The following is a 144,179-nucleotide window of genomic DNA, read 5'->3' as shown; positions in this document are numbered from 1 at the left end:
GATGCAAGGAACCACTTTACAAAATAAAATGCATTACCATCTTCTTTACCATAGAGAATCAGACAAAAATGTAGGCAACATTCTGACTATTGGCTTCTTTGCATATTCAAGCCTGTCCTGGAGGATGGTTGGCCACCCTTGGGAGCCTATAAAATATTGCAACATTACAATTACAACCAAATAATTGCACGTGTGTTTTATTTGACAGATTAAAATATCTGTTRGAAATTTAGAGAGAGGGGAGATCTAAAGATGCATCAACTGGCATGAGTTAATCATGACTAGGATTGTGCCTTTAGCTGCTGGACAATTAAAGTAAAGTTGATTTGAAAAAATGCTAGTTTCAATGGCATTAGGTGTTTTTATAAAATAATTCCCTCAACATTTCTGAAGTCGTATTTTGGCAAGGCTACTTTGAAACAAGGTAAGACATGCCTCATAAAATTACATGAAACGTCCAGGTTTTAAACAATTAAGTTTGTGGTTAAATAGTTTCAGAATGCTGACCGCCTCCACTCAGATTCAAGGTGGGTGATATGCAAGGCACTGTCCTTCACTCTCCGATGTTGTGACCATTTGATCTGAACGTGCCTCGAGTATGTTGACAGAATCAAGCCTTTAGACGTTAATAATCCTTCATTATATTTGTCAATCATGACTGCCTTTTAGCCTATATTTATATAACTAATTAAAAGTCTCAAAGTTTGGCTCCTTTTTCTGGCACTTCCCTCATGTCAGCATCGTTTTGGACATGAGGCTGTAGCCAATATGCATATCACCTACACTTTGACATGTAGGCTTTTTTATTGATTTAAACAAAAAATAGATTTGAATATTATTCCAATGTTGGCCTCTGATCAAATTCTGATCAGAGTATTTGTATGATATTGTGAATTATTTTATCTTGTCCGTTCAGACAACTTAAATCTATATTCTTCTTGTCCTACTATTTTTTAATACTTGTCCCGGAGAAGAGGACAAGCGTTAATGTTGAGRCCTGCACACACACCAAAAAACTGGGGTTAGGGGTCAAGAGGCACTCGACGCAGATGTCACAGGGACAGATATTTTAGGGGATTTAAAGATTTCTGTGAGATTCACAATTGTGTTAAAAGGCGCATGACACAGAATTCTCTGTCACTCACTAGCCTTCAACAGCCAAGCACACATTCTAAACACACCTACAGTCTACATCACATAGCCAATCCTCTGTATCCGTGGAGGCTCAGTACCTGTGGCTGATGAGAGTAGGCTATAGGCCCAGTGACACACTTCCTATCCCTCGATCCCTCTGAGCAGGTCTACTTTAATTTGTTTTGTGATATCGACAAATCCCATTGGGTTTATCCGACACAGTAAGCAGGTATACTTTGTTTAGTGACCTGGCTGTGGAGAAAAACCCTGAACACCATTCCGGTTTAGAGGCAGGCAGGGAGCTTTGGCTTTGTCTTAAGCTGGCTGAGTGATGCATCGGGAAATGAATGCTGTTGTGCATACAGTTGTGGAGCCAGGGGCTTTACCACCCCACAGTAAAACAAATCAATTGGGAGTAATCAGGCAAATTGTTTGCATTATACAACCCATATAATCAGAACACTTGCAAATGACTTTCTTTTTGTGGCCCTGAACCTTTTTGGTGTGGATGAAAACCAGAAGGCTGGCTTATAATCATCATCTTGGTCTGCCTAGCGGTGGCTATGGTCATGGTTTAACAAGAAAAAATGACTACTTATATGGAGGCATGTTAAATTCTGCGTTGTAATTACAGAGAAGTGAAGCCTCTCTAAAGCCCCCATGTACTGTATTTAGCCTACATTTATGAACCGTAACAGTAGTTACAGTAACAGCACACGGATGTAAAAAATTCAATTGTAATAAGTGGTTGAAGGTGGTCAAATCTAATCCCTGTACATCTCTGGCATCTCAGATTCATTTCAGATACTTGCTCCAGGAGAGTGTGTACAATATAGCTATACACATGCATGTACTATTTCTGAGTGTAGGTACCAGTAACTGCAGTTGAATGGCAGACAGTTCTTGTTAAGGCCTAGTGTGAGAGGTCACTCAGCAGTCCCTCAGGTCATCGGAAACCCTTACGGCCCATCTCCTTCTCTGCCAATGTTTTGCGGTACCCAGTCAGCTGCCTAAGGGAGGGTAAAAATAACTGGACTTTTGCACAATAATTATTGAGAACAGATTTACGAGATGGCATGGGTGTCCGAAAGGAAATACGGCTAGCTAAATCATGCAACAGTCTCTGCATAATTATTATACAATGTAAACCCCACAGAACTGGGAATTGATAGAGATATGAAGCCTGCTACTTCTCATTAGATTCTATTAGTTTGCTGTTTTCAGTCACTTTCTGGCCATGCTGAACTCGACTAAATGCCTTAGATGCTATGCTTTTTAACCTTTTAGACTCAGGGGAATTGGCCTACTGTACAAGGATAGAGTTAAATTGAAATGTTTTTTACAGATGAAATAGGAAAAGCATATGCATAACAATGGTAGCAATTGAAAGGGAACAGTTTTAACAGTATTGGAAAATGGGCAGCAGGTAACCTAGCGGTTAGAGCATTGGGCCAGTAACTGAAAAATGCACATGAACAAGCTTAACCCTAATTGCTGCTGTAAAGCCTTGTTCACACTGCAGGTTTTAATGCTCAAATCAGTTTTGTTTTCTAATACTGACTGTCCAAACAGCAAGTTACAAATGACCAAATTGGATTTGTGTGTGTTCAGACAGCAGTCATTTGCTGACATGGCTACGCTAGTTGTCATAGTAACGACGGGTGTGTGCGCAATGGTGTAGGCTGATTGGTGGTGCTCGTGCTTCCTATCACTCAGAAGTTATGTAGCAAACTGAGGTGACAACAATGGCTGCCATTGAAGTTTCCCCAGTTGCTTTGATGTTCAAAATCATAGTGTAAGAACACCTTTAACACCTCAAAGGATAAGATGATGCAACTTTCAAAATAAGTATTTTTTMGGGCTAGCCACAGCAGTCAACTAACTAGCTAGCTAGGTAACTATTTGGCTTTCTAGCACTTTCGCTAATTTGTTTGTAAATTATTAACAAGATAGTTAGCTACCACATGTTATTGTCAAACTGTCAACAGAGTAGCTATCACATCAAAGTTTATTTGTCACGTGCGCCGAATACAAGCAGGTGTAGACCTTACTGTGAAATGCTTACTTACAGGTTCTAACCAATAGTGCAAAAAAGGTATTAGGTGAACAATGGGTAAGTAAAGAAATAAAACAACAGTGAAAAATAACAGTAGCGATGCTATAAAAGTAGCGAGGCTACATACAGACACCGGTTAGTCAGGCTGATTGAGGTAGTATGTACATGTAGATATGGTTAAAGTGACTAAGCAACAAGATATGCCCAATAATAGTCCAAAAACCACTTGAGGGCAAATCAATCAGATTTGACTGTTAAGACACAAGTCGCATGGCCAGGAATTAGATTTGTATCTGATTTCAAACCACCTATGAAGGTGGTTTGGAATGTGGCTTGAAATATCCGATTCCATGTGACTTTTGGCTGTTCATACTGCAGGAAAAAGAACAGATTCAAATCGGATATGCCAAAAATTGGATTTGAGTAATTTCAAACTGCCAATGTGAAAATGGCTTAAGTCGCTCTGATGAAGACTGTCGGCTGAATGACAAAAATGTCTATGCAAAATTATTAGACCAAAGGTGAGGACACAACAGTTCACCTGACACAAGACTGGATACAACATCTGAAAATACTCTGGATACATTCAGTAACATGATAAGAATATTCCTGGAAAATGTATTGTAGGTGCAACATAAAACCCCCAAAAGTACTAAGGTTTGATTGAGAGGTCTAACTGGTCTCTCCGTGGCCACACACCACTCCAAAGTGTGCACAAATTTCAATCCACTTTTATGACTCAAAGAAGTATTCAACTATAAGGTGCTTTTTTTTTTAGCTATCCTAGATGTGCCGTTGAGGAACTAGAGCAAGGACACTTGTAATTGTTTTGTTTGAAACACAACCCTGTATCCCCGCCTTCACACAATTACTGTTGTTCATTACGCAATCCAAAAACAGTCCATTATAAATCACATTCGGGGTCAGGTGGGAATCATTTGGAAGCTTGTTCTATTGCCAACTTCCCTAGTTAGGTTATAAAATACTATATTACAGTGTTAAGCTTTTAAAATGCAATTTAGGTAAACCGATCAGGGGTTGTAACCAAAATAATTTCCCAATCGTTTCGTTCTGAACAGAACTTTTTTTTTTGTTTCGTTCCACTGTTCCGACCAGCAAAATAAAGTTCTGAACCAGTTCGAACCCCTAAAAATTACCGGTTTATATTGTTCCTTTCTGTTCCTTTTTTTAACCTGTAAAATCAACTGTTTTTTTACCTTTAGCTCATTTTAATGGCTTTGCCAGTCAGTGTGGCTAGAGCAGGCAAGCTAGTTGTTTACATGCGTGATGGACAGATAAGTGTAGCCCGTGGTGCAAGATGCGACTGAAATTGTGTCGGTGCGGAGAGAGGCTTGAAGCATGGGCCTCTTGTTATGACATGCACGATCTAAATTAGGTCTACAGAATTATACCTAGGAGGAGCGGCTTCTATGGAGGAACTTTGAATGTCCTTTGAGCTAGCTAGCTAACACGTTTGTGTGTGCACAGTGGCACCAGAATTAAAAACACGTCTTTGTACTTAATGAATCCAACATGAAACGTGATAACTAGGCCTATAGTATCCTTAACTAGCATTGGAAAAGTTCATCCAGAATCTCTATCCCAATCAAGTATCCTAGGGGGGAGGGACAGGTAGCCTGCACAGGCAAAGATTTTCAGCTTGCAGGCAGACACTGGAAAAAGTTGCTGAGTGACAGAGGGCTTGGTATAGGCGCTATGTTGCATTTTGTTGTTGGACTAGAAATAAATGCCTGTAATGTAAAATAACTATAACCATGATTTTAAAATAATGGTTATGTTCTGGAACAGTATAGATCACTTTTGTTTCTGTTCCCTGAAAAATGTTATTTTACGGTTTTTGGTTCTGTTCCCTGAACCGATTCCAACCCCTGAAACAGATTGTTGGTTTTTGGTGCACGTAGAAAGGAGTCATGGGTGCGTTCAGGTGTTCTGCTGCACTGCACTTTCTCTACAGTAGACTAACAAGCTCATTCTGTTCAGAATAACCCACGGTATGATGCCATGTCATCTTGTAACTGTACATCAAACATAGATCATAAACGTTGACACTGTATATAGCATTGGTTTTATATGGAAATGTAAAGTGCACATTTGGACTTTTGTGTTTGGCTTGCTTGTATGACATCAACAAGGTTTGTTATTATAATCCTCAACGTTTCATCCTTCAAAATACATAAAGTACTCTTAATTTACAGCATTTCCCTCACTCACTTAGACAACAAAAACGGTGTGTCACTCAGGCAACTTCCTGTCGCGTGCGGTGCTCAAGTTCAGAGCGGCTGGTAGTCATAACCAATGCAGCACTGTGAAGCTCAGAGCCTGAGGTCTAACGTCATATATAGCACGTTACTGTACAGCCACTGCATTCCAATTAAGGGGTTTATCAGTGCCCAAATTTGCCATTTTCAAACAGTGTACGGGATGACGGGCTGTGAGTGAAAAGGGCTACAGAATGGAAATTGTAAATGGTCACATGAATGTGAAAACTCTCCATTTTACCTCCTCACATTTCTTTTGTCTGTGTATGAGGAGAGAGGAGGGGTTTTGGGTTTGTTGTGTATTTGATGTCCCGGTAATCTGCCGTGACCTCTGCCAACTGCCGTTAAATAAAGATAAAAGTGATTTATATTTAATTTGTTGATGAAAAAAATAAATATATTATTTGCTCAGAGAAAATTGTTGGAAATTAATCAACTGATTGTTTCAGTGGATGTCCGAACCTGGTAACCTGCATTATGGGCTGTTTGATTCTAATCCAGGATCAGAATGGACTACAATAGGTAGCTCTGGCCATGAATACCCAGATCAACGATATACCACCTGTCAACTGCAGAATGGCATGCCAGACACTGGCCCATAACCACCATTTCACTGCTTCTCTACTGCTCTTTATCAAATGAACCCCAGAAACTGGGTCGGATGGCAAAACTGGAGCTTTGTGTGAAGTAGGGCCATGTTTGTAGTCAGAAGTATCACTCAGTTATTTCATGTGAGCTGACAGTGCACAGCATTGTAATAAAGGAACATATCCTCAAAATTGCATTTATGTGAGGAGAGATAAACATGATGATGATTATTATTCAGATATTATATGGGGCACTGCTTAATCCATTTACAAAGGAATTTTTATTTCAATTCCATTCACAGCTGTGTGTGTGTGTGTGTGTGTGTGTGTGTGTGTGTGTGTGTTATTGAGTCAGTGTTTCCTCCATAAGACTGTGACCAAGGCCTTTGTCCAGACAAGAGCACCAGTTTCACCTGCAGCCCCCCCTGGCTGTGACCTACGCAAACCCCTACCACCCTGAGGTCATGACCCTGCCTCGGGCTCCTCACACTTCCCAGTCCCTGCCTCTCTCTGTCTCCTCTCCCTCCCCATGGACACTGTGTGTGTCCAGAGTCCAGACCCAATAATCCACAATTACACCCACCGCTAAGTGCACAGTAAATAAGACCCTGAGAGGACTTTTCATTGGTGAAAGCTCAGACATCCTGGCCTCCTTGTTGGGAATTTGTGTCAAACAAACAAGCAGCAATCTGGCTGGGGGCTGGCCGGCTGTGGAATGGGCTGTGATGAGATTTGCAGGTAGCAACAAAAACACAATTTAAGACTTAGGTTAGGCTGATTGCAGAGCGGAAACATGTAAACAATGTGGGAGGTTCGGAATTGGGCGGATGTAATCTCAGGGAAAGGGTGCGAAGGTGCAGGTAAGGCAAAAGACAATCACAGAAAGAAACAATTTGAAGAGAAAMAGCCAAAAAGGTGGAGGGAGGTGGAGAAGAGGCAGGAGGAAGAGCACAGTGCGATGAAGTGGACGAAGCTGCAGTTGATATTGGCAGGGAGTAAATTCAGTTTGTGTTTGTTAAATCATCTCCAGACAGAATCTCCTGTCCTGTCCTCGGCATGTGCTTTGTGACAGTGGCTGTCCCTGTCACTATATGCCTGTGTGTGTGGCTCTTTACTTTGTATTAAAACAACATGATCCATGAGGCGCAGAGGGTGACTCCCAGCACCGCTGATTCTAATTAATCCACTCCTCGGCCACGCTGGGCTAAAACGCTTGCAGTCTATCAGATTGAAATTCATAACTTAATTGAGGTCAAAGCCTCGAGCCGAGAGAACAGAAGTCTCTGGCTGGGACCAGGTAGATCAATAGTAATAAATATCTGGCTGGGCTACAACTAGTTCATGGCCACGCATTATGTGGGACAGACAGACAGACAGACATCACAGGGCAGAGGGGACCGAGGAACGGCGTGGCGACTCCATGTTGGTGTCCTGTCTCTTAGAGGGGGGGTTTCTCCACTGTTGACTGCAACTGCCTGGGAGACACTATGGAACTAGTTTAGGTAGTTGTTACTGTGAAATATAGACATTCACATTAGACTACTCTACTACAACTCTCTATTTGATTTTCTATTGACTGCTGAGTGGCAGGTTAGCGTGAACGTCGACAACAAGGGTCGTGTGTGTGTTTGGTTTGTGATACCATAAGTATAATTCTTTTAATGAACGATCTCTTAGAAAATAAACACATTGATTTGATTTTGATGTGAGGAGAAATGACATCTTTGCTAAGTGCTTAAGTGCCCCCATGGCCTGGGTGTTTAGTGTCTATGTGGGTGATTTTTCTATGTTTAAATGGGGACCATGGCAGTTTGTTGGGTTGTGTGAAGACACGAAAAACCTTCTCAGACAATATCGGGACACAGACATGTTATGCTATAGCTGTTGTGTGTGTCAGAATCACACTAGAGATGCAGTGTTATCTACAGTGCCTTCAGAATGTATTCACACCCCTTGACTTATTCCATATTTTGCCTAAATTAAAAATGGGTGAAATATTTTTTTATCACCAATTTACACATAATACCCCATAATGACAGTGAAAACATATTTTTTGAAATTTTAGAAAATTTATTGAAAATGAAATACAGATATCTCATTCACACCCATGACCTAATACATGTAAGAATCATCTTTGGCAGCGATTTGGAGCTATGAGTCTTTCTGGGTAAGTCTCTAAGAGCTTTGCACATCTGGATTGTACAATATTTGCACATTATTACTTTTAATAATCTTCAAGCTCTGTCAAGTTGGTTGTTGATCATTGCTAGACAGCAATTTTCAAGTCTCGCCATAGATTTCCAAGACAATTTAAGTCAAAACTGTGAATAGGCCACTAAGGAACATTTAAGTATGTTTTGGTAAGCAAGTGTACAAAACATTAGACACCTGTTCTTTCCATAACATAGACTGACCAGGTGAAAGCTATGATCCCTTATTGATGTCACTTGTTAAATCTACTTCAATCAGTGTAGCTGAAGGGGAGGAGTCGTGTTAAAGGCAATTGAGATATGGGTTGTGTATATGTGCCATTCAGAGGGTGAATGGGCAAGACAAAAGATTTAAGTGCCTTTGATCAGCGTATGATAGTAGGTTCCAGGCGCACCGGTTTGACTGTGTCAAGAACTGCAACGCTGCTGGGTTTTTCACGCTCAACCGTTTCCCATGTGTATCAAGACATCCAGCCAACTTGACACAACTGTGGGAAGCATTGGAATGCTTTTGACACCTTGTAGAGTCCATGCCCTGACAAATTGGGGCTCTTCTGAGAGCAAAAAAGGGAGCAACTCAATATTGGGAAGGTGTTTCTTATGTTTTGTACACTCAGTGTATATTTGGCCTTGTGTCTTAGGTTATTGTCCTGCTGACAGGTGAATTTGCCACCCTTGTCTGTTTGAAAGCAGACTGAAACAGGTTTTCCTCTAGAATTTTGTCTGTGCCTAGCTCTATTCTGTTTCTTTTTATCCTAAAAAACTCCCTAGTGCTTGCCGATGACAAGCATACCCATAACATGATGCAGCCACCACCATGCTTAAAAATATGGAGAGTGGTACTCAATAATGTGTTGTATTGGATTTGCCCCAATCATAACGCTTTGTATTCAGGACATAAAGTTAATTTCTTTGCCACATTGTTTGCAGTTTTACTTTAGTGCCTTGTTGCAAACAGGATGTATGTTTTTAAATATTTTCTGTACAGGCTTCCTTCTTTTACTCTGTCAATTAGGTTAGTATAGTGGGGTAACTTCAATGTTGTTGATCCATCCTCAGTTTTCTCCTATCACAGCCATTAAACTCTGTAACTATTTTAAAGTCACCGTTGGCTTTCATGGTGAAATGCCTGAGTCGTTTCCTTCCTCTCTGGCAACGGAGTTAGGAAGGACACCTGTATCTTTAGTGGCTAGGTTTATTGATACACCATCCAAAGTCTAATTAATTAATAACCGCCATGCTCAAAGGGATATTCAGTGTCTTTTTATTTTTACCCATCTACCAATAGGTGGCCTTCTTTGCGAGGCATTGGAAAACCTCCCTGGTCTTTGTGGTTGAATCTGTGTTTGAAATTCACTGCTCGAGGGACCTCACAGATAATTGTATGTCTGGGGTACAGAGATGAGGTCGTCATTCAAAAATGCTAAACACTATTATTGCACATAGAGCGAGTCTGTGCAACTTATTATGTGACTTGTTAAGCACATTTTTACTCCTGAAATTATTTAGGCTTTTTATAACAAAGGGGTTGAATACTTATTGACTCAAGACATTTCAACTTTTTATTATTTTTAAACTTAATTCCACTTTGACATAATGGGGTATTACATGTAGACCAGTGACACAAAGTCTGAGTTTAATCCATTTAAAATTCTAACTGTAACATAACAAAATGTGGAAAAGTCAAGTGCTGTGAATACTTCTGAAGGCACTGTATATGGCTATCCTTTGTAGGTTCCTGATGTCAGTGGTCTCTTTACAGTATAGACTAAATCCAGTTTAATTCAAGGCTCTAAGACAAGGGATTATGTCTTGCACAGAAGCCTCAGGCAGTGGCTTTAAGTACTGTATGATGGCAATATTGACATTCTCCTAGTGTCTTATTGTGAACAACTCTTCTCTCCCAGTAAGTCAACTGTGTTTTACTATTTGGCTTATTAAATGTTTGCTGCATCGTCCTAGTTAGTGGCAATGCCATTCTGTGTGGATTTGATATTTTAATGTGTTGTGATTAGAAATGTCACAGCTTTGTACCCTTAGCTGTGTTTGGCTGAACTGTAGAGTATCGACGTGAGATTGGAGCTATGTTCCTGGTCTGTCCAAAGCCAGGGTCTGTATTATCAGAGCAATACAGGCCAGTGTACTGCACATTCTCATCTCTGTCCTCCACCTCAGTGTCAACTGCCTTGGTTATTAAACTAGTAAACACGCGTACACACACACACACACAGGAACAACAGCAGCTGATTGAAATTCTACGGCAGGAGCATTATTACAGGTTTGTATCCCTCCCCCTTCCCAGCACGGCCTCCCATAACAAATGGCTCAGTCATCGGAGTCATAACAAATATCTAACGGAATTCGTCATAAGTTTAACGGTGTGCGTGTGGAGGGGAGGGAGGGAGGGGAGGCCCGTTGCCTGCTGTGTGAGAATGGCAGTGTTCCCGCATAGGCAGGAATAAATCTCGTCTGCACTGCCCAGCTACAGCACACAGGTCACACACCCACGGCTCAGTGCACACATTAATACAGATATTTCAGAAAGCCAGCCCTGCTTCCTCTCTTTTAATAGGGCCATTGACAAACTGTAATGAATCGCCCCAGCGTTTCCAATCTGCACCCGCGCCCAAGCCACTGCTCAGTACTCACTCAGGCCTTTTTTAGTGGCTGGGGGTGGATATGTTTTCTTTACCTTGGCGAAAGGTAATTGCCCTGTTTTGTGGAAGCACATGTTTTTGTGTGTGTGCTTTTTTTAATAGAAGAGGAGGGGTCTACAGAAACTCAGTTTGACAGAAGGGAATCATAGGAGTTTTAATAATACCCTTTTGATAGGGTATTACAATGTTATTTCTAATATGACTTATGCATTAGCAACCCTTCTACAGAACGTCTCTGCTCAGCCACACAGACGTATAGGGTGAAATTACACCACTCATACAGTACATTTGACATTTATACATGCTAGCAGAGGTTATATGGCACATGTTTAAATGAAAGTAAAACGGCCGCACAACCATTTTTAAAAGTCCCAATTGGATAATGCACAGATGTGGATTTATTGTGTGAAGCACCGTGTAAAGAAGTAGCTACGTGACTCATATTCCTGCTGCAGGTAAGAAGAAAAGTCCCTCTTTGCAGTTAGTGTTGTAACTACCTTTCTTATTGGCTTCTCACAATTTGTACACTCAACAATTTATTTAATCCACATAAATTGCGCTGAGCATTAAAGCTGTCCTCGGCTGCTTACTGATGGAGAGCGAGAAAACAAAGTGACTGTTTTCCTCTTCAGGGTCCAGTTAGTACTCAACCCCACTTAATGGGCCTCTCTCCCAAATGCCTGCTGCCTGGCCATTGATTTTCATATTACACTCTTATGTATTTATTTATTTTATATATTTCTTTTTAAACATCATTGATGATCCACTCGACTTGGAGCACACCGATGTTAATTCCCTGCCACTCTCCCCCATGCTAATGGATTCTGCCGAGTCCCTCGGGAGCAAGCAAGAGCGGTGGGAGAGGGGGGGGGGGGGGAGAGAGAGAGAGACGAGAAAGCGGAAGAGAGGTGCCGGGGGAGGAAGAGAAGGACAGTATACACGAGGAGGAAAAGAAGGAAGATAGTTTTCCTTTCCCATCCTCCAAAATCACAGAGAACGTGTGGAGAAAAATGTGCTATAATCTCTTGATCCTCTGACACTAAAGTATGGTAAACATATGTGTTTGGCTGCCTTCTTGCAGGGTGCACACTGTGGTTGTGTTCCTTTAAAAATCAACCCCCAGACTATGGTTTTAATCAACCTCAATCTGAATACCAAAACACAGACAGGTCTTGGTTTCAGAAACCCAATCGTTCCCGGCAGACATTGTTGGAAGAATCCATTTCTGAGCGGTTTCAGTTGATTAGGACGTTAAGAGCATCAGACCTCTTGGAGTGGTCTTGGCCATTTGCTCCAGGCCCCTGAGCTCTCTGGTTCCTCTTCTCCGGGAATTGTATAAAATATTACAGTGTGCTTTAGAGAGCCTGTGAGGCGGTTTATTGGCACACAGGGTGACCTGCTGTGGAGCCCGGAGGCAGGCGAGGGGCAGCCCGGGCACCTCAAGGACACTTTGGGGAAGCGCTAATTTGCACCAGCATGGCAGAGCTCACACGCTGAATGGCAAGGTTAACACTCACTGCACAGATTCAATTAGGGGTGCCACTGTCTTCTGATCCCTTTACCTCTGGATACCCAGCTCCCTCACACACGCACGCAGAGTCACAGATGCACACACACACATACAACCAGATAAACAAAAGCTGCTGTCTCTTTACAAGAAAATCACAGATATTCGGATAATAATTTTTAATCATTTTTCCAGTTCATGTGCTCCGTAACATATAAAGAGCACTGGCTGTATAGAACCCCACTCCTGTGATGAACTTCAAACAAACGTGAACAGTAGAGAGTGTGTATTTGGTCTGGAGACATCTGTTCAGCCCACCAGTGCACTGTGTGTGTCCTGTGATCTACTTTAATGGAACACAGTAACATAGAGACCACAGGCAGTACCATAGAGTACCCAGCAGCAGGTCTTCAGAGACCTGGAATAACCCGGGATCAGCCTGTTCTCCTCTGTCTTTCTGAGACTCTGATTAATGGCACCTGCTCATCGTAATGGTATCTGCATATGAATGGTGGAGGGTTCTATCCATGCTCCCTTTACAAGTCCCACTGCAAGCCCTGGAGACTGCCGAGCCTTTCTCCCCTCTCTCTCCCTTCTCCCCAGCGCCATTGTCATTATAAAAGTCAGCTGCAGCTGCATGCATTGATCATAAATCATAATTGCTTGTCAATTTTTCCCACTTGTTTAATGTGGCTGTCAGGGACAGTGGAGCGAGAGAGATAGAGAGGTGCAGGGGGTAGAGAGAGAGGGGGAGGGAGAGAGAGAGAGAGGGTGCAGGGGTAGAGAAGAGGGGGAGGGAGAGAGAGAGAGAAGGTGCAGGGTAGAGAGAGAGGGAGGAGAGAATAGAGGTAGAGGGGGAGGGAGAGAGATAGAGAGGTGCAGGGGTAGAGGGGGAGGAGAGAGATAGAGAGGTGCAGGGGGTAGAGGAGAGGGGAGGGAGAGATAGAGAGGTGCAGGGGGTAGAGGGGAGGGAGAGAGATGAGAGAGAGTGCAGGGGGTAGAGGGGGAGGGAGAGAGATAGAGAGGTGCAGGGGGTAGAGGGGGGGAGAGAGAGATAGAGAGGTGCAGGGGGTAGAGGGGGGGAGAGAGATAGAGAGGTGCAGGGGGTAGAGGGGGAGGGAGAGAGATAGAGAGGTGCAGGGGGTAGAGGGGAGGGAGAGGAGAAGAGGATAGAGAGGTGCAGGGTAGAGAGAGAGGGGGAGGGAGAGAGATAGAATGAGGAGGCAGGGGGTAGGAAGAGAGAGGGGAGGGAGAGAGATAGAGAGATGCAGGGGGTAGAGAGAGAGAGAGGGGAGGGAGAGAGGATAGAGAGGTGCAGGGGTAGAGAGAGAGCGGGAGGGAGAGAGATAGAGAGTGGCAGGGGGTAGAGAGGTAAGATGTAGCTGGAATAGAGAATGGTGTTAAAGGATCAAAATCCCAATGGCTTTCAGCACACCTACCATATGCCATGGGCAGTTGCCGGATTGCTGTGGTATAAAACAAGAAAGCTTTTAATGGCTGGCCATGGAGAGCACAAACCCAAGCCCTGCCTGTTGCCTCATGCTGCAGCAGGTTCTACAGATGGCAATGGATTTGAGAGAGCATTTTTCTCTATGGATATAGTCTGGCTCATGTAGACAAACCTACTTTGCTGTGGTGTACTGGAAAACCTTGTTCTGTAACCGTTTCGTCCCCTATCTCTCTCTCACTTTTTTCCATGTTTTTTCTCCTTTCCATCTTTCTCTCTGTTTCATGGTCCCTTTTACTCTCTTCATGTCTATCAATGTTATTTCTCTCTCTGTCTGCAGCCTTTCCTCCCATGCTACTGGGAAGGCAAATTCCACCACTCCTCCCAAGGGTGTTGGCTTCTACAAACAAATAGAGAAACAGGAATGGACGTATTGATAGACTGTCACAAACATACAGATGTAGATTTAAATTTGACCTATATTGTCGCAGTAAAATAATCCTACAGCAACAGGATTTTAATTTTAGTCCATAATGTTGCTTGATCGTTGGTTAGGCTATTAGCATGTCAAAATGAGGCTATATGAAAAGTGGAATACTGTTAATATAACAGTGTGTTAGTGTAGGTTTTCCAATTTATGTAAATCATGAAGCTCATCCGCATTTCCTGCGGCGCAGGGAAATTCTCAGCAACAAAAGATTGATCAAATTAGGATCCTCTATCTGTACACGCACAAAAAAGTCAGCCGGACAAAATATATAGTTTGATTCGCTTGTGCAGACCTCTTCAAATAACGTTGCATACCACTCTCAATCTGAAAAATGGAATGATAGATTTGTGTAAGTAGTCTTTTTGCAGTACTGCCATCACACAAAACCAATCAATTCCTTGGTGAAACTCTCCAAACCATATTGCCCTCTGTGCCATTAGATCCAGTATGTATGTTCCCCTACTTCTCATTCCTCTCATCTGTTGTATGGAACTGCTTGGTTAAGCTGTATGCTGACATCCATCGAGGCATTTTTGCAACGCAAGGAAAACTTTGGCGACATTAAAAATAAAATAAAAAGGGCTATGCTGTGATGTGCTTCTGTAATGGGATGGAGAGCTACATAGAAAATTGCTACCCCAGCTAGGAAGTCTCCTCCTTTTTCCAAAAGCAAATGGGAGACAATCCATTCTCCTGATTCCATCAAGCCCCTCTTGGAGCATTAGTAAATGCTGAGAGGAGAGGCGAGAGGACCCCCCCCCCCCCCCCCCCCGCCCCTGCTCCCAGACAGACAGGACCAGCCAGCTTCCACACTGCAGCACTTTAAAGAGCCTAGTAAAGGGCAGAGCCCTCACCTCCACTAACATACATGGACCCTTTAGTCAGTCACAGTAGTGCACCAACCTGCAGGGTCCTACTTCTGGATTCTGCTGCCACAATATATGCCTTTAAAGGATATCTGGTGCTTTTGGTTTCATAATTTTACTAAGATGTACAAACATGCTTTTAGTCTTTTAAGTTAATATATTTTMAATACAAACTTATGTTTACATGTTTGGTTTGGCGTTAGTTACTTCATGTGTTGCCCACTTATTTTATACACTTTTAATCTGTTAATTGTGTGTGTGTTGTGTTAAGTACTGTATGAGACAACTTTTGCGTGTCCTCCCTGTCATACCCTGGGAGTGTCCCTGCACACACCGTGCTGTCCCAGCCGTCCGGCACTAACACCAGATTAGTTGGAGGGAGCAGATTAAGACCTAAACCCCTTACAGTTTAATTATTCCTGTATGTATTTGTGTGCATCAAGGTCCCACTCACTGCCTCTGCGCTAAACATCTGCCACTCTGCCTCTATCGCATAGGGCAATAGACCAACTATAGTGTGTGTGTGTGTGTGAGAGCGTCTGCCCACTGACATGCTTTTATTGTCCGGATTTGTACTTTTGTGTGTATTTGATATTTATACTTTGCACATCAAGTGGGATTAAACCTAACACTAACATTGTACTGAATACTCAACATTACCGTAGAGGCAGACCACAGGAAAATACTGTGTCTCTCCCGATCCATTTATGGTTGAGGACATTTGCATCAGTATTCTATCCATCTTGGGGGAATTGAACTCTCTAATGGAATCAGCAGGCCCCTGAAGTGGTGCTGCTCAGGGCAAACAATAGGATCTCACTCTGGGATCGTTGGAGAGAGCCTTTATCAAGCAGCGTAGGTGATCTCCCCCCCCCCCCCCCCATGCTCTGGGATGATTCGACAGTCTTTGTCTGACACTGGGTTGGTTCCACTAATGGTTGTCTTCACTGGTTAATAAGCTAGGGCCAAAGGCTAAGAAAAAGAGGATTTACTGATGTTCAAATCAAGTCAAGCTTTATTCATGCAGCACATTTCAGACATGGAATGCAACAATGTGCTTCACAGAAGAAGAAAAAAATGGCTATTCGAGGCTGGGGGCATAGTAACTAAAGGTGCCTCTCCATACCTCTTGATCCTAGGCTTAGGGATAGTTAAAAGGCCAGTGCCGGGGGACCTGAGGGACCTACTGGGTACATACAGTTGATTTGGAAAGTATTCAGACCCCTCGACTTTTTCCACATTTTGTTACGTTACAGCCTTATTCTGAAATGGATGAAATAAAAAAAAATCACAATATCCCACAATGACGAAACGAAAACAGGTGTTTAGACATTTTTGCTAATTTTGTTAATAATAAAAAACAGACTTTATTTACATAAGGATTCAGACATGAGACTCGAAATTGAGCTCAAGTACATCCTGTTTCCATTGATCATCCTTGAGATGTTTCTACAACTTGATTGGAGTCCATCTGTGGTAAATTCAATTGATTGGACATGATTTGGAAAGGCATACACCTGTTTAAATAAGGTCCCACAGTTGACAGTGCATGTCAGAGCAAAAACCAAGCCATGAAGTCGAAGGAATTGTCCTTAGAGCTCCGAGACAGGATTGTGTCGAGGCACAGATCTACCAAAAAAATGTCTCTCTCATTCTTAAATGGAAGAATTTTGGAACCACCAAGACTCTCGCTAGAGCTGGCCGCCRGGCCAAACTGAGCAACCGGGGGAGAAGGGCCTTGGTCAGGGAGGTGACCAAGAACCCGATGGTCACTCTGACAGAACTCCATAGTTCCTCTGTGGAGATGGTTGTCCTTCTGGAAGGTTCTCCCATCTCTGCAGCACTCCCACAATCAGGCCTTTATGGTAGAGTGGCCAGATGGAAGCCACTCCTTCTGAGTTTGCCAAAGGCACCTAAAGACTCTCAGACCATGAGAAGCAAGATTCTCTGGTCTGATGTAACCAGGATTGAACTCTTTGACCTGAATGCGAAGTGTCACTTCTGGAGGAAACCTGGGGCCATCCTTARGGTGAAGCATGGTGGTGGCACCATCATGCTGTGGGGATGTTTTTCAGTGGCAGGGTCTGGGAGACTACTCAGGATCAAGCAAAGTACAGAGAGTTCCTTGATGAAAACCTGCTCCAGAGCGCTCAGGACCTTGGACTGGGGCGAAGGTTCACCTTCCAACAGGACAACGACCCTAAGCACACAGCCAAGACAATGTAGGAGTGGCCTGGACACACCTACTCATTCAAGGGCAAAGGATGGCTACTTTGAAGAATCTCAAATAGAAAATATATTTTAACTTGTTTAACACCTTTTTGGTTACTACATGATTCCATATGTGTTATTTCTCTTCACTATGTTCTCTATTATTCTACAATGTAGAAAGTAGTAAAAATAAATAACCCTGGAATGAGTAGGTGTGTCCAAACTATTGTAAATGTGATATTTCTTTTTCCTGTTTTTGCTTTGTCGTTAGGGGGTATTGTGTGTAGATTGATGAGGGAAAAAACACAATTTAATCAATTTTAGAATAAGGCTGTGATGTAACAAAATGTGGAATAAGTCAAGGGGTCTGAATACTTTCTGAATGCAGTGTACACTTAATTATATCTATAAGTAAAATAAAGGCTGTCCCTGCGACTATGCTGGATGCTGATAGTCAGGTTTTGACAGCCTTAGACCTTACCTCGCAACATTCTGGAACTCAACACAGTAAACACTGTGGAGATGATGGTTGACTTCAGGAAATGCACCCCACCATCTCTCCCCCCCGAGATTGATGGCTCAGCCGTCAGCACGGCCAAGTCAATCAAATTCCTGGGAACCATCATATGCAACAACCTCAAGTGGGAGGACAACATCACAGTGGTGACCATGGAGGTTCAACAGTGGATGTGCTATCTGCGCCAGCTGTGGAAACTCAAACTCACTTGGACAATTCTGGTTCGGTTCTACACGTCTTCATTGAGTCCATCCTCACCTCTTCTATCACCGTTTGGGTCTGCGTCTGCCCTCTGCAAGGGCAAACTGCAGCGCATTGTCCGGTCTGTGGAGAAGGTCATCGGCTGTCAAGGACCTGCACGCCTTCAGGACCAGGAAGCGTGCCGGTAAGCGTGCCCTTATATTTAAAAGATTCCGCTCTGGCAGACCGTTCAGGTCAATCATGATGAAAACCGCCCATCACCTGAACAGTTGAAGTGACTTTTCATAAAAGTTTAGTAGTTGGTCCCATATTTCTAGCATGCAATGATTACATCAAGCTTGTGACTCTACAAACTTGTTTGATGCATTTGCTGTTTGTGTTTCAGAATATTTTGTGCCCAATATAATGTATTGTGTCATTTTGGAGTCACTTTTATTGTAAATAAGAATAGGATATGTTTCTGAAGACTTCTCCCTTAATGTCGACACTACCATGATTATGGATAGTCCTGAATGAATAATTATGAGTGGGAAAGTTAGACGCACAATTATCATACCGCCAAGACATGCTAACCTCTCACAATAACGGGAGGTTAGCAGTTTTGGGTGGGTATGATATTTGTGCATCTAACTTTCTCACTCATCATTATCCACAATTAAATTGTATATTCCCACTGTAATCAGACTATACTCCAGAGTTTTATGTTTACTGTATTTATATTGTATATTGACGTCTGTATTCTAACATTTAAGTCATTTAGCAGACGCTCTTATCCAAAGCGACTTACAGTAGTGAGTGCATACATTTTCATACTTTTTTTCTCTGTACTGGTCCCCCGTGGGAATTGATCCCACAACCCTGGCGTTTCAAGCTCCATGCTCTGCCAACTGAGCCACACGGGACCCTGTTTGTACAATGTCTGTTGCTGACAGCACCTATTCTCTAAGTCAAATTCAGGGTATGTACATTTATTGGCGAGTAAAAGTGATTCTGATTCTAAAGAAGCAGCCAGTTAGCTCAGTGACTGGATGTATTCTAGATGTTTCCATCTGAACAGTGGCTAGCTGGTGACAACAATATTGCAGTTAGTCATCATTAGGGGGTGAAAAAGCACGCTGGAGACGAATCCGCCTTGATGATGCGTGTCATACACTGTCAGAGTTAAACTGACCTCTTCACTCCCGGCCTCATGCCGCCTGCACCCACAGCCCACAGGATTTACACCCTCGCTGACCTCTTCACTCCCGGCCTCATGCCGCCTNCCTCTTCACTCCCGGCCTCATGCCGCCTGCACCCACAGCCCACAGGATTTACACCCTCGCTGACCTCTTCACTCCCGGCCTCATGCCGCCTGCACACACAGCCCACAGGATTTACACCCCCGCTGACCTCTTCACTCCCGGCCTCATGCCGCTTGCACACACAGCCCACAGGATTTACACCCCCGCTGACCTCTGTCCTAAATATTGTTTTTCTTCATATCAGCTCAGTTCTGGTCACAGACCATAGACACCACTTCAATTTGTCCCAAACGGTGGCGGTGCTCAGGGCAGACTGCTCCTTTGTACCAAGACCATTGTGTGATGGGACGGCCTCCATGGGTAATGCGTTTAGCACGTTCTCACCCCAGGACAATGACGAGAGACGCCTAGGCTTTGTTCCCTCCCTCTGAGCCTTTTGAGCACGGAGGTCTGCCTGCTCTGCCTGGCCCATTGGTCACAGTGTGTTAACCTGTGGCAGAGGGCTCAGAGAGGGCTCAGCTAGGGCTCAGGGGTGGATACTGGGCTGATGCCATTGGTTCCCCTGGTTCAGGCTGCTATAGAGTCTCAAGTTGAAAGGTTTAATCGTTCGCTCAGGTTGAGATCAATATTGAATATTTTCACATAATCCCCTTTATGGGGAAATCATTGGGTTTTTGATTTAGTCGAGAGGTAAAAGCAGTTTTCTCAACTGCAAAGTTTGCGAGCCACAACTTTACAACTGACAAGGCTACGGTTCTTTCATTGAGCAATGGTTGTCTCTACGATTAAGCTTGTTTTATATACCCTATTACTGTGTTATGGACAAGTTAGACCTGTTTGTTTGGAACTCTTCTCTGGTTTTTTAACATTTCTCTCTCTTTTCACAGGATGACGAGGGCCAGACAGCACTGCATTATGGTAATCCTCCGGATATCACAGATTTTAATTTGGAATTCTGGATGAATATGTTATGTTTGTGTATGAGTGTTTGTATGTATGTATGTACATGTAATGTAAATTGAATCTGTTTATGAGTGTGAACAGTTGTATGGGGATGGATGGGAAACCATGAACCATCTGCTCTCTTGGCCCTGCGTATGTCCCCCTCTGCTTCTCTTCTCCCTCTTTCTCATCCCCCTCTCTTCTCCCTCTTTTAGTGCTGTTGCTATCTCAGGTGCCTTTCATCCATCAGCGTCTCTTTCATCCCTCCTTCTTGCCATCTCTCTATGTCAGTGTTAGAGGGTGTGTTTGTGTGTGTGTTTGTCTGTATCTGTGTGTATGGAGGGGCTGTGTGTAATAATCACCAGGTCTCCCCAAGGAAATCAACAGTGCTCCTCGGACTCTCAAGACCCCCTCCCATGGGCGGTCCCCATGTCCTCTGAGCCCTTGGTGTGTGTGTGAGGGGGGGACACCATCTGGCCCTGGGCTGAGTGGGCACTTGGCTGGGCTTGGCGGCTGCAGTGTGGGGACTGGTCACGTGGCTGGCGTACAGTAGACCACCACCACTGCCACCAAACCAGGCAGGGACAGGAGGATGGGGCATAAAAAAATTACTAATAAACATAAGCGATGAACTCCAGGAGACAAATAGCAGAGAATGAAAATTCATTTCCACCTCTATTTACACTGGGCCACAGTGGCTGGCAAATGATTAATTGAGGGTTTACTGCACACTATAAATTGTTCTCCTTCTCAACGACTCCCGGGGGGATGAGGGTTTTTACAGCCCAAGGCCCCCGTATGGCGCACGCAGCCCGGAAAATAAAATAACATTTAGAAGGAGAAGAAAAATCTCGAACCTGACATAACCAAGCCTCTTATTTTCTCCCTGCTAAGAACGGGCGGCACTTTAGCCACCTCTGGGCTGGAGGTTTAAAAGGGCCTGCTGTCAATCAGCCATTCCCTCTGACATCAGCCTATCACACAGGAGCAGGATAGCTCTCTTTAAGAGGAGAGAGTGATTGAAAACACTCAGAGCGTGGAGGAATCTAGGTGCATCAGCGCTGTGACTCGCTAACTTGTTTAAGAAAATGCAAGCCCTCTCCTCATATCTTAGCCTAGCTTGCAAGTCCTTTTAGTGGGAAACCAATTGCAAATCGGCACAAAATAAGTGTTTCAGCCAACCACAGGTTCAGGGCAATGTCAATGGGCCTCCATATGAGCTTTTCATTGACTCCTGCACTCAGGTTAAAAACGTAAGGAATATTAACACCAATGAGCTGTGCTTAGAGGCTGTGTTCAGACGTAGCTGTGTGCATCATGTCTCCAGTGACCTTGAAGCCTTTTGAAGGTGATCCTATCCTTTTCAGTTAGTGATTTGGGTACTGTTAGATATACAGATAAGTGTATATTCTTGTCATACCGCCCAAAATGATATATGGAAATAGCTGCTTTCATGGCATTTTACCTGTAGTCAACCCTGGATCCTTTTACCTCTGAAGTGCATCACAATTATATCTCTTTCCTCTCTCTCTCTCCCTTTCTCCTCTCCCCCCTCTCTCTCTCATTCTCTCTTACCCTACTCTGTTACTCTGCTCCCTCCTCCCCTCCCCCTCTCTGTCCTGCAGCGTCTGCGTGTGAGTTTGCTGACATAGTGGAGCTGCTCCTACAGGCTGGGGCAGACCCGTCCATTAAGGACCAGGAGGGCTCTCTGCCCGAGGAGGTCACTGAATCCAGCTCCATCTCCTCACTGCTGCGCCAGTACACCGCCTCCAAGGGCTAGGCCCAGCTTCGCCCTCCTCTCCCTCTCCTCCCCTCCAGCCTGTGCCCACCCCAGACCTAGCATCCAGCCCTCTCAGTAATGATGATGATGTTTTTTATTGTCACATACACCGGATAGGTGCAATGGTCATCCCACTCTGGCAGTGCAACCCGCCACCACTTCATCATCTCTCATGTCACATTCCAAGGAATCCATCCGTCATCATTGCTATTAAAAAAAAATCAAGAAATGTCAACCAAAAATAGGTTCCTTCTGTTTCAGATATTGTGTGTTACCTTTGGTTGTCTTGTGTTTGCTGATTAAAAATCTTTAAAATACATTTGGACAGCGTATTGACATTTTACCCTAGGAYTAAGTCAAACTTATTTTATTATTCAGAATAATGTTTTAAGCATTTTTGTTGGCATCATTCTTGACAAGCAGAAGACAATGTAACTGTATATTTAAATGCATCCTAAAAATAAACATCTAATATGCAATTTTATATTCAGATGGAGCATGGAGAACTAAAAGTTCAACCTTGTCCCATGATGACTAACAACTATATAACACACACATCGCCTGGCTAGGCCTCTTCATTTAAGTGAACTGTTCACCTAGCACATTCTGTCTCCCTTGGCCCACCCCACATACCCACCCTCTGTTATGTCACTTAAAATATATTTGGATGTTCTCCAAATAGCCAACACATGGGCTGCCTCCAAATCTGCTTTAGTTTTTTGTAAGCCCTTCTGATCAGAGCAGTCTCTTTGGCACCCCCTCCCTCCCACCAGATGAGAATACTAAATCTGGAATCTCAGCTCTTAACCACCGCTTGATAAAGAAGCTAATGCACATTTGAACAAACAATGGGGACAAGCTGTAATCCCTCTTTCTCTCAATCTCCCTGAACATGAGGCATTAAATAACAGTCACCAAAAAGAGTCATGCTGACTGCTGTCTGTCAGTCACCATGGCCCCAGTATACAGAACAGAGACCGCCCAGCCCAGACAGTCTGCTCTCTTACGGTATCACTGAGGAGAGCTCTTATGACCCTCAGCTTGTTACAGTYTGCATTCCCTACACAACCAGGAATAATGCTGTTGGTATATTTGAAAAAGCTGTTTCGCCCATGTACCAGTAATTTCCTGAATCTCGATTGGGTTGGGGTAGGAGTCGGTGACGTCATACTCCCCGGGCATGTCTGCACAACTGTGACACTAAGCCCATTATGTTTCCATTATGGGCTTCAATTTTCTCTGAGCTTTTCACTTTTGACAGTGCCTCCTCTCAAACCTTCTTTACTTAACGTTTATGCATTTTTACAAGTCGCCTCTCTAACACCATTAGTGACAGATGGCCAAGGTTTGTTACAGGGATGAGCTGGAGCACTTTCCTCTGCCTCTCTTACTCTCCCCAGTCTGGGGGCTAAAAGCAATGGCATGTTGTTGTACTGGCTAACTCTTAATGCAATCTGCTCGCTAGTCCCCAGAACAGTATTGCTTGGAATTCAACACTAAGTAAAATCCCAGCTCTGCTGTCTCTGCTGTTGAAAAGCATCCCTCTAATATCTTCACGAGAACTCGATAAGTCTCTGTTGCAAAGCTGTGTGTTTAGTGCATGATAAACAAGCGTTGCCGTCTGCTGCTACTCGAGGCGATAGTGATCCAAGCTGCTCCATAGACAAGTGTCTATATGGTTCCTCTCACCAGAATGTTCTAATAAGCAACACCTCACCAGGCACTGAAGCCAATATCCTGTTAACGACCCTCCCTCGCTTTAATTATATGTCAACTATCTAATTTCTGCTATGATGACCCAGTGAAAAGAACCTAATTTCACTTAAAACAGAAGAAGAACCTTGAAGTTGTCATTGAAAAGCCTCTCTGTGACTCAAACCCCTTTAAAGCTACACTGTCATGGCAGCCATTGTTCATCATTAAAATAAGCCATAATTTGAGGAAAATATCCTGTCTTGATGTCCAAGATGAAGTTCAGTCTGAACCAAATATCTATTTACATGTTAATAGAATTGTTGCCTTCAGGTAGTTTGTAATAGAAGCCACAGATCGATGATAATGGCATTTGTGCTTGTGTTTGTCATCTTTGCAAAAGCAACAGTGCAGGAATTTCCAAGATTTATTTGTATACTAGTGCTGTAAGTGCCGTGTAAATTATCCGAACTGTCTTTGTTGCTGTTTATCTTTGTAAGGCAGAACTATTAAAGGGTATCCATTAATGGTCATGGCTTGTCATCAGCTGAATAAAATCAGCTTGTTTTGTGGCGTTTTATGCAAACGTGCTTGTTCTGCTAGACTGATCTTTTCTTGCTACACAACAGGAGCTAAAACACAACCAAATCGATAATACTTAAGTTTAGGACGGACCTGGTTAGACTCAGAAAAGGTCTGGATAACGGTTGTGTTGTATATTATTGAGTTTTACATTTGTTTTAATTTTACTATGAATATGTAGCCAGTTTAGGCCTATTTCAGATGTCTAGCCAACAACACTTCTTTAGCACATGGGTTATAGTGATGCTGAATTGTAAGGAACTTCAAATACGGTCCCGTGTGGCTCAGTTGGTAGAGCATGGCGCTTGCAACGCCAGGGTTGTGGGTTCCTTCCCCACGGGGGGACCAGGATGAATATGTATGAACTTTCCAATTTGTAAGTCGCTCTGGATAAGAGCGTCTGCTAAATGACTTAAATGTAAATGTAATGTAAAATAGAGCCTGGTCGTATTTGGTTCATTTACTATGATGTGTGGTTGTATACACTCCTGTATTAACGCTGCACTGCTATCTTGCCTGACCACAAATCATATTTATCCATATTTCACAAGGCAGTTTACAATTAGTTAACAGTGTGGGGATTAAGGAAAGATTTGACTGTGCAAAACTGCAATCTGGTGCAGTCTTTAGTAGCAGAGGGATCAGTGTTCGCAGCAGCTGAGCAGATGTGCTGCTTCGTCCTGTTTTTCTCTCTCCTATGGGTGGGACGGGGGTTAGTGTATTGGTTTACGAATAAAGATACGGAAAACCAACACCCACCCATGGTTACTACAGTCTGTTTGATTGACTGACTGGATCTCCATAATTGAATGTGTAATATTTGTATCAGTTCATCCTTAAAGAGATAGTTCATTCAAAGWAAGATTATAGTGAAAATAATATTCTCTACATTTTCAATAAACACATAGCTACAATCCTATGGGATTACTATACTGAAGTGAGTGATATTTGGTAATTGATGCTATTCTTATGCYGTGGTGCATGGTCATTAGCTTCACGAGCCAGCCTGTTCTCGCAAGCTTGCATGAATGGTTTGCTACCACAGAATTGGTGTTAACACACAGTGTTAATCAGTCTGGTACAAGGCTGCATGGCTATAGCTAACAAATAACAGATGAATCATAGATGGCAGTCACTCCTGGCCCATATGCTACTTCCAAGATAAGAACAAGATTGACAAATGATGGAATTTGCYTGAACAATCCCTAGGGCATTGCTTTGCCTGTCTGACGCACCTTTCCCTGTGTGAAGGAAACACTAATCATGGTCCCTCKTCTTCTCTCCTGGCTCCTAAGTGGMGAGCCATAGCTACTGTACCGCCTTCCTACTGCTGAGTTGTTGCTCGTTTTCTTCTTCAGTCAGAAGACACGTCTCCTCTAACTGTATCTGCTATTTGCTTTATAATGAGAAAGTTCATGTAAACATTAAAGAGAAATACAGCACTTTAATCCAAAGACAATTCAGCTTTATTTCCTCGTATAGTTTTTACTGTACACAGTTCATACCATCGCACAGAAGGCTTATATGAATAGATTCAGTGCTCTCTGTTTCATCTTTTTCAAAGACACATGGAAATAAATAGAGCTCATGAAATAAGACTGTCAACACCTTTTGAAACTGTACAAAATGTACAACAATTAAGAAGCAAAGTTCTGAGGCAACATAGATTGAAAAAAATGATATTGGTGTGTGTGTACATTTACATGTGTTGTTTTACTGTTTATTGATTTGCTTTCTGGTTGGCATAATGTATGCTCTTTTCAGCTGGTTCCACATTTGGCAATTGACACAAAAATAAATATAAATMAACAGACATTGAGATTTTTTTACAGGAATTGTTCCATCAGCATCTRATTTTGTTACCTCAGTTTATGTCATGGTATCTTAGATCATTTATTTTTTCTCAAAGAGGTGCCTCCTTGTACAGTTACTCTAGTGGTCTTTAGACACTACATGAAAGCCTTGAAACCAACACCATCAGACAAGACAGATTTTGTAAAAAAACAACAACTCTCATCTCACCCAGTGGGGTGTCATGTAAGATGCACGACACGACAGCATATTCCGATACCATGACAATCAGGCCATCAGCTGCTTTACAGTGGCTCTAAGTATTACGTTTGATAATCCCTTTTGCTTGTGTTTACTTTGAGGAGTGATGCTACAGCTGTTGACAGTGAAGAGCAGCTCCTAAGCAGGATCAGTACTGGCTTTTCAGCATTAACAGTGAATGATCCTCAGTCAAGATTAGGTTGGTGTGTGTTTTTTTTAGYTAAATAAATATACTGTATTAATGAAACATTTAGTAAAACCATTATTCTGTTCCTGTATCTGTCATAATGAGATAGGAATCCCCATGTTGTCAGCTGCACCAATAAAAGAGGATATCAAATGTGAATTCCCACATTCTTGTTGAATTMACTTTGCACTTCTCTCTACCCTACTGTCATTTGATGACCATGACTTCTAGCAGAGAGCCTATCCACTATTAGCAGAGAGCATATCCTGGGAGTATGGACAACAGAGAAATAAATACTGACAAAATCCCAGGACTAGAGATCATTCACAGACGAGAACAAGTCAAGCACCTACATTACAGAAGAGAATGGGTTTTTAGCAAGCAACTTCCCCCTCTCAACTACCCCATTTTGCACACAGAAGAATCTGTGGCTCCCACACTGTACAGACAGCTGGACCAACATCGAGTAATTCCTAAAAACCCAGTGCTGTTAGTTTCAGAATTACATCAAAAAACTTAGCACGGGAATTGTGATACTGTTTGAAAAAAGTATCTAATATGGAAACACTGCTGGGTTGTATTGTGCATTCATCGCTCTTCTGTTTGTTGCTGTCCATGTACAAAGAGAAGTGTAAAGTGCATTGCCAATGTAAAATGCTTTTCAACAGTGATCCTCCTCATTCAGAAGCATGCAGGAAGCTTCTTTTTTAGGGATTCCATTTAGATTGTGGCCCTACAGCATGAAACTCACAGAGAATCTCACTGTTGATAGGAGTGGGAGGCCATTCCTTCTCTTGCTAGAACAAAAGCGGCACCTGCTGCGTGCTGACCCGGTAGTGAATAACCTACCGTTTCTACTTGTAGAATCGCAATGCTCGTCAATGGCCAATAACTTGACTTTGAGCCAATCAGAGTGCACGAAACACATGTGGGGGAGTCCCCCCCCCAAAAAAAGAATAAATAGGTCATTTTCTCCGTACATCCACGGATGAGCCAGTCACACTTCATATGCAATGTAAGCTATGGGACGGTAGCTAGCTAAGTGCATAGACGCAATGCGCACAACACTAAATACTTCCTCTAAGCTAGCTAACCACTGTACATTGCTGATAGCTGTTTGGGCTTGGCTCAGGGTTTAATGACCAACACCATRCCAATGCACAAACTCATGCTGGAAATTTCAAATCCATTTTTTTCAAAGAATGAAAGAAAATCCATCCATAAAAAAAGTAGAATACAGTGTAAATTCAACATTCAGTAGTGTTTCGTCCTTCCGTTCTGCTCTGTGTGGCGCCACTGCTCTGCTCTGGTCAGTGGTGGGTCTCCATACTTCCTTTACTCTGTTGTGGTGGGAGGGTAGCTGACGTGTAGTGTCTACCACTTCCACATCCATTATTGGACAACAAACGATATCAATTTCAGGGAAATAGAAATGTAAAAAGCCTGCTTCGTCTGTCTCTGTTCCCCAGTCAGTCTGCTGTGTTCATGGTGGAGCTCAGAACTGGGAGTGGTCCATCTCGTCCAACCATGAGGCAGGGCTGGTGGGGAAGTCTGGGTAGCCCGTGCTGCTCCCTGTGGAGAGGTCAGAGGTGGGGCCTCCTGCCATGGCCCTGAGAGCCTGTCCCACGCCACCCTGCCCCCCCTGGATCATGATGCTGTCCATGGTGAAGCCCAGGTTGTTGAGCAGCGGGGTGTGGCCGGACAGCGAGGCGATGGACGACGGCGACTGGGGGAGGCCGTAGGGACTGCCCGGCCGAATGTCATGATAGGGTTGTCCAGCAGCGTCCAGAGAGAAGCCTCCGTTCAACAAGCCTCCGTTGGCCACGTCGCCCACACTCCCATATAGACCGTTGGTGTGGCCCAGGTCTGACAGGATCTGGTCGTCTGGTGGAAGAGAGGAGGGAGTTAGCTACTATCAATTAGCCACACAGTGGTGTTTTAACACTTCTATGGAGTTGTCATCAACTATATCAACATTATACAGCTGTTATCTTTAAATAGAATTAAGTGCCTTTATGAAACCATTTTATTGAGGCAACAATCTGGATTTCATCTTGGTAAATGGCATAGGTGTGTAGTACTTAATAGTGTTCCCCCAGCGCTTAGTAAGAGACGAAAGAGTCATGATGTACCTTAAGCTCAAACAAAGGGGGTCTGTTCATGCAATACAAAATATTTGTCTCCGACAGTCCCTCCAGTGCTGTTTCAATAACAAGAATGCCCCAGAGCACTTTCCCTCTAATTGACTAAAAGCTTCACCTACTTTATAGAGTTTCTGCTACGGTGTTTTCATTTCTCGTAAAAACCGGCCTCCTTTTAAAAGTGGCTTGAGACTTTTATGAGTCCCCAAAACGGGCTCACAAACATCAAATAACCATAAAAACATGGGGATGTGTAAAATGTAATTTGCATGGCCAAAGCTTCTCTTTTCATGTAGGCTTCATGGAGATATGTGAAAAGGAAGACAAGAAGAGGAGGAGGAGTTGAGGAAGAGGGAGAGAGAGAGATGAAAGAGGTTTGGGGTTGGGTTAGCCATACTGACCTCTGAAGCTGAGCTCACTGTCGCTCAGTCCCGCATCGTCTGCTGAACTCTCCTTCTCCACTTTGTTGCCCCCTCGGTTACGTTTGACGCTTTTGTAAAACTGACCCCAGCGGTGCCGCCCTGCGTCCTTCTTCAGACGCTTCTCTTTTGCACGACGATTCTGAAACCACACCTGCCATTGGGGGATGAGAGACATTTCTCAGTAAATACAGAAGAGAGGTTTTACTCTTCTAATTTGTGTTCATATCTACATATTATCACTAGGATGTTCTCTTAAACTAGTCCAAACTAGAAAACTGCTCCGCTTGGTAATAGAGATCCTGTTGTGAGGCACACACCTGCACTACTCTCATGTCCAGCCCCGTCTCTGAGGAGAGCTGCTCGCGGACGTGGCGCGCTGGCTTGGGAGAGTTCTTGTAGGCGATTTTAAGGGTCTCCAGCTGTTTGGCTGTGATGGTGGTTCGTGGTCGCTTTGCACCTGCCTCTGAATCATCTGAGAAAGACATGCAAGGATTATAGAATAGCCTTTAGATATTTAGCTATATTTGTGACTAACATTTTTTATTGTAATTAACCCGTGGGTTTTTGATTTTTTATATCGACTAGTAAATACAGGTGAAGAACTTGCTTGAATGGACTGAGGTGCCATGTATGGCAAGTTGATACCCTTCTGAAACTGTCCCACTCTAGCTGTAAGGGACATAAACCTCCCAGGAGAATTCCAGAAGAAGGGAGTTATTGGTGGCCCACCGTAAAAGTGCATTGCATCACTTAAGATAAACAATCAGTAGGCCATGTAAATCTCCATAAATACACAGGCAGAGCTTTCAAAATCAGATCCATAAAAGGTCACAGAAACTGGAGATTTAATGACCAGGCAGGACACTGAGAGACACTGGGACCACATCTGGCTGGGTTTATGATGATTCTGTCTCTTCACTATCCCCTTGTCTCTTGTGATCTCTCAATTCTTCAGTATTATTGTACATAAAGGAGTTAATGCAGGCTGGTCTCATAGACTTGACGTAACATAGTGAATTAAAATACGGGACACTCAAATTAGTATGATATGTTATGTTTGGTATGGTTATATAAGACAGAAGGTTACTTAAGGCAAAAATGAAAGGAGGGTGATTGTTCGTTCAAGGTGAATGGGTAGGCGTATGACCGAACGTCTAGCAACCCAAAGGATGTGTTTTCAAATCTTATCACAGACAACTTTGCAACTACTTACTACTTTTTAGCTACACCTAGCATAGCTAACGTTAGCCACCTAGCTAATGTTAGCGTTAGCCAACTAACCACCTAGCTAACATTAGCGTTAGCCACCCAACCACCCAACTAACGTTAGCATTAGCCATCTAACCACTCCACTAACGTTTTGAATTGGCAACATATCATACGTATTGCAAATTCCTAACATATTGTACAAATTGCAATTCGTAACATATCATACGAATTGTAATTTGTAACATATCATACAAATCGTATAACGTGAACGTCTAGCAACCCAAAGGTTATGTGTTCGAATCTCATCATGGACAACTTTAGTCTTTTAGCTAATTATTAACTTTGCAACTACTTTTTAGCTACTTTGCAACTACTTAGCATGTTAGCTAACACGTCCCCTAACCCTAGCCTTAACCATTTAACCTAACTTCTAACCCTAACCTTAACCCCTAATCCATAGCCTAGCTAACATTAGCAACCTAGCTAACATTAGCGTTAGCCACCTAGCTAATGTTAGCCACAACAAATTGGAATTCATAACATATCAAAGGTATGGCAACTGTGTAACATATTGTACGAATTGTAATACGTAACATATCATACAAATTGTAATTCATAACATACCATACAAATTGTAATTCGTAACATATCATTCGAAATGGATGATGAAAATCTACAAATTAATACATACCATACCAAAGATAACATATCATACTAATTTGAGTCTCACGGATTTTCGTTGATTATGTTACATCTACCCATGAATCCAGGTTGGTTAACTGCACCTTGCTGTCTGCTGAACTAACTGTCTCCTAATTCCTGCACCTTTCTCCACAGCTCCCCTGCAGAAGCCAGCAGAGATTTAGAGCACCATGCCACACGGGTGAACCAGCTTGAGGCTGCTAGTCTCAAGTCTATTTGGTGAGAATGTTCTAAATATAACAGGTTACCAAGGAGACAAGACTGAATTATTCAGACAAAATATTACTCACACAAAACAGTGGCCAAAGCAATAGGAGGATGACACAGTCAGACACCTACCATTCTGTTTGGCCGTCTCGTAGTCCTCCTTGCACACCAGCCTGCCATCTTCCATGAGGTAGAACTCATCCCCAGTGGCCAGCTGCCGGCTGCACATGACACAGGCGAAGCAGTGCAGGTGGTACACAAAGTCCTGGGCCTTCCGCACCACCTGGGTCGGCGGTATCCCCTGTTGGCATGACGCACACTTTGTTCCAAACCGCCTGCAAGTAAACACACACACATACACACCTGCCGTCAGATACTCAAACCCCACCCAGAGCAGGTAGATCCAGCCCTAGTCAGTTCAGACAGAGGCAGATGATAACAAAGAAGGTCTATAACATAGTTAAGACATAGCATGCATAGTTTTCGCCTCTATTTACACTAATAATAGTATTAATAGCTGTATAAGTTGTAGAGGGGGAAAGCATCAGTGGTGGAATGCATTTGTGTTGGTGGTAGGCTGGTCCTCAGGATGACAAATGGCCTGGATCAATGTAGTGGTATAGTGGGGGCTGAGAGATCCAATAGAGAGAGCTCTGAGTAAACACACTGAAGAGAACCAATAAAGCACTGACTCAGGAGGGGCTGTAAATCACACAGCCTATACAGAGAAATAAACCCTTCCTTCAGACCAAGGTGAAGTTTCTTCATCACTGCTGGGAATCCAGCACTATGCTCCAGTTCCAAGCCCCGCCTCAGCCCCATCCTCATCCTCCCTTTCCTCTTCCTCTCTCCCGTCCCTCTAGTGCACAGCACCACTGCAGTTTTAACATTTTAAAAAATCCCCCCTATTGTCCCCAGGGCCGCCTAATAAAGTTAGCCTCCACTCTCTGACTTGCACGCTTTTTAGGTCTCATTGAAGCTTCTGACATTAAAACCTCTCAAACATGATTTAGTAAAAGCCTGTACGGATCCTGTTTTGGATAAAAGTCAAACTTAATTTTCTTCTTTAATGCCTCAGAAATTCAATCGTAAAAAGATGGAAGCAAAAGGGGGAGAAAGAGGGAAGAGAAGAAAATCAAAGTTGCTGTTTTGTGTGTCCAGCTAGGGTTGGTAGAGCAGTAATAAATTGAATTTGTATAGAGTGTCTTTGGAGTTGAAAGTTTGAGTGTTATGTGTTCTGTCTTATCCAACATAAGTATTCAACATGGACAGAAAGGCAGGAGGATGTTGTAGGATGCTGAGCTTGGTTTARCTCATTGTGTTGGTCATGTCACTAAGTCTTGACACAAGCCTTTTCTCTAACATTATGAAAGTTAACTATGCAAAGAGGAAAGTCCTCACTGGCCAGGGGCATAGGCACAGGTGTGCCTGGGTGGGCGCATGCCACCCACTGTGGAGCCAAGCCCACCCAATCCGATTGTCAGTGTTCCAAACAGGACATTATTTGTCTTTTTACCTAAGCGCAGTACTTGACTTGGGCAGGAGCTCACTGGAACTGAGTATAATAAAAAAAACAATTGAGGAGTTCCGTGCAGGAATAAATATAAATGGTACCGGGACCCAAAATGAGTACCGGCACCTATTTAAATCCAGGTCAAGCACTGGCCTAAACATACATACGCCATCAGATGAAATTCATAGTACGCAGTACGGGGTGGGAAAACGAAAGGGATATATAGACAATAATAATAATACATTTTATTTGGCAGGTGCCTTCAGGACACTCAAGGACATCTTACATAAAATCTAGTGCTATGCGTAAAATACATTTTATTTAGACCTATGTAATTAATTTGAATTATGCTTGATTATTTACCTGAAAAAAAACGAATAAAAAACGAATAAAACAAATAATAATTCAAAATAATGGGGGGTTCTGGCACGTGTCATTTCGCACTGATACCATGTGAAGTAAACAGTAGCTATCGCTGTGTAGGCTAGGATACACTGTGTAGGCTCTCACCGCAGGCTACTCACCGTTAGCTAGCTAGCTAAGACTCAAGTAAAATGGCCAAACAAAGCTACAAAATGTTCAAGAGACCGTGTATAGAAGAGGATGTTGAAGCATTTGACAAGTTATTTGATATCAGTGTTTTCGCAATGAAGGGCCTCCAGTCCCCCTCTATATCAGTCATTGATTGCATTGATCTAATCGAGGGCTTTAAAGACAGTTTCAGTACATTCAGAGACAATGATCAACATTACAACACTGTTTTTATTCAACACTTTTAGAAATCATGAAAAACGCTTCTCCACTTCGACTCGCACTCTCTCCCACCCTCCGATGAGACGTCACCATCAGTCCAGTGAAATAAAAAAACGAGTTATTTCAATTTATGCTCCGGTGTACCTCGCAAGTAATTGGCTACAACAACTGACCCATTGCCAGTGTTATCATGTAGCCTAGCTTGAGACTCGAGTTCTGAAATATAAGGGACTACGTTATTTATAATAAGGGGTAGGACTACATTGAGAAAAACGGACCTCTCTTATTATATATGAAAATAGACAAATGCATGAAGCAATAGTTATTTCCAGTCATTTTTAGGAATTTAATTGAATTGGAAGTAGAACTTTACCCTGTTTTCCCCGCCCATGCACTATAGTTAGGCCCTATAGGCTATTGATAATGTAATTGATATCACACAATCTATTGTAGGAGCACTTGATCTCCCGTACCCAGCAGAGAATTGCACTCGGCTTGCATTTTGAATCATAAAGTGATCTCGACAAAGAAAAGGTTGGAGACATCTCTATAAGCTGTGGATGCCCATTGTGAATATTACTGTTATATCAGGGCATTATGTTCTAGTCTCATAGTCTATTAACCTGTCTCTTATACACATCTAGATGTGTATAAGAGACAGACACTATTTGGTTTGTAATGCCAAATCACGTAAGATGGTTTGTTTTGTGCGATCAATTAAAGTTGGGTATAGGATAGGCTAATTTTGATAATTGTATGATGATTTGAGTGATTTCACAAGATTTCACACGTCAAAGCCAGTGCAATCATGTTGGCATTTTATATCTCACTTGAATGTAGGCAATTAAATATAATGCTAGCTTTGCTTAAAAGTACATCACTTTTACATATAATTCCATGAAGCTTGATATAATCAAATGTTCGAAATTCCCATTCAATACGTTTATAAATGAAGAAGTTAAACTCACTTGAAAAAGTCCTCTTTGCAGTACACATTTCCCGCCCGCGAGAAACACTTGTCTGCCAGCAACGCTTGACAATCGGCGCACTTGAGGCACTTGGAGTGCCAGTGGCGGTCCAGCACCTTCAGGATGAACTTGTCGAGGATGTGTTGACTACAGCTCGCACACTGGGGGATTTCTGGAGGGAGAGAGAGATAGAAGACACAGCATGCGTTAAGACAATATCCTGGTCCTGGAATACTGCAAGGAGACAGGTGAGCAGAACATTGCCGAGGCCGGTTTACAAGATCAGAGCCGGGTAAAATTATGTTAATAAATAAATAAATAAAACACTAATGTAATTCCTCATCATTATATTCGACCTCGATAAAAACATAGCCTGACAGAGTAAATTGTGTCATCATGACATTCATTCGACTTAGGTTGAGATTGATCCCATTCCTTTACTCTGCTTTTTTAAATCAAGTGCCTGTGCCAGTGACACAATATTTAGCCTTGAAGTGGACTTGATTGGACCCCACCGATTCGATTTGTATTATCTTAAACCGAGTAATAATGGCATGAATGAAGAAAACTAGGCTATAAGTAGGAGAACTAATAGTGTTAAAAACCATACACCATTATCACCACAATACACCATTAATTATCACCATCAACATTACCAGTAGGCCTAACACCAGAGCAGCGTCACTATTGCTGTGCTAAGATTAGGCTATGCAAAACCAAATAATCAGATGTATTATTATATTTATAAAAATATATAGAGATAAATATTACAATGTGATATAACAATAGATATTATTATTATTATATAGCCTTATTTTTTTCATTTGAGAATATGAAACCTCGGGAAGTAATTTCCCTGCATTGGTAGCTTATGTTTATCATGTGAACAATGGCCAGGTGAAAAGGCATCTCATAAAAAAATAGTATTTTCAATATCTTAGAATAGTGGCAAGAACATAAGGAGATCGAAATTAGAACGGACCCCTCAAACTCATTCAAATTGATGCAATGGGGATAAGCAGCGTTCTGTGCGCAAAATAATTATCCAGGTGATTTTTTTCTGTGCTCGAGCAGTTGAATATTTTCACTGTATCTAAGGTCTGCAATTAGCCTATCCCAAGCTAGTTGTTGTTTTAAATAAATGACACATTAAATCACACTGTCTAATCATTAATCTAATCACACCCATACCAAGCTGTTTAAACGTGCGCTTTAGAGGTCACGAGTAGTAATCCTACATGTGCTTCTTCATTCTGTACTTTAGGCGACATTTTGGAGGAGTACAACTTTTATATTTTTATTTATTGTTTCTGGAAGGCTGCTCAATCAACAACATTCATACATAAGCCGCATACACAAAGAATAGAGGGATACGTTTTACATTACACTTATAAAGGTGTAGGCCTAAGTAAATGAAAAGATCCTGCAAAGCTCAATATCTTTTATTTTACTATTGTGATGTGGCATTATGCCTACCTTCATTTGCATAACAGGTATTTCCCAATCAACTTCACAATCAAATACGATAACTATGGAGTACATGTATTTTCAATACGAGTTAATACAAAACTGAAATTAAAGATAGGTGTATTTTACATCCATATGAAATAATTCCTCTGATTTGTGGTGCTTTTGTTCATTAGATTTTGGCGGCAGTGGTGGTGCTGAAAGGATAGCTCAAAGGCCTCCAGCATGCAGCCAATCTTGGCAGTAGGCCTATTCACGCTCGATGTCTAATAGCCTCTACACCCCCCACCCCCCCACCACCCTCTCTCTCTCTCTCTGCTTGACTTATAAATCACACGATTATACCACTTAAGATCTCGTGTGTGCCTCAAGAGGGGTCCTCAAATCTAATCAAATGTGATCCTATACGCTTCCTTTCCTCTTTTAAGCGGCTGTATTTCGATAGATGCTAATTTCTCACCAGTCTGATAGGGATACTAATTTTGTTTTTTAACAGGACTTAAAAAGTGTTTCATATCAACTAAGTCATGTGCTTATTAGCTACAGCATCGGAATGACTGTACTGTAACACCTTRATATGAAGCCTATAGTATTAGGGAACGAGCTCATAGCCTATGGAGCTCATATGCCTATAGGTGATATGTTTTGTAGATTGCATGACCTACACTTCAAAGCAAGCAGASTGTAAACTCTATTCAGGAAGTAATCTTCTTCTTCTTGGGGCCTTGTGCCAAAAACGGTTTAAGAATAATTACCCTTATTCGTAAGAGCATGCTAACAGCCATATTCATCATGATAATAATGTTTAGATACATAATACTAAAATGTTTTTATTCGTAGAGTAATCCGGTATTAAATCCAGCATGTATGCACCAAGGGGGGTTGAGTGGCAAGATCTTTACCCAATCTTTTAATCTCCCTCGATTTASAAAATTAAAGAGCATACGCCGCCAATATTAAGGCTATTTGTACAGGTTAAACAAATTATTTTTCACAATTCTGCGTTAAYTTTCACTTTGTGCATTATGCATTATGTTTCATTACCTTTATCAATAATGTATGGTAGCCTAAATTAAGGTTGTATTAACTAATACAAGAGACAGTTTTTGACAGTCTCTCTTTTAAATGAGTTGAATGGGTTAACTGTTGTGCACGCTATAAAAAAACTGAATACAATCATGTACTAAATCGTAAGAAATTAGTGTAGATTTTGAACAAAAATAATCATGATATATATATATATATGTTTTGTTTATACTCTCCAGCGCTGAAAGAAGCAATGGCTCGTTTGGATCTGCGATATAAAGGAGTATTTAATTGTGGATTAAGAGCAACATTAGAGGTAAAACCATAATAGGTCCATCTGTACATTTCAGTGGCTCGCACATGAATAATTAGGTCAGGAATTTATCCAATTCCAGTTCTATCTTGATAGCATGATCAGATTATATAGGCCTGGAGATTAACATGACGAAGATAAAGAGCAGATGCGAAGATACGCACTTCTTTGCTTTGATGCTGAGGTAGGCTAGTTATTGCACACACAATATAGTGAAATATTTAATGTTTTTCATGTTTTAAAAGAAATGACGACAAAACCACCTGTTTTAGTAGGCTATAATATCATATATGTGTCAAACAATAATAAGACAGACATAATTGTACAATTATGTAGCCTACAATAGTGCAAAAACACAGCTATAACAGAAACAATAAATCATACATTAACATATATAGCCTGAATCATTCTGATATGACTCAGTAATAGCTGTCAGTCAAACCAGCTGGGTATAGAGAGTAGGTGATGACAACGTCTGATCTCTCGTACGTGGCCAGACTCGTTTGCAAATAAACAGCTGTCTAGCAGGTCTCTGATTGTAAACCAGAGGCAACCCTCTCATACAGCTCGAGGGAATAAAATGCAAAAAGCGCTGGAGGTAGAAAATATAAATATTCCTGTGCTAATAAAAAAATAAAAAACGTTGTGTGTCTATGTCTTGATGTGTAAACTATTATGCACGTCAAAGCCTAGGCCCATGCACATGGGGCTTCTAAAATAGTGTAAAACCTGCACGTACAACTCGTGCAAAGGGCTGGAGTTTGGAAACAACACTGTGAGCAGTTTAAACAATACATACTTGTGATAAAGAATCTCTATCTATACAGCATTCCACAAAATTCCARATGAGGACCAGAAGATCAAACTGAGATGCTACTAATATCCTCACTTCAAAGAATAATATGAAACACAAGTCATGAGTCAGTGGAGTAAGAGTCATAATAATATGAATACATATTAGCCAGTAGAATAATATCACTGTCTTCATTAGCCTGTCTGTCCCTCAACCCAGTGTAATTAACCGCTACATATTTTCTACAACAGTGCCCTGCAGCATTTCAGAGCTCACCTGCCAATGTCCTTATGATATAATCAATAGAAAAGGAAATGGAAAAGCCTTACGTTGCATTGGCACACCGAGTATCTCCGGTAGACCCTTCACAGGACTCTCTGTTGGTAGAACAGCCGCACTTTGCATCATTGTGATCCAAAACCGGGAATAAACACACACATATACACGGTAGGCGGAATCTCCCGTCTATTTAGTGAAAAGGGTAGAATATATCACATAGAAACTGGGTATGGACCCTTCTGTAGATCTAGCTGTCCTGTTAAAGTCCGGTTTGTTTTATTATTCTGGAATATTGTCCTGTGCGTGCCGGATTTCGCTGAGCTCTTTTGGTGTGATCATACAGGCTGCTTGATTCATTCACACTGCAGGGGCAACCGTGACGTCACCCTAGCATGGGCACCAATGGGACCAATGGGATCCTCGGACGAGCCTCAAATGGGCGGAAGAATTCTCCTTGTGAGAACAGGTGAGAAGAAGGAAGAAGTAGTGACGAGACAGAATGCCACCAGAAAGGCGGGACCTTCTTTAGGATAGTAGCAATAAATACAGGCTTGCTTTGCTCGTAGCATTGTCTCTCTGTCAGTATAACTGAAAGGGTAAAACGTTAGTCAATTGAAAATGACAATATGCTTTGATAGACTTTGCTCTAGTCAGGTATGCCAAATCACTCTTCAGAGACGTGAAATGTGACATTGAGCAACATTTAGCCTATAGGCTAACTAGTCTATATAGCTGAATCCATAGCCTACCTGCTCTGATATGAAAGAGATATGAAATTAATCAGTTTCCTCATATTGTCAACGATTTCACAATTAGGCTATCTGTAAATTGCATGTGGGTAAATGCTTTTTTCTGCTCTAAACCTTCAGGCAAAGTAAGTCCTATTTCTTAGGATATGAGTTATTGAATCTGGTTGCCGATAGCATACAAAAACAGCATCGTTGGTGTGTAGGCTAAAACAGCATTTGAATTACATTTTGTTGATTGGACAAAATCACAATATTTGTGTCTGATCTCTATGAATAGGATGTAACCTGACTGTAATGAAGACCTGTTGTCAGAGAGCCTTGACAGGTATTAGAAGTCCAAGCACAATCCTTCTGACAGTGTTCATTTCAATTCCGCGTTTGAGAGACTGCTCTCGGATAAAATATTCCCTCCGGAGAGTTCGTAGTTCAAGCTAGATGAACTCAATCTTCGCTTCCAATTTTCTTCAAGCATAAAATGAAATGCACAGTTTGCTCGGTCTGCGTCCCACGCGTTCAGATAAACAATAGCCTGCAGTCCTATTTCACTCAGGTTGAACGAAATTGTACAAGCAGCCGACCATCTGAATCTCGGAATATCTGAATACAAAATACCTAGCATGTAGGCAGGCTTATGTCTGCTATTACCCTAACCCGTACCACCATTACTAACAACAAGTGTTTACAATAATGATCATGAACATTGAACATTTCTAACATTAAAATAATATATTTAGCCTATTAATCATAATATAATTAAGCAATTACAATAATAATAACAACAATAATATGAATAATAATAGCCTATAAAATCAACATAATTTTGATAATGAACACAATAACTGTAGAATATTTTGTCCCGATACAACAATTACATAAGATTATAACAGACATTTGGGGCATAAGGAATATATGTTTGTTTTCTATTCACCTTGCGTCCACCATAGCCTGTGTCATTTCGAGTGAATCGGAATGAAACTGACAACGTTATATCTAACTAAATTACTGCCATCGTTATCTCGTTACTTGGTGGATATTCACTTCAAATGGACTAAGATACCCCTCTCAAAAACATGCTTTAACCATTAACCACCTTTGGGGTTTATCTAAAATCAACTAAAACATCCATCTTTATTGGATTTAAACACACTTACAATTTCTGGATATAAAGGCAGTCAATTCCAAAGGGTATTGTGTCGGCTTATACAGCTATTGTTGGTAAACTTAACACTATCCTGCCCCTAAAGGTACACGAACAGTCACGTGTTTCTACATACCTGTCTCTGATATTTTCTTTGGTTTTCTGTTTTTGTACAACTACAAACTCGTTTTCGCAGCTGTAAAAAAATAATACTAGCCTACTACCCACATGACTCAACCCAGTTGGCCTATCACTTGCAGACTGACAATATAGGCCCACTAGGTTAAAGGTGAACCAATGTCTAAAAAAGAGAATATATTCTGTTACATTTGCATAATGGTGATATGATATTTCAGCTAAAGCTATAGGATYTTTAAAACTTAGTGGATGATTCCATTGTTTCACATTGTAATGCTATATGGCCTACAAACCACATACGCCGTTGTGTGTTAAACGTTTGAAATGTAGTTTAGTCAAATGAAAACACTCATCAAATTGATTAAATGGGAGCAGCAGGGATATTCTGGGAATAGGCTACACCCCACACCAGCCCCACAAGCGCTAAACCCGTCTTTATGCCAGGTGTCCCAGTTATACCCACCCCCTTCATCCCTCCATCCTCTCACCCAGGCCGGTGTGGCAAGGGAATCATCCCGTCGAACACTTTCATTTTCATTACACTTTTCCCCCCAAGATTATTCAATTACTCTGATTGTCGAGTGCATCGAAAACATGCATTTGAATTTTAAATACAGTGTGTAGAAAATGTTTTTACTTAGACTGTCAACATTAGGTCATACAATTAGATTAATTGATGGATGTAAGCCTACAGTGGATACATGCACATTTGATAGAAACTGAGGGACACAATTAGGATGTTATTTATTTTATTCAAATACATTACCTAGTAAKGAAAGTAAAAATAGCCATAAAAAAAATTAAGCAGATCAACATTTCTCAAGTGAAGTATAACTATTGAAATAGTATAAACTGTGGAATTTGCGTAAACGAGTGGTTGATCCCCTGCTAGAACGTAGCCTACAAATAAAATGAGTAAGCAGGAAGCTATAACTCAAGTAAATGGCGATTTTTCTGCCACCGCTGTTGACCCAGTCACCTCTAATTAGATATAATATTTCAGTGTACGAGTTCACTGACATCTGCGATTCACAAATCCATCTTATAGGTAAAGCACAAGGACCAAGGGGTCTCAGAATACAACCATTAATTCTCACCACTGGACCGCTATTGTTCATAGGCTAACCAGGCCTTCCCCAATACCTTCTTGTAGATGTTCAACGTTTGCACCCAAAAGGCTAGCTAGCCATCATGATTACCTTTAACGAATTTAAGCGTCATCGATGCTTATTATTAAAACCAAGACACACTAAGGGAAGTSGTTGGGTGATTTACAAGAAGAACAAATAACTTGAGGATCTAGGCTATTATCTTACTTGAAATACAGTTGATAGTTGTGGGTCACTAACCAGGTTTCCATCCAACCATTTCATGCGGATGAATTACCTGACGCATAAAACAAGAACAGGCTGAACCTAACCTAAATACACCGTAGATGTATATAAACCCTGGATTGCTGTTACTATGTATWGACCATTGAGAGGCGTTGAAGCCAATGGTCGGCCATATTGGGACTCCCGAGTAGGAGCAGTCCTCCATAGGAACGAATGGAATTATACAGTATTCCAATTAAATGTTTCAAGAAAAAAATAACCTATATTTAAGTATTTTTGTTGTTGTAGTGGGAACAGTAACATTAGTACTGTCTAAAAAAAATATTTAAGGGAAATGTTTTACTATATTATTTAATTGAATTTTTTTAATGTTTAGCTCACATAATATAATTTTAAAGTATGCATTAAGGTGTCTGTAATATAATAAACGTGTCAAAACGTAGATGTAGACATTTATAAATGCATTTCTATTGATTGAAACATATTTTGTGAGGAGGAGTACCAAGATGGCTGCGTGATGCCTTCATTACTGCTCCCCCTGTTTGTCATCCAGGGGTTATACACATCATTGAACGCACACATGGTTGAGAGAGCAGAACTGTACAGATTAGGCTATATCATCACTATAACCATCACTATAGGCAGCCAATATGCACACGAAAACAGTAAATTGTGATTGGGAAAAACATGATTCAAAATATAAATAGAAAATCCAATGGTCTATCTAAGCTCTCTATTGTATCTTCTTCATAAAATAMCAATAATATCCTGGTAAATAATGAGTAATAATCCAAATTCAAGGAGTAATAATATTGAATCTGTTGGATATTGTGGTGAATTTATACTTTTATTTCATTTGTAATTCTGTAATTTAGGCTATTATAGCGATACACATCACTCGTATTGAACCTGGAACAAAGCACTGTGTCTAGGAGAAATCTCAAAATCGCTCACTTCTTCTTATTGAGGTACTTTTGATAAGCCTACGTAGCCTACTTGACACATACACGGAAATCGGAATGAATGGACCAAGTCAAGCCCGAGACCAGAAAATTGCAAGTCCTATTCAAGACCAACAAACTCTCCCTCAACGTGATCAAGACAAAGGAGATGATTGTGGACTATAGGAAAAGGAGGACCGAGCACGCCCCCATTCTCATCGACGGGGCTGTAGTGGAGCAGGTTGAGAGCTTCAAGTTCCTTGGTGTCCACATCACCAACAAACTAACATGGTCCAAGCACACCGAGACGCTTGTGAAGAGGACACGACAAAACCTATTCCCCCTCAGGAGACTGAAAATATTTGGCATGGGTCCTCAGATCCTTAAAAGGTTCAACAGCTGCACCATCGAGCACATCCTGACTGGTTGCATCACTGCCTGGTATGGCAACTGCTCGGCCTCCGACCGCAAAGGACTACAGTACATCACTGGGGCCAAGCTTCCTGCCATCCAGGACCTCTACACCAGGAGGTGTCAGAGGAAGGCCCTAAAAATTGTCAAAGACTCCAGCCACCCTAGTCATAGACTGTTCTCTCTGCTAAGCGCTACCGGAGCGCCAAGTCTAGGTACAAGAGGCTTCTAAACAGCTTCTACCTTCAAGTCATTTAAAAAAAAAGAATACTACCCAAACTATTTGCATTTCCCCCCCTCTTTTACGCTGCTGCTACTCTCTGTTATTATCTATGCATAGACACTTTAATAACTCTACCTACATGTACATATTACCGCAATTACCTCGACTAACCGGTGACTCTGTACTGGTACCCCCTGTATATAGTCTTGCTATTGTTATTTTACTGCTGCTTTTTAATTACTTGTTCCTTTTATTTCTTATTCTTACTCGTATTTTTAAAACTGCATTGTTGGTTGAGGGCTTGTAAGTAAGCATTTCACTGTAAGGTCTAAACCTGTTGTATTCGGTGCATGTGGCTAATAAGATTTGATTTGATTTGATTGTAATTTTGTCAAATCACCACCATAATAAGAGTTCAAAATGTCCAGTATTTCTGTGTTCATATTCAAAACAACATATGGATTCTTTAGACTGAGTGAAAAAATGCATGCTGAGGGAAAATAGAGCCACTCTACAAATTATTACTAACCCAAACACAGTAGGGAAAAATGGGCCTTCTACACCTTCAGAGAAGGGCTAAGGATTTAACAAATAATGATTATAATAATATAATATAATGACAATGATTATTATATTATTATTTTAAAAGATATTCTGATTTAATCTCTTCCGTTTTTGTTGGAAAGGAAAGGGTTAAAACTGAAGAGAAAAAATATATATATGCTGGTCTCTGGGGAGATAAATCTAGCTGGCAAAATCAGCCATTGGCTAGGCCATCAGAAGCTAGATAAAGACATCTGCCATTCAACCTTATTAGGGCACACTTTTGGAGTGACAGTAGAATCGACCAATCACATTTTACCTTAATGAGTGGGACCGTTTTTACAAAAACTAACTGAAACTCCTGCCTTCTTGAAAGCCAACAGATCATTGCGCAATAGCGAGCAGTAGTTTCCCAAGGTCTAGCTAGCTAGCTTTGCTGTCGGCTAGTTTGCAGCAGCTGCATGCAGGAGGTGTTATCAAGAGGTGCTCATTTTTTAGCTTCTCCCTTTTCAATAAAAACTTTCAACAAGTAGTTAAGTTTCAAATTATCATCATATTATCATCATCATCTGGTGAGTGGAACTGTGTTATTTATTGCATAGTGCTTGCTGTTGTTAGCCATCTCTTTGAAAATAACTTGTGTGTGAAACATTGTTGCAATTAAAGTGGAACTGACAGCAATTTAGCAACATGAAATCATATTCAAATCTGTTCATATACACCCCCAGATAGAATATGACACTTATAAAAAAAGAAATTCTGACAAGCGACCATTTAAATATGGTAATTTTCACGTTTTCATAGATTCTAAGAATGTTTGGGAATTACATATACTAAGGCATTTGCGAAAATCCTACAGCAATATAGAGTGGTAAAGCCGCTGTGCGTTTGGACAATTAATAGACAATTCAGTAATTAAAACATCTGTCTTGTCCAGGACCAGAGTCTACACAGACCGGTCCGCTATAGCCAGTCAGAGCTACAGTAGACCTTTTTACAAACAAGCCATTTGCCACACAGGCCTGTCATTCACTTTGAACCTTACTGTGTATTTACAGGCAYTTGCAATAGCGCAACATTAGATCATTAGAACGCATTCGCCAAAAGCGACAAAATACACCGAAATGGATTTCTGCAAACATGGAAACACCACGGGAGTCCTCTTACATTCGGGAACTTTACAGTCCTATTGATTAAACAACCATGAAAAGGTAGGCTCTCTCTTCCTCAGTTATGCACATCAACAACAACAGGATCAACAACTAATGCTAGCCAGAGCAAGATGAGCAAAAATCTAACGAAGGAACATTAGATAAATTCTCTCAAACGTTTTCAGCTAGTTGGTGTTCAAAATTACACAGATAAACGATGAGGAATTGTAGCCTACTCGTCCTTCTGCAGCTTGCCTGTCAATGCATGCTTGTCCCAACCAAGCACCCAAGCTAACTAGCTAAAGTTGGCTAGATTGCTAGCTAGATACTTCCAGACACAAATGACAGAACATCTCATTCTGAGCATTTTACTCACCGTAGCAGAGCTTGTTAGGCTGTTTACATGTTATCTAGAGRATTCTTGACTAACTATTGTTTTTTTGCCTACGTTTAATAACACCAGTCATATTCAGCGGGTGTTGCGCATTTGTACATTCATCAGTTGTTCTGCGCTCTGGCGCACTCAGTCGAGAGTGCTCTGAAATCAAAGATAGCCAGAGTGAATTTTCGAACAAGAGATATGCTAACTGGATAACAGTTGTTCAGGTTCTTGCTAGCTAACCACATGACACCTGCATCTCTAGCTGTGTATAGCCGCAGAAAAACAATCCTCCAATGGCACGACATGACATCCTCCAAGCAGCTAACTAGCTAGCTAGCTATCTAGCTAACGTTAGGCTGCGTGTTTTTAGCTTGCTACATAAATAGATATYCTAGCCTATTAGCCACGTTATGGCTGACATGTGATCATTGCCTTTGCTAGTTTGATTGTATTGACATTCCCAGCCTTAGTTACATTTGTCTGTTTGTGTCCAGAATATTGAGTTATTGAAACTGAAACAGTGCCTCCGAATGGAGGCAGCAAAGAATGTACCAGGCCAGCTGTGATTTACAACCTGATAGCAATATTTTTTCGACTACCAAGCAATCTATTGATGAATTAAATTAATCATGCATTGAACTGCATTTTACGGATATTATGATTGTCTGTTTCCTTCATATCTGCAAAGTAGTTTAAAATGCTGTCAGTTCCACTTTAAACTTTAGGTCACTGGTTACTTTGTGTGCTAAACGTGAAAGTTTTTTTGCAATGGGAAATAATAGTTGTAAATTTCGATTGGGAAATGTTTAATGGTTTTGTTTTTGTATTCTTATGATTGGGACCTACTGGCGTATTATGTCTGAGTTTATGGACTGCATATCCTTTAACATCATGCTGTGTGTGACTGCTGTCTTTCCATCAGCCCTATGCAGTGGTGTAGTAGTGTCTGGAGAAATGGGTATACTGTACTCTATTTTTGCCAAAAAGTTCCCAAATGGCCCACCCAGTGAAGGAAAGGCACCCTGTGTGAAAAATCCTATATTTTCCAATAGATTTTTTCAGTGGTGTAAAGTACTTAAGTAAAAATACTTGAAAGTACTACTTAAGTAGTAATTTGGGGTATCTGTACCACTGGATTATTTAGATTTTCACTCTCAAAGCCACATTATTTTATTTTTGTTGTACTTTTTACCCCTTTTTCTCCCCAATGTCCAATTGGTAGTTACAGTCTTGTGCCATTGCTGCAACTCCCGTACGGACTCGGGAAAGGTGAAGGTCGAGAGCGTCCTCCCCAAAACACAACCCTGCCAAGCTGCACTGTTTCTTGACACACTGCTCGCTTTTAAACTGGAAGCCAGCTGCACCAATGTGCCGGAGGAAACACTGTACAACTGCCGATCGTGTCAGCGGGCATGTGCACGGCCCGCCACAGGAGTTGCTAGAGTGCGATGGGACAAGGACATCCCGGTCGGCCAAACCCTCCCCTAACCCGGACGACACTGGGCCAATTGTGCGCCACCTCATGAGTCTCCCTGTTGCGGTCAGCTGCAACACAGCCCGGGATCGAGCCCAGATCTGTAGCGATGCAGTGCCTTAGACTGCTGCGCCACTCGGGAGGCCCACACTTTTTGTTTATATAGAAAAAATACAAAGATTTGATGGTCTAAGTCCACAACAATGCTTAAACCACATCAATCTGATTGGGTGGGCCTGTCAGGGCCTGACTCCCCAGTGGGTGGGCCTCTGTCCACCCAGGCCCATCCATGTCTACACCCCTGATGGAAACAGCACATGATGACAATTGCATATCACAAATAGCCTATTAACCAACACTTTGGACTAAACCTTTTCAACACCTGGTTTGCATACCCATTGTTGCCTTATATAACATTTACTGGTAGATATCATGTTGAAACGTCTTTCCTACCCTAATGGCAACCGAAGTCATTCATCTGTGAGTTGCTCCATGCCAAAACCAGTTGAGAGCTCCACACTCTTGCTGCCTGCAGGTGATATTCCGCTGAAACTAGGCTGTGTGCGGAGCGTACGTGAATATATTTAATTTGCTTTGCGATTGTGTAATTTCTCTATTGTACTAAATAATTGTTAAATCCTATACCTACACTACTTTGATACGCATCCGTAGCGATTAAGAAGTGAGTATACGCAATGGCTACTGAAAAAAAAGTGGGTATACGATTTATACCTGCGTATACTCTTTACTACACCACTGGCCCTTTGTGTTTTACAAAAAGTGCACTCTCCTACATGAGTGCGCTGGTATTATGGTTGCTGTCCTTTCAGAATCACAAATCTGTGACACTGAAGGCCTATAAATTCGCCACTGCGCAAACATGTCTATAATAGATATAAAGGCTGTTGAGAATTATTTTCAAGAAAGGAGTGTATATATTTGGCCTGGCGAATCGTTTTTTTGCGCTGACTGAATGGAAGCTGATAATTATTCGAGTTTTACTCCGCTGGTCTCGGGAAGAAATTACGAGGCCTCACCGTCTGAGACCGAGTCAAGACCGAGTACAAATGTATCCGACACCGAGACAAGACCGATACACTCAATATGTGGACCGAGACACATACAACACTGACTATYGGAACAGGTTTGAACATCACATTTAATGAATGAACTTCCTACATTTAAAGGGGAAATTATGTGGCGGGTGACACTTTGCTTCTTGAAATTCCAATATCTTGAAAACTTGACTGCTGTGACATGCAAAACATTTTGGGCCAGTTTCAACTGTGGCCTAAAGAAACAAATATCGTTTTGGAGTGGATTTTCCCTTTAAGAGGCATAATAACCACAGGAAGCATCACTACTGCCCATCGTTTTGACAAAACACGTACAACGTCATTCAAACATACCTACACAGGTGGATTTCAGGCGTCATGGTCATTTCAGCACCACTCCTGATCAGCGCTCAACCTGGCGGAAGCGGGGCAGGGTGGGGCTTTCTCTTTTCTTGTTTACTCCAGCTAGGTTCTTCTGTGAGCACGAGGAGAAAGCAGTAGAATTTTCCTCAAATCTTTTTTTTCCGTTTCACTAAAAATAGAAACATAAATAGAGAACCACGGTGGCCGAGGCATCATGTCAGAACGCTCTCCCCATTTCTTTGCCAGAAAAAGACACAGAGAAAGATAGGGGACCTCAGGCGAGGGCAGGGAGAACATTTAATTGCACTTCTGAGCAAATTCTATTAGGGAATAGTTGTCTCCTGACAGGTCCTGTCCATTTAGGTAATTAGTAGAAGAGATTGTTTGAACAAACGAGCTGTATTCCACAGCGATCTGATTGACTACTATTCTGTTACTTAGTAAGTTATATTTTCCATTTGATTTCGTTATCTGTAGGCTAATGTAATCAATCAGTTTAGTCGTTATTATTAGACCACAACAAGAGGTAGGCTATGTATGGTTCTATACGTAACAAGAAGTCCTCATACAATAACTGATCATCTGTGTTGTAATGTCTGATGACGCATTTTAAAAATGTAATGTGAATGGTGCCATTATATATATTTTTTGTGCTATTTTTCAGAATATGTAACCTAGTTACAAATACTGTCGACACCATTGCACTTACGGTGCACTTAGGTCTTTAAAATGACCAAACTGAAYACTTAAAAAATAAACCTCACAGCCATTATTGCAAAATAAACATTTATCTACCTCCCCATTTAATAACAGGCCTACGTTTAATTTTAAAACATTAAAAAAGCTTATATTTTGTTTAAATGCTATAGGATAATCAGAATGTCCTTGTTGACAAATGAGAACACGTAGCCTTGACACTGATGATCTACAGTACATCTTGTAATAAACGCGGGAATACTTGGGAAACAGAAAATATGCCCTGATGAGTGACAAGGCATGGGTGTTTGAGTGCATTATTAAACCAATGTGATTGACACATCCGGGAATTTGTCCAAGTTTATCATCCATGTACCCGATGTTAGGCAGACACTGAGGGTTACGAAACTTTCTGTTCTTTCAAGTTGGCATGGTCCCTATTTAAACTCCAAAAAGTAGAGAACAGTATCAGGGCCTGATTAGATTCTGAAATGTATTGATCAATTGTTCGTCCACTCCACTCCCCCCAACACAGCCCACTCCTTTATCAAACAGCAGCCCACTAAGGTACACTGGAGATGGACTGAGAAATATAAAGCAACTGCTCCTAACATTGTCTTCTCTGGCTAAACACAAGTAGAGCTGTACAGCAAAAAAAAAGCCCTTATTCCCTGCTTSTATTCTGTCAATCAACCTGCTCCCCTGGGTTAAGAAAAACCCACACACCGACCAGCAGCCCTATAAATAACAGTCACAGGAGAGTGAAAACAGTAGTACTCCAGTTAGAGGGCTGTGGACTGAGATATATGCATGCAGGTATAAAGTATCTATCTACACATCTTCAAACAACTATTTATCATGCATTACTGAATAATTACACTTAATAATATTCACGTGAAGAACAAGTGGAATTATTGTAAAATGGATTCTGCTGTGTATGTATAGTCCATCCTCCCAAGTATGCATGGGTACACTATTTTGACTGCTATACCGATATCTGTGATATCTTCTGCACTCTCATGGAGGTATGTATCTTCTGCTATGCCTGCTCCTGAGATGATCTGGTGGCCATGGTGGGGATGGGATGGTGAAGATGAGTGAGAGATGGGTCCAAGAGGAGGGGGTGGAGCCACAGCAGTAAAATGAGATGAATCTGACCCTGCTTGACTCCTATTTTAGAGGCAAATGTGAAACGGAGTAAATGGGTGAATGAGATGTGATAAGGGTATCATATACAATTGAAGACAGAAGTTTACATACACCWTGCCAAATACATTTAAACTCAGTTTTTCACAATTCCTGACATTTAATCCTAGTAAAAAATTCCCTGTCTAAGGTCAGTTAGGATCACCACGTTATTTATTTATTTTATATATATATAAAAAAAAAAAGTACCCCCTTTTTCTCCCCAATTTCGTGGTATCCAATTAGTAGTAGTTACTGTCTTGTCTCATCGCTGCAACTCCCATACGTACTCGGYAGAGGCGAAGGTCGAGAGCCATGCGTCCTCAAACACAACCCAACCTAGCCGCACTGCTTCTTGACACAACGCACATCCAACCCGGAAGCCAGCCGCACCAATGTGTAGGAAGAAACACCGTACACCTAGCGGCCTGATCAGCGTGCACTGCGCCCGGCCCGCCACAGGAGTCGCTAGTGCGCGATGAGACAAGGATATCCCTGCCGGCCAAACCCTCCCTAACCCAGACGACGCTGGGCCAATTGTGCGTCGCCCCATGAGCCTCCCGGTCACGGCCGGCTGCGACCACTTTATTTTAAGAATGTGAAATGTCAGAATAATAGTAGAGAGAATKATTTATTTCAGCTTTTATTTCTTTCATCACATTCCCACTGGGTCAGAAGTTTACAGACACTCAATTAGTATTTGGTAACATTGCCTTTAAATTGTTTAACTTGGGTCAAACGTTTCGGGTAGTCTTCTACAAGCTTCCCACAATAAGTTGGGTGAATTTTGGCCCATTCCTCCTGACAGAGCTGGTGTAACTGAGTCAGGTTTGCAGGCCTCTTTGCTCGCACACACTTTTTCAGTTCTGCCCACAAATCTTCTATGGGATTGAGGTCAGGGCTTTGTGATGGCCACTCCAATACCTTGACTTTGTTGTCCTTAAGCCATTTTGCCACAACATTGGAAGTATGCTTGGGGTCATTGTCCATTTGGAAGACCCCATTTGCGACCACGCTTTAACTTCCTGACTGATGTCTTGAGATGTTGCTTCAATATATCCACATAATTTTCCTACCTCATGATGCCATCTATTTTGTGAAGCACCCCCACATGATGCTGCCACCCCCGTGCTTCACGGTTGGGATGGTGTTCTTCGTCTTGCAAGCATTCCCCTTTTTCCTCCAAACATAACGATGATCATTATGGCCAAACAGTTCTATTTTTGTTTCATCAGACCAGAGGACATTTCTCCAAAAAGTACGATCTTTGTCACCATGTGCAGTTGCAAACCGTAGTCTGGCTTTTTTATGGCGGTTTTGGAGCAGTGGCTTCTTCCTTGCTGAGCAGCCTTTCAGGTTATGTTGATATAGGACTCATTTTACTGTGGATATAGATACTTTTGTACCTGTTTCCTCCAGCATGTTCACAAGGTCCTTTGCTGTTGTTCTGGGATTGATTTGCACTTTTCGCACCAAAGTATGTTCATCTGTAGGAGACAGAARACGTCTCCTTCCTGAGCGGTATGACGGCTGCGTGGTCCCATGGTGTCTATACTTGTGTACTATTGTTTGTACAGATGAACGTGGTACCTTCAGGCATTTGGAAATTGCTCCCAAGGATGAACAAGACTTGTGGAGGTCTTGGCTGATTTCCCCATGATGTCATGCAAAGAGACTAGAGGTCGACCGATTAATCGGAATGGCCGATTAATTAGGGCCGATTTCAAGTTTTCATAACAATCGGAAGTCGGTAATTTTGGACGCCGATTTTGCCGATWAAAAAAAATATAMATATATATTTTTTTTATACCTTTATTTAACTAGGCAAGTCAGTTAWYAACACATTCTAATTTTCAATGACGMCCTAGGAACGGTGGGTTAACTGCCTTGTTCAGGGGCAGAACGACAGATATTTACCTTGTCAGCTCAGGGATTCAATCTTGCAACCTTACGGTTAACTTGTCCAACGCTCTAACCACCTGCGTCACGAGGAGCCCGCCTGTTACGCGAATGCAGTAAGAAGCCAAGGTAAGTTGCTAGCTAGCATTTAACTTATCTTATAAAAAACAATCAATCAATCAATCATAATCACTAGTTATAACTACACATGGTTGATGATATTACTAGTTTATCTAGCGTATCCTGCGTTGCATATAATCGATGAGGTGCGCATTCGCGAAAAAGGACTGTCGTTGCTCCGTGTACCTAACCATAAACATCAATGCCTTTCTTAAAATCAATACYCAGAAGTATATATTTTTAAACCTGCATATTTAGCTAAAAGAAATCCAGGTTAGCAGGCAATATTAACCAGGTGAAATTGTGTCACTTCTCTTGCATTCGTTGCACGCAGAGTCAGTGTATATGCAACAGTTTGGGCCGCCTAATTTGCCAGAATTTTACYTAATTATGACATAACATTGAAGGTTGTGCAATGTAACAGGAATATTTAGACTTATGGATGCCACCCGTTAGATAAAATACGGAACGGTTCCGTATTTCACTGAAAGAATAAACGTTTTGTTTTCGAGATGATAGTTTCCGGATTTGACCATATTAATGCCCTAAGGCTCGTGTTTCTGTGTGTTATTGTGTTATAATTAAGTCTATGATTTGATAGAGCAGTCTGACTGAGTGATGGTAGGCACCAGCAGGCTCGTAAGCATTCATTCAAACAGAACTTTCGTGCGTTTGACCAGCAGCTCTTCGCAATGCTTGGCTGTTTATGACTTCAAGCCTATCAACTCCCAAGATTAGGCTGGTGTAACCGATGTGAAATGGCTAGTTAGTTAGCGGGGTGCGCGCTAATAGTGTTTCAAACGTCACTCGCTCTGAGACTTGGAGTAGTTGTTCCCCTTGCTCTGCATGGGTAACGCTGCTTCGAGGGTGGCTGTTGTCGATGTGTTCCTGGTTCGAGCCCAGGTAGGAGCGAGGAGAGGGATGGAAGCTATACTGTTACACTGGCAATACTAAAGTGCCTATAAGAACATCCAATAGTCAAAGGTATATGAAATACAAATCGTATAGAGAGAAATAGTCCTATAATTCCTATAATAACTACAACCTAAAACTTCTTACCTGGGAATATTGAAGACTCATGTTAAAAGGAACCACTAGCGTTCATATATGTTCTCATGTTCTGAGCAAGGAACTTAAACGTTAGCTTTCTTACATGGCACATATTGCACTTTTACTTTCTTCTCCAACACTTTGTTTTTGCATTATTTAAACCAAATTGAACATGTTTCATTATTTATTTYAGGCTAAATTGATTTTATTGATGTATTATATTAACTTAAAATAAGTGTTAATTCAGTATTGTTGTAATTGTCATTATTACAAATAAATAAATAAAAAATCGMCCGATTAATCGGTATCGGCTTTTTTGGGTCCTCCAATATCGGTATCGTATCGGCGTTGAAAAATCATAATCGGTRGAAAAGAGACACTGAGTTTGAAGGTAGGCCTTGAAATACATCCACAGGTACACCTCCAATTGACTCAAATTATGTCAATTAGCCTATCAGAAGCTTTTAAAGCCATGACATCATTTTCTGGAATTTTCCAAGCTGTTTAAAGGCACAGTCAACTTAGTGTATGTAAACTTCTGACCCACTGGAATTGTGATACACTGAATGATAAGTGAAATAATCTGTCTGTAAACAATTGTTGGAAAAATGACTTGTCATACACAAAGTAGATGTCCTAACCGACTTGCTAAAACTATAGTTTGTTAACAAGAAATGTGTAGAGTGGTTGAAAAACGAGTTTTAATGACTCCAACCTAAGTGTATGTAAACTTCCCACTTCAACTGTACGAACCTCTTTTTTTCTCTCCATTTTAAATTATTCACTGTTTCCACATGCTGGAGCTCTATAGGGGAAAAGCTTCATAGTATTGTTAAGGTCAGATAGAGATGACAGAAAATGTATCAGACCTGTCCTTCATTTTAACACATCAACACATTGGTAGTAAACATGCAGGCTGTGAATACAGGAGAGGCTGACAATAAAACTGTGTATTGTCTAATTTATGGAAGACAACACCATACAGAGCAGCAAGGTGATTTTTTTGCCCTTGAGTTTCGAGCTTCCTTAATATTACATTTTACATTCTGGTATAGCGCTATAGTCATTGCCTGACGACTCAAACGGAATTCTTCCACTGCTCTATCGTTCACTACATACTTCAGTCTGAAACTGCCATCATTGAAGTCGTTTGTGGTGACGTCATAATGAGGGGTGTTGTACAAAGCAAAGTCATCGGCGATTGGATGATCTCTAACCAATCAGAGTATCAAAGCCAATGCCCCCAAAAGATGTAAAGCCGCTTTACCCACCACGTGTGTCCTGGTTCTGGCCCAACCCATCTGTCTCTGGGGCCAATCAGAACGGTTAGAATGTGTTTGAGTTCTAGAAATTGTCGGGGAGGCACTCAGATTCAGACTCATTGTGGTTACCTATCGCAGCGGGCGTAAAATAACCTCCTGAAACTAGATCCCCTACATACTGGTCTTCACGAGAATACATATTTTTTCAGGGGGAGGTTCTATTCTGCACTGTTCAACCAATCCAGTAAATGTGGAGGAGGAGTTAAAAATAATGACTTCTGCTTAACTCCATTTCCCCTGAAAACTGGAACATCCGMTAGTTGGGGACTCGGCAGAGGCTACATTGCGGAGAAGAAATCTAACGTACGTGGGAGTGGGGTAGCATTTGGCCGGACCAAGTTTGGGTAGCCAGGCAACTACAGACACAGACCTCCCTGCCTGAGTCTCTCCACATTTTAGGAWCAGTGCAAGGAGCAAGGATTTCTCAGTTTCTAAAAGATGTTAAAGTAGTAGAAGAGTGTCCCTGTGTGATCTCAATTCATGAGCAGGGATATCAAGTGGATGGCTGAGAGTCTACGATTGGATTAGAAACCCTTGTCCTCAGTGCGCACTTTTCACCTCCCATGTTGGCAAAGCCAAAGACGTATATTGCACTGCAGCCAACTTCCTCATTAACTTGCATTAGTCTCAACCCACATAATACCCTGGGCTTCAGGGCTCAGAACACCGGAGGGTTGCCATGAGCAGCAGGGAAGGGGTCAAAAAGCACCTTTACTGCTCACAATCCAATAGCAATGCATGTAAACAAATAAACAAGTCAATTGAGAAGGATAAGTAGGTAAGTTGGATCAAAGCAAGTGATGAAGCAAGTAAATAAGTACTGTATGTCATCATTGTTATTACAGTTTGACGAGCCAAAGAAAGAGCACTCGATCAGAGAGATACACCTCTCCGGAATGAGTTTTATAGATGATACATCGGAGGCAATCAGTAAAATGTCTAAACCTTGCAGTAATTTCACCATGACAAACTATGCTTTTCTCAGTCCATTCTACAGATCATAAACTGTCATTTGGCTTAATTCACAATTCTGAAAGGTTTGATTTAGTCCGAGATCACAGCTGCTCAGGCTTGGTGTTCCACTCCTTTAATGTAGGGCCATTAATCATGTTGTGTTTTTGTGGAGAATTGAGAGCTCCACCACCACACTGCTGGCTACTGTTACTGCTGCCACCATGCCCTGTTCTGCTCAGCCAATGTGAAAGCCAGGAGACAGGGAGGGCTTGGTGTAGAGGGGGCAGCGACATGGGATCGATTGAGTTCAATGTTCCAGGAAAACACAAAGCTCAAGATCAAGCGTTAGTGTCCTTCAAATGAGCTTGTAACCTGGACCACATCAAAACTGTTCTATCCCCCTAGGTACCCATCCGGCCTTCACATCCACCCCCCCACGGTTGAAAAAACACCCCCAACGGAGCTCACTTCCAAGTGTGAAGGAAGAGACCCTGAAAGCCGATTGCGTTTTAATAAAGTTTATTATCGGGTGGAAGCTAATCCTCACGGTAATCTCCTACAGTCCAAAGGAAAGCTGGATTACTCACTTGCTATAATCCCAATGAAATTGTTAGGATTTAGCTAGAGCAACAGACCAGATGGCAACAGGCTTTTTCCTTTAACCTACAGCCACCCCCACAACCACCACTTCTCACCCTGCCACCTTACGAAAAACAAAACATCTGAATGTTATTCATCTGAATTGATGCGAAACATCAAGTGGTAAAATGTAGAGGGACAGAGAAAGCATAATCTGACATCTCAGGTACTTTGGATATTGATGATAAATGTACATGTGGTTTCATCTATGTATCGATGTAGTACATCGAAAAAAAATCAAAAGAAAACTGCAAACTGAATAGGAGACCAAACAAGCAGCAAACAAAGAAGAAAGGCTTTTGAAAAAGAAAAAAATTTTCATAAAATTATACCGTTTTCTTAGCTAGCTAAGTTGTWTACCTGTTGCTAGGCAGTTGCTAGGGACATTCCTGAAAGAAGCTAGCTAGCTAACAAGGAGTGTCTAGTTGGCAGAAGAGAAGAAGGGACAAAGAAGGGACAAAGTGGGACAAAATAAGGACAGAAGAAAAGGGAAAGGGGACATTAAGGTGAAGCAGTCCTCTAAAGACACAAAAGACAATAATACAAGAAACAACACTTCTATTGCCTCTCCCTCTACGATACGCACTCCCGGTTTGGTTTGGAGCGAGTAGTTGCATTCCGCTTTGCTCCACAGGTAGTATTACAGGTAGTATTACATTTCATTTCATTACAGTATAACAGTTTGATTTGTTTGATCTTAGCTGGCTACATAGCCGTCTTTGTATCCAAGATAATTGTGTAGTCTAGAGTAATTGTCGAGGTTACCTAGCCAGTTAGAGGTTACCTAGCCAGCTACACTTTCAAACAAAGTCAACAACGCAGCCACTGCTAGCTAGCCTATTTCACCAGCCAGCAGTACTATATCATTTTAGTCAATAAGATTTTTTGCAACGTAAGCTTAACTTTCTGAACATTCGAGACGTGTAGTCCACTTGTCATTCCAATCTCCTTTGCATTAGCGTAGCCTCTTCTGTAGCCTGTCAACTATGTGTCTGTCTATCCCTGTTCTCTCCTCTCTGCACAGACCATACAAACGCTTCACACCGCGTGGCCGCTGCTACTCTAACCTGGTGGTCCCAGCGCGCACGACCCACGTGYAGTTCCAGGTCTCAGGCAGCCTCTGGAACTGCCGATCTGCGGCCAACAAGGCAGAGTTCATCTCAGCCTATGCTTCCCTCCAGTCCCTCGACTTCTTGGCACTGACGGAAACATGGATTACCACTGATAACACTGCTACTCCTACTGCTCTCTCCTCGTCTGCCCACGTGTTCTCGCACACCCCGAGAGCTTCTGGTCAGCACTGGGCATCCTCATCTCTCCCAAGTGGACATTCTCTCTTTCTCCATGACCCATCTGTCTATCGCCTCCTTTGAATTCCATGCTGTCACAGTTACCAGCCCTTTCAAGCTTAACATCCTTATCATTTATCGCCCTCCAGTTCCTTGGAGAGTTCATCAATGAGCTTGACGCCCTGATAAGTTCCTTTCCGGAGGATGGCTCACCTCTCACAGTTCTGGGTGACTTTAACCTCCCACGTCTACCTTTGACTCATTCCTCTCTGCCTCCCTTTCCACTCCCTCCTCTTTTGACCTCACCCTCTCACCTTCCCCCCTACTCACAAGGCAGGCAATACGCTTGACCTCATCTTTACTAGATGCTGTTCTTCCACTAATCTCATTGCAACTCCCCTCCAAGTTTCCGACCACTACCCTGTATCCTTTTTCCCCTCTGCTCTCATCCAACACTTCCCACACTGCCCCTACTCGGATGGTATCGCGCCGTCCCAACCTTCGCTCTCTCTCCCCCGCTACTCTCTCCTCTTCCATCCTATCATCTCTTCCCTCTGCTCAAACCTTCTCCAACCTATCTCCTGATTCTGCCTCCTCAACCCTCCTCTCCTCCCTTTCTGCATCCTTTGACTCTCTATGTCCCCTATCCTCCAGGCCGGCTCGGTCCTCCCCTCCCTGCCGTGGCTCGACGACTCATTGCGAGCTCACAGAACAGGGCTCCGGGCGCCGAGCGGAAATGGAGGAAAACTCGCCTCCCTGCGGACCTGGCATCCTTTCACTCCCTCCTCTCTACATTCTCCTCTTCTGTCTCTGCTGCTAAAGCCAATTTCTACCACTTCTAATTCCAGCATCTGCCTCTAACCCTAGGCTCTTTGCCACCTTCTCCTCCCTCCTGAATCTCCTCCCCTCCTCCCCCCTCCTCCCCTCTGCTGATGAACTTCTCAACTTTTCGAAAAGCATGGTCGCACCATCCGATCCTCGTATTGCTACAGTGAAACGACAGCCGCTGCTGTTCGTCTACGCCACCTGCGCAGATGCCTCCTGTGCTTGACCGCCCCTCTCAAGTAGCGCTGGAGCTCTGCGCCTCGCGCTCTCTCGCTAGCCCGTAGCAAATCGTCGCCGTACTTTCGCCGGTGGAGAGGCAGGATCTCTCATCTTCCCGACTGCTCACAATCGACCAGCCTACCCTCGTTCTTCTCCGCACAAATTTGAGAACAGTGACCGCTTCCGCATACATCCTCTTAAATCATCTCTAGAATGCCGGCGGTCAGTCACGTCCCTTCGGCTTTCAAAGAACGGAGTCCTCAGCTCCTGTGCTTGAAATAGCTCCATCTTCTAGCATGATCTCCGCGTAGTCCGAAAGGTACCCTATCTCTAGACGCATGGCAGATATCTGCCTTCTTTATGCGTCGGCTTACGTCTCAAAAAAGTCTGGTAAAATAGACAAAAAATGTGAACGTGCCGTCCTTGGCCAGCTCTCCTGCATTCTCTCTCAGAATGAGCCTCTTGATCCAAATCAGTCAGTTTCAAGACTAGTCATTCAACTGAGACTGCTCTTCTCTGTGTCACGAGGCGCTCCGCACTGCTAAAGCTAACTCTCTCTCCTCTGCTCTCATCCTTCTAGACCTATCGGCTGCCTTTGATACTGTGAACCATCAGATCCTCCTCTCCACCCTCTCCGAGCTGGGCATCTCCGGCGCGGCCCACGCTTGGATTGCGTCCTACCTGACAGGTCGCTCCTACCAGGTGGCGTGGCGAGAATCTGTCTCCGCACCACGTGCTCTCACCACTGGTGTCCCCAGGGCTCTGTTCTAGGCCCTCTCCTATTCTCGCTATACACCAAGTCACTGGCTCTGTCATATCCTCACATGGTTCTCCTATCATTGCTATGCAGACGACACACAATTAATCTTCTCCTTTCCCCCCTCTGATAACCAGGTGTGAATCGCATCTCTGCATGTCTGGCAGACATATCAGTGTGGATGACGGATCACACCCTCAGCTGAACCTCGCAAGACGGAGCTGCTCTTCCTCCCGGGGAAGGACTGCCCGTTCCATGATCTCGCCATCACGGTTGACAACTCATTGTGTCCTCCTCCCAGAGTGCTAAGAACCTTGGCGTGATCCTGGACAACACCCTGTCGTTCTCAACTAACATCAAGGCGGTGACCCGTCCTGTAGGTTCATGCTCTACAACATTCGCAGAGTACGACCCTGCCTCACGCAGGAAGCGGCGCAGGTCTAATCCAGGCACTTGTCATCTCCCGTCTGGATTACTGCAACTCGCTGTTGGCTGGGCTCCCTGCCTGTGCCATTAAACCCCTACAACTCATCCAGAACGCCGCAGCCCGTTCTGGTGTTCAACTTTCCCAAGTTCTCTCACGTCACCCCGCTCCTCCGCTCTCTCCACTGGCTTCCAGTTGAAGCTCGCATCCGTTACAAGACCATGGTGCTTGCCTACGGAGCTGTGAGGGGAACGGCACCTCCGTACCTTCAGGCTCTTGATCAGGCCCTACACCCAAACAAGGGCACTGCGTTCATCCACCTCTCCTGCTCGCCTCCCTACCTCTGAGGAAGTACAGTTCCCGCTCAGCCCAGTCAAAACTGTTCGCTGCTTCTGGCACCCCATGGTGGAACAAACTCCCTCACGACGCCAGGTCAGCGGAGTCAATCACCACCTTCCGGAGACACCTGAAACCTCACCTCTTTAAGGAATACCTAGGATAGGATAAAGTAATCCTTCTACCCCCCCCCCTTAAAAGAGTTAGATGCACTATTGTAGAAGTGGTTGTTCCACTGGATATCATAAGGTGAATGCACCAATTTGTAAGTCGCTCTGGATAAGAGCGTCTGCTAAATGACTTAAATGTAAATGTTTCCATTCATCTATAGAACAGCAGTTAGAATATACACTTTAACAGTGTCCCTTGCCCCAAAGAGAACTATCAAAGTCAACAAGTGACCAATCGTGACAATGCACAATTTGAGCAAAAATAATTTTATTGATTGAGATAAGCAAAGCAAAACACAGTATCTCAAGTTGATTGAGACCAGTAAGTTTTATGTAATGGGCACCAGCCAAAACCCCAATCCTCCTTATTTTGTATCCTGTTAACTAGTGCGGCTCCAAAACATTTCATTAATGTCTAAACTCTATTGTGCAAAGCTAATTGGGACATGTAATATGTCCTAGCCAATCAGACAATAGCATAGCATGCTCAGTCGACATAGACCACTGTGGAACGGAATGTGTGTGAACCATAGAATTAGAGCTAATTCTATAGTGTGAATACTGAGCACTACAATTCTGACCACAGACTATCTGTTATCATATGGCATTTTTGTTTATTTGGAAACATTCACTTGCTTAATGCTTAAATTAATATGGATAATCATCTTTCAGGCACTGCTAATCCAAAATGTCATTCGAGGCACATTTCTCATTGTAAAAATCACATTTTTGAATAGAAGATTGATTTCATTCTAAGAATATAAAATGGTTCTCTACAGTTGTTAGAGTACACAGCTTATTGAACTATTTGGAAGAGCTGGAAGTAACAGTAAGAGAAAGAGCTTTGTCTTTTATATTGAATTACTATCCATAAAACTATATAGTGATTCCTTTTCACATGAATTAATTTATAATATGGCTTTAAACATAGCCTAAAAATTACAATAAATATCAACAACCCTTTTGTTGTATTCACAAAAAAATCACCACAATCATATTCATTTCCTCGAGTTTTAATTAATCATTCACAAGTGGTCAAAAAAGGCCCAAATAAAATGCATAAATTATTATCCCGGAAGCATGCACCACAAAGCCATCCATTAATGCGGAACATTACGGATCCTTCACTTGGATGGTTTAAGAACTGACCACAGCTTCACTGTCACATGTATGGGTAAATCTACAGTAGCACAGCAAGGCAGAGTTGACTCAGGGCAGAGCCACCTTGGCCCGGCGCAGCCGCAGGCGGTTCTTGAAGAAGAGGTACATGGCCAGCAGACACATGGAGGACAGGATGTAGAGGAGCACACACAGGCTGATGTCCAGTCTGGAGAAGCCCACGCTCAGGAAGGACATCCAGCGCCTCTTGTTAGGGTGGGGGTACATCTCCAGAGCCCCTTCCTCCTCTGACCCAGTGTACTGGCCCGTCAGGATCCTTTTCTGCAGAGTGTTGCGCTGCCACAACAAGTCCTCCGGCTCCACGGGCTGCACCCCCAGCCCCAGCCCTGGCCCCTTTTCCAGACCGTCTCCAGGCTGCGGCTCCTCCTGCCTCTGCAGGGTCCTGCGTTTGACGCGGGAGAACCCTGCGGCTGCAGCGCGGAGGGCCTTGGCTTTGTAGTGCTGGTTGACGAAGGAGTCCAGGTCCACAATCTCCTCCTGGGGTGGCCTGAGCTTCAGCCCCACAATGCTGGGCCTGCGCTGGGACTGCCGGGACACGTCTGCCTCGGGCTTTACCCAGGTGGGGGGTTCAGAGGTCTTACCCCCCTGCTGCTCTCCTCTTGCCCTCTGATCCACTTCCTCTTCTGCTGCTGGCTCTTCTTGAGCCTCTTCCTCATCTTCCTCCTCCTCTTCCTGGCCTGGAGGTGGTTCGGCCAAGGCAGCCCTGGCCCTCCTCTCTGCTCCTCTCTTGGTCTCCTGCTCCTTCTCCTGCTGCCTGGCGACCAGGCTCTCCTTCTGCCTGCTGAGGAGCTGGGCCTCCTTCTCCAGGTAGTCAGAGAGGAGGTGTTCAGAGGAGAAGTGGGATCGGAGAAAGGTGAGCAGCTCTTCCTGGTTCCAGGTGTGTTCTCCACTCTTCTTAACCCCATGGCAGCTGGGACACAGCTCTGGGGATGGCCACTGGATCTTAGGGAAGTGGGGATCCTCACTCAGAGCACCTGGTCAGAAGGAATATGACAGTTAAGATGGGTGTGTGTGATTACTCATCTGAGATAATATTACAGATAACCCAGTCATGTTGAGAGGGAAAACTGTTTCGGTGAAAATTGAAATGTATTAGGTAAAACAGATTGGTTCCATATAAGGACATAATGATGACATACTGGATCGCCCACAATAAAACCAAACTTATACCAATACATATTTTTGTATGTAGAATCTATGTTCCTGCTTGAATACATTAGATCCATTTCACCCGCATGGCTCATAATAAGCAGTAAGTGCAGTGTGTGTGTGATGTCTAGGTGTGTGAGTATGTGACAGTGTGACAGGGTCTAACAATGATCAATGGGCTTCTGGGATGTCCCAGAGGCCAGATAATAGATGTGGTCCATGCGGACAGCTCCCCCTCCACCCAAACCTCTCCCAGACCCCCAATCCCTTACCTCCACACCCCTTTGAAGATGGCCCAATCGCTAAATTGAATATGAAAGCAGGCACCTCCAGAGGGGATCTCTCATTTTAACGAATTACAATTGTTTTGCTTTACATGTTTTCTTTAGCCCCCCAAATGGAGGCATCTGCTAATAAATTGCTTGGCGACGCCCATGCGGGAGGAAAGTCAAAGCTGCAGCAGCTCTGTCAATTTACATCTACCGTCTCTCCCCCAGATTCATCTCAGTCATATGCATGTAATCTGCATACACCACTTTACATAAAAGATACATAAATTTTACCCTGTCCTGCTGGGATTGGGCCCTTTTGTATACATTCTACCAGCGTGACAGCTTTCATATCCCGTCCCCTTGTGATGACATGCCTCTGATGTGTCTACTCATCACCTTGCCTTTCATTTTCAGAGGTGACTTTAGCAATAGTACCGAAACTGATACTGTAACAAAGGCTTGTCAGGAAATGTCATTCATAGCGCTGCATAAATACTCAGAGTATAAATAAATACTGTTTAAACTAGCTTCTTCGCCACTAATTGTGAATGTGGAGATCTACACTACAGGACATGAAGGAGCAGTGGCAGTGTATATGGACTGGTAGATCAGCATAGTGATGCTCTGAAGCACACAGTACATTTCAAGCATTCAGCACATGCTCTTATCCAGAGTAACTAAGAGGACTTKGATTTTTCACCTAGTCGGCTCCGGGATTCGAACCAGCAATCTTTTGGTTAGCGGCCCAACGTTCTTAACCGCTAGGCTACCTGCAGCCCTATAGTACAGTATGAGCTGCTCCAGTCTCCAGCAGCACTACTGTGAGATCCTCCATACAGCATCTCCGAGCCCTGGCAGGCCCGTGGCTCTGCCATCTTTAGACATGAGTCTCTATCTCACCCTGTTGACAACAGGACAGGTCTGCTGTTGCGCCGGGCTTGGCTTGGGGACCTTTTGAGCCAGCTAAATTAATTGTGTTGCTGCTTTACAAATTGGGCCTACTTCATGCATGGCTGCCTCTGAATGGACGGTGGGGGGAGCTGCTAAAGAGCCCCACTTTAGGGAGGAGGGGGAGGAGGAGAGGATGTTCCCCCCTGGGGAAGACTGGGATGCGAAGCAGAGGCGTGAGGGGTCAGTGAGGGGGGTGGGCCGACAGAAGAGGTACTGCTACGCATTGCTACCAACACTCCTGCCCCTTCCCCTCCTCTCCCCCCCCCACAGCTCAGCCCACCCCCTGAGGTACTTGCCCCCAAAATCCCACAACTTGAACAACCCTGGTGAGGGATTACAAAACAGAGGGAGGCGTGATGCCGGTGACATGGCGTGTGCCACCAGCTGTCACAAGCATCTTGGGAATTGAGGCGGGGCCTCTGGGCTCCGCCTGGGCTGGTGGTCCCCGTTCTGGGAGATTGTTGCCATATCAGTTGTCAAGCGGAGGATATGACTCTCTGGGGAGGGACAGACAGTCAGTCCTAATAGGGAGGAGTGTCTGGGGACCAGGGACAGGCCCAGAAGGGGACGCACCCTGTTATTCAGGACACGGGCTGTCCAGGAGATTGAGGATGGGGGAGCCACCCCCACCACCATAGAGAAAAGACAACAAAGTGACTAAACAAAGTGAGGTGGTAATGACAGGCTTGTGCCTAATAAACTCAAATGATGGCTCTAACAGAGGGAGGCCAACGCAGCAGCCATATAGCCCTAATTAAAATGACACAGACGTCAAAACGTTAAGTACCACAGATGGGCTTGACCATCTTCACAAAATATGAATGAATAAAACATTTGACATTAAAACATTGCCAAAGGATAGAAACAAATAATTGCCAAAATTGAATAAACAAGACTGTAGTCTTTGCTGTTTTGTAGTCTTTAGCACTACTGTTAAGCGCACAGATTGAGTATTTACTGCTGACCTGTAATGAGCTGTAGACAGGCTGGGGCAGGGAATCTCAGTCTCCTGGAAGATGGGCTAATCTCAGTGGAGGAAGAGACAGGGGAGAGAAGCGAGGGGGGACAGCTGGTGTCTGCCCAGAGGATCTCCGGGTGTATTATAGGGATTTAGGGGTGAGGAGCAGGGTCGGGACACTTGGGGCAGGAATCCACCAAAAAAGTAAGGTGTGGTTCTTATGAGACCTGTGTAAAGGAGTGAGAGGCTGAAAGAGATCCTCTAGGGGGGAAAGTGGGAGAGGGAGAAGTAGTGGCCTGTGAGGGCCACATTTATCTCCTGTATGGACAATGGTGACCACTAAGGGAGACGTTTCTATTTTTCTTCTAGATATTTCATATTTTAATATGATATTATATGCATATTCTATACTGATATAATTAGCATATTATGACGTATGTGTTGGAGGTTCAGTCTTATAGACAGCTGATCAATCATCCTCTATGGAAGTAACAGTAACATTTGTCATGTGTCCTTACCTGCCAGTCTGTTGTTGACGTGATTATGGCGGGACCAGAGCCACAGCATGGCGGTGGACAGCGTCCCCACATGGGACATGCTATCCTTGGCCATGTTCTCAAAGTGGGTGGCACATGCCCGACAGCCAAAAAAACTGTGGACGTAGGACCTCATTGCCTGTAGCACCTCCTGGGGGTCTGGGGAGAAGAACGCACAAGAGGATGAAATCATCAACAAGATTAACCATACTTGTTATGCACTTCAGTGTGATGTGTACTATTGAAAAGTAGTCTAATATTGTACATTATAAAATCGCAGCAAACATATATATATATATATATATAGTATATATTGTTTTTTTTATATACATTTAGTATGGGCTATGGTCATATTGGTTTGGTACACTAAAAAAGGTGCAACGGTCCCTTACATTTGTTGCCAGTTGTTATTAAAGGTGTAGGCTTAAAAGGTAAAAATAATTTTTACAATGGAGTGAGGGCTTTTCCAGTATTAAACCATGGGTGGTTAATAACAGGGAAATACGGCCATACAAACAGTCTCATTTTCATTCTTACGGTGCTGTGATGTGTACGTACCATGAATAACAGTATTTAGTCAACAAGCTGTGAGAACAACAAAGTCTGCAGATGTCACTGTCAGTAACAGCACCGTACCAGTGCAGATATTGTTGATGCAGGTTATGTTGTGTTTCATGCCCTGCTAAAGTAAAACCTTATTTTGCTCAAAGATGAGCCGTGGTGGAGGGGTGGCGCTCTAATCCAGAGGTCCATCCGCGGGGGGCCAGATGGACACCCCTGGTCCCCTGGTGGCCCATCTGCAGGTTATGTGAACCCTCCTCCCCAACCCATAAGCCCTGGGATTAACCCCTCCAGGAGAGGAGTGCTGGTCAGCTGCCTCTTTTTCTAACCACTAATCTAAAGAAATCCCTTTTTACCCATTCACAATTAGGGACTGTTTCAGCTGGTGGTGTGTCAAGAAAACAAAACGAATAACAAAACCAAAAAAAGAACAGTGCTTTGTATAGGCTACTAATGGAATTTAACACGGAACGTACTTGTGTGAGTCTAAATGTTGTGCAAGTGTGTGCGGTCACATCAGGTGAATGCAAAACATTCCATTAAACATTCCAGGCAAATTTGTTTACAAAGCACTTGTCCCCAGTTTCCCCCCCCCTGCTGCCATCCCCTAGCTGCCCCATATCCCTGCATTGAAAGCAGCAGCCCCTGTGTTAATGCTGCACACGCTTCTGACTGGCTCAATGCACTACGAGGATTTGTCCCCAGAGAGCCATAGGAGTTCTAACAGACTGGAAACACTTGTGTCATGGTTCATCGCCTGGGCACACTCACTCCTCCAAGACTGGATGGCTGCTGACTTCTGGCCAATTTCCTACCAGACGATGGGCTCTACAGGCCACAGCAACGGGCTAACAAGGCAGGAGGGTTTGTTTTAGAATCTAGCAACACTTTCTCACTTACCATTGTCCCAGGAACATTCATACTGAATTAACAGTTTAGTGATAGTGTTATGATAAAGACATAAACAGCCGTTGCTTAGTGATAAAAAAAAAAAAACCTTTGCCAGCAGCTTCCTCGGCCTGTACAGTGAGGACATGGAAAAGGGTCCACATGCCACAGGGATACCTTCTGAAGTGGGGCATGGAGCCCTGGCAGCCCACCCACCTCACCCCCTCAGGCAGAGCAGCATCGGGGACCTGATCACACACAAACATGTATTGACACTTAAACACGGCTCAAGATATGGCCACATTGATCACTCTTCTCACAGAGCAGGTTACATGGAAAACAGATTTATCTGAGGATTCTTAGAGGTTGGTTACATTCATGTAAACAACAAGATAAGCATGTACATGGAGGAGAATTCATCTGCAATCTACTTTACTGCAACATTTCATGTTAAGTGGTAGAGCATTCTGTGCCATACTATTCTCATTCCATATCATGTCAATTCCAGGTAATGGATCGCCTCAATGGAGAGACTGTATTCAGGTCAGAAGGAGGAAACACTGGTTAAACGTGGTTTGATCCAACAGCATATTTCTCCTGACATATAGTCGTTCCCTCCCTGCCACTGGCCAGGATTGCTGAGTCTATGATTGACAGAATTACTCTGAAGTCAATAGTAAAGATTCCGTGTGTATATACTGTTAGACATCAGTCCATTTCCTTAGAGGAGCTGGTTCATACCTCCTCATTGATTCATTGATTTGGCTGCTAAAAGCTAATGATGCCACTAAGTGACTGGTCCAATTTGTGAACCTATAGGCATGCAAGCTTTCATCTAAAGACAACTTCACATACATTTTCCAGTTATACACATGCCTGCACAAGACAGTGAGCAAAGATTCATATCGAGACATATCTGAATATACAGCATTACATAAACCTACTTCCCTGTGTGCAGTATGCCTGTAATATTTCAGTCATTATTATAAAAACTCTGGCTCATCGACAATATGGTGGGTGGTTCTGCCTCAGGCTTGTCTGATTGGCTGGTGGCTTTGGGTTGACCCCTCACCTCTGCTATGTTGTCCAGGGCGTCCCTCAGAGAGCTGTAAGAGAGCTCTGTGTCGTTCTGACCCTTCAGCCACGTGTCCACTGACTTCAGCAGGTTCCTCACCACAGGTCGACCAGGGAAGTACTGCCCAAGACAACATTACAGTTAAATATCATCATTAACTCTCCTCACATTTAATACAATAGACTCTTCAACAGCATATTGACCGTGTGGTAATAGGTTATAATCACTAGGAGTTCCAAATCCATCTGTTATGCCATCTGTCGGAGGGTCGAAGTTTAACCTAAAACTGCTTTTGCAGTTCTTAACGTGTAATAAAGTCACTGTTGGATTTTTCAGGATTGTCTCTCGTACTGTTTGTTTCCATTCTCTAACCTCTGTAGTTGTCAAGACAACATGGTGTGTGTAGAAATGACACTGCAACCAACAGTGGGCCACTATGGAAGGCAGGGAGGAAATCCCAGTGCCTTGTGTTTCAGACGGTGGTGACAGAAGAGTGTCAGCTGAATGGAGGTGTAAAGTCACTTCCTATCCTTAAAGAACTCCTAAAACGGCCACCCTGGAGGACACACTATTATACTATGAAGACTAGATCCTACAGGTCGGCCTGGATTTCACCCTAACGGCTGAGAGACGACCAAATAAACAGCAGGTGGTCATGGCAACCTCATCCCATTCAAAACAGAGGTAAGATGTCTCAGTCACGAAGGACCATTAGCATTTTCTGGCATTGAGTCATGAAAAAGTGACTACTTATGAGGAGACAGTATATAACAATGAAACCACATGCACACACACGCCCACAGTCGCATAAAGCACACGAGGAAAGAAACTGTCAGTGTAGTAACATCTAGCAGTGTGAATATGGTGGACCTGAAAGTGGGCCAGTGCTGACCTTTTGCTTCCTTGGGCGGCACAGGGGCACAAACCCATCAGTGAGACACAGAGGCAGGGGCACGGCTCAGCCCGGCCGGGGCGCCAGCTTCCCAGAAGTGCACCTTTTTTGATTTGTGCTGCAGAGTCTTTTCAATTTGCCCTGGCCATCTGTTCAGCAGCGTTTGGGTGCCTGGCGCAGGATTCTATTCATCACTCTAACTGGATCTCCATTACACCAGGCCCACTTAAAAAGGCTCCTGGAGATGTACTTAACCCCTGCGCCCCACACAGGCTTTGATTTGCTCCCCTTAATCTTAGACATTCAGCCAAAAATATGGTGTTTGGGTATTCACAGACACAGATACCCAATCACGTACTACAGGTGGGGTTTTAACAAGATTCAAAAGGAGGTCCCCCGGCTGCTGCTGCTACTGAGGAGGAGGACAATTGGTTTAGCGACCATCCGGCCCAGACGCCCAGGTCTGGGCTACTGGGTATTAACCAGGGTGAAAAGCTCATTAACACACATTTGAATCTAAGAGGGAGGAAATTGGGGATGGAGATACTAATGCGCTTTGCTCACCAGAGCCAAACGTTTAGCATGTTCTGCTTTCCACCTGTGTGTCTATTTTCCCAATCATAAGCAAAGGCCAACATATTTGGCTTGGAAATCAGTAGTACATTGTCTGAAGTATTGGCAGAGGTCACTGATGGGCAGACGTTTCATGAACATATCAAGTGAGAAGAACCAATGCTACAGTATCACCATTATGAAGGATCTCTCTAAGTGACCCCTTCTCTGGTAGTGTACCTTCAACCACTATCAGAGCCCCCACCTTACACACCCCCTCCCCCGTCTCTCGGAGGACCATGACAATTCACTTCACCACGGCAATATGTCATCTTAAATCCGATTAGTATCAGCACTTGAGAAACCGCAGTCTCCTCTGAGAGACGTTTAAAAGAGAATGCATCTGTCGGCCTGGCCCGGGGAAGCCCTTTTAATCCTGCCCCATTCGACCTCTGGGACCAATATACATGCCACTGAGTAAAATCTGCCTAACTGCTCCCACTGTGGCATCAGCCGAGTGGACCTATCTGTCATACCCACAGCCCAGCCAAAGCCTGACAAACAAAGACCTTTGTTCTACTGTGGAGTTGGTGGGCTACCTATACAGTATCACTGATGTCAAGCAGCTGCCACAGCCACATTCCACCACCATGCACCTCCGCTAACTGCTAACCTTAGCATGGGCACACTGAGGCACGTGCCACGGGAGAGCGATGGAGGACAGCTGGATTTGGGATGGAGGACAGCAAGATTTGGGCTCAAGTTCCCCTAATTCCCTGGCCCTCCCTCCATCGCTGCTGGAGGCATCTTTCAAGAAAGCAGGATAGAAACGGTAATCCTAGAACCTCTTTGTAATGCTCTCATGCGTCCCAGATCCCCTTTTTTTAATCCTCATATACATATAAGGATTCATAAATCCAGATTCTGGTTGATWAGACAGTAAATCTAGTAATATTATGGCGCAGGAAATATAACTTGTTTACATCCTGTCTGGGACGGAGATGCACTGTGATGTGGGTGCAGCACTGCACAGCACACCACAGATTCTATTGACAACGGACTGTGTCAAGGTGTGTCATCGGTGTGACACCAGCTGTAGGTTCTGTACACAGTAACTCATTCTCAGGATGATCCAATTACAGTCACTCTGGAAGTTAAGGATCTTAGTTTGTTGTGACATACCATCATCCTGGGCCTAATCAAAAGGATCCCTGGCACACTTCTGGGTAGGCTAAGTGCTGGGAAGGGAGGAGAGGAGAAGAGGGGACCCAGTCCAAAGAAATCCTAATCATGGTATGTCTGCGTACAAAAAAATCAGTAGGGGGTATTGGCACGCTCTATTCACCAGGGAAGCAAATTAAGTATTTAAATTATACCCAAGACAGCCTTTTGTGTCCTGTCAAGTCAATGGCCTCCAATTTTGGGATTGACATTGAGGGTGTCATTCCTACTGTGATACTGTGCAAAAAAATAATTCTGAATGTCTTCTTCTGTAATAAATATGTAACATTGTAGTTATTACATAGTTGTACCATTATGAATATTGTATACATCTAAGTACTAAGAGAGCAATTGTTAATTATTATGATGCATTATAGGGACCATATTTTCAGCTATATTTTTCAAAGCGAAATTACATTTTAGAACAAACTGTACAGCTAATTCATGCAGAAATGTGCGTTTCCCAACTGATATCCGACAACTCCAAAGCACTGTCTCACTCTCCCTCTAGTGGCGTGTCACCCTCACTACAAAGCCCTTTCCTCAGGGTGTTCGATATGAACAGAAGATGAATGTATGTGAGGTTAGTGTTCAGTATGGGTAGGGTTTGTCTCAGGGGGTGAGTAGACCTGCCCAATCACCTTGGCCAGTACTGAGATGTAACGCTGTAGAGCGCTCAGAGCCTCTCCTTTGATGACAGGGTGAGCTGCCAGCTCCAAGCGCAGAGAGTAATGCAGAGTAGACTCCAGGTCTGCCATATACACACGAGACCTGACACACAGAATTGAACATTTTTGTCATGGAATCACTGGGGTTACATTGGTAAGGCTTATACCACCCCCCCCCCCAAATAGTAACTTTTTTACTGCTTTGTCGAGTTAAAGTGGTTTACCTGTTGAACGGTCTCCATTGGTCCTCTGTTGTGTTTTTCAAGAGGTCAGAGGTCACTGGTGGTGAATTTCCGGCCCGCAGTACCCCAGGAAGCCTCTGCAGGGCGTAGGTGTAGAAGGTCCGGGCCTCATTTTGTCTGGAAGACAGCCAAGCAGACAGTTTCACAGGTAGGACTGATGCATTTCCATTGACCTGGCATCCAGCAACAGGATGATTTTAACCATGGAAACAGGTGAAAAATCCTTCCCACTAGAACACAAACCTCACAGTATATTCTAGCTACAGTGGAAGAAAAAGCTTTTTTAGCTTCTCTGTCTAGGAATAGGATACAAGTGGTTGCCTCTGCCAGGGCCTGCCCTCATCAGACCACAGTAGAGTGTGGAACTGGAGCCACAGGTGGGCCCCTGGTCCCCTCACTAAGCCCTTATGGCCTCCTCTCTCCTCTGCTGAACAGATGGTGCTGAGATACCATAGCTGATTATTTCCCTCTCCACTAACCCTGGCAATGGAACAAAAACTCTGCTACCCCCCCCGAGCACATGAGAGCAGGAGGAGGATGCTGCTCCAGGCCTGAGCTCGTCCAGCCCACCCCAGAGCACAGAGTGGGTTCCCCAGAGCACAGAGGCACGCATCGAAGAGAGGAGGGGCTGCGTTCACCTGGGAGAGGCACACTCATGACGGATGTGCGACTGCATTTCCCCACCCCTCCTGGATCAATCGCGCATTCAGCTGTGATGGGCGACCATCTGTCGCAGCGCGAGGCGAGGCTGGGGTGGCTTGGTAGGTGAACCGCAGGAAAGGAACGCCATTGTTTTCATGCAAGAAATTAAAAACCCCTCTGTATGCTCGGGAAGAGGAGGGGGGAATAAATAAATTAGCAATAAATAATTTCCTTTTTGCATTTGTCAACTAAAAAGACTCCTCTTGCGTGCCAAGTTATTGAAATAAGCAAAACAAAGCGAAAGAAAACGCAGATTAATTCACGGGGTGAGCAATCATCATACAAAGTACTATGATATTGAATAATGACTTATTTTAATTGCATGATCCCATTAAGAGGCCAGATGTTAAAAGGCATCCTATCATAGCTGTGGATAACACAACTGAAACAAAGCCTTTCACAACAAGATTGTTGCGTATTGAACCGTGAAAACTGAAGAAGAAAAACCCTTGACGAGTTGGTACATTACGATCCAGACTGAAGATGGCTAAAGTGATCTGCAGTTCTGTCATATATTGTGATGGTATTCAAACAGCCACTCACACATGGAGCCTGGTGAAGTTCCCACTAGGATAGTACAGGTAACAGGATGGGAAGTCAGTCACACCCAGTTTAGCCACCAGGGCTTCCTCAGTCCTCAGGACCCTCCGCACGGCTATGTTCTCATACTGCAGTAGGTCCAGAGTCACCTGTTGAGGAAGAACAAACCAACACAGTAATGATCCACTGTCTGTATGTTGTTTTCAACTGGTTGTACTAAACATGCAAGTACACTGTTGACATAGTGACACACTCTTGTTGATACAGTCCCACAGTCAACATATTGTCTGCATATGTGTACTATAGAGCACCACAGTATGAGTCATAACACACATAAAACCTAGCGGTCAAACAGGGAAATGGTTCCAATTGTTTTTCCACTATTAATTTATCCCATTGGGGATTTTAGAAGCACTTAAAATAAGGGATGTGCTTCGTGTATGCTTACCTTGGAGTGACGTTTTGATAACCATGTAAATCTCTCTAGGATAAGGTGACTTTTATCAATATATTTGCCTGTATTTACCCCACAAAAGTGAAATGCTAATTAGCTGCTAATGTGGCTATTATAAGGAACAAGAAATGCCATGATGATGGACGGGACTGCCGAATCGAGGCAAAGGTAAAAATCTCTGGATTAACTATTTCATGTTACAATGATAACATGGTCAATAAAAAAATAAAAAAATAATATAACAAACATACTGTTGACACGTATGCTATGGTGTAATGGAATGTTTTGCCTTGTGTAGTAGGTTGTGGGATTTGACCATTACGTAGGTGTCATAACCAGCCATAAAATAAGGTAACATATGTCACAACAGGTCTAAATATATGTCATGACAGTGTTATGATCAAATTATAACAAGTTATGTCAGCTGTTATGACATTATGACATGATTATGACCATGACCCTGGCTGTCAAGTAAAGTGTTACCAAACACAGCCCTTATTTTAAGTGTTTCTAAAATCCCCAATGGGAAAAATGAATGGTGGGAAAATGATTGAACCATTTCCCTGTTTGACCGCTAGGCTTTATGGGTATTATGACTCCTCCACTGTGTAGCTTTATACATAGTAAACATGTCCATTAAAAACACTTTCTATTTGATCACGCCCAGGATTTTTTCTCCTCCATTTCCCTCTGAGGAGCATGTAGCTTGACTGATGATAATACATTCTTACCTCTCTGCCCACATATGAGTTAGAGGTCTCAAAGATCAAGGCCAGGTGTTCCACACTGTTAGTCTCAAAGAAGTTGTCAATCTCTGCTTTGCTGTGGAGAGAAGAGAATAATACATTCTACAGAGTGACTACATTTCCATAAAAGCTGACGTTTGAAACATCAAGTACATTTCTATTAAGACTATAAAGTGAAGAGCAGCACAATCTGGGCATTGACACAACACAAATGACAGATGGGATAGGGCCTTAAAGGGATAGTTCTCCCAAATTACAAAATAACATGTTGGTTTCCTTACCCTGTAAGCAGTCTATGGACAAGGTATCTATGCTTTGGTTTTGTTTACCTGGCCATTGTTTCAAACGCTAACCTTTTAGGATTTATGGCACAGATCTGCTCCAAACCATTACTTGAACTCACATTTCACAATAAGTACTTGACTTGGGCAGGAGCTCCTGGGAGCAGAGTACCAGCACCTCAAATGTTCTACTGCTGGAGCTCCTGTTCCTCTTATAGAATATTAGCTAAGAAGTATTGTGGAGCTCCAGCACCTGAATATAAACATTACCGGCACCCAAAATGAGTACCGGCACCTATTTCAATCGGCACCTAAGTCAAGCAATGACTACTGGCTACACACAAAGTGATAGACAAACGCCCACACCACACAGCACAAAGGGGGCAATATTGCTGGAAATGCATTGGCAGTTAGTGTTAGATTTGGCTTTTCAAGCCAATAGTGTCTAACCAGGGGTGTCATATAATGCCAATGTTGCGTGGATTAGGTAGTAGCTGGGAGTTTACTGTGTCTGATACTTGTGAGATATATTTATCACAGCGTGCAGTGGAACATGTGCATCTACTTTTAGAATTGTTTGGCGAGCTACTCATAGGTGGTCTGCTAGCTACTTGGATCTCGCGATTGAGCTGCTGGAGACCAGTACTGTCTGTATGTGTGAGCTCCGGGGTGTTTGACATGATCAGAAGAGGCTGCCTCACCTAGCGGTCTCCAGAGGGGGGCAGGCAGGGGGCCAAGGCTCCTCATGGGTCTCCATCTTCTCGATGATCTTATGGCGTAAGCCCCTCACATCACGAGGACCCTCTGGGAGGATTCAGGTACACAGGATTAATAAGAGGATATGGATCACGTTGTTTGTTTTAACTTCTCATACTAACCATTCATATCATCACCATCTACCCTAGGAATTATCGGAACATTTGCATTACCTCTGAAACCTTGTCCCTTGGAGTCAGGTTTGGAGTAAGCATGGAAGAACTGTCAGAGGGAGAGAAAGAGAGGATCAGATGACAGGTGGCCGCATGTTGACCACTGGGAGGAACTGGGGACACCCCTTCCCCCACAACCCCTTCATACTTTAAATCAACTGCAGATGTTCCAGCTCTCTCATTCAGACAAATGATCTCTTTCATTTGACTTCCACCGGATGACAGAAAGGGAGAAAAATAACAGATTTATTGCTGACTAATCTAAAGTGTGTGCATTGCTGACTAAAATGTAACACGACTGAAATGTAACACTGTTAGAGGTTACGAGTTTATATATGGAAAAGTTTCAGAGTAAAAATAGCTGATAATGACTCATGATCATTGTGAGATACGGGTCATTTTTAAACATTGGATACATGTTCCGGTGAGGTAAGACTGAAAATCCACAAGGCTTGTGGAATATTACAGTTGAAGTACCTTCAGTGTTGGGTACCCCTTGACACCAAAACGGGAACAAATCGGCCCATTATCTCCATTAGCACAGTCTATGGCAGCTAAATCCACAGCAGGTTTCCACTCTGGGGAGAGAGATAATTAGWGTCAAAGTCAATGCACCAAAAGTGCATTACTCTACACAGTAAGGGTTATATGCAGGAATTCAGAAGTCAAAACAGCTTTTGATCTTTGTAGCAAATATTCCTCTTATTATTACCGCTCCTAAGCATTTACAAGTATTCTGTATGGTCAGCTTGAAAGCAGGCCAGAGGCTGGTGGGTCATGCTCTCTCTAGATCTGAGGCCTTAAAACCTTTCTGTGTTCAGGCCTGCTGCCAATAGGAAACTATGTCAATTTCAAACTAATTGTATGGAATTCTTTTCCTGTTATAGTTAACTGGATCCTGCTTATAGACTGAGGCCTGAATTGTCAGATAGTATTCTCATTTGAGATTGCAAAGGATGGTGTTTGAACAAGAGTAGCAATGAGACATGGACAGAATGTGAACTCCTAAATCACATCATATGCTCCAATAATCACATGTAGAGGTTGCTTTCTGGAAGGGGGAAGGGGGGGCTGAGAAACKGTCTGTCCTGTACTGTGGGAAACAAGGTGTGTTCTCAATTCACCAGTCAGAATCACACAGCTTTTTTACATGTTAAAGTAGAATACAATAATAAATTAAAACAATTAATTATTATTATTTTATTTTAAAAGTCTTAAATWAATTTTAAGTCTACATAATCAATTATTAGATTTTTGAACTGGTTACTACACACTGCCTTAATTTGCACTGAAGTTCGGTGGGCATACAAGAAAACATGCATAGGCCTACTCTGCAAAATGAAGACAAATTTAGGGATCSACATGTCAAGAACATATGTATTGTTCTAACCCATGCACTTATTCATACTACGACCAGTCAATTATGATTGGTTTACTAACAACCCGTTCAATTTACATWGAAAATGTTTATTACGTTAAAATGCATACCAACCTTTAATATCTCTTGCGAGACGTTTCCATTCGGGAGAAAATGCAATACAATGCCCGCACCAAGAGGCRTAAAACTCAACCACCAGTGCGGCGGTGGAATTGACCAAAACGCTGTCCACATTATCCGGGGTTAAGATTACTATCTGATCAGAAGCGGTGTACAAGCCAGCTTCGGTGGTAAAAGGAAAAGTTAAACACACAAATATGACAATCGTAGATATGAATGACTCTCTGAAATGTGTATATATTTCCCCTGTAAACCGAGACGTGGCACGGCAGCAGCGCCGCGCCATCTTCGAGTGTTTTCTTTCTGACAGCCAGCAACTCAGAAAGGCAACCACTGTATAAGAAAGTGATAAACTTTTTCACTTTTGTCACTCGTCCAACTCCCTCCCCCAACCGAAGCAGGGCTAAATCATAGTCATTTGGCTAAATTCATAAAGTAAGACAGAGTAATTCCATTGACTATAGTTGTACTTGAACCTCGATTATGGAACGCAATTTAGTTTAATCAGCATCCTGATTTTGGAGGATGCAAACAAGCAACTTTTGCCAACAGACAGTAGATATACATTGTAACGTCCCCAACTATCCATTGGCCTATATTTGATACAATGTATTCATTTGTAACCTCCCACATCGTGTTCAGATAGCTGATACAGCCTGACTTGCTAGTTCTGTTTTCTATCAAGAATCACCCTCTTGTTAAATATTTACTTTGTGGCTATTCCATACTGTCTGGCCAATCAACCATTACCAGCTGCACCTGTCTTTATCACTTGACTTGACATATCAGGCAGTGTTTTTTCCAATCCAGGATTTGAACATCCAATTTGTAACCGCAGATCACAGAAATGTTCCATTCGCACAAAAAGCTTATTTCTCTCAAATGTTGTGCACACATTTGTTTACATCCCTGTTAGTGAGCATTTCTCCTTTGCCAATATCCACCGGACAGGTTTGGCATATCAAGAAGCTGATTAAACAGCATGATCATTACACAGGTGCACCTTGTGCTGGGGACAATAAAAGGCCACTTAAATTTGCCGTTTTGTCACAACACAATGCCACAGATGTCTCAAGTTTTGAGGGAGCGTGCAATTGGCATGCTGACTGCAGGAATGTCCACCATAGCAGTTGCCAGAGAATGTAATGTTCATTTCTCTACCATAAGCCACCTCCAACGGCATTTTAGATAATTTTGTAGTACGTCCACCCGGCCGAATAACGGCAGACCACGTGTAACCACACCAGCCCAGGACTTCCACATCCGGCTTCTTCGCCTGCGGGATCGTCTGGGGGGAGGGGGTGCTGGAGAGTATTTCTGTCTGTAACAAAGCCCATTTGTGGGTAAAAACTCATTCTAATTGGCTGGGCCTGGCTCCCCCGTGGGTGGGTCTAAGCCCTCCCAGGCCCACACCCTGCCCAATCATGTTAAATCTATAGATTAGATTTAACATTAATTTATTTCAATTGACTGATCTCCTTATATACACGGTTTATAAAAGTAAATTGTATGGGTTACATTTTCAATGTATGAGCTTTATTGTAGTTTAATGCTTGTCATATTCTACTTCCGCAAGCTAATGACAATCAAAGGCTGAGGTGATGAGTCAGCGTTGTGATAACGTGTGGGGTATAACTTAGGGTGTAACAGGACACAGTGAGGATGTCCTGCAGCTTTGTTTATAATAATACACTTATGCAAATCACTCAAATTGGGAAAAATAATAAGGCAAAAAAAATGAAAAGGAACATTTGGCCAAACATACTTGAGGCACTGTGCTAGGCATGCTTTTTGCAGGTTATAGCACACATTTAATATTTGGAAATAAAGCTTTATTTACAATTTCAAAGTTCAATTTAGTTAAAATATGTATACTATATACATGTGAACAATGTTTATTTTACAAAATCTTCCAGGTTCAATAGTGAGTCAGATCCAATAGGGAAATGTTCTAGTATATTTACACCCCATAAAACAATTTACAAGTCTAGTGTACCTGCGTCTCTGACAGTAGTACATTCTAAATATTCATACACTTTAAAAGATGCAAAAAGATCTTCATTATCAAACCATTTTTGTCTAATATACATTTTTGCTTTGGAGTTAAAATATTCATCTTCACAGCAAGGGCCAACACAAACCTACTACAGACAGCGGTTTGAAAACTGTCTGGAGGCGTATTGGTTACATTGCAATTCAATGTTTTTCCACAAGACTACAAAGCTGGCTTGTATGATCCAAACATAAAACAATGTACCCAACCAACAAATACTGCATAGTTATAAATGGGACATTACATCCACCAGCTACAATCAATTGATATTTCTCCGCAGCTACAATCAAATTCAAATTTTTCTCACCATTCTACGGGGAGGTGTTGCAATACAGTCTTGTGGAAATTMATTTACTAGGTATTAAATCACATCACTATTTTCTCATTCCACACAAAATGAGGCATATCATGGAGAAATGGGTATCAAAGGGAAATGTACAGTCCAACGTCTCACAATAGACAGTTAACAGTATCTACTCCTTCTGGTAAAATAACAGCGGTGGTAAAAATGCAAATTCACAACAGACAGTTAACAGTTTATCCACTCCTTCTGGTAAAACAACAGTGGTTGTAAAATGCAAATTGGCATGGAAACTACTTTCATTCCCACCATTAAGGTCACTTGTATAACCAAAATTACAATTGACAAGCATCACTGTGCATGGTAAATTAATTTGTACATCACAGTATTCTTGGACTAAAGTATCTACTGATGAGAGGACAGAATAAGCCCTTGAACATTGTTGTTGAATGCTAGGACCCACACAAATTAATCAATGACTCACACTTGCTACCATGCTGCTAAAGCCATTGTGTACGTGACGAATGGAGAGAACACTAGGTTCCATTGCAGTAAATCAAGAGTGCATCAGTGACACCCAAAGGCATAATATATTTACCTACCATAAATGGCATTTGAGTCATGCTACCTTAGAACCATTAGAAATGCAATACTGAGTCTGTGAGCAAAAGGCAAATGGGGGATTTCAAACGGTGTTCTCTGGTTAGAACTATACTTAGGTAGACACTGAACAAGGCAGAGACTGAAGTTTAACCCAGTTGGAAAAATACTTTTACTTTAGGTATTTATGAAAAGGTATGTACTGTATATTTAAATATCATTCAAAGAAAGGAGGTACATAAGAGTAGAGACGTCAACTAAGGCCTGTAAATTGTGTTGTTGCTTTTGAGTGCGGCAATTCATAATCATAAAGAGGCACTTTAACTGAATCAGGTAAAAGGCTAATTTTAAGGCTYGAGTCCAGCGTGACAGGCTGGTTTCCAATCTAACCAGGTAGAACCTCTAGGCATCTGTTTTCATTGCCAATACACTAGTTACTAGGCAAAAACATGGACGAAAAAGGACAGTGTTTAAACCCATCAATTACTAATATTTGGATTCTTAAATATTAAATACAAAAAGGTAGATTTTAATTTATTTTTCACTCACTTCCTATACAATGTATTGCCATTTCTACATTCACATATCTTTTTGTGCTTTGTTATTTCACCATTCTTTTACAAAATGCTAAAATAATCTTTGTTTCGAAACCTGTTAACAGCAAGTTTGTTTCAACAACAAAACCATAATCAAATAATTTCCATACAATAAATAGCACAATACAAAAGGCWAAATATTTCATTTTCATACAATCTGATAACCCCAATGACTTCCACACTTGATATATAATCTTCTCATCATCACCTGTTATTAGATGACCCAGACTGCTCCTCAATACTGTCTTGCGTTCATGAGCCATGGAACAGTCAATTTAGCAGCATTGATGAATTTAATGGGAAACAAGATCCACTCCATCTTTGACTGGACATGAACAGGGGAGCCAACATGGGAGGCTTTACATGTTGGTTGAAGGCTGGATCAAAGATGTTTGGTGTAAGACATGTGGTAGATCCACAATTAGCTAGTCCAAAGCTGTGTTGCAGAGGGGTACCAGTTTGACTGAACTGAAGGCATCTGGAGATCATTGGCACGTTGGCTGTGGGAGGGACTGTCTGGTGGAAGATGGGTTTACAATGGAGGCTTAAAAGCTCAGGAAAGGGCTCTTTTCGATCTCTTCTCCTGAATTTGTGTGAGAACTTCTGCTGTGTCTTTAATCAACGCATCAAAGATACCGTCAGCCAACTGCATCTTGACATAGAGCTCATCCTCATCATAGTTCACCCACTGAGACTCTTCCTCATGAAGCTCCTGGACCTGAAAATGCACACAAGACATCTCACTRCCAGAAAATACACATTACATTAGTTGGGTAATTGATAAAATAAAGGACTTCTTGAATTCAGAACGAGTCACTCCTAAAGCTTCACTGTTTAATGCTCTTACCAGAATATGATCTACTCGATCCCGTTTTTTCCTTCCGAATTTCAGCATCTTCTGCCAATCTGTTTTCTGGTTGAGGTCTTTCTTCAGGCTATACAGTTTCAACACCTCTGTGGTGATGAACGCCTGGAAGACGAGATTTTACTTTAGATGGCACCATAAGCATGGAACATGTAACAAGAGTTAAGAACGTGGCGTAAGCTCACTCCACAGCTAGCTTGAAATGTTGCCAATGGAACCATCGATATAGAGCTTTTTCTATAGCTCAATTGCTTGGTACGGTGTCAAGGAGGGCGGTCACGTGTGTTTGCGAGCAGAACCCCACTAGTTTGAGCCTGGTATGGAACAGGGACAGTGGAGGAAGCKATACTGTTAGCAGCACACTGACGTCGGTTTCACATACACACCTGAACTCTGGTGATGTCGCCAGGGCTCTTTACTCTATGGAAGTAGGAGGAGTTCATGTGTCGAGGCTTGACCCACTGAGGCTGATGGGCGTTAGGATCCTCTGCAAAGATCTCCTGGATGATCTCCCATGTTAAGTCATATACAGCCTGCAGATAGTAAGCAAATGTCAGTGGAAACATTTCAATACATGACATGGATCATCTCTTTTCAATGTGTCCTTACCTGTCTGTAGCTGCGAACACATTGACTTTCTTGATCCTTGCCATCGCATCCCAGGAACTCCTCTGAAGGCTTAGGGACTGGGAGCCCAGTGAGAGTCTGTGTGCCCTGGCCCAGTTTACATTGGTTCCAGATTTCCTGGGTRGCAGCGTCAACCAGCTTCTCCACCTTCGGGGCGGAGTGGGGCACCACCATGGCAGGCTGCTCAGGGAGCTTGGGCTGCCGGGGCAGCTCTGGTCTGGGTGGGGTCTTCACCTGGTCAGCCAGGCTTACTGACAGCCCCTCCTCCTCCTGCTGTTGTTTCCATTTTTGCTGCTCTCTACGGGAGCTGAGGCCATAATCCTCATCGAACCAGTCCTGCTCGTCCCCCAGTTCATCCAGCAGCTCCCGGTTCAACTCCAGCTCTGCCAGACGCTTGGTCAACTCTTCCTGACCACTAGCCCCCAACACTGGACTCTCCTATGGATAAAGAGTAAGGACAAGAGTCACTAAGTGAACATCCTAAGAAAATCTAAGAAAGTTTTTTGTTTCTACTGGCATAAATATTTACATAACAAAAGAAAACAGAGCACCAAATTCAATTGGATATACACAGTGTACAAAACATTAAGAACACCTTCCTAATATTGAGTTGCACAACCTTTTGCTCTCAGAACAGCCTCAATTCGTCAGGGCATGGACTCTACAATGTGTCGAAAGTGTTCCACATGGATGCTGGCCCATGTCGACTCCAATGCTTCCCACAGTTGTGTCAAGTTGGCTGGATGTCCTTTGGGTGGTGGACCATTCTTGATACACACGGGAAACTGTTGAGCGCGGAAAACCCAGTAGCGTTGCAGTTCTTGATACAAACCAGTGCACCTGGCACCTACTACCATACCCCCTTCAAAGGCACTYAAATATTTTGTCTTGCCCATACACCCTGTGAATGGCACACATACACAATCCATGTCTCAATTGTCTAAAGGCTTAAAAATAATTMTTTAACCCATATCCTCCCCTTCATCTACATTTAACAAGTGACATCAATAAGGGATTATAGCCTTCACCGGGATTCACCTGGTCAGTCTGTCATGGAAAGTGCAGGTTTTCATAATGTTTTATACACTCAGCGTAGATAAGCATGTTGGTCAAAGTTGTTGTTTGACCTTTGGACTCAAACAAATCCACAAAGAGGTCAAATCAACCCTGGATTGTTATCAACAGTGCTGCTAAGCTCAATTATTGCTCCATTCCCCTACAGCAATGTCATCAGTTCTGTTTAATMATTTACTGAGACAAATCAGCTCTTTGAAGTACTTTAGCTGAAAATATCATAATTTATAAATTAAATGCATTACACATGATGTGATTGCAGGTTATCACATTATCTGAAGAAAATATTGTACGTTTTAACACTTCGAACATTTACTCTATAACAGTCTTAAAATGGGATCAAAACTCACCGGCCGGTTACAGAGTTCTGGAGACGACACTTGCTCCTCTTGGTCTCCATCTAGGAAGAAGGGCAGACCATCTCTCTGTGCCACAACGTGAGCTTGGGAGACTGTTTCCCTACCCTCTTCATTAAAAAGGTAATCTTTCATTTGATTAACAGCTGATATCTTCTCTTCTTTGGCCTTTCTGATCTGTGCGAATTGCTTCACAGCGTCTTTCATGAAGTTGTTGAGGAGCTTATCTGCAAAAGCACTGAGGGAGTCTTTCCCCACGGTCTGCTCTGGAATAGATTTCTGATGGGCATCTAGGCCATTCCTCTCAATGATGGTAGAGGTCTCATCAAGAGTTATCTTACGGTCTATGTCAGTGATGAAGAGACTGGTAGGTACATCTTCAAGGTCCAGAATGATGGTCTTGGTTCTTTCATTGGACATTGAATATTCTCCCTCTCTGAACTCATGTAAGTTGATCAAGTTTTTCTGGTGTTCAGCTGATTCATCATTCACGTCATTAGGTCCGTTGTATCCAGAACGATTACTCTGAGATACACCCCCTCTTTTATTTTGCAGATTGCTTTCATGCATTTTCTCCTCAAAGTTGCATTTCTTTGGCTTGTTTTCAGATTGGTCGTCAAGGAACGAGTCCTCGTCCTCTGTGGTGTCCACGTAGATCTCAAACTTCTCTGGCATACGGAAGATCTTGTCCGGAGGAGCGAAGATGCCATGGTCCTCCTCACACTCAAAGTACACCACCCCATCGTAGGTGCCATTGTTGCTTCCTTCAGACTTGTCCAGCTCCACTCCAGCCCAGAAGCCGTTGGCAAAGCTGGTGTGGCCCTTGAATCTAAGCGTACCAGGCTGGACGTTGCTCACTAAAACCCTGTCTCCAATGGTGAAGTTAAGCATTTCATCCAGTGCTGGTGAAGGTGGGATCTGGGAAGGGGAGATAGTTGGGGAGCAGTTTGAACTAATGACCTGGGAATCCTTGGTTTGGCTCTGCAGGTCWAGAAGTCTTTCAGAGCGAGGACTGCCACCAGGAGCTCCAGATCTTCCACTTGGCTCCTYACCGATCTCCTCCTCACTACTGTAGAAGGGTGACCTGCTGTGGGAAGCCTCTCTGGTCTCTTGGCGGGATGGTGAGGTAGGTTTGGAGCCTTGGTTTTCCTCCCTGAGTGACGACTCCACTGAGAATTCAAAGTCTTCATGATTACCATCAGCTGAAGGAGGAGAGGCATCCTTACCCTTTGATGACAAGACATCAGACTCAGGGGTGTAGGATCGCTCTTTGATGGGGGATGGTGACTTAGCAGATATCTCATYAACATCAAGACKGCTTATCAGGGAAATCCCTTGTTCTCCTTTCTCTGAGGAAACATGTTCTGACAGAGAATGGTGCTGCTGGGAACTTGGGCTGTGCTCTAGGTCAAGTTTGAGTAGATGGTCAAAGTGACGGTCTTCAGAGCGTGACTGAGTGTGCTCAGATCCTTCAGACTTCACAGAGTCCAGCTCCTCCATGACCTCTGACAGGTGGCTAGAGACGACACGCTCATCCCCAGAGTCGGTGGCCTGTGGCCTGGCTGGCTCTCTCAGGGGGAGTGCCCCCTCAGAGGGCTGCCTGAGGAGAGGCTCTGGGGACAGCAGGCCCCTCAGACCGTTGGTGTGCTCTGGACTCCCATACACTGGAGTTGGGGTGACAGTAGGGGGGTCCTCGTCTGAGGACTCCTCATGCCATGCTGAATATTTACTGAGCCCAGATGTTGTGAGGTCATCTGACAAACAAAACATGGAACAACTTGTGTTATCATCACAGTATGGGCACAAATGTCAACGTGCAGAAATATACACTTCTTGACAATGCACAACCCACCTTGTTCAACTGGAGAATGTGGAAGTGTCTTCTCAGCTTTCTCTGAGTCAGAGACAAATTTCCAGTTTTTGCCAGTTTCAGGTCTGGAGAGGAAAAAAACATGTTTAGATGAAGATGGACCAATTCATCAGTTTGTGCAACATACACATAGTTAGTGYGCTGGTGTACCTGTAAGGAGGTGGTGGTTTAATCTTGGGCTTCTCTGTGGCTGAGGTGGGGGCCTTGATCTGAGGCTTGGCAGCAGGTGTCGAGTCCGGTTCCTTACTCAACTCAGTCTCGGTCTTCTCAATGAAATCATTGTAGGACTAGACATAAGGAAACAAACAAAGCCCAAAGTAAGTCACTGTTCTTGTTATTGCTCATYGAATGGAGYAGGGCAGGCTAGGATTCTCTGATATACACTGACCTCTAGCTGCTTCAGCAGGCTGGCCTCCTGGGCTTTCAGACGCTCTTTGTGCCTCTTCTTCTGCTCCTTCTTCAGCTGGTACACCACAGACTTGCGTTTGCGCAGCTCCTCTTTGAGGGCACGGATACGGCTCTCGATGTCACTCTGATCCGACATAGGCTCTGTGTGACACAATAAGTATGGTTAGAATGCTAAATCCATGCCAGACTGATTAGTATAAAGTAATCCAACTTAGAACTACTGAACTCAAATTCTCAGAAGGGGGAGTAAATATTTATTTATTTGCAGTTTGTCCATCCGGACATTCATTGGCTACTCCAAAAATGCCTGCACATGTTATGTTAGTGATAAAATCTGATGATTGAAATGTCCACTATAATAGCCCAACAGAACCAGCAACGACAGTTTAAGGACTATGTCTGTAGCTCAGTGACGTCTGGGAAGCTTCCATACTCCCATAACACAACTAAGCAGGTTGAGTGTCAGGGAACTGCRCGCATAATCCTTTCCTTACGGCATCACATTATGCCTGCAGTCAGTCCTCTTTCGACTCTGCTTTTCAACAGCTCTAACAGAAAATAAAAATGATGTCCCGTTTTGGAGGCCCTACTGCTCCAGAGAGGGGACCAACTCACCTGTGTGTGTGCCAGAGGGAGTGTCAGCGGCCTTGGGGTCGTGGCTGGAGGTCCTGGAGGAGGAGCGGAGCTGCATCTTGCTGCTGCTGCCCTCTGGGTGTGTGTTAGTGCTGAGGYTGGCTTTTGGTGAAGGAGACTGTACAACAGAGGAAAAGGATAGGGCCCAAGGGGAATTCAGGAYGGTCTCACATTCACCACAACAGCATGCCCCAAACTAACTAACCAAGACACACCAAAACTCACACACATACACAAAAACAAACACACTCAAAAGGCAGTGTCTCTAACGGTACATGCACAGATGCCTTTCTGTGACATTTAGACTTGAGTGTTTCTGCTTACATCTCATTTGCATGTGGCTTCTAAATTMCTGAGACGATTTAAATAACTAGTGACATCTAGCTTCATAAAATGAGCTCACAAGAGTGAACGAAATAAGTGATTTTTTAAAGTGTTTTCTTCTTTACCCAATAGGGCAGTTAATTAATAATACTCAATGTCACACTCAAATAACAATCAAGTAACACATTAAACTGTGCACAAGGAAAGTGACAATTCCCTGAAAGAAGCAACTGAGTCTGGACCCTGGACAAAGGCCTACATTCACTGAGCTGCCTAAAGCCTCTTCCCCCTCAGGAGGSTGAAAAGATTTGGCACGGGCCCCCAGATCCTCAMAARGTTCTACAGCTGCACTATTGAGAGCATCTTGACTRGCTGCGTCACCGCTTGGTATGGCAAGTGCTCAGCATCCGACCGTATTGCGCTACAGAGGGTAGTACGTGCGGCCCAGTACATCACTGAAGCCGAGCTCCCTGTCATTCAGGACCTCGTAACCAGGCGGTCAGAGGAAAGCCCTAAAAATAATCAAAGACTCCAGCCAACCAAGTCATAGTCTGTTCTCTCTGCTACCGCACGGCAAGCGTTACCGGAGAGCCAAGTCTGGGACCAAAAGGCTCCTGAACAGCTTCTACCCCCAAGCCATAAGACTGCTCAACAGTTCATTAAATGGCTACAGGGATTTTTTCCTTTTCAYCYCCTACYCACATSTACATAGTACTTCAATCACCTAACCAAACCAAACCTACAATTCCCCTCAATCTATCACTCCAATTACCTCGTACTGCAGCACACTGATTCGTTACCGATATGGCATATATTTTATTGTGTTACTATTTTATTTTTATCTATTTGTTAATTTTCTTACTGCATAGTTGGGAAAGGGCTCGTAAGTAAGCATTTCACGGTAAAGTGTACACTTGTTGTATTCGGCGCACGTCACAAATTAAATTTGATGGGAAGAGCGCTAACAAAGTCTCACTTTGCTCTCAGGAGGGATAATACTTGGAGCATGCGTGTTGACAGATTCTGGTAACTCATACAATTCCTTGCACAGCCCCTCCATCTACACCCAGGACTTAGACTCCCCCTCTGTGAGCAAGAGAGTAAGGCCCTGTGCATGTTGCTTTTTTTGTGGGGGGGACAATAAAATGATCTAATCTTATGGAAGGGTTCATAAACAAATGTAATCAATGTATTTCTACTGTAGTAATAGATAACATGACATCACAACATGCACAGGGCCTTACTCTCTTGCTCGCAGAGGGGGAGTCTAAGTCCTGGGTGTAGATGGAGGGGCTGTGCTGGGTGGAGGGCAGCTCAGAGACAGAGCCAGGCTGATCAGTGGAGGGGATGTCTGGCTGCTGGGACCCAGAGAGCTCTGTGTGCACGCTGGAGCCAGTCACTACTGGGGAGTAGTCACCCTCACTCACAGAGTCTGAGGAGAGACACACAAAGGTCAAGGGTCAAGAGCAGATGAATACACCTGCAGACTCAAACATGGATATGCAGCTAGCTGTATGATGTTCTCTCCTTCATAAAAGTATACGACACAAGGCAAGTAAACTCATACCTGATAACAGTCAATAAACAGAAACTACTGCATACTACAGCATGTGCTTATTTCATCTCATACAATAGGCCTATAGCTCAGTGTCTGTCAACAGTGGTCTCTCACCTCTGTCAGTCTTTCCCTCAGGGTCATGCTGGCCAGAGCTGGCATTGGGGCTGGCGTTGGAGCAGTCTCTGTGATCTGACCTCTGGTCTCCGTCTCTAGGACGCTCTCTGTCCCAGGCAGCCAGGGCCTGCTTCTCCATCCGCCTCACCTCAGCCTCCTCAGCATCCAGTCTCTGCTTCCACTCCAGCAGCTCCTCCGCGTGCCTCCGCCGATGCATCAGACCCTGCTCCCGCTTGGTCAGGAACCTGGTGGTGGGGAGGACAGGAGGAAGGGAGAGTAAGCACAAAGAATGGTAGGTGAAATTGGTGTGAGAAGCAGTGAAATGATTGCAACGTCGCAGAAGCTAGTGGAGTCATCAGCAGTCCAACCAGTCAACCCAACCACCCCCTGCCCATCTTCACTGCAAACTCAAAACCTCCGGGATGGTCCACACACACAAACCATCCGAACCATGCTTACCTCAACAGACATGGTTTCATTTTGACACCATAGTGCACAAGTCATCCACACTCTTCCCCCACAACAACAGAGTACAAACATTTGATCAAAATGGATAAATCAGGCACAAAGTGTAGTAGTCAGGTTCAATCAGTTGGTTTGACCCCAGGGCTTAACATCACTGTAGGACACCCCTCAAAACATCAGTCAAAGACCACCAAGGGTTAAAAAAATGCATTGCAGAATATAGGTCAAAATGTCTATGRGTGTAACTTCGACATTAATTCTACACAACACAAGAGTCAAAATGCATTTCCCATGTATACTGCGGAAAGAAAATACTTTCAAAATTGTTTCTCCATTGCTTTGATTTATAATGTACATTGAAAAGAACTGGTTCATTATGCACTGCAAGTTAATAAGCTATTTTGCATGTTGACTATAATTAGTAGAAGTGCCAGACGGTRCTGTGTTTGCTTGTCTCTCTTTCGCACACTAGTACAGCTTTGGGTTAGACTGTGCTCCCAATTCTATTAAGCCCACTTGCAATACATACTCATTAGCCCATCACAAGCAACAGTTACCTAATCAGGAACGTCGGTGAAGATTTACTGGGCTCATTGAACAGATTAAAACCCTCTATCACTGCTAAAGCACCGGCCAAAGGCACTGCCTCTTTTTCATGGACGGTGTGTAGCCTAATATCTTATAATTTACTCTTATGGACTTTTCTTCAACAAAAGTAGTGAGTGGCATGAATATGAGAAAGTCATGCAGATCCTGATTCATTCACTCTGAATGAGTTAAATGAGCCCCTCAAAGCAACACCACAGAGATTGGAGAGCTCTCGCTGTTCAATGGGAGTCTCGTTCAAATCAGGCAAACTGTATTAAAAGGAATATGACCTTTGACCTTAGCAGACCAAAGTGAGGTCATATCATTACTGGCAAAAATGACTTTCGTTTTTTCACTTCTTGTTGAATTTCTGTGCCCCTTCATGCATACGGTTGTGAACGTAAATGCAATGCCTGATGACTGGTTTGTGTTGCCAACAGGATGGCATTGGGTGTTATTCAAGCTTTCACTTCACACTTCCTGGRAAAAAAGGAAATGGGGAGGCGGGAGCTGAACACAAGCATGGTCCTTGGGACAGAGAAGGAGAGGCAGCAGTTAGAGGCGAGAGCAGCACTGTACCTGACCAACTGGATGTAGATAAACAGCTGGAGGTAGGGGAAACAGACACTGCGAGATGCCCAGTGGTGGGCCGTAAACGGAGAGAAGTAGTAGTGAACAGGAGAGCAGTGTCTACAACCAAACAAAGCAAGGACACATGACACAGGAAAAACCCCACAAAATATGAGTTGGAGAATGAGAAAACAGCCAATTAGAGAGAGAATAGAGTAGTRATTAAGCATGTGCTTAAATTGTACTGAATGTTTCATGGTTTCATTCAATGAGAAGTAATGTAGTTAATCTGCCAGGGTTTTGTGTTGGTGGCAGAGCTAAGAGGGGTATTAAAACTCAGTCCTTTTCATCAGGAGTTGGCCAGGACATGGCAAGATGTGCATGTTTGTCTTTGGAGCTGGACTCCAATAAAGTGCAGGTGTGTAGTAATGTGCAGCCATGTGTGAATGTGTGCGGCAGTGCCAGAGAAAAGGTAGGCGTGACTGATAAATTATAATCMTAAAAGGTTAAGAGAGAGGCCTTTGTCTCATTTTGCACCTCAGAGGACTTAATGCTTCTCCTTAATTAAATGCACTGGGTGGAGGAATTTGCGAGATTAGATTATTTTAGCAAAAAGTTGCAAATGTAGTGGTGGGTGATAWTTGTTTTTAAGTACTGGCAACTAAAACCTGATTTAGGCTTTATTAGACTAAAACACTGGCTAAATCACACATTAACCTTCACTATGATCCACAACAACACTAGTGCATTATTAAAAGAGACAGTGTAAACATATTGAAATGGCAGGTTGTTAACAGACCAATGCAAGCAAGCAGACAGAGGCGTGGCTACAAGCAGCGTGTTAGTYCCCTACAGAAAATAAAGTCTAGGCTCAAATTGACAGTGACCTCCTACTTTTAGCTGTGATATTGGGTACATTCAGTTTCATGTTTTTTGGTAGATTATTCAATTCAAAGAATCATTCGCTCTCGGCCTACAATTAGTACTGATCACGTTGCTATTGAACGAAAGTTACAAATCCTTAAACACCACAACAACTGAACGTTTGTTAGGACCTGTACTGCAGAATGTACAAGCATAAGAATGAGGTCAGTCGGTGTGCAGGTCTGGCTGTTTAACCATYGTGAGAGTCCCCTCCAGTCACATGACCACATTGTTAAAAGACTCAAACCTGCCCTCGCTGCTTGTATGAGACACCAGACAGACATTTAACACTACATATTTGCTCTGGTTCATATGGTACATTTTGGAATGAGTACAGAGATTGGAGAAGATGCAGTCTGAATAATTAACATGCATGTATAGCAGGGTTCCCCAACTGGCGGTTCGCGAGGTGGTTTTATATGCCCCCCCCCCCCCAAGTTTTCTGCGCAAACAAAAAGAATCTGCCCGCGGCTGAATCTAGTTAATGATCCCTGATCTATAGAGGACATGGAGCATGCTTATATTCATATCCACACCACAGAAGAATTAAGGTTTCTAGTCAAGCCAATCCCTCACTTTCACAAGGCAACAGCAACTTCTATCAAATGATTTTCAATAACAGAAGCTCTGAAGCTGGTACATAATTCATTGTGATTAACAAAGCAAACATGATGATTGATATGCCCAATATGGTTTTGTTAGATCGTCAGTCTAAGACAAGTTAACAATCACACCCATAAAGATAAAGCTATCAAATATGGTAATTTCAGCTGTTTAAAAGTTGCTATAAATTGTGTCCATCTTAGTGAATCCTGTTATAAGCCCTGAAGTAGAAGAAAAAAAGCCCATGACAAAGACTTCCAATAAGACATTTAGGTTGCCAATAGAAAAATTGGACAGTGTAGTTAATAGAAGTTTAAATTACTTCTTATCCATGTGAGAGCGCATCTTCTTGAGCTTCTGCATGATGCTACTGGTCTCACTGCCAGACACTGAGAGAGGTGAGGCGCTGCGCACGTCCCCGTCAGTCATCGCAGCACTGGGGGAGGTTGCCCCTTCGACGTGCTCCGACACTGGAGTCTCCTGTAGGACATAGATGGTTACACACTCACACACCAGAAATGAAGAAGAGCGCAAGACCATTTCAAATCTTAATGGAACCATGCAGTATTATTTTAGACAAATGCATAGCACATAGCATCTCTTTCTGAGGATTAGCTCAATATCTCCATAAATAACACATTCCCAGATATGAATATGATGTAAGAAGGTGGTAGTACTGACTGGTGGGGTGTCACCGGTGCTGGCACACTTGAGGCGCTCCTTCAGCTTGAGGGTGGTGTATCTCATCCTCTCTATCTCCTCCTGCTGTTTGAGCAGCAGCTGCCTCTCCTTCCTGGCTGCCCTGTTAGCCTCCTGCAGACGCTTGATCTCCGCCTGGACACACACACACACACACAGACAGGGTCAAAGGTCATGGTCACTCAGCATTACAGATGGGCAGAGATTTTGTTGGTTAGTTACCTGTTCCTGTTGAAGTTTCATCAGTAGGCCTCTCTGCTTCTTTCTGATGGGTGGCATCTTGTCATCCTCACCCTTGTCTCTGAGGCGCCTATGAGGTCAGAAAGGACAAACAGTGAGAACATGAATGCAAAATGAGTACAGAAGTGCCTCATGCGAAAGAAATTCAACAGAACACATTGACCAAAACTAGACTCATAGTTTTGGTCAATGTGTTTTGCTGAATTTCAAATCGCACGTTTTCATATGATGGAAAACAAAAAAACTTTGGCTTTAGTGGGGAATGAGACAATATTCATTTCAGAAAACATGGATCCTAATACAAGTAAACCAGTGCCTTTTCTGATGCTCCAGCCAGGCGAGCTCGGCCTTGGTCTTCTCCATAAGGGCTTTCTGTCGCAGGCGCAGCAGGGAGCTCTGGTGGTGGGCGCGCACCTCCTCCTCCTTCATGTACTGGCGCACCATGTCCATGGTGAACCTGGAGAAGCTGTCCTGTCCGCTGGAGAAGGGCATGCTGCCGTCCTGCTGCCGGGAGCGGAGCGTGGACAATGAGTCACTAACACATCACAAAGCCTCATCAGTCAGGAAACCAGGCATACACAGAGAGCAAACAGTGGTAGATGGAAGATCACTCTGGCCATTGGTTACATGCTCCCTCCAGCTGGCAAACAAATTGAGGCGAGGGAGAGGCTGCTGGCCTTGGTGGTTGCGATATAGAATCAGTGTTGTAAACGCCAAAGTCTATCCAGAGCGCTGTCAAAACACCTGGGGCCATTGAAGGCCAAGGTATGTACAAGATCATCCCTACATGTGGCAGCCATGTGTGACCACAACCTCTCCTAGCCGCACCACAACCTCTCCTAGCCGCACCACAACCTCTCCTAGCCGCACCACAACCTCTCCTCCACCTGTTGTGTTTGAGGGGACCAGGTATGGGTCGGGCAGGGAACGATACAGCCAGGCAGGGAATCTCCCAGAACCCAGTTAAGCGGCACACAGAATGTTTATTGTGCCCAGGGTAGTAATGAGTTGAGTAGGCATTCCCAGTCTTTCTGATGCCATGGCCAGTRGAGCCCTACAAGGCAGGCAGCTCTTTCCAGGCGTCAGTATGGCTAGGCACAATCCCGCATACTGAACTCTTCAGAGAGGCAGGGAGCTACTACTGTGGCTTGACATTAAGAGCTAAGACAGATGCTGCTGCCAACATATTAGACAGAAGCTATAATTTCACCATTACTGCAGTCAAATCGGGCTAAATGTGGATAAGCATTATGCACTGGTTACTTTAAGGAGAAACCTCCCAAAGTAAACTAGTACATTTAAGCTTTTGGATAAGTGCTAAGATTTCAGCCAATCATTATGTATTTGAGTAGTCTTGCAACTTTGCCAGCAGTACAGTTATTGAAATTATGTGGCAAACTAACCTTGGAGCTGTCCTGTGCTGTGGGGTTCTCCTGACTGGGCTCGTCATCTGACTCCTCGTGAGGAACTCTCTTCTTCTCCAACACTCCACGCCGGTGAGACTCGGAGGGCAGCAGYGAGCGGAACGAACGCTCCTCAATTTCATCCTCCGTCATGGACTCGTCAAACTTCAGAGAGTACTCTGTAGCAACTGAGGCGCTGTCTGTATGGGGACAGATTGTAGGGGAGAGGAACATTGTTTTCTCTTTCTAAGAGACTTCAGGCTATTTATGCATCAAACAATTATTTTGCATTGCCTGTTTGTGATAATGGCTCTCTTCCAATCCCACAATGAGTGCTATGAACCCCTGGCCTCACCTTTCTCATCCAGTAGGTACTGAACACTGTCACTGGGGATGGAATCTTCAGCTGATGTATGGGCCACCGCCTCCACCACTGAGCTGTTACCCGTCTCCACCTTCCTCCTCTGTCTCTTCTCAGAGGAGGCCAGGGAGGGACTCCAGTGGCTGCTTTCTCCACCACTGGGGAGTACAACGCAGAGGGGACAGGTGAGGGAGAAAACCAATTGCTTATCTAGCCATGCCTATAAAGTTYAACCTGACCAGGCCAATTATGCTGACAAGGAGAAACATCTCCCGGTGTCTGTCTGTGAGGAACACCAGAGTGTGAATTCCAGTACCTGATGTTGGGTCTCCTGGAGGGGGTGGAGTCAGAGYGGCTGTCCAGGGAGAAGGGCTCCTCGGTTCTGTTCTTGGCAGCAGACATCTCACCCATGAAGCTCTGGTGATGCTGCCTCTGCTGGTCAAACAGKGTGCTGATGGGAGCAGCAGCAGGGTCACCGATGCCTCCAGCGATCTGMGAAAGGGCCAGCTCCGTCATCTGAGGAGAGAGCAACTAAGTCAGCAATATATCAACTGAAAGAAACTGTGTCGAGAAGCAAGAGTCAGACATTTGCAAATACATGCAACAGTGAGGAAACAAACCAAGCCCAGTGACTGGCTGTAGGGACAAGAGTGGAGGGAGAGCGAGAGTGTTCTGACCTCTTTGACCTGGCGAGCAGCTACGGCCGTATAGCGTACAGACTCGGCCTGTTGGCTGATCATCTTAGCGGTGGCCTCCTGCATGCCTCCCAGAGACTGCTGCTGGGTCTGAGCCATGTTCTCCTGCAGCTCCACGTGAGCCTGCAACGACACACACACAGTTCTGTTACTGAACCACACTACAGCCTACACACGTCTAGTAAAATAGCTCCTTTCTCACACCACATGCAGTGAAGTTAGATTGAGTTCTATAAATATTCAAGGTGTTGGCAAATATGATGCCACCCTCGAGAGGATCAACAATCTACCAAGTTGGTGCATGGTTCTAACTCTAGGTGAGAAGTATGTGGATTCTGCAGAGTTGCCCGTTCTAAATGCCAGTGCTGTGTGCAGTACCCTGGCTGCTTTCTGCCGTGTCTCCTCCAGCTGCCATTGGGTCTCCAGCGCCTCCTGCTCTGCCTTCATCTTCAACTCATGAAGGTCGCGCTCGTGCCGCTGCTGCTGCGCCTGAAAATGTTAGAGGTCAAAGGTCAGGACCTATGGAAAAAGGTGAATGAAAACCGCTAGAACATGACAATAGCTAACATTTCAAGAGTGGAGTAGTGCCTATACTAAGCATTCATATACATAAGTGAGCACTCTTCAGGTGCTCTGATTGGTGGGTTGGGCCTCCCTCACCTTGAGTATCTGGGCAAGCGAGACACTTTCCTGCTGCGCCAGAGACACGCCCCTTAACCGCTCCACGTCGCCCAGCTGACGCACAGACTCCTCTATAGACTCCAGGTAGTGGAGCTCTGCAGACATACGCTGCTGCAACACCCCTGGGGTGTAGTGGAGCTCACCTGGACAACAGAGAGACGGATAGAAACAAAGGAAGTTGTAGATGGGCAATAGAGTATGTATCAAAACGGCTGAGCGGGTGTTTCTAGGTRGTATACCTGCAGCCGTGGGCTCTGCTCTGCCCCCCAGTGTAGCGGACAGGGATGAGGAGGAGCGAGGGCAGCCGGACCCAAGACCAAGGATGTCTGCCCCGGCTAGGGAGGCGCTGCCTGGAGACACACGAGGAGAACTAGAGTCTGTCGGAGAGCCAGCTGGAGACGGGCTAGGGCTTCTGGGGGACTTCTTACTGTCCAAGCCCAAACTGGAACCAARAGAAGGAAAAATAAACAATTGATTCATATGCATGCTTTCTGAAAACGTACAAACTCCCATTTGTAACTGTCAACTTAAAGAAGGCTGGATTATCGTTTAAAAAAGTGGTGGGGTGAGGGTTGGGGATTAAGGGTGTCAAACATATTTTGCCCCACGGGTTGCATTCAGTCTTAACCAAGGTCCGGAGGGCMGCGCTTAAAACGTCTTATATTATTTCGTCGCCGTCAAATTTGCAAAATATAGTCTCACATCCATCGCTTTTAGAAATTMCGATGCTCCCTGACTGTCTAGCATTCTAAGACTTAACAAGCTGGACAGAGTGACGAGACTTTAAAATATAAGTTCATTATCATTCCTACACAGTTTTGATTAGGTTTTGGTCATTTCAATGTCAATTGACATCGTTTTTAAACAAGTGACATCAATAAGGGATCATAGCTTTCACCTGGATTCACCTGGTCTGTCTGTAATGGAAAGAGCAGGTATTCCTAATGTTTTATATACTCAGTATATATCTATATATAATTTGATTTTTTACACTCAAACCCTCCGCTCGGGCCGTACAGTATACGTTAAACATAACAGATGGAACATTAACAACTTTGATTCAGTTCAGGTGTGTGCTATACCGCCAGAACACTAAATTAACAAGGTGAAATGGAGAACCAGGAACTAACAGAATTAAGAAAAAGGGGCCCCRGGAAAACCATCCTAAGACCTACAGTAAGTGAAGAAAATAACATATTGTGCTGCTTTGAGCCAAACAAAAATGGGCAAAGACRTCTAATCATGATGATACAGTATAATGTCCTTTTGCTTCCTAGCTAGAAACAGTATGGTAGACAGCGGTGCATCTCTCYTGCTCTAACTGCCATTGTACACAGTGCTTTATCTTACCAGAGAACAACTGCAGCATTAAGGACTTGATCCTGAATGTAATCGCTATCACATCAAGCAGACAGAAAGGTATGGAGGGAATCTACCACCTGGGCAAAAAAAAACAATAAACACCATTGGGGAGGCTCAAATGTCCCAGGAGAAGAAAAAAAACTCCCTGGCAACATGCCCATTTTGCAGTGAGGAGATTTAACAACCTCGCTGCCCAAACAAAAGAGTCAGTGTTAGGCGGCCATGAGGCAGGCTGCTGTAGACCCTTCAGCCACAACCAGAGCAACAGCCAAAATACTATTTTTCCCTGGCACTCTGCACTAGACTTCCTAAACACATTTGAATCATTAGTTCTTAGCCTCAATGCCCAGATCTATAGCCACAGCAAAATAAGCATTCTAGAGTGTTGAGTTAGCTAAGGCCATACGATGTGCAAGTGGCGTGTCAATTTTACTTCAGTATTCCTTGTTATGTAGGCTAAGAACGAGCCTCAAATTTGCATTATCAGTCATGAAAACCACAGCCATGTTATATTGTATACGTGTTTCCGAGTGAATAAAAAAAAAAAGTATGTATTTGATGGGGAAGAAGAAGCCAAAAACTTGACAGGGGCAGCTCTAGCAGGGCAGTAATTCGCYGAAAGGACTTGTTGGAAAGGTGGCATCCTATGACGGTGCCACATTGAAAGTCACTGAGCTCTTCAGTAAGGACATTCTACTGCCAACGTTTGTCTACGGTGATTGCATGGCTGTGTGCTCGATTTTACACACTTGTCAGCAATGGGTGTGGCTGAAATAGCCAAATCCACTAATTTGAAGGGGTGTGTCCATATACTTTTGGTGATGCAGTGAATTTTGATAAATTCCATTGGGTATGACTAAATCCATTCACGAAAATAAATATAAGTGTACAAAGCATTAGGAACACCTTCCTAATATTGAGTTGCACCCACTTTTGCCCTCAAAACAGACTCAATTCGTTGAGACATGGACTCTACAAGGTGTTGAAAGCATTCCACAGGGATGCTGGCCCATGATGACTCCAATGCTTCCCACAGTTGTGTCAAGTTGGCTTGATGTCCTTTGGGTGGTGGGCCATTCTTGATACGTGCGGGAAACTGTCGAGCAAGAAAAACCCAGAAGCGTTGCAGTCCTTGACAAACCAGTGACTCTGGCACCTACTACCATAACCCATTCAAAGGCAGTGTGGATTTTTTTGTCTTGGCCATTCACACTCATAACATCCATGTCTCAAGGCTAAAAAAACTATTTAACCTGTCTCCTCCTATTTATCTACACTGATTAAAGTGAATTTAACAAGTGACATCAATAAGTGATCACTGCCTTCACCAGGATTCACCTGGTCAGTCTGTGTCATGGAAAGTGTTCATAATGTTTTGTACACTAAGTGTATATAATGGCCCCCCCCCATTATATTGGGAACTGAACTGAAAAGACCCCATTCAATCGCTGTTCAGGCCTGACAGAGTGAGATGCATCTTTATGTTGGCAAAGAGACCCTGTAGAGAGAACACTGTGGCTGATGTGGTGTCCAAGTTTACTCCAATATTCTCTCCAGTCACTTGAAATGTGTAAATATTATGAGTGGTGGTCTTTGGAAGCCAAGGACCACTTAATTTATTTTACCCTTATTTTACCAGGCAAGTTGACTGAGAACAGCAACGACCTGTGGAATATTTACAGGGGAGAGGAGGGATGAATGAACCAATTGGAGGCTGGGGATAATTAGGTGGCTATGATGGTGGGGTCAGATTTGGAATTTAGCCAGGACACCGGGGTTAACACCACTACTCTTACGATAAGTACCATGGGATCTTTAGTGACCACAGAGAATCAGGACACCCGTTTAACGTCCCAACCGAAAGACAGCGCCCTACACAGGGCAATGTCCCCAATCACTGCTCTGGGGCATTGGGATATTTGTTTTTTGTCCAGAGGCCCTCCTACTGGCCCTCGAACACTGCTCCAGCAGCATCTGGTCTCCCACCCAGGGACTGACCAGGACCACCCCTGCTTAGCTTCAGAGGCAAGCCAGCAGTGGATGCAGGGTGGTAGGCTGCTGGCTAACAAGGAAATTGTGTCGAATACCTGAAGTGAGACTGCACAGTGAAACARATAGACCATAAACTCATGTAATTGAAAGAGGCATTGTGCCCAYATGCAAGCAATAATATCCCCACACAAATGTGCTCAGAGATTGTAAGACAACCAAGAAGCTCAGGAAGGAAGGAAATACCAGTAATCACTGAAGGTCAAGGAGGATATTCAAGCTCCTGGGAATTCCCCTGAGCCCCTCAGAAGTGGTCTGGGCTGGAACGCCTTACCTGCAGTGTAAGTGGCCCGAGGCGCCCCCTAGTGTACTGTCAGTGTACACGCTCTTCACCAGGCTGTGGATGGAGCTTCTCTCAGAGGCTGAGCCTCCTCGTCTTGAGTCTCTAGACAGGCTCTCCGATCCCGGAGAGCAGGGGCTCCTCTGCTCCTCCACCAGAGTGGTATCACTCTTGTCTGAAGCAGCGCCTAAAGAGATGGGAGACACTTACACTAGTAAGAAATTGTCACTTGGCTGCATGATTTCAGGGGAAGTGGTTATTTTATTTTGTGGGGAAAGTCTCACCCCTTTTCACTGAACCCTTTGAGTGAGGTGAAGATACCGGAGTAGAGCCTGAGGAGTGATGGGATGGCAGGTCTATAGTCCGGGTGTCATAAGGGGACCTGCGACTCATCAACTCGTCATAGTGACTGTTCCCACTGGTGATGCTGCAATGAGACGTCGAGATAAAAGATMGTTTAAGACCCACATCATGTGCATCAAACCACCACAGACGACTAAAACAACTTCAAAAACAGCAACTCACATCTGTTGAGTTGAACTCCTAGCCAGCCATGTGACATTAGTGCCATCTTGTGGTCAAATTCCCATAATTTTTACAGGATTTTGAAATTAYGTTTTAATTGCATGAGAGGTATTCAGATAGCAACACCCAGTCATGTGACAGTGGTATAAACCACTTTACCTGCATCCGTTGTATCCTTTCTTAGACTGACTGCTCCCGCCGCCGCTGCTACGGGAAGACACAAAGTCATCCTCATACGCTGGTGCCACATCCACCGAGCTGGCTGCAGACAGGCCACAATGCACAGCAGGGGAGCTCCTGTCTACTTGCTCCTCTCCTCCAACTGCAGAGAGAAGCMAGACGAACAGACGATGGGTTAAACATTCGCTCTTCATTCAAAACACTTCTATGGATAGGGTGGGTGTGTAAATGTGTTGGCTAACCCTTTGTGTGGTTGTGCAGGTGGTTCTTCGTGAAGATGTTGATGACGCTATGAGGACTTCCCTTGGTCAGTTCCTCCCATGGGCCTCGGCTGCGGTCCCGTGGCTGAGAGAACGGGAGGGTGCTGAGGGCTGGGTACTTCTCTGCCACTCTCTGGAAGTGAGAGATGGGCTGGAAGCCCTCCCTCTGGCCCGCACAGAAGTCCAGTGACCCGAGACGCTCTGCTGGTTTGGGGACCCTCTTTATGTGCGTGCAGGGGCTCTTGTTGCCCTCTGACAGGCTGCCCTCGCTCAGCAGTGGGCCCTCACTGATGGAGTCACCGCTGGAGTCATGGAGCTTGGTCTTCCCCGGTACCTCAGGGTGCTCCTCCGGCCTCTTATGGGAGCCGAGGCCTGGGGATGTCTGGGGCCTGCTGCCTGAAGCAGAGGCCCCGYCTCTCTGTTCTCTGAAGCTGTGCAGGTTGCCCACCCCYGGGAGAGCTTCATTGTATGTGCTCTGGCCAGCACTCAGGAGCCTCTGGATCCTCAGGGACAGCTCGTCAGCAGCATCAGTGCTCTCTCTGACCGATGGGCTCACAGGCTTGGCCCAGCAGCCGTCGTCTTGAGGCTGAAGATGGGTCAGACCGGTAAGATCCATGTCCCTCGCACAGCCATAGTTGATCCCTGTGCCGGCCAGTTTCCGTGCTTCACTCTCTATGCGGGTAGACAGGGATGCGGCTGTGGCTTTCAGGGCCTCAWTGCGGTTCATCTTGGTCTTGTTGGCTGCTCCTGTGAGAGTGGAGTGCTGAGGCCTGGCTGGAGGGCTGGTTCCCCTCACCCCAGAGCCCCCTCCCGTTTCCAGGCCCAGGGAGAAAAGCTTGTCTGTGGGGGGAGCCAGAGCACAACTCAGACGGTCTGGCTGCAGCCACGATGGAACTCCCAGTCCCAGCTCATTCCTAAAGGAGAAAGAGTGGAGGATTAGTATTCAAATACACAATTTTATAAACAAAACGGCTCAGAAACACTCAAAATATTGTTTGGGGATTAACAAAGTCCTTTAGTTTATGGACCCATAAAATACTTTTAGTACAGAGCAACATTGTCCATAGGAYACTATGCCAAAGGTTTAAGACATCTAAATATGCATGAAGCCATTAAAATATGTGACTTGTACAGTCTAAATAGGACTTTCTGAGAACCACCTTTGTGTTCATTATATAAGCAAAAATTGTTCAGGGCCGAGGATCAACTCAACAAGATTCCAAGAACTGCATAGCAACTCATGAGTTTATGAACATATGCAGATGACAGTTACATACCATAATGTTTACTCTATGTGAGGACCAGACAGATATTTACAGTATCTGAAGTTACTGTTGCATCTAAACTATCAATAGAAGTACCCTATTTTATGGTTAATCGAGCATACTAGGTAAATTTGTTCTCTTGCACCTTATTTGTGGAACGATCTTCAAAATGTTCTTAAAATGTGATGTTCTGGTGCCTCTAGTGTAATTCAGAAAGCTGATTGAGGAACGTATTACTGATGAATGTGTTAGTTTTTAATGACCGTGTTTTTCTTTCTGCATTTAGATGTGTATTTTCTGTAATTCAGGGCTCATCTGCAAAAGAGACCTTGGTCTCAGTAGGGCTCTCTGATAAAATAAAGGTTAAACAAACAAATAAAATACTCCACCATGTTCTGAAATGCTGCAATGGAAACCCGTGGAAACCCGTGGAAACAGACCGTTCAGAAACAAAAAAAATCCTTATTGGCTCTGTTCCTTCGCTATGAGGAGGTAATATGGCTCTATGCTTTGGGCCTCTACACTAGCCAGTGCTAATGGAAAAGGTAACATACAGTGCCTWMAGAAAGTATTCAGACCCCTTGACTCTCTCCACATTTTGTTACGTTACAGGCTTATTCTAAAAWGGATTAAATAAAACAAAATCCTCAGCAATCCACACACAATACCCCATAATGACAAAGCGAAAACAGGTTTTTMGAAACKWTTGAATATTTATTAAACARAAAAAAYAGAAATACCTTATTTACGTAAGTATTCAGATCCTTTGCTTTGAGATACGAAATTGAGGTCAGGTGCATCCTGTTCCCATTGATCATCCTTGAGATGTTTCTACAACTTGATTGCAGTCCAACTGTGGTAAATTCAATTGATTGGACATGATTTGACATTGGATTGGACATGACACCAAAAATCCTGAAATCTCCATCGCAAACTATAAAATTTTCCGCCAAGATAGTACTTCCAAAGGGGCGGTGTTGCAATCTACTGCAAAGATAGTCGGTGATTGTCGGTGATTTTGGAAACGTCACTTCCTCTTGAACTTGCAGACGTTGGCTGTGCGTTTTGTTGCCAACCTTACTTTGCTAGCTGACAACTTTACGGTTTTTACTTTTTAATTACCGTTTATATTTTTAGTTTTTCCCTCATTCAACTTTTTCACTCCGGACGCTTTATCTGGACATGGTTCATCAGCACTTCAACAGCCGAAGCTAAGTAGTAACATTAACATGATGCTTCTAATTGCAGTCGCTGTACATCATATACAGGAGAACGATCGCCTTACGGCGAGGATAGCTGTGCTGCAAGCCCAGCTTCAGACGCAATCGTTAGGCAAGGGTAATTTCAGTGTAGGAAAGGATGAAACAGCGTCTGTGCCACCAGTAAGTACAGATAGTAGTATAAATCCCCGCCCGCAGCCGGACAACTTTCTCATGGCTTCTGGAGGGAAATGCTGTAGGAATGCTCAACTGGTGTCGCTCATTCAGCCGACAGAAACTTTCACCGGTTTTCCCCATTAAGTAGCGAGTCGGAGTCTGAGGCCGAGTCTTCTCTTGTCTCTACTCCCTCCGTTACGGGGTCGAGACGCCGAAGCTTCCCACCATTAGCTCTGACAAATTGAAAACCCTAGTCATTGGCGACTCCATTACCCCAGTATTAGCTTAAAACGAATCACCCAGCGATCATACACTGTTTACCAGGGGGCAGGGCTACCGACGTTAAGGCTAATCTGAAGTGGTGCTGGCTAAAGCTAAAACTGGCGAGTGATAGAGATATTGTTATCCACGTCGGCACCAACGATGTTAGGATGAAACAGTCAGAGGTCACCAAGCGCAACATAGCTTCAGCGTGTAAATCAGCTAGAAAGATGTGTCGGCATCGAGTAATTGTCTCTGGCCCCCTCCCAGTTAGGGGAGTGAGAGCTCTACAGCAGAGTCTCACAACTCAATCGCTGGTTGAAAACTGTTTTCTGCCCCTCCCAAAAGATAGAATTTGTAGATAATTGGCCCTCTTTCTGGGACTCACCCACAAAAGGACCAAGCCTGACCTGCTGAGGAGTGACGGACTCCATCCTACTGGAGGGGTGCTCTCATCTTATCACCACATAGACAGGGCTCTAACTCCTCTAATCCACAATGAAATAGGGTGCAGGCCAGGCACCAACCTGCCAGTTTAGTGGAGTCTGCCACTAGCATAGTCAGTGTAGTCAGCTCAGCTATCTCCCATTGAGACTGTCTGTGCTCGACCTAGGTTGGGCAAAACTAAACATGGCGGTGTTGCCCTTAGCAATCTCACTAGGATAAAGACCTCCTCCATTCCTGCCATTATTGAAAGAGATCGTGATACCTCACATCTCAAATAGGGCTACTTAATGTTAGATCCCTCACTTCAAAGCAGTTATAGTCAATGAACTAATCACTGATCATAATTTGATGTGATTGGCCTGACTGAAACATGGCTTAAGCCTGATGAATTTACTGTGTTAAATGAGGCCTCACCTCCTGGTTACACTAGTGACCATATCCCCCGTGCATCCCGCAAAGGCGGAGGTGTTGCTAACATTTAAGATAGCAAATTTCAATTTACAAAAAAAAAAAAAGACGTTTTGTCTTTTGAGCTTCTGTCATGAAATCTATGCAGCCTACTCAATCACTTTTTATAGCTACTGTTTACAGGCCTCCTGGGCCATATACAGCTTCTCACTGAGTCCCTGAATTCTTATCGGACCTTGTAGTCATAGCAGATAATATTCAAATGTTTGGTGATTTTAATATTCATATGGAAAAGTCCACAGACCCACTCCAAAAGGCTTTTGGAGCCATCATCGACTCAGTGGGTTATGTAGGTCTTCGAAAGCCAAGTTAACAAACAGATTACCGACCATTTCGAATCCCACCGTACCTTCTCCGCTATGCAATCTGGTTTCAGGCGTGGTCATGGGTGCACCTCAGCCACGCTCAAGGTCCTAAACGACATCATAACCGCCATCGATAAGAGACATCACTGCGCAGCCGTATTCATCGACCTGGCCAAGGCTTTCAACTCTGTCAATCACCACATTCTTATTGGCAGACTCGACAGCCTTGGTTTCTCAAATGATTGCCTCGCCTGGTTTACCAACTATTCTCTGATAGAGTTAAGTGTGTCAAATCGGAGGGCCCGTTGTCCGACGCTGGCAGTCTCTATGGGGGTGCCACAGGGTTTATCCTCGGGCCGACTCTCTTCTCAGATACATCAATGATGTTGCTCTTGTTGCTGGTGATTCCTCTGATACACCTCTACGCAAACGACAGCATTCTGTATACTTCTGGCCCCTCTTTGGACACTGTGTTAACTAACCTCCAGACGAGCTTAAATGCCATACAACTCTCCTTCCGTGGCCTCCAACTGCTCTTAAATGCAAGTAAATACATGCATCTATTCAACCGATCACTGCAGCACATCTGCTCGCCCGTCCAGCATACGTGGACAACTACAAATACTAGGTGTCTGGTTAGACTGTAAACCTCCCTTCAGACTCACATTAAGCATCTCCAATCAAAATTAAATCTAGAATCGCAACAAAGCATCCTTCACCATGCTGCCAAACATACCCTTGTAAAACTGACCATCCTACCGATCCTCACTTCGGTGATGTCATCTATAAAATGCCTCCAACACTCTACTCAACAAACTGGATGCGGTCTATCACAGTGCCATCCGTTTTGTCACCAAAGCCCCATACACTACCCACCATTGCGACCTGTACGCTCTCGTTGGTTGGCCCTCGCTTCATACTCGTCGCCAAACCCACTGGCTACAGGTTATTTACAAGTCTCTGCTAGGTAAATCCACCCTTATCTCAGCTCACTGGTCACCATAGCAGCACCCACTCGTAGCACGCGCTCCGCCATGTATATCTCACTGGTCACCCTAAACCAATTCCTCCTTTGGTCGTCTTTCCTTCCAGTTCTCTGCTGCCAATGACTGGAACGAACTACAAAAATCTCTGAAACTGGAAACACTTATCTCCCTCACTAGTTTAAGCACAGTGTTCAGGAGCAGCTCACAGATTACTGCACCTGTACATAGCCTATCTATAATTTATCCCAAACAAGTACCTCTTCCCCTACTGTATTTATTTATTTTGCTCCTTTGCACCCCATTATTTCTATTTCTACTTTGCACATTCTTCCACTGCAAATCTACCATTCCAGTGTTTTACTTGCTATATTGTATTTACTTCGCTACCATGGCCTTTTTTTGCCTTTACCTCCCTTATCTCACCTCATTTGCTCACATTGTATATAGACTTATTTTCCTATTGTATTATTGACTGTATGTTTTGTTTATTCCATGTGTAACTGTGTTGTATGTGTCGAATTGCTACGCTTTATCTTGGCCAGGTCGCAGTTGCAAATGAGAACTTGTTCTCAACTAGCCTACCTGGTTAAATAAAGGTGGAAAGGCACACACCTGTCTATATAAGGTCCCACAGTTGACAGTGCATGTCAGAGCAAAAACCAAGCCATGAGGTTGAAGGAATTGTCTCTAGAGCTCCGAGACAGGATTATKTAGAGGTACAGATATGGGTAAGGGTACCAAAAATGTCTGCAGCATTGAAGGTCCTCAAGAACACAATGGCCTCCATCATTCATATATGGAAGAAGTTATGAACCACCAAGACTCTTCCTAGAGCTGTCCGCCCGGGCAAACTGAGCAATCGGGGAGAAGGGCCTTGGTCAGGGAGGTCACCAAGAACCCGATGGTCACTCTGACAGAGCTCTAGAGTTCCTMTGTGGAGATGGGAGAACCTTCCAGAAGGACCATCTCCGCAGCACTCCACCAATCAGGCCTTTATGGTAGAGTGGCTAAACGGATGCTCCTCCTCAGTAAATGGCACATGACAGCCCACTTGGAGTTTGCCAAAAGGTACCTAAAGACTCTCAGACCATGAGAAACAAGATAAAAACACGCCTGGAGGAAACCTGGCACCATCCTGACGGTGAAGCATGGTGGTGTCAGCATCATGCGGTGGGGATATTTTTCAGCGGCAGGGACTGAGAGACTTGTCAGGATCAAGGAAAAGAGGAACAGAGGAAAGTACAGAGAGATCCTTGATGCAAACCTGCTCCATAGAGCTCAGGACCTCAGACTGGGATGAAGGTTCACCTTCCAGGACAATGACTCTAAGCACACAGCCAAGACAACGCAGGAGTGGCCCAGCCAGAGCCCGGACTTGAACCAGATCCAACCTGACAGAGCTTGAGAGGATCTGCAGAGAACAATGGGAGAAACTCCCCAAATACCGGTGTGCCAAGCTTGTAGCGTCTTACCCAAGAAGACTCAAGGCTGTAGTCGCTGCCAAATGTGCTTCAACAAAGTACTGAGTAAAGGGTCTGAATACTTATAGAAACGTGATTTCAGTTTTATATTTATAATACATTTGTTAAACCTGTTTTTGCTTTGTCATGAGGTATTGTGTGTARATTGATGAGGGAAAAAACAACACAATACATTTTAGAATAAGGCTGTAAACTAACAAAATGTGGAAAAAGTCAAGGGGTCTGAATACTTTCCGAAGGCACTGTATAAATACAGGTTTTGGAGAGGTGTGGGGCTGTCTCTTATACACATCTAGATGTGTATAAGAGACAGGCTTGTAGCATCATACCCAAGAAGACTCAAGGCTGTAGTCGCTGCCAAAGGTGCTTCAACAAAGTACTGAGTAACGGGTCTGCATACTTATAGAAATGTGATTTCAGTTTTATATTTATAATACATTTGTTAAACCTGTTTTTGCTTTGTCATGAGGTATTGTGTGTAAATTGATGAGGGAAAAAACAACGTTTATACAATTTAAGGCTGTAATGTAACAAAACTGTCTCTTATACACATCTAGATGTGTATAAGAGACAGCTGCCAAAGGTGCTTCAACAAAGTACTGAGTAACGGGTCTGCATACTTATAGAAACGTGATTTCAGTTTTATATTTATAATACATTTGTTAAACCTGTTTTTGCTTTGTCATGAGGTATTGTGTGTARATTGATGAGGGAAAAAACAACACAATACATTTTAGAATAAGGCTGTAAACTAACAAAATGTGGAAAAAGTCAAGGGGTCTGAATACTTTCCGAAGGCACTGTATAACCTGTAATTAGTGTTTTAGTGAGGTGTGTGCTGACCTGGAGAGTGGAGGAGGTTGTATCTCAGATAGAGACAGGTCACTGCTAGAGGAGGCACTCTGGGGTCTCTCCTGCCTCTTGTTCTCCTTGTCCGACTCCCCGGATGGCTGGTACAGGGGCCTCTGCTAAAGGAGAACACACACCACAAATAACTCACAGCTAGTTTAACTCACCACAGGATGAGTCATTTCCTACAGGCCACTTGACTACATGAAATATGAGCAATAGCATTATATCTCCCGAGTTATACTGAGGGTAATTCTACATGTCACCATTTCACATCTTGGCTCTTAATGTAACAAGGGCAGCTATAAATATGCATTTGACACGCCATACATACCATGCTCTATACCCACATTTTCRCTAAAGCTTGCCATGTGAGTAAGGGGACRGTGAGGGCTTCATCCCCATTACAACTAAAGATGCCTTTACCTGGTGGATGACTGTGGTAGAGGCTGGCTGAGTCTGGTAAGGCAGAGGCTCCTCTTCTAACTCCGCCTGTTCCAGTAGTAGTTTGGTGTAGGTCTCCTGCAGGCGTTTCTGTACTGGACTCTCCAGTACCRCAGGGCCCTTATTGGCTACCCCCGCTCTCTGTTTCCTGTATAGCTCCTGAAGACGTTGGSTCCTGCTCTCCGCCTCCTCCCTCTGGGCYCTTCGCTCCTCCACTAGACGTCTCTTACGCTCCTCTTGTTGCCGGGTGATGTACTGGCGCACTGAGTCGGCGTCGTAGTGCCTCTTCTTGGGCCCTGGTTCTGATGGCTCTGGCTTGTTGCGCTTGGTGGGGCTGGCACTGCGGGAGCCCCGTAAGGATGAGCAACCAGCCGTCCATGCTGTGGTTCTGGCCCCGGACACTGAACCCATCCTGGGCTCCACTGGAGCTCGCTCCTCTGCTCTGTGCTCCAGCTGCAGGTCGTCCAGGATGCCCCGGATGTCTACAGACAGGAGGTCTGTGTTGAGGGCCCTGTCCTCGGCTGGGCCTGCAGAGAAAGGGTCTGGGGTGGGCTGGGTGGTCCTGTACCGGCTGCAGGGTCTCTCTGAGCTGCTGGGTYTGGACCGACGATTCAGCTCTGAACAGGGGTCCGAATTTGACCGAGGATGGGATGCTGGAAAAAATKTGTAAAAGACACAAGGGGTATTGTATTGATTTGTGACTAAATGTTATTGTGAATTGAAAGGAACATGTGTTTTGTGTGCATGATTAGGGGGGAAATCGTGGTAGCTATTAGGGCTGTCAGAGTTAAAGCRTTACAATTAAACGGCAATCTTTGCTACGCATTTAATTTTTGTCAGCCAAGTCCGTTTCCTCACAGACCCTTTAATCGCAACACTCTGTGCTGTTGGTCTACTAACAGCTGCTACCAACAGCAGTAGCAGTGCGGTCTGCCTCTCTTGTTGTGCTAAAACAACTATACGCGCAGCTTTGAGCAACAATTCTGAAAGAAAACTTACAGAAAGTTCAACCATACACTTTCTCAGGCGTTTCTTTAAAATAACAGCAGACACTTCATTTGCACAGAAGTAGCTAGCTTGTTATGCTAACGTTAGCTAGCTAGCCAAACGAGAATGTTTAGAATGTAATGGCAGAATGCCTCTAGATTAAACTCYGATTTGAAAAACAGAACAGGACAGCCATTCCATTTAGCTATGTTTTTGTTAATAGTCCTCAGGTCAAAAGATATGACCAAATTATCCCAATTCTTGTAGTAGCAGCTTGTAACTTTTTCATGTTGAAGAACATGGATAAGAAGTAGTCTAGATCTAATAGTTGTATGATATTTTACATGAACTCAAGACTTGACTGATCTGTTATTATTCAATTGTCTTAAATATTTTATTTTTCTTCCYCTATAATCAAAATATATTATTCCTACAACCCAATGTGATGTGTTTTAATTGAAACATCTTCAATAAATGTGAGATTAATCGCAGTCAACTAAGGAAAACCATGCGATTAACTTGATAAATGTTTGTAATGGTTTGACAGCCCTAGTAGCTATATCCAGATAACACATCTACAATTGTTTAAGTAAATGTTCTGTCTGGAGTTCAAGAAGTACAGTGAAATGCCTTTCTTGCAAAGTCTAACCCCAACAATGCAGAAATGAATATATCAGTAAAAAAGACAGACTGGCAGTACAACCCTTAAGCAGCCTCATGCTTCACCCCCACCCCGCCGATATGAGTCTACCACCAGCACAACCCATGGAAACCAAACCATGCTGAATTGCGCAGTCAGTCAGACACGGCTAGTCAATCTTAATTCATTCCGGTCACTGACAGCCAAAGTTGGCTAATGTAGGGAGACTGCCTGTGCTAGAAGAGACGACAAACTCTTTATTTATTGATATTCCTTTAGCCGTGCACTGTACGCCTTTAAACATGCAATAAACAAACAAAAACACCACATATACCGTAACACAAAAATGCAATTTTCTGCATTTATGAGAGTGCCATTCGGTGTCCATGTAAACATGATTATTAGGAGAATCATTCTTCTTGCATAGCATGTAAACATTTTAATCAAACTATTATATGAATCTGACTATCCACAACAATCTCATTATTGTGTGCATGTAGCCGTACACATTAGTGTGTGATTTAGTGGAGGGGGATGAGAGGGAGTGGAGGGGGATGAGGGATAGAGGAGAGAAGGCCAAGTAGAGCAGAGATGGGTGAGGGTAGTAGATAGTGCCTTCAGAAAGTATTCAGACCCCTTGACCTTTTCCACTTTGTTACGTTAAAGCCGTATTCTAAAATTGATTAAATTAGGGGGGTTTTCCCATCAATCTACACACAATACCCCATAATGACAAAGCAAAAACAGGTTTATTTTTTTTTGCACATTTAAAAATAAACTGAAATATCACATTTACCTAAGTATTCAGACCCATTACTCAGTACTTTGAAGAAACATCTCAAGGATGATCAATGGAAACAGGATGCACCTGAGCTTAATTTTGAATCTCATAGCAAAGGGTCTGAATACTTACGTAAATAAGCTATCTGTTTATGTTTAATAAATATGCAATAATTTCTAAAAATCTGTTTGTATTTGTCATTATGGGATAATGTGTAGATTGCTGAGGATTATTTTTTATTTCTTTAATCAATTTCAGAATAAAGCTGTAACGTAACAAAATGTAAAAAAAAGTCAAGGGGTCTGAATACTTTCCGAAGGCACTGTATGTCTCCCAACCCACCTGTTCTGGCCAGTCTTTCTGTGGRCTCTGGTCTTTGCTCTTGAGGCAGACGTGGAGCGGGGCCCAGTACCATCTTCACCAGCTTCTGGCCCTCCCGCCATGACGTGGTGCTGATCACTGCAGCAACAGGGAGCACACCACAAAAACACACAGAAAGGTCATGGTCGGTGTAGAGTTCAGCAGTAATGACTTATGGCATTCTGTTTATCAGAAAGCAAAGACTTACAACTTAGAATCCTTAATTGAAACAAAGTGGTCAACCCGCCTCGGTTTTGGTAAAAAGCTGAGGGATATACCTGACATTTTTGCCACTCAGTAATAGACAGAGCTATGGATGCAAGGACTGACCATCCATGATATCAAAATTACAGTTAACTATGTTGAGGCTATACAGTGTTTGTTTACATTTACATAGTTACAAACATTGGAKTAAAACTAGCTTSTATTTGGGTTATGATGGGGTACAACAGTTGAACTCATGAGGCATTTAKAAGTTATATCCTTCAAGATTTAATTGGTACATATAATTATTRATGTTGCAACAGAAATTGATGTTGCAACAGCTTATTGCCCCTTGAAAATGTATCAAATAAAACCTAATGCTGTTTTACTGATTTCTCAATTCTTCCATTACTTTGAATAATATAGCCTACCGATTTGCTCTACAAAGCAGGGGCTGACGTTAGGCCAGCAGCTGTTCCTGTTTGGTAAAGGAGCTGAACTTGATCATAGATTTCAGGGGGCTATTTTTGGTGAGCGGGCTGGAAGTCCAGCAGCAGGATGACAGGGTAAGACTACACTATACTCATCTCACTTTCCACTGCACTGGGAAGAACACACACAGACAAGAGACACAGAGAGAGACAGAGAGAGACAGAGAGAGGCAAAGAAAGAGGGAGGGAGGCTGGTATGGGCCCAGTACAGGGTGGCTGTCAGAGAGCTGGTATGCCCAGCCCAGCAGAACTGCGCCGCATCTGCATTCCAACTACAGTGTGCATCTACACTGCGGCTTGCTTGCAATCAGCATGCGATACATTCCGGACATTTCTTTGTGGATAAGTGACTTAAATGGTGCCACTGACAAACAGAGGCCTGTTTAATAGCACACAGTTAAGGCCTTATGTGGTACACGCCTGCCAGATGTATTCACTGTGATACACCTGCTCAGGTTCAGTGTGCATGCTGCACAGTAACTGATGAACCAAAACAAATGAGACTCCCCCTGTTTGTGAAAGACCCCTTGGCTTTGTGATGAATTATCACCTACACACACAATATTGGAGGAGCTTCCACATYTTCTATTGAACGCATAGACCCAGGATGAGTAAGCACGAGAGACAAATAAAAAGTGAGATAGAGAGAGACGGGGAGAAATGAAAAGAGATCCAACCTAGCTTGGTTTCCGGGTCGGGAACAGAAGCTGATTTATGGATTTTCCTCACAGGCTTGGACGGCTTCCTTTCCTTAGCCTTCTCTGTGGGTCGCTGCTTGGGCTTGGTGCTCTCTAAGACGGGGAGAAAGGATATGACATGACAGTTTGAACACAAAAGAGGGAAAAATAACAGAACTATCAAATTTCTAAAAAGTTGCTAGCTTCCTGAAAGACATCCGAATGCAAAACAAAGCAATTGAATACGAAGCTGGTGGACTGTATCAGTGTAAGAGGAGGAAGCAGAGAACTTTGRCATCAACCTGTGAGGAAGCCCAGGWACCAGCAGAGAGCCAGGGAGGACAAAGAAAATACAAAAATCTTTCTTCAAACAGTCATACAAAACGGTAGGGAAGCGAGCAGTGCTGCAGTTGTGGCAAAATGCCTGGAAAATCTGCTGCAGCAAAAACCTCACCGCATTCATCAAGTTATCCTAAATTTAGAGAACACTCATTTCTTTGGTGGAAATGTTYTCAAAATCATTCTTGTCCAAAATAGGACAGTTGCTTTATTTATTAAAGGAAACAGTTGACTGGGATAGGTAAAATAGCCCTTAGTCTTTCTGAAAATACTGGAGCGTATTTTATGCCATCTCATTTCCTGGGCAATTTGAATGGCAGAGCAGCATTTAAGCACAGGAGCTTGAAATCGGAACATCAGATATATTTATAGCCTAGTATTACAGGTTTTTTCCCGGATCAAACTGGGAGTTTAGGTATTGGGCGTGGCAATAGGTCTGGTCAGCTAATCTGAATGGCCCTGGACAATAATATTTTAGAGGCCTCCATCTTGGCGGTGTAGAAAAATKTGTTTTATTTTTTTGCCAATTTCTTGCAATTCTACAGATTTCTTCATGGAGCTGAGAGAAAATGTTGCAATTTTAAAGCACATTTCCTGTGATTCCACTTATTCTGCATGGCGCTGAGAAGATTTTGCAGTTTTAAAGTTAATTTCCTGCAATTCTATGCATTTTGCCATGGCTAATGCTGTGTTCTTATGCTCAAACATAAAATAAATCCTCTCGAATTCAGTTGTCAGAATTRTTAGTTGTCAAAGATTATATAGGTCCATCATCTTTCTACCCGGTATTAGTCATTCAAGTAAAACAAAGCATTCTTCCATATCAAAGATTAGACTAAGGTGGCTCGAAAATAAAAACACTTAAAGACTTTGCAGACTACGATTTTAGCCGTCTTTTGCCTCGATTTTGCCGTACCAGACAAAATGTTCACGTTGTGGGCAAATCCTTAGGTCGTAAACGATTGTCGGACATCTTRGGTCATTCAGTGTGACAGGGTCTAGGTCTGACGATTAAGTACCAYTACGTTAAGTCGTAGGCTCTGACAAAKTTCTGGCAGCATCAGAATTTTTGTTGCCATTATCGTGTAGTGTGGCTGGTGTTAACGAGACGATCCCGGTGACTGACCAAGTGGAACATTGCCAGCACTGAGTACGCACACAATAATACTATTATTGTGAATAGCAGATKAATATAATAGTTTGATTTAAACATTTACGATTTCCCTAATACTATTGTTTACATGACACATTTGAAAATCAGCCTATCTGATGGGATTTTGTTAAATGCACAAAATCGCCAATCAAAAAATATGTTCTACCAGAGCTACCTAATTCTTTTGGGGAAGCTTTGACACCTGTATCATAGAAACACATGGGAAAATGTGTACAATTGYAGGAAATTAGCATTTAAACTGCWAAAAATTCTCCGCCAACAAAAGGTGTGAACAAGGGATCGCATGGGTTGCGAGGTGGGTGTTTGTTATTATGCCAATAAACGACAATATCCATTCAGACCTGTGCCACCATGAAATTTGTGTGATCAGATCTYCTCAAATAGTACTTGAGCACCCCTGGACTACGCTGTCCATCTGATGCCCTTTTCCATTGTACATCCACTATGACGTCAACAGCCCATTGATTCTATTGAGCGGTGATGAGCTGGCAGTTCATCTCCACAGTCCTTTTAGTCACTCCCCAGAAATATCAATAACACCTGTTAACTGCAGGGGTCATTATGTAAGCATAGCTAATAGCATAGGGTGTGTCCTTTGGTCATCTACCACTCAGTGCTCACCTGACAGCTGGCGAGACAGGTCTCTGTAGATCTCTCGCCACACTTTACCATCAGGTGCGCAGATCTTGGTCTCACTCCTGTTGAAACCTGATAAGAACAAATKACTGTTACATAAGATTTGGTTTGAAGGAATGATGTAATCAGATTTTACATCCAGTGCAACTGGAGACCAACTTTCTTTATCCAGTGGGCTTTACCTTTGTATATAGGTGCCGGAGGTGCGGCTGCTACTTTGCGTATCTTAGCCGTGGGTACGGTGGTCGTCTCCACAGCTCCACTGATGCCCACAGGCTGCTCCAGAAGCCTGTCTCTGTCAGCAGCCTCCAGGTGCTCTCTCTGTCTGCGGATCGTCTCCTTCAGCTTCTCCAGCTTGTCGTCAGGCTTCCTCTGCCTCAGGTTCTCCAGCCTCTGGGAGGCCGAACCAGGGCTTGAGGAAACAGTCTCTGCTGGGGGTGGGGCCGGGCCCTCCAGRGTGTGTGCTTTGGGCCTGTCCTCTGGGCCCCCCTCCTTGTTAGCGTCTCTGGCTGTAACAGCGTGGCCTGGGGGCCACAGGGCTTCCAGCGTGGGATGGTGGTTGAGATAGCGCACCACAGTGCTGTCCAGGGCAGACGAGTGTGTGCTGTCCAGGTCTCCGCGAGTCTGCTGGTCTCGCGTGTCACACTGGTAGACCAGCTGGCTGAGACAGGAGTCCGGGGGAGGGGGGGTGGCAACCTCTGACTGCAGACTGTGGGCCTCCAGCTGGGAGGTCAGGGGGGGTGTTGGGGTTGCTTCCCTGGAGGGGGGGGGGGTCACTTAAGCATTCAGGCTATTTGAATGGGATGTGTCAAGATCACATGGCTTTGAATAGCAGCCTTATGTGCAAAGACCTACACATGTACATGTGGCTGTAAAAGTAGCGACTTACGACTGCAGGATTTATAGGATTACAGTCAGGGACTAAAAACACAACATTTTGCACAGTATCGTCACACAACCTCAGCATACATTAGTAAACATGGTAGAAATACACTTAAAATGTTTTTACATCTCATTAACAGTGCATACCTATAAGAGGTCAGAGGCTCTTTAAACTCAACACAGTTGTTCCTGTGGACGTTGCTGTCCTGTGTGGTGTTCCTCAGGGGGCTGCGGGAGCTCTTGTCTGGGCTCCGATGACTCCTCCTTCTGGACTTGAAAGTTCCGCCTGCCTGGGAGCAGTCCTCTGTGCGCCGCCCATCTGAGTCAGGAGAGATAGGGTTAGAATTCCTGAAAAGTAACCTTGCAATGCAAAACAACGCAAAGTATTGACGATGCCTGCTGCTAAGTCCAGTTTGAGAACCTTGTCCTGTAAATAGTAACCACGGCTTACAAGGATGAGATAYACCATTGTGTGCCTCACCTCTGCGGCTCACTTTCCTGGTGGCGCCCCCAGAGCTTTTCTTTGTATCCATGACGGAATCCARCAGAACTCCAGAGCCAGGAGAAGCCTCCAGGCGGTTCTCAATGTGCTGCAACTGCAAGGAAAACAAAAGTGCCTGACTCAGACAAAGAATGCAGAACAAAAACTCAAATACCACAGCCCATGTGTCATTGCATTAAGTGGTGAGTCTACAAAAATAGAAAAACTTTGAAACCATGAGACAACATTGTTAATATGGGTTTACTTACAGCAGCTTTGGTCTGATTCAGACTGTTCCATGCAGCTGACAGCTCTGAGGGGAGAAAGGCTTTTTTTTTTAAACAAGAAAAAAAAACAGCAACACAAAAAGGCAAACAAAGCCTTTGCAGCCCCATAGAGACATTCGARGTAACATGAAGAGGTATCCCATATCCTTATTCCTTCAGTGTGACAGACAGAATGTTGCACTGATAGAAGAATGGTAATAGAAGAATGGGCTCCCGAGTGGCGCAGCCGGGTAAGGTACTGCACCTCAGTGCTTGAGGCGTCACTACAGACACCCTGGTTCAAATCCAGGCTGTATTACAACCGGCCGTGATTGGGAGTCCCATAGGGCAGCGCACAATTGGCACAGCGTTGTCCGGTGTAGGTAGTCATTGTAAATAAGAATTTGTTCTTAACTTTACTTGCCTAGTTAAATAAAGGTTAAATAAAAAAAATTGCATCAGAGACATTAAGAAGCTGTCCTGCCCAGTAGTCTGCGCCGGGGCAGTCAGGGGTGGCTCATTCCACTTGCAGTTCCACATCACTCCTGTTCACCTTCAATTAGAACACTTGAAGACAGTAATGAAGTTAGAAAAAAGTTGTTGTTTTTTAATTCAAATTGCTTAAGTTCAGAGTGGCTGTACAGTGCCTTTGGGAAAGTATTCAGACCACATTACAGCCTTATCCTAAAATTGACTAAATTAAATAAAAATCAGCAATTTACATAAGTATTCAGACCCTTTGCTATGAGASTCGAAATTGAGCTCAGGTGCATCCTGTTCCCATTGATCATCCTTGAGATGMAACTAAAACTTGGAGTCCACCTGTGGTAAATTCAATTGATTGAACATTATTAGGAAAGGCACACACCTGTCTATATAAATGTTGTAGAGTTGACAGTGCATGTCAGAGGAAAAACAAAGCCATGAGGTCAAAGGAATTGTCCGTAGAACTCCGAGACAGGATTGTGTCGTGGCACAGATCTGGAGAAGGGGACCAAAAAAAATGTCTGCAGCATTGAAGGTCCCCAAGAACACAGTGGCCACCATCATTCTTAAATGGAAGATGTTTGGAACCACCAAGACTCTTCCTAGAGCTGGCCGCTTCCTAGAGCTGGCCAAACTGAGCAATCGGGGGAGAAGGGTCTTGGTCAGGGAGGTAACCAAGAACCCGATGGTCACTCTGACAGAGCTCCTCTGTGGAGTTGGGAGAACCTTCCAGAAGGGCAACCATCTCTGCAGCACTCCACCAATCAGGCCTTTATGGTAGAGTGGCTAGACTGAAGCCACTCCTCAGTAAAAAGCACAACAGCCTGCTTGGAGTTTGCCAAAAGGCACCTAAAGACTCTCAGACCATGAGAAAAAAGATTCTCTGGTCTGATGAAACCAATATTGAACTCTGGCCTGAACGCCAAGCGTCACGTCTGGAGGACACTTGGCACCATACCTACGGTGAAGCATGGTGGTGGCAACATCATGCTGTGGGGGATGTTTTTCAGTGGCAGGGACTGGGAGACTAGTCAGGGTTGAGGGAAAGACGAACGGAGCAAAGTACAGAAAGATCCTTGGTGAAAACATGCTMCAGAGTGCTCAGGACCACAGACTGGGGAGAAGGTTCACTTTCCAACAGCACAACAACCCTAAGCACACAGCCAAGACAAAGCAGGAGTGGCTTTGGGACAAGTCTCTTTATGTCCTTGAGTGGCCCAGCMRGAGCCCGGACTTGAACCCAATCGTACATCTCTGGAGAGACTTGAAAATAGCTGTGCAGCAACACTCCCCATCCAACCTGACAGAGCTTGCGAGGATCTGCAGAGAACAATGGGAAAAACTCCCCAAGTACAGGTGTGCCAAGCTTGTAGCGTCATATCCCAGACTCAAGGCTGTAATCGCTGCCAAAAGTACTGAGTAAAGGGTCTGAAAACTTATGTAAATTTCACATTTAAAAAAAAAAAATGGTTTGTGCTTTGTCATTATGGGGTATTGGGTGTAAATTGATGAGGGGGGATTTTTTTTAATCAATTTTAGAATAAGGCTGTAACCTAACAAAATGTGTAAAAAGTCAAGGGGTCTGAATACTTTCCGAAGGCACTGTATGTGAGAAATAGGAACCTAATGTCAGCAGCAGTACTTTTATGCTGCCATCTATCCAGGAAAACAGAGTTCAAACCACCTGAGCAGACACACATTGAATCCAAACACTGCATTAATGCTACTTGCAGGCAGGCAAAGAATCTAAGTGACTGGGACAAGCACCTCTTATCCAGCATCTGCAGAGGTTCAAAACAGGATTGATTATACATAGGTATGGATGTATGACCAATGTATCATTAATGACAGACTGCTGACTCAAGAGCTGTTGCACTTCCATTTAAAGAGCTGTTCTATTTCCATTCCAACCGGTTCTACAGCAAATACCTAACAAGGTTTCCTTATGACGAGATAGGAACATACGAAAGAAAAAGACATGGCTTTGAGTGTATTATTTATCACATTTTCTTCGRAAAAAAAAAGTATTCACGGAGGGTGACAGTAGAACCAATGTTGAAATGTGCTTAAATTAATCAAATCACAATTGTATGTCACATGCACCGAATACAACAGGTGCAGACCTTACTGTGAAATGCTTACTTACAAGCCCTTAACCAACAACGCAGTTCAAGAAATAAAGTAAAAAATTWAAAAGTAACAAATAAAATAACAATAACGAGGCTATATACAGGGAGGACCAGTAACGAGTCAATGTGCGGTGGTACAGGTTAGTCGAGGTCATTAGTACATCTAGGTAGGGATAAAGTGACTATGCACAGATAAACAGCGAGTAGCAGAGTTAAAACAAAGGAGGGGGTGTCAATGTAAATAGTACAGGTGGCCATTTKATTAATTGTTCAGCAGTTTTATGGCTTGGGGGTAGAAGCTGTTAAGGAGCTTTTTGGACCTAGACTTGGCGCTCCGGTACTGCTTGCCATGTGGTWGCAGAGAGAACAGTCTATGACTTGGGTGACTGGAGTCTGAGAATTTTTTGAGCCTTCTTCTGACACCGTATAGTATATAGGTTCTGGATGGCAGGAAGCTTGGCCCCAGTGATGTACTGGGTTGTAYGCACTACCCTCTGTAGCACCTTACAGTCAAAACCCGAACARTTGCCATACCAGGCRGTGATGTAACCGRTCAGGATGCTCTCGATGGTGCAGCTGTAGAACTTGTTGAGGATCTGGGAACCCATGCTAAAACTTTTCAGTCTCCTGAAGGGGAAAAGGTGTTGTCGTGCCCTCTTCACGACTATCTTGGTGTGCTTGGACCATGTTAGTTTGTTGGTGATKTGGACACCAAGGAACTTGAAGCTCTCGACCCGCTCCACTACAGCCACGTCGATGTTAATGGGGCCTGTTGACTTGCTCACGTTGAGGGAGAGGTTGTTGTCYGTATCTGACCTCCTCCCTGTAGGCGGTCTCATCGTTGTCGGTGATTAAGCCTAACACTTGTGTCGTCAGCAAACTTAATGATRATGTTGGAGTCGTGCTTGGCCACTCAGTCGTGGGTGAACAGGGAGTACAGGAGGGGACTAAGCACGCACACCTGAGGGGCCCCAGTGYTGAGGATCAGCATGGCAGATGTTGCGTACCCTTACCACCTGGGGGCGGCCCGTCAGGAAGTCCAGGATCCAGTTGCAGAGRGAGGTGTTTAGTCCCAGGGACCTTAGCTTAGTGATGAGATTTGTGGGCACAATGGTGTTGAACGCTGAGCTGTAGTCAATGAACATCATTCTCACATAGGGGTTCCTTTTGTCCAGGTGGAAAAGGGCAGAGTGGAATGAGACTGAGATTATGTCATCTGTGGATCTGTTGGGACGGTATGCAAATCGGAGTGGGTCCASGGTTTCCCGGGATGGTGTTGATGTGAGCCACAACYAGCCTCGAAGCACTTCATGGCTACCGATGTGAATGCTACAGGGCGGTAGTTATTGAGGCAGGTTACCTTCGCTTTCTTGGGCACAGGGACTATAGTGGTCTGCTTGAAACATGTAGGTATTACAGACTCGATTTGGGAGAGGTTGAAAATGTCAGTGAAAACACTTGCCAGTTGGTCCGCKCATGATTTGAGTACACGTCCTGGTAATCCGTCTGGCCCTGCAGCTTTGTGAATGTTGAATCTGTTTAAYGGTCTTACTCACATCGGCTAYGGAGAGCATGATCACACAGTAGTCCGSAACAGCTGGTGCTCTCATGCATGCTGCAGTGTTGCTTGCCACGAAGCGAGCATAAAAGGCATTTAGCTCGTCTGGTAGTCTCGCGTCACGGSGCAGTTTGCGGCAGGTTTTCCCTTTGTAGTCCGTAATAGTTTGCAAGGCCTGTCACATCCGACGAGCGTCAGAGCCGGTGTACTAGGATTCAATCTTAGTCCTGTATTGACGCTTTGCCTGTGATGGTTCATCTGAGGGCATATTGGGATTTCTGATAAGGTCCATGTATCTAGCTATGCGTTCTTTGAAAAAAACAGGGCCTTCTGGAATCTCATATTTCACACTCCATGCATTCCTCTCATGTCACTGCAGTTTACTCATAATAAACGACATAATTAGGKTTAATAGGCTCTCTATGTAATAAACAACAGCTCAGGCTGGCATGGATGACTATTTCAAATGGTGTTTTAATATTCAAGATCCAGCCTACAGCCCATCTACTCACAGCAACCACTTTTAACAGTCTGGCTGAAAACCCAGTGACAGCCACAAATCAGTGTGTTCAATAAAACATGAGGTCTAAAACAACATGTACTGGAAAATATGTCCCACTGGAGATCAATGTTCACTACAGACATAGCAAATKATCAGATAGTGCAGGCAAAAATAAAGGCTTGAAATTTATCAATTTGTCAAAACTAAGTGTAAAATGGCAGCTACAAGCTACAGTTTCAGTGTTATTAACGTTACATTATAAAATACATTGTCATAAACAGTTACTACTATAAATCTGCCAAATAATTTCAACAAAAGCATAACAGCTGAGGTGTGGCTCCCAACAAAGTTAAAGCAACTTGGTTAGTTAGCTAGTAGGCGATTAAACCCAACTCCACGATACATTTGGTGAATAATTATTCACAGAAACTGTCGCGTATTACAGTTTGAAGCACAACATCGGTCGGCTGCAAGTAGTTCTCATTGTCAATGCAAAGGAGAGGTGATAATTTGTAACTAATCTAGAAAAGCTTACTATCCAGTTTTTTTAATGAATATTAAAAACATACAATATTACTTGCAGTGAAGCCGCTCAACTACATCACAATATTAGTAATCTAAGTGAATAGTTAGCTAGCCTAGCTAGTTTACTAATTGTAGCTAGCTAATGTAAGTTAAAGTTAACTATTTTGTAAGATTGCTAACTAGTTAACGTTACCTAACTAATTATTTGCCAATCGGGGATTTACATCACATATAGTATAGAACATTTTATATTTAATCATAACTCTCGGTAACTATGGGGATGATTGTGCTGTGGGCTATGGGCTGGATAACATTAGCAAGCAAACATCCCCTGTTACTAGCTAAAACAGTGACACCAGGCTAACACAGTTAGCTAGCTAGCTATCAAACTTTACTAACGCAATGATCGCTAGCAAGTGGCGTAATATTAGTTAACCTTGTAGTTAGAACGCTAACGATAGTTTGGGGCTTCGTTTAGAGGAAATTTTGCACAACTTCTAAAATATGCCAATCGTGGCTACATACCGGTCCGGGTGACGCTCCAAACTAGATGTCCATAGCTCGTGATGATGGTAATTTCTTGATGATGGACATAAAATCAGGCAACTTTTCCAAAACCGACCAAGGCCGCTGCTACTGCTACAGTGGCTAGCCTACTGTCAGATTTTTGCCAGCTATTAAGCTAATTAGCTGCCGCCTCTTTCAATTCCACCGGCTTGGAGAGTTTGGTTTTAGCTTCTATTAGTAAATAGCTTACCGCCTTCCAGGTTGTCTTTTCCTGGTTACAGTGTTGATATTCCCCGATATTTATGAGTTAGTTAGACTGTCCACCATTGACAGAATAACAACAGGAAACTGGTGACRTGTAAACTCGCGGGAGGTGGAAACGTGACTTCACAAAACAAGACTGAAGCCACAGGTTTAGTATAACAAATCTTTGCTAGAGCCGTCCTCAGTGGGTGGAGTCCAGAGGGGTTGCGTCACTAGTTACTGCAGACACAAAATAGAAATTGGCAATATATAATTTATTTAGCTTGTTGGTCTTAAAGTAAGGTTAGGATTAGGCATAAGGTTAGCAGTGTGATTAAGGTTAGGGGTAGGTTTWAAATCAGAGTTTAAGAAGAGAAATTGTAGAAACAGGTGGAGTTTAGCCATTTATGAATGTGTGGCTGTGGTAACTAGTGACGATTAATGGCCGTGTTCCTTTGCATTCCCAGTCTGGAAACTTCAGAAATGGTCCCCGTTTTTAATGTTTTATTTTGTATTTTTTTATTCAACCTTTATTTAACTAGGCAATTAAGAACAAATTATTATTTACAATGACGGCCTACCAAAAGGCAAAATACCTCCTGCGGGGATGGGGGCTGAGATTAAAAATAAAAATAAAATAAATACAAATATAGGACAAAACACACATCATGACAAGGGAGACAGCACAACACTACATAAAGAGAGACCTGAGACGACAACATAGCATGGCAGCAACACAACATGACAATAACATGGCAGCAACACAACATGGTAGCAGAAAAAAACAGGGTACAAACATTGTTGGGCACAGACAMCAGCACAAAGGGAAAGAAGGTAGAGACAACAATACATCACGCAAAGCAGCCACAACTGTCAGTAAGAGTGTCCATGATTGAGTATTTGAATTAAGAGATTGAGATAAAACTGTACAGTTTGAGTGTTTGTTGCAGCTCGTTCCGGTCGCTAGCTGCAGCGAACTGAAAAGACGAGTGACCCAGGGATGTGTGTGCTTTGGGGACCTTTAACAGAATGTGACTTGCAGAACATGTGTTGTGTGTGGAGGATGAGGGCTGCAGTAGATATCTCAGATACGGGGGAGTGAGGCTTAAGAGGGTTTTATAAATAAGCAACAACCAGGGGGTCTTGCRATGGGTATACAGAGATGACCAGTTTACAGARKAGTATAGAGTGCAGTGATGTGTCCTATRAGGAGCATTGGTGGCAAATCTGATGGCTGAATGGTAAAGAACATCTAGCCACTCGAGAGCACTCTTACCTGCCGATCTATAAATTACRTCTCTATAATCTAGCATGGGTAGGATGGTCATCTGAATCAGGGTATAGTTTGGCAGCTGGGGTGAAAGAGGAACGATTACGATAGAGGAAACCAAGTCTAGATTTAACTTTAGCCTGTAGCTTTGATATGTGCTGAGAKAAGGACAGTGTACCGTCTAGCCATACWCCCAAGTACTTRTATGAGGTGACTACCTCAAGYTCTAAACCCTCAGAGGTAGTAAYCACACCTGTGGGGAGARGGGCATTCTTCTTACCAAACMACATGACCTTTGTTTTGGAGGTGTTCAGAACAAGGTTAAGTGCAGAGAARGTTTGTTGGACACTAAGAAAGCTTTGTTGTAGAGCGTTTCACACAAACTCCGGGGAGGGGCCAGCTGAGTATAAGACTGTATCATCTGCATATAAATGGATGAGAGAGCTTCCAATTGCCTGGGCTATGTTGTTGATGTAAATTGAGAAGAGCGTGGGGCCTAGGATCGAGCCTTGGGGTACACCCTTGGTGACAGGCAGTGGCTTAGACAGCAGATGTTCTGACTTTATACACTGCACTCTTTGAGAGAGGTAGTTAGCAAACCAGACCAAAGACCCCTCAGAGACACCAATACTCCTTAGCTGGCCCACAGTCAAAAGACTACAATAGCCACAAGGCTGTTGACAATCCAAGCAGCCATGACTGCAGTTGTTTAATTAACATAGCAGTCAACCTATTTCCTGTAGTCTCAAAATTATTAGGCCTGAAAGTTTTTTTCCTTGTAATAACGTTTACGTTTTCTACTTCAAATGGAGCGCACTTTGTTAAAAACATGTATTAAATCATATGAAAATGAAATTCAAATAAGTTGACTCATCCACATAAGTATACCTAATGCACATGCATCGTGCCACGTTCACATCATGTTCACATCAAGTACATTTACATTACATTTAAGTCATTTAGCAGACGCTCTTATCCAGAGCGACTTACAAATTGGGAAGTTCATACATATTCATCCTGGTCCCCCCGTGGGGAATGAACCCACAAACCTGGCGTTGCAAGCGCCATGCTCTACCAACTGAGCCACACGGGACCACGTATGACCTTCCTATTGGGAAAAATGCATGTGAATGCCCCTCCAACTCGTAATTACAACCAGGAAACGTGGGTATGATCTCTGGACCCCGATCTTTCCCACATGCGGAACTCTGACGTCATGCACCACTGAAAAGGGCAAAAAACAATGCCGCAATTTCGGCTGTTAATGGTGAGAATGGTTCTTGCATTTCTTCCGAGCCCCGAGCATGTGAACACTCCAAGTCTTTCCTCCGATGTAGACAAGCAATTCCTCCGATCACTCCTACATGACATAAATGCGGCATCAACTTTGAAACATGGTTTACTTTGTTTTGGTTAATGGCTAGGCTAATGGCTTCTACCTGAGCACATGGCACATGGTAATAACCTGCAATTCACACCTCCCATGTAGATGGTGATAATTAGCATAACTCTCTGTGCTTGGCCCCTCTTTCCCTACACAAACATTCCTTTGTTCATTGAGCAGTGTTGCTGCATGAGCTAGGCTGTGGAGAACAATTACAGTGCACGAGGTGATCACTTCCATCAGTGGTTTCATTTATACTTAGCAAAAATGTAAACACAACAATTTCTAMAATTTTATTGAGTTACAATTCATATAAGGAAATCAGTCAATTAAAATGAATTCATTAGGCCCTAATGAAGGCCCGAAWCTATGGATTTCACATGACTGGGAAGGGGCGCAGCCATAGGTGGGCCTGGGAGGGCATAGACCCACCCATTTGGGAGCCATTCCCACCCACTAGGGCGCAGGCCTAGCAAATCAGAATGAAATTTTCCCCACAAATGGGCTTTATTACAGACAGAAATACTCCTCAGTTTCCTCAGCTGTCCCGGATGTGGAAGCCCTTGGCTGGTGTGGTTACACGTGGTCTGCGCTTGTGAGGCCGGTTGGACGCACTGCCAAATTCTCTAAAACAACGTTGGAGGCTGAAAAGATTTGGCATGGGCCCTCAGATCCTCAAAAAGTTATTCAGCTGCAYCATCAAGAGCATCTTGACTGGCTGCATCCCCGCTTGGTATGGAACTGCTTGGCATCCAACTGCAAGGCGCTACAGAATATAGTGCTATGTACTGGGCTGAGCTTCCTACCATCCAGGACCTCTATACCACCTGCAGTGCTGGAGTCCTGAACCAAATATTGTGTGTCATTCATTTATTGTAGCCACAAGATAGTGGTGATATAGCTTATAGCCATTTACAAACCATAGCACCCTATTTCAAGTTGTATTTGTCACATGCACAAGTTCAGTGAAATGCTTGAAGAAGAAGACAATGCTCTGATCATTGGCTGATTGCCCCCAACCCATAGAAATCCCCACCCAGTTGACTACTTTAAAGAACTCACTGATTTGGCCTGGCTTTTTTAGCTTGCTCATTAAGAAATGCAAAGAAGCCATGACTGAGAGCTGTTTTGGGGGTGTGGTTTGATGTGGGTGTGATATGCAAACAGCCACCATACCAACCGTGTGATGCAGCATGACAGCGTGAACATGATTGGTCAAGAATCCCAAGCACAGAGTGTTATGAATTTTCTCATTTCTAGAGTARTATCACAGAGAGAACAATTTTGGCCCACCTACATAGCTGCCCCTGCCATCAAAAGATTTCCGCCAATGCCGCTAACTCTGAGCTGACCAAAGTTACCTTGCTAACTCCTCAAACTAAGTACATAGACGAGGGCTCTGGCCCGGAGACATATCTACAAGGCTCTGCCTCTGCAATCTCCTATCTYGGGTTACTCTGAGAAAATAAGGGAAACGGCACACATTTAGAACAGAAACACAAACGGCAGAATGGTTAGATACAGTGGTTAGGTACTGACATATATCAGAGAGGAAAAGGCAAAATATGATCTATATATAGATCATCTTTGTATATACTAAGATATAATTTGAGAAATGTCCAACTATAGTAGCTTGCCAATTTTAAAGAAAGAGTTATAGCACCCTCTGCTGGATGGTCTCCTCGAACATCCATCATCCCACCCACCTTTCCTTTCTTCCAACAAGGAAATTATTAATGTTGTATAGGTAAAACCTTATGCCAGATCAGCAAAAAAAGGATAAACAGAGTAGGTAACAGTAGTTTAATCCTATAGGGCCCTTCTAGAGCAATGTGACATTTGAAATCAAATATGTTTGCTAATATGGGTGATTGTTAACGGGACAGTTGATAGTTACAACATTCAAAGTAGTATTAGTAGTTTAAAGGATAATATAAGCAAACATAACTGGTGCGCATTAATGTTATAAACTTATCGTTCTATTTAGTTTTAGTTTAAATTAGTTTCACGTTTTATTAGTCGTACGTACAGGATACAAATAGTATACACCATCTAACGAAATGCTTACTTGCAGGTTCCTTCTCGACAAATCAAATCAAATTGTATTGGTCACATACACGTGTTTAGCAGATGTTATTGCGGGTGTAGCGAAATGCTTGTGTTTCTAGCTCCAACACTGCAGTAATATCTAATAAGTAATATCTAACAATTTCATAACATATACCCAAAACACACAAATCTAAGTAAAGGAATGTAAGTAAGAATATATAAATATATGGACRAGCAATTTCAGGCAACAACGATAGCTACAGTTGAAGTTGGAAGTTCTATTCTAGGAATTCTAATTGGTCAACCACAGGCTAGGGTTATAAAACTACTGTAACGGCTGTCGTCTTCCTCCTCGTCTGAGGAGGAGAAGTTTGAAGGATYGGAGGACCAATGCGCAGCGTGGTAATTGTTCATCTTATTTTATGAAAGTGAACARCTCAAAAYACAAAAACAACAAAGTGAAAACCGAAACAGTTCTATCTGGTGCAGAAACACAAAGACTGAAAACAACCACCCACCAAACCYAACAGAAAACAGGCTACCTAAATATGGTTCCCAATCAGGGACAACGATTGACAGCTGCCTCTGATTGAGAACYATATCAGGCCAAACACAGAAATAGAAAATCATAGAAAAACTAACATAGACAACCCACCCAACTCACGCCCTGACCATACTAAAACAAAAGACAAAACAAAGGAACTAAGGTCAGAACGTGACAACTACATCCTGTCCTTTGTTCTGTGGAAACAATCACTGAGGAGAGAATCCCTGAGGACAGGGGAGATGAACCATCTACCTTTCAGCATTACATYTATGATTTGTMCTCTTTGAATAAACCTATTTACCTCCCCCTGATTTGCCTTGGGGTCTGTGTTATTTAAGAGTAACATCAACTGCTAACACTTGGTGCCGTGACCCGGATTAATTGGTCTTGAAAAACTAAACTGTGTGTTGATCCAGGAAAAAAAGAGAGAGGGCTGAGCGCAACCCACCAAGGGATTCAACTCTTAATCTCCTGATTGAATGTTAACATATTGCTGGGTGAGTCTAGACCGATGTCATTTAAAAAGAACCAAATCAGATTGAAATTAGTGCATGCAATGACTGATACGTACAGTTGAAGTCGGAAGTTTACATACACTTAGGTTGGAGTCATTGAAACTCGTTTTTCAACCACTCTACAAATTTCTTGTTAACAAACTAGAGTTTTGGCAAGTCGGTTAGGACATCTACTTTGTGCATGACACAAGTAAATGTTCCAACAATTGTTTACAGACAGATTATTTCACTTATAATTCACTGTRTCACAATTCCAGTGRGTCAGAAGTTTACATACACTAAGTTGACTGTGCCTTTAAACAGCTTGTAAAATTCCMGAAAATGATGTCATGGCTTTAGAAGCTTCTGATAGGCTAATTGACATCATTTGAGTCAATTGGAGGTGTACCTGTGGATGTATTTCAAGGCCTACCTTCAAASTCAGTGCCTCTTTGCTTGACATCATGGGAAAATCAAAAGAAATCAGCCAAGACCTCAGAAAAAAATGGTAGACCTCCACAAGTCTGGTTCATCCTTGGGATTCAACCACAAAGACCAGGGAGGTTTTCCAATGCCTCACAAAGCAGAGCTCCTATTGTTAGATGATTAAAAAAAATAAGCAGACATTGAATATCCCTTTGAGCATGGTGAAGTTATTTATTACACTTTGGATGGTGTATCAATACACCCAGTCACAACAAAGATACAGGCATCGTTACCAACTCTTTTGCCAGAGAGGAAGGAAACCGCTCAGGGATTTCACCATGAAAGCCAATGGTGACTTTAAAACATTTACAGAGTTTAATGGCTGCGATAGGAGAAAACTGAGGATGGATAACAACATTGTAGTTACTCCATAATACTAACCTAATTGACAGAGGGAAAAGAAGGAAGCCTGTACAGAATACAAATATTCCAAAACATGCATCCTGTTTGCAACAAGGCACTAAAGTAATACTGCAAAAAATGTGGCAAAGCAATTCAGTAAATGTCCTGAATACAAAATGTTATGTTTGGGGCAAATCCAACGCAACACATTACTGAGTAACACTCTCCATATCTTCAAGCATAGTGGTGGCTGCATCATGTTATGGGTATGCTTGTAATTGTTAAGGACTGGGGAGTTTTCGGRATAAAAAGTMAATGGAATGGAGCTAAGCACARGAAAAATCGTAGAGGAAAACCTGGTTCAGTCTGCTTTCCACCATACTCTGGGAGATGAATGCACCTTTCAGCAGGACAAGGAACTTAAACAAGGCCAAATCTACACTGGAGTTGCTTACCAAACATTTTCCTGAGTGGCCAAGTTACAATTGATTGGACATTATTTGGAAAGGAACACACCTGTCTATATAAGATCCCACAGTTGACAGATACCTTATTTACATAAGTATCTAGCTATGAGACTCGAAATTGAGCTCAGGTGCATCCTGTTTACATTGATCATCCTTGAAGTTTCTACAACTTCATTGGAGTCCACCTGTGGTGKGGTAAATTCAATTGATTGGACATGAAAGGCACACACCTGTCCATATAAGGTCCCACAGTTGACAGTGCATGTCAGAGCAAAAACCAACCAATGAGGTTGAAGGAATTGTCCGTAGAGCTCCGAGACAGGATTGTGTCGAGGCACAGATCTGGGGAAGGCTCCCAAAACATTTCTGCAGCATTGAAGGTCCCCAAGAACACAGTGGCCTCCATCATTCTTAAATGGAAGAWGTTTGGAACCACCAAGACTCCTCCTAGAGCTGGCCGCCWGGCCAAACTGAGCAATCGGGGAAGGGCCTTGGTCAGGGAGGTGACCAAGAACCCAATGGTCACTCTGACAGAGCTCCAGAGTTCCTCTGTGGAGATGGGAGAACCTTCCAGAAGGACAACCATCTCTGCAGCACTTCACCAATCAGGCCTTTATGGTAGAGTGGTCAGACGGAAGCCCCCCCCCCTCAGTAAAAGGCACATGATAGTCCACTTGGAGTTTGCCAAAAGGCCCCTAAAGGACTCTCAGACCATGAGAAAAAAAGATTCTCTGGTCTGATGAAACCAAGATTGAACTCTTTTGGCCTGAATGCCAAGCGTCACGTCTGGAGGAAACCTGGCACCATCCCTACTGTGAAGCATGGTAGTGGCAGCATCAGTTTTTCAGCGGCAGAGACTGGGAGACTAGTCAGGATCGAGGGAAAGATGAACGGAGCAAAGTACAGACAGATCCTTGATGAAAACCTGCTCCAGAGCACTCAGGACCTCAGACTGAGTCAAAGGTTCACCTTCCAACAGGACAATGATCCCAAGCACACAGCCAAAACAACGCAGGAGTGGCTTCGGGATAAGTCTCTGAATGTCATTGAGTGGCCCAGCCAGAGTCCAGACTTGAATCTGATCTAACATCTCTGGAGAGACCTGAAAATAGCTCTCCATCSAACCTGACAGAGCTTGAGAGGATCTGCAGAGAAGAATGGGAGAAACTCCCCAAATACAGGTGTGCCAACAGGTRTGCTTGTAGCGTCATACCCAAGAAGAATTGAGGCTGTAATCGCTGCCAAAGTTGCTTCAATAAAGTACTGAGTAAATGGTCTGAATACTGATGTAAATGWGATTCTAAAAACCCGATTTTGCTTTGTCATTATGGGGTATTGTGTGTGAAATGATGAGGGGGAAAAAAACAATTGAATCCATTTTTGAATAAGGCTGTAACGTAACAAAATGGGGAAAAAGTCAAGGGGTCTSAATACTTTCCAAATGCACTGTACTCTATTGTCCCGAAGAGAAATTTGACATGGACAATAGAGAGTGCTGCTGCTTCCGCACAAATACATAAATACATAGAATCAATTGAGAATAATACCCCATCATGCACCCCTCCCTATCCACACCAAAGGTTAATAAGTTCACGTCATGCGGCAGGTAACCTAGCGGTTAAGAGCGTTGGGCACATAACTGAAAGGTTGATAGTTCAAATCCCAGAGACAACTAGGTAAAAAGATATGCGAATGTGCCCTTGAGCAAGGCACTTAACCCTAATTGCTCCTGTAAGTCACTCTAGATAAAAGTGTCTCCTGAAATGTAAACATTTCAGGCAAGGCTGTGACTAGGTGGCAGTTCCACATGATGAAGTCCCACAGGCCAGGCTCCAGTCCATTATTGCCGTCGCTATGTCTGCCCTGATGTTAAGCAGTTTTATTGACAGGGGTAAATGTTAATGTTTATACAGTTTATCACACCATCTGACGAATCCTTCAATCTCTGCCTTGTAACCGTTGGTGTCAGAGCCTTTGTTTAAGAGCCAGAGGACAGYGATGTTGTCCGAGAACTTAACCACGTAGTTGTTGGGGTGCCTGCAGATGCAGTCATTTGTATACAACATRAAGAGGATAGGGGAACTAGGTGGAAGCAGCATTGGCAGCCATTACAGGTGTGAATAATTTTGAATAAGATGAGTATTGTGGTGGCAGCCTCATGTTATGGATATGACTGTTACCGGCAGGGACTGGGGAGTATGTTTGGATCAAAATAAATATGAAAGGAGCAAAGGTCAGGTTAAAAGTATTCTGAAAACCTAGCTCTGCGATAGTTTTATTTTTCAGTGGAACAATTACACAAATTGWAAAGCCAAAGTTACTCCAGAATGGCTTTCCAAKAGGTTTTGAGTGTTCCTGAATGGTCTAATAGTCTCAGTCCTGACCTAAATCTGCTTGAAAATCAGTGACAAGCATTGAATACTGTAGTCCATCAATGATTCCCAAACAAATTTATTGAGCTTGAGTAATTTTGACAAAACAATGGATATGTTGCCCTAAGAGTTGTGCAAGGTTAGTATAATCTTATTCAAAATGATTTACAGCTGTAATGGCTGCCAAAGGTGCTTCCACCAAATATTAACTCTGGGGTGTGAAKGCATACGCAATGAATACATTTACATTTCTTATTAATTAGAACAAATTTCTATACTTTTTCTTTCTTTTTAAAAACGAGGAGGAAGTTGTGTAGATCTATAGGGAAAAATCTTATTTTATCCCTTTTTTTATTTAATTTTAAGACAGCAAAATGTGAAGACTGTTAATTAAAGGGGTGTTTGAACTTTCACTAGTAACTGTATGAAGGAGCATGCAAATGCAATCCCGTCCCCATGAAGGTCATTATCAGACATTTYTTTATATAAAAAATTTAATGATCATATCAAAATTCTATATATTGATATCGATAATAAAAATGTATATCAGCAATTCAAATTATTGATATACATGTTTCTATTATTGATATACAAAATACAATGATTTATTTACAAAATGCAATGAATATATGTTAAAACGTCTTTCCATACCAGTATAGCCTACTGCTAAATGTCTGGTATTATGTGGCATGTGTTCATTTCACTCTTTGGTCCCTATGGCATTGGAGTGCAGACTGAGAAAATATAAGAAATTGTTTAAACATGAGAGATTGCTCACAGGGGAGTTATGAGAATTATGAGCTCCTTTTAAAACCAGAAACAACTGGGCAAAAACAGGTTGAATCAAAGTTGTTCACGTCATTTCAACCAACAACAAAAAAACATCTATATGATGACGTTGAATCAACATGGAAAACTGATTGGATTAGCAAAAAGTAATCAACATAAGGGCATTTAATAGTTTTATTTTTATTTTACCTAAATACAATGACATGGTGACATTTTTTTATGATTTCACTTTGAATTCACGTTAATTGTTAACTCGACCAAATGTAAATCAAAACTAGACGTTGAACTGACGAGCTTATGTTTTTACCTGCATTTTCTATAGGCTACACTCCGTTGCTTGTTCATTGGGAAGGTCTAATGCACACAGGACAATTACAAAAAGTGAATTATATTGAATCTTGAATTACAAATAATGTTTAAATATAATAATTAATAACTTGTCCATGGGCGCTATTGTATACCTATTACATTTGGTTATATGAACAATGTGTTGGCAGTAAATTATTCATATTCTTAAATTGCCAAATACACTGACTCTCGCGGTCCCCTTGTGGTGAACAAACCTGAATGACTCCGTGAAACTCACCAGACAGTCAATCTCTCATACAGTATATCCGCCCGGCTCTGTCTTTCCACCTCCTCTCAATCACAACAAGGAAATTATTCGATGAACGTTACCAAAGAACACTTTGTTTTTTAAGGAATCGAAGARAAAATGGAGAGACAGCCATTATCTTTGGGTAAAATTGTATTATAATTGTTTCTTTCAAAACTGTCTTTTCAGTTAGAATGAATGGGAAGGAAAATAACCTGTTCGAATGTTGTACTTGTAGCTCTATCGACTGCCAATTTCACAGCTGTTTTCGGAAGTCATAACATATTTTTAGCTTTGTGCATTTTTTCCCATCTGAAAGCATAGGAAATATACGTTTTTGTAATGGAGAGTCTAAACAGACAACTTTTGCGTTGCGTAGASAGTCGGCTACAAGGATGAGTCCAGGCACGTTTTTCATGGATTCATATTTAATTTCTTAGTTTACAATCAAAATTGAATAGCATCACTTCGGTGAGGTTTCAGGGCTTGATGTGTTGCCAGAGGGAATTGTGTAATGCTTTTGGTTGGCAACCACTAGACATTCTAATAACATTGTATGAGGTTTGCAATTGTAAGTCTTTTCCGGGGTATGTTGGGGCATTTTTGGCCTCTAATGGATTGGACAAACTACATGTCATGAGATGCATCCAATAAATAACTGCGCCTGATTTACGTATTGGCGGCAAGCGCAATATAAACATCTGGGCTACACCTCAAGGATCTGCCAAATTGTTGGCGACCCTACCCTCCCATTTGGCCTTGTTGACTCCCATTCCCTTCATGGACGTCATCTCACTAGCTTTAGTTTAGATCCCTGTAATATGTGTCATATGGATATGTTCCATACGGGGTTCTAGCGCGATGAGCCCAGAAGAGTGTACCGCACCCAAATAAAATCTCGCAGTTACACAGGACAAACATAGGTACAAGGAAATCATTAAAGAATGGACATTTTAACAAGTAACAATTAAGTGTAGTCGGAGGTACACTAAACTCAACTAATACCTCACATGAACAAGTGTAAACTGTATGTTAAACAGAAATTGCCCTTAAAAACCAACTTCTCATTTAGAAAACAGCATCGATATCAGTCAGAAACATTTATTCTACTGTCAAAATTTACTACAAATTATAAATTATAAATATTTTGGGAGACTTGTGGTTGTGATTGCATCACAACATAAATTAAGGTTGTGTGCCCACAGCTGGCTGCACACAAGTAATTAACAATTYGGAGTGCAGCTGCACATGACCTGATCATGAACTGAACCAAAATATAAACGCAACAATTTCAAAGATTTTACTGAGTTACAGTTCATATAAGAAAATCAGTCTTGAAATAAACACAGTTGGGCCTAATCTATGGATTTCACATGACTGGGAATAGAGATGTGCATCTGTTGGTCACAGATACCATAAAAAAAAAATTGGGGTGTGGATCAGAAAACCAGTCAGTGTCTAGTGTATCAGAAAACCAGTCTGTGTCTAGTGTGACCACCATTTGCCTCACACAACACAACACATCTCCTTCGCATAGAGTTGAGGAGGCTGTTGATTGTGTCCTGTGGAATGTTGTCCCACTCCTCTTCAATGTCTGTGTGAAGTTGCTKGATATTGTCGGGAACTGGAACGCACTGTCGTACACGTCGATCCAGAGCATCCCAAACATGCTCAGTGGGTGACATGTGTAGKGAGTATGTAGGCCATGGAAGAACTGGGACATTTTCAGTCTCCAGGAATTGTGTACAGATACTTGCRACACGGGGCCATGCATTATCATGCTGAAACATGAGGTGATGACGGCAGATGAATGCACGACAATGGGCCTCMGGATCTCGTCAYGTTATATCTGTTCATTCAAATTGCCATCGATAAAATGCAATTGTGTTYGTTGTCCGTARCTTATTCCTGCCCAAACCATAACCCACCGCCACCATAGGGCCCTCTGTTCACCCACACAACACCATACACGCGGTCTGTGGTTKTGAGGCCAGTTGGACATCCTGCCAAATTCTCTAAAATTATGTTGGAGTTGGCTTATGTTTGGGAAATTAACATTCAACTCTCTGGCAACAGCTCTGGTGGACATTCCTGCAGTCAGCATGCCAATTGCACACTCCCTCAAAACGTGAGWCATCTGTGGAATTGTGTTGTGTGACAAAACTGCACATTTTAGAGTGGCCTTTTATTGTCCCCAGCACAAGTTGCACCTGTGTAATGATCAGGCAGAAATGTTCACTAACAGGGATGTAAACACATTTGTGCACAAAACTTGAGMGAAAGAACCTTAAATAATGTTTTTTGTGCGTATATGGAACATTTCTGGGATCTTTTATTTTAGCTCATGAAACATGGAATGACCMCAGTTATAGAAGGAGACAAGAATCAACATAACCACTCTATATCCCTATTTTTAAAGTTTGAAATTACACATCATTACAGATCGGTTTGCTTGTATTTTAGGYAAGGGAGAGAATGGAGGGTAGTTGAGATAAGATTGGACAGTGGAGTAGTCTAAGAATCCTGTCTGAATCCAATGAGCAGTGAGTCACCTGGTTCCATTCACTTCACWTTGCAGCTAGTGCTTCTTCAAGTTCTGAAGTCATTATGTAGAAATGGCCTTGTACTAGCTCCACCGTCCAGTCCAGCTTGGGTGCTCTCGAAAGTACAACCTACTTTAGTAAGGTTCCAAACATGGCCAGTGCTTACGTAACTGTATGTGTTTTTAAAGGTACTTTGTTTTGGTCATGCTTTTCAAAGGACATGTTTCAGTGAGTAGTGTTTCATGATGAGTGCATTAACCCAGGCTTTACCCACATGAATTCAATAGTCTTCATAACGAAGGAGGCACAGACTAGATCATCTTAAGCGCCAGAGTGTGGGAAGAGAACCATTTCAACACAATAAGAGAGGTGGGTAAAAGCRATGATTACCACAGCTAGACAGAGGCAGATAAATCCTTTAAAGACAATACAATGAAATGAGCTAGGACTTCTAATAACTCAATCTAATAACTTTATAAAGTCCCATCTAAAGCAGTGAAAATCCAATATAGTGCAGGCCATATTATTACTTTTTTAAGTCACTGTCGTAGACATTATTCAGACTTTGCATTATTCCTTTCAAAATATGCATAAGTACATTTGTAGCATCATGATAGTATCAGTTGTTTACCAACTAATGATATGTGTGTAGTGATGTGGTAATTGAATTCAGAATTTTAGCTATAGCATGTTTGCTTTGAGGTCTGCTGAGGTTGACAGCGAAGCAGCAGCTAGAATAATTTGTGTYTGGATGGAAGATGACAGTACTTTAGGCTCAGYGTGCTTATTGAGTAAGCTTCATCACTGCACAGCCCTCTCTTCTGAACCTGRGGTCAAACCTTCCACTTCTCCTGATTGTTGCTAGATTAAATAAAATAGACTGCTCTTAGGTGTTTAAGGTCGTGTCTAGATTTGACAGTTCATGCAGCTTTAGTATTCAAGTTCTGAACATGGGAATGACGAACGTGCCATGCGTCTACCGTATCCACAGTGTGTCCGGATTCCCTTTTCCGCGCTATATTCAAATGMCAGTATGCATTCTACAAACGGTGGAATAGGCTAAATATGATAACACAACAACTGAGCGCAGTAGCTAACTACTGTAGCTAACTAGCCAGCTAACCTCTGTAGCTAGCCATCAAGCTAGCAAGCAACGCTAAAGGGATCGCAAACTGGTTAGCATAACTCTAGCCAAACAAAAATGTGTTTTTCAAAATATTAGCTAGCTGGCTAGCATTTATGAGGCCAACAAACACATTCCTCACACGCTAGGAACGTATTTCYTCCAACGTTTTAATGAAAAGTTGCATGTCGGTCCCAAAACACACGTTTTCTAGAGTACTGATGACATTGCTAATTGTATGCACTTTCGGTAGCCTGATTGAGTCCAGACTGAGGAGAAMCCCTCACACACACAATGCATCCTTGACCACCTCCTGAATTAGTCAGYCAGATCTGAACACAATCAGAYCAGAAAGCAACTTTTCAATGCGATCTTCGTATTCTGATTGCGGAAGTCGCATGTAAGAGTCAAGTGTAAACACAACTTAATTCTAATGCATTTAGGAAGGAGAACAGAAGACCAATGTCTTCACATTGACATCAAGGAGAATATCGCACTTTGTGATTATTGGATTTGATTATTATGTTTGTCCTGGTGATAATCAGAATCTCTAAATGTGCAAATTTAATCACTTGTGATGAGAGAAGACCCCCGGAAGTTGAGCAATGTGTTTTCACTCGACCAGTTATGTTGCTAAACAAAGTTTGTGAGATCAGACAGATGGATTTCTCAGAGGCCATTTCCATGGTCCCTTCAATCCAAGGACAAACTTAAGCACAGTCTCCAGTAAAACAGAGTCCTGACTCAAAATGTATAAACAGTTGCCCTCTTTCATTCAAGTTATAACATTCTACATTATTAGATTAGGCTGTTTTTATTCAAGAGTGTACTTTAGTAGGCCATTTCTCAAAAATGTGACCTATGCATTTTTTAGTGGAAGACATTTGACAAACAGATCTGTTTACAGACAGTATTTCATTGATACAGTTCTTCTCTCTTCTATCCCCGAAGCAATACTGAAAAATGACTTATTTTACAAGCACAGCATGCTGCTTTTGGCTCGTGTTGCCTGATTCTGTAGCGTAGCCAGTTCACAGTTGTCATTTTTATATAATAAGAGCCTCCCCATTCCTCCTCCCTTCACCACTCCCCATGGCTAAGCTAACTGACATTTTCACTGTGTCGCCATCCATATGTGTGAACCCTGACAGATGTGGGATTAGGAGTGTAAAACATAAGTCAGAAATCCAATTGAGTACTTATTAATTTGAGTACTTTTTGCCTTAGAGCAGTAAAGCAAGACATCTGACCTTAGTGTGAGAACTCCTAGACAGAAAGAGCTTGTGTTTTATTGAAGGTTTGATTGCATCAGGACCTACTGGTCTTGTAACGTGATTTGTCATGGTGTTATAAGAAACCAGGTGTCACGCCCTGGCCATAGAGAGGCTTTTATTCTCTATTTTGGTTAGGCCAGGGTGTGACTAGGGTGGGCATTCTAGTTTCTTTATTTCTATGTTTTCTATTTCTTTTTGTTTGGCGGGGTGTGGTTCTCAATCAGAGGCAGCTGTTTTTCCTTTGTCTCTGATTGAGAACCATACTTAGGTAGCCCTTTTTTCCACCTGTCTTGGTGGGAAGTTTACTTTTGTTTAGGGCACATAGCCTTTAGCTTTACGGTTTGTTTTTGTAGTGTTTGTTGTTTTGTTCAGCGTCATTTTTATTAATAAAAAGGAAAATGTACGCTGACCACGCTGCACCTTGGTCCTCTTCTGTTAACGGTCGTGACACCAGGTGTGTATACAGTGCATTCGGAAATTATTCAGACCCATTGCCTTCTTCCACATTTTGTTACTTTACAGGCTTATTCCAAAATGTATTAAATTATATTTTTTGCTAATCAATCTACATACAATATCCCWTAATGACAAAGTGAAAACAGGTTTTTAGAAATGTTTCCAAATTTCAAAACAGAAATACCTTATTTACATAAGTATTCAGACTCTTTGCTATGAGACTCAAAATTTAGTTCAGGTGCATCCTGTTTCCATTGATCATCCTTGAGATGTTTCTATAACTTGATTGGAGTCCACATGTGGTAAATTCAATTGAATGGACATGATTTGGAAAGGCACACCTGTCTATATAAGGTCCCACAGTTGACAGTGGATGTCAGAGCAAAAACCAACCAATGWGGTTGAAGGAATTGTCCGTACAGCTCCGAGACAAGATTGCGTCAAGGCACAGATCTGGGCAAGGCTCCCAAAACATTTCTGCAGCGCACCATTGAAGGTCCCCAAGAACACAGTGGCCTCCATCATTCTTAAATGGAAGAAGTTTGGAACCACCAAGACTCCTCCTAGAGCTGGCTGCCCAGCCTAACTGAGCAATCATGGAAGAAGGGCCTTGGTCAGGGAGGTGACCAAGAACCTGATTGTCAATCTGACAGAGCTCCAGAGTTCCTCTGTGGAGATGGGAGAACCTTCCAGAAGGACAACCATCTCTGCAGCACTCCACCAATACGGCCTTTATGGTAGAGTGGCCAGACGGAAGCCAATTCTCAGTAAAAGGCACATGATCGCCTGCTTGGAGTTTGCCAAAAGGTACCTAAAGGACTCAGACCATGAGAAACAAGACTCTCTGGTCTGATGAAACCAAGATTGAACACTTTGGCCTGAATACCAAGCATCACGTCTGGAGGAAACCTGGCATGATCCCTACGGTGAAGCATGGTGGTGGCAGCATCATGCTGTGGGGAWGTTTTTCAGCGGCAGGGACTGGGAGACTATTCAGGATCAAGTGAAAGATGACCGGAGCAAAGTACAGAGAGATCCTTGATGAAAACCTGTTCCAGAGCGCTCAGGACCTCAGACTGGGGCGACGGTTACCTTTCAACAGGACAACAACCCTAAGCACACAGCCAAGACAATGCAGGAGTGGCTTAGGGACAAGTCTCTGAATATCCTTGAGTGGCCCAGCCAGAGCCCAGATTTGAACCCGATCTAACATCTCTGGAGASACCTGAAAATAGCTGTGCAGCGATGCTCCCCATCCAACCTGACAGACCGTGAGAGGATCTGCAGAGAAGAATGGGAGAAACTCCCCAAATACAGGTGTGCCAAGCTTGCACCTACAAACCCAAGAAGAATCAAGGCTGTAATCACTACCAAAGATGCTTCAACAAAGTACTGAGTAAAGGTTCTGAATACTTATGTAAATGTGATATTTCCATTTTTTTTATTTTATAAATTTGCACAATCTCCTAAAAAACTGTTTTTGCTTTGACATTATGGGGTATGTGTGTTGATTGATGGTGAAAAAAAACAATTTAATACATTTTGGAATACGGCGTAAGATAACATAATGTGGAAAAAGTCAAAGGGCCTGAATACTTTCTGAACTTTCTGAATCCGCTTAGTTCCGGGTGTGATAGTTTTAAAGTCAGCTCAAATTAAAGGTAGTCAATGAAAAGCTCAGCATCCGCATCTCACAATACCACATACAACCTTATTTTCCAGTATGTTCTAGGATGAAAATTATGGTGGTATGATACATTTTGTGAATCCACAGTATATGTTGTGTAGATAATGTTGCTATAACATGTACATTCACTAACCTGATGCTTTCACATTTCCTATAATTATTTGGACCTAATCATTATTGTTTTTCTGTGGGTTTTAATGTCTACTGGTCATCGTGTTATGTTCCAGGCTGTCAAACAAACAGCAGTATCTGAGTGGGGGCACAGACATTTTCTGTTCATCCTCTGCAGAAAGACATTTTATTAAAATAATTATATATATTTTTATAATGAGACCTTTCACTGTAAGAGAGTTAACCTTCTGAGTCTGGTTGTAAAGGAACTAAACCGCTGTCACGTTCCTGACCTGTTTTCTGTTAGTTYTTGTATGTGTTAGTTGGTCAGGACGTGAGTTTGGGTGGGCAGTCTATGTTTTCTGTTTCTATGTTGGTTAATGGGTACCTAATATGGTTCTCAATTAGAGGCAGGTGGTTTTCATCTCCTCTGATTGAGAATCATATTAAGGTAGGTGTTGTCACATTGTTTGTCGTGGGTGGTTGTCTTCCGTGTCTGTGTTTGTTTGCACCATACGGGACTGTTTCGTTCGTTCATCGTTTTATGTAGTCATTTTTCCTGTTCGTGCGTTCTTCGTGTTATATGTAAGTTCGTATGTTCAGGTTTGTCTACATTCGTTTTGTTGTTTTGTAAGTATTCAAGTGAAGTTCGTGTTTTTCGTCTACACTTAAATAAATTCATTATGTCTAAATACAACGCTGCAGTTTGGTTCAATCCCTGCTCCTCCTCTTCGGATGAAGAGGAGGAGGAACGCCGTTACAACCGCATTGGTGATATAGCTGAACCTTGTTCACCTTTGATTACAATACGTCTAGGGAGCTGAAAGATACATTTGCAGTCAATTCACTGTGTGTATCAGGGGCATTGCAATGATCTGACTGAGTTCATCAGGGAGTGTATAGGGGATATTGTTCCCACTGTGACTATTAAAACCTACCCAAACCAAAAATGTGGGTAGATAGCAGCATTTGCGCAAAGCTAAAAGCATGAACCATCGCATTTAACCACAGCAAAGTGACTGGGAATATGGTTGAATACAAACAGTGCAGTTAGGCCCTCCATAAGGCAATCAAACAGGCAAAACGTCAGTACAGAAGTGGAGTCGCAATTCAACGGCTCAGACACGAGACGTATGTGGCAGGGACTCCAGACAATCATTGACTACAAAGGGAAAATCTGCCACGTCGTGGACACCGACATCTTGCTACTGGACAAGCTAAACACCTTCTTCGCCCACTTTGAGGATAACACGGTGCCACCGACGCAGGCCGCTCCCAAGGACTGTGGGCTCTCGTTCTCCGTGGCTGACGTGAGTAAGACATTTAAGCGTGTTAACCCTTGCAAGGCTGTCGGCCCAGACAGCATCCCTAGCCGCGTCCTCAGAGCATGCGCAGTCCAGCTGGCTGGAGTGTTTACGGACATATTCAATCTCTCCCTATCCCAGTCTGCTGTACCCACTTGCTTCAAGATGTCYACTATTGTTCCTGTACCCAAGAAAGATGAGTTAACTGAACAAAATCGCCCCGTAGCACTCACTTCTGTCATCATGAAGTGAGAGGCTAGTTAAGGATCATATCACCTCCAACTTACCGGACCCCCTAGACCCACTTAAATTTGCATACTGCCCCAATAGATCCACAGACGATGCAATCGCCATCGCACTGCCCACTGCCCTATCCCATCTGGACAAGAGGAATACCTATGTAAGAATGCTTTTCATTGACTACAGCTCAGCCTTCAACACCATAGTACCTTCCAAGCTCATCATTAAGTTCAGGGCCCTGGGTCTGAACCCCGCCCTGTGCAACTGGGTCCTGGACTTCCTGACSGGCTGCCCCCAGGTGGTGAAGATAGGAAACATCCCTCCACTATGCTGATCCTCAACACAGGGGCCCCGCAAAGGTGCATGCTCAGCCCCCTCCTGTACTCCCTGTTCACCCATGACTGTGTGGCCACGCACGCCTCCAACTCAATCATCAAGTTTGCAGACGACACAACAGTAGTAGGCCTGATTACCAACAATGACGAGACAGCCTACAGGGAGGAGGTTAAGGCCGTGGCGKAGTGGTGCCAGGAAAATAACCTCTCCCTCAACGTCAACAAAACAAAGGAGCTGATCGTGGACTTCAGGAGACAGCAGAGGGAGCATGCCCCCATCCACTTCGACGGGGCTGCAATGGAGAAGGTGGAAAGCTTCAAGTTCCTCGGCGTACACATCACTGACAATCTGAAATGGTCCACCCACACTGACAGTGTGGTGAAGAAGGCGCAACAGCRCCCCTTCAACCTCAGGAGGCTGAAGAAATATGGCTTGGCCCCTAAGACCCTCACAAACTTTTACAGATGCATCATTGAGAGTATCGTCTTGGGCTGTATCACCGCCTGGTACGGCAACTGCACCGCCCGCAAMCGCAGTGCTCTCCAGATTGTGGTGCGGTCTGCTCAACGCTTCACCAGGGGCACACTGCCTGCCCTCCAGGACATCTACAGCACCCGATGTCACAGGAAGGCCAAAAAGATCATCAAGGACATCAACCACCCGAGCCACTGCCTGTTCACCCCACTATCATCCAGAAGTTGAGGTCGGTACAGGTGCTTCAAAGCTGGGACCGAGAGACTTAAAAACTGCTTTTATGTCCATCAGACGGTTAAATAGCCATCACTAGCCGGCCTCCACCCAGTACCCTGCCCTGAACTTAAGTCACTGTCACTAACCGGCTACCCTGCACCTTAGAGGCTGCTGCCCTATGTACATAGACATCACTGGTCACTTTTATAATGGAACACGGGTCACTTTAATGTTTACATACAGTTTTACTCATTTCATATGTAAATACTGTATTCTAGTAAATACCATCCTATTCAACTATTGCTGTATTTAGCTACTATTCTATCCTACTTATTCTACAGGTATACTAAATATTCTATCCATATACTGTYCATAATGTCTATACATCCCCTCACATATATTATATATATTTGTACTCCGAACTCCGACATTGYTCGTCCTAATATTGATTTATTTCTTAATTCCATTATTTTACTTTGTGTATTGTTGTGAATTGTTAGATATTACTGCACTGTCGGAGCTTGGAACACAAGCATTTTGCCACACCCACAATAACATCGGCTAAATATGTGTATGCGACCAACTTTTTTTATTTGATCTATTTACTTAATGTGTTTTCATCCTGAAACAAGATGTGAGTCATGTMTGTGGCAAGTCCCTCAGTAGGTATAGCCTACTCTGAATCAAATTGCACATGCAGTTTGTTCATTGCAACGTAATGCTGAGGATTTGTTGTGGCACAAGGACAGGGGCTGGGTGCCAAGTGAAAAATTGTGCTTTGCAAGAAGAGCAACCACAAAATGTAGTTCAATTGGACGACCCACACAGCAGTCCAATAATAATTGTYATCTCAATGAATCTCTGAGTACACTTAGTATACCAAAAACGATTTATTATTTACTATTTGATGCCTTACCTCCCTTATCCTACCTCATTTGCACATGCTGTGTATATATACTTTTTCTACTGTATTATTGATTGTATGTTTGTTTATTCCATGTGTAAMTCTGTGTTGTTGTATGTGTCGAACTGCTTTGCTTTATCTTGGCCAGGTCGCAGTTGCAAATGAGAACTTGTTCTCAACTGGCCTACCTGGTTAAATAAAGGTGAAATAAAGATTTTAATTAAATTAGGAACACCCGGGGGCATGGACTCTAGAAGGTGTCGAAAGCATTCCACAGAGATGCTGGCCCATGTTGACTACAATGCTTCCCACAGTTGTGTCAAGTTGGCTGGAGACTGTTGAGCATGAAAAACCCAGCGGTGTTGCACTTCTTGACAGAAACTGCCTGGCACCTACTACCATACCCCGTTTAAAGGCACTTTCATTTTTGTCACACATACACAATCCATGTCTTAATTATTTCAAAKGTTAAATAAGTATTTTAAGCYGTCTCCACCCCTTCATCTACACTGACTGAAGTGGATTTAACAAGTGAAATCAATAAGGGATCATAGCTTTACCCTGGATTCACCTGGTCAGTCTGTCATTGAAAGAGTAGGTGTTCTTAATGTTTTGTATACAGCACCTGCTTTTAATCTTCAAGAGGGGATGTCAATAGCACTCAAATATTTCCCCTCTGATGCCTTTTCTGGAAATTACATCTCTTAACATCAGTGTTTTTTTGTTTTTGTGGTAAATAACGGGAATAACCACTCATAAACAATAACCACTCATAAACAATGACCACTTATAAACAATAACCACTTATCAAGATCTATATACAGAATTTGCATATTGGCTGTTTATGTATGCCCATCAGTGTTGTAGTACTCAAGACCTGTCTCGAGACCACATATTGAGTGTATCGGTCTTGTCTCCGTGTTGGATACATTTGTACTCGTCTTGACTCGGTCTCAGACAGTGAGGACTCGTAATTTCGAGACCAACGGAGTAAAAATGTCATAATTATCAGCTTCCATTCAGTCAGGGCATACAACCGCTTCGCCTTGCCAAATATATACACTCCTTTCTTGAAACATTAACAGCCTTTATATCTATTATAGACATGTTTACGCAGTGGCGAACCTGTAGGCCTTCAGTGTGTGATAGGTTCGTGATTCTGAAAGAACAGTATTACCAGCGCACTCATG

At 43.3% G+C, this 144,179-nt stretch overlaps 4 protein-coding genes across 7 annotated transcripts in view; 1 reads left to right on the top strand and 3 right to left on the bottom strand.

Annotated features, from left to right (window-relative positions):
- The window catches only part of LOC111972213 (acyl-CoA-binding domain-containing protein 6), a 35,335-nt gene extending 12,891 nt beyond the window's left edge, over positions 1–22,444 (top strand). The window contains exons 7-8 of the mRNA XM_023999136.2: positions 20,291–20,321; positions 21,971–22,444. Coding sequence (XP_023854904.1) covers positions 20,291–20,321; positions 21,971–22,125 — 186 coding nt within the window. The 3' untranslated portion in view covers positions 22,126–22,444. The remainder of the gene's footprint in view (positions 1–20,290; positions 20,322–21,970) is intronic.
- A 3,433-nt stretch (positions 22,445–25,877) lies between these two features.
- On the bottom strand, positions 25,878–38,757 carry LOC111972305 (LIM/homeobox protein Lhx4-like). The gene is made up of 6 exons (XM_023999291.2): positions 38,482–38,757; positions 34,554–34,725; positions 31,452–31,654; positions 29,519–29,673; positions 29,181–29,352; positions 25,878–28,522 (listed from the first exon to the last, which is right to left on the bottom strand). The coding sequence occupies exons 1-6, from the start codon at positions 38,558–38,560 to the stop codon at positions 28,134–28,136; spliced, it is 1,170 nt and encodes a 389-aa protein (XP_023855059.1). The 5' UTR covers positions 38,561–38,757; the 3' UTR covers positions 25,878–28,133.
- Positions 38,758–61,215: 22,458 nt separating this feature from the next.
- On the bottom strand, positions 61,216–77,089 carry qsox1 (quiescin Q6 sulfhydryl oxidase 1). The gene is made up of 12 exons (XM_023999135.2): positions 76,507–77,089; positions 75,492–75,592; positions 75,015–75,063; positions 74,787–74,889; positions 73,790–73,880; positions 72,608–72,753; positions 71,345–71,479; positions 71,094–71,223; positions 67,785–67,907; positions 66,822–66,960; positions 65,246–65,422; positions 61,216–62,371 (listed from the first exon to the last, which is right to left on the bottom strand). Exons 1-12 carry the CDS (start codon positions 76,796–76,798, stop codon positions 61,428–61,430), a joined length of 2,430 nt encoding a protein of 809 aa, XP_023854903.1. The 5' UTR covers positions 76,799–77,089; the 3' UTR covers positions 61,216–61,427.
- A 1,233-nt stretch (positions 77,090–78,322) lies between these two features.
- LOC111972211 (centrosome-associated protein 350) lies at positions 78,323–121,646 on the bottom strand. 4 transcript variants are annotated; one of them, XM_023999131.2, is made up of 36 exons: positions 121,302–121,646; positions 115,580–115,623; positions 115,311–115,425; positions 114,977–115,148; positions 114,130–114,704; positions 113,933–114,019; positions 111,799–111,912; positions 110,409–110,525; positions 107,641–108,311; positions 107,209–107,333; positions 99,759–100,690; positions 99,496–99,658; positions 99,096–99,238; positions 98,806–98,998; positions 95,360–95,562; positions 95,100–95,263; positions 94,818–94,928; positions 94,422–94,562; positions 94,061–94,260; positions 93,739–93,902; positions 93,384–93,583; positions 92,297–92,484; positions 91,963–92,050; positions 91,723–91,875; positions 91,364–91,521; positions 87,892–88,136; positions 87,464–87,651; positions 85,878–86,013; positions 85,243–85,403; positions 85,005–85,141; positions 84,837–84,919; positions 82,979–84,738; positions 81,537–81,992; positions 81,314–81,460; positions 80,910–81,032; positions 78,323–80,780 (listed from the first exon to the last, which is right to left on the bottom strand). In XM_023999131.2, exons 3-36 carry the CDS (start codon positions 115,360–115,362, stop codon positions 80,616–80,618), a joined length of 8,715 nt encoding a protein of 2,904 aa, XP_023854899.1. In that variant the 5' UTR covers positions 115,363–115,425; positions 115,580–115,623; positions 121,302–121,646; the 3' UTR covers positions 78,323–80,615. The 4 variants fall into 4 exon arrangements, with proteins under 4 accessions (XP_023854899.1, XP_023854901.1, XP_023854902.1 ...); XM_023999133.2 differs by having other exon boundaries at positions 92,297–92,481; XM_023999134.2 differs by having other exon boundaries at positions 107,209–107,330.
- Between the last annotated feature and the right edge of the window lie 22,533 nt (positions 121,647–144,179).

This window comes from Salvelinus sp. IW2-2015, linkage group LG13, assembly GCF_002910315.2.
Source record: "Salvelinus sp. IW2-2015 linkage group LG13, ASM291031v2, whole genome shotgun sequence".
NCBI classification, from domain to species: Eukaryota; Metazoa; Chordata; class Actinopteri; order Salmoniformes; family Salmonidae; genus Salvelinus; species Salvelinus sp. IW2-2015.
The sequence above is the reverse complement of the archived record's forward strand: the minus strand, read 5'-3'. Positions and strand labels throughout refer to the sequence as shown.

What these genes read in the sequence shown, in the direction of transcription:
- LOC111972305 (XM_023999291.2), bottom strand. Translation starts at nt 38,560, where the DNA reads ATGATGCAAAGTGCGGCTGTTCTACCAACAGAGAGTCCTGTGAAGGGT. An exon ending in TGCAAAGAGGACTTTTTCAA is followed by an intron (nt 31,655 to 34,553) that starts GTGAGTTTAACT and finishes GTTTACTTGCAG; the next exon opens with GCGGTTTGGAACAAAGTGTG. An exon ending in CGAGACGGCCAAACAGAATG is followed by an intron (nt 29,674 to 31,451) that starts GTAGGTGTCTGA and finishes TGTCTTTCTCAG; the next exon opens with ATGATTCAGAGGCAGGTGCA.